The sequence below is a fragment of the Diadema setosum genome, chromosome 17 (genome assembly GCF_964275005.1).
Source record: "Diadema setosum chromosome 17, eeDiaSeto1, whole genome shotgun sequence".
Lineage (NCBI taxonomy): Eukaryota > Metazoa > Echinodermata > Echinoidea > Diadematoida > Diadematidae > Diadema > Diadema setosum.
In genome coordinates, this window is record NC_092701.1 from 37,053,127 (window position 1) to 37,175,022 (window position 121,896).

The window sequence follows — 121,896 nt, forward strand, 5'->3', positions numbered from 1 at the left end:
AAGAGCACAATATGCAGTGAGTCGATGGCTGTAGGCACCCATATTCATAAGTACCATGGCCTTTTGATTTTGTGTTTTGATGTAAGTAAAAACTTTTCAATGAAGGTCTTACTTTCCATCGGGAAATTTACACAATCGTAGCTGCCATATTCTCATTTCTGATCTAGTGCAAGCATTGCCATGCCTTCTTTTTAAACCACTTGTAGTTCATCTTCGTCACGATGGAATCGATTTTTTAGACTTTTTGCAGAAACCTTCATCCTTATCATTGTGGTTTGTGTTCATCTTCGCTGATCAACTATGAAATCTGCAATCAAAATACATTTTGCAATCAGGTCGATTACAAGGGGATCCAAGGTCCTGCCCGAGCGAGTCGGGCGTAAATAGTGTCTTTCCACGAGACGGCGACACCAACGAGTCGTACAGCCCACAAGTCATACAGCCCATGATTCCACACATGGGCGAATAAGGCCCATGAGTTCGGCACTAGATAAAAACAGCCCACGAGTTCGACATTACAACACAGAACATGATGTGTCATCATGATTCGTCACTCCATGTGTTCGTCTTCAAGGCTGCTGTTATGAAGGACAAGGTTTAACCTTTATTTGCCTATTCAAGGGTCCATTTTGTTTAACTCTTTCTCATTAAATTGATTGTCCTCAACATCCGTTCATCAAGTTTTCAAGCCTAGAGGACGGATGTTTTTCACAAAGTGGTGTACCGTTCCTCTGAATGTAACAAACACTGGGCAGCTTTCCACCTAGACGTTTGACCACACCGCTGTCATACATTCACTCGTCATCTGATCGAATTTGGGTGGGTGGCTAGTAATCCATTTAGACATTCGAAAGCCAAGATCTTAATTGTGGAACTCGGGGTGTAAGGTTTACTAGGAATTTGCATTGTCATTGCTTTTGTTTGCTGGTGTTTTTGTTTTCGCGTTGGGTTCACGAACCCTTGCCATCCCGCAAGAAAAGTCTCCATTAATACAGATGTCCGGCCTTCCTCAGTGGTGAGGCGATAATCCAGATATCATAATCTCTAGGGGAAAAGAGCTTTATTGTTTCCAGCTTTTCCCACGGGGTTATCCTTGATTTGTTCTTGATCATATCTCACATTCAGTGTTCCACTTTCTGTTACATGTGGCCATGTTGTTCAATGTTAACAGAGAATTTCCACTTCACCTTTTCAGAGCTCCTCGAGTCATATGGCAACCACACCTCAAGAATGTCTGGTCTTCTTTGGGACTGATGACGTACTGCTTGTATGGAACTCAACTTCATGTTATCGATGCATAAAAGGAAAAGGGACTGTATTTTCTTTTCATTGGCTTGTTCGTTCCTCACTGCTAGGTCTTATCTGTACCATAAAGACAGTGTTAAGAATACCCGACAAAAGTGGCTAAAGATACTGTTTAAAATTGAGATGGCTCAGTTTCAGAAATTGTCGATTTTTTGCTAACTGAACTGTGTGGTGATGGTGAAGTGCATGACTATGAAACAGTACAGCAAACTAGTTCTGAGAATGATCCTGTCACTATATCAACAAAGCTACAAACGATTTACTGAATGTTATACTCTCACGATAAAACCTGTCACTCACTGATTTTAACTTATAGCACTTCAGTTAAAAAAAAAAAGAGTTTAAACCCTGATTTATCACAGCTTTATATTCGCACGATATCACAGATTCTTGCAGTATGTTGGGCTATGTTCCTCTTTATTCCCTAGATTGTTTTTTTTTTTTTTTTTTTGAAGTAACATTGTTTAGCGGTGATTTTCAGGCTGTACATCCGGTGCACACAACACACAAGCAGTTGGTAGGACGTAGCCATGGTAACCATATGTTCTTGCAGGCCAAAGCGATCCTGTTTTCTTACGAATGAATTGACACTTACAGAGTGCAACAGACGTCTGCCTAATGTTGCGTTCAATATCTTATGCGGGACCCATGCCCGACCCCAGACCCGTTATGTGGTGACACAATAATGGCGTGATCACAATCAGAGTGAACGGGGATGTGACTGTTGAGATCGGTAGTGGTGAATGGTTCTCAAACTAAAACAATGTATGTGTTACAGCGTCTTGCAGTAAGGTGAAGGTATACTGTAAACTCCAATCAGTCGTCAACGGTTCCGTGACATTTACTCCTGCGACAGTTGCTCCCACGCAATATCTGCCAAACATAAAACATACCCACAAAATAACCATAATAACCCTAATCCTAATCGTAGCATCAAACTAAACCTAAAACCCTTTCAAAACCCTAATCCTAACCCGCAGTCCTAGGAAAAAATAAGACCGGAGAAATTGTCGCAGGAGCAAATTTCGCGTCACCTTCGTCAACATGTCACCTCTCCGTAATACATATTCTTTTTATCGCTGCAAGAGTAGGTGTTAAAGCGATCGATGATGGCAAAAACAGTCAAACTGGTCTAAGTTGATCTCGCATAAGTCGAAAATGTAGCTACATCGATGAAAAATACCAACCCTGATGTATAAACATGTATAAATTGTATTGGGCAAGTCAAAGGATTTTATCCGGTCCCTTGATTTGAATTCGACTTAGGCGAGGTTGACTGTATATTGACGGGGATATTGTTTGGTAGTTATGGTGGTTTTATTTTATTTATTTCTTTTTGATCGTGCATAATGTTTGGTGACCATCGAACCAATAACGATAATGATGATCATCATCACGTTGCTAATGGCCAATTTATTTATGGTGGTAATGATGATAAAACGGATACCGGCTGGGAATACTTTCCAAAGGCTGTGTATATTTCTTTTATCCAGTCCTTAACTTCATATTTCAACAGCCATCACTTGAGAGATTGTCAGGCAAATTTCATTGATCATTCACTGTTCAATGACAGGTTGTTCCTGAGGAAATTCTCAGAAAAGGGGTATGCTGGCCGAACTAGGCCTGTTAGTATAACTTGAATCTAATATAGAATTAATATACACAAAATATAATAGAAAAATGAAATATCGTTTTCCCCCCGATCTGATTTTGTTCCCCGGAGCCCTAGACAGCTGAGCAAGCACCCAGAGAATGAGGCACGCTCAGCAAATCCTGCGGGGCATTAGGCCAGTGTGACTCACGAGGTGTTTGGTGCGTGTGCGGTTTATGCAGGTAGCCCTTTCGCAACATATGACTTAAAGACTGCGACACACTGCCGAGAGAATGTGCCAACAAAGTAACATTATTGAGGATGCAGGCATTTATGATCACCAGACAACCAGATGGAAGACAGATTGCCAATACTTGGCGAGTTCTATGACATGTGAGGCACATTTTTCTGATCACGAGTGCGGAAAAATGGGTAGTGATCCATAAATGGTCCCCACACCCCCTATGGCCAGTTTTGTATACATGTATGATAAATATCCTGATTGAATTACTGCTAGTGTTAGTATCATTTCTGGTGCTAATTTCTCTCACTTTCTGTTCATGAATATCCCTGTAGATCGCCGCACATTCTCTCTTATCGCGTAACATATCAGTGCTTTTGATTTGATGGGTAACTCCATCTGTATTCCGTTGCTGGTTATTGATCTTTCTAGATAGCTGGAGTACTACGACCAGATCAATATTGATCAAGATCCTTCGAATTATCAAGACCTGCATAAACGTCTGTTTCTGGCTATAATATGTACCAGATCCTCGTTCTGTTTCACTTTCCACCAAAGGTTCATTTATCCTTCTTTTTTTTTTTATATATTTGCATCAATTTGGGTTTGCACTCTATTGCGGAAAAACAACAACAATAACTGGAGTGGTCTCGTTCCTAATTCGCATCCTGGTGTATAAAGCACATCTGCGTAAGTTTATCACAGATAATGATAAATAAGTAGCCAGGATAACCGCTGTATATACCTATACACATAAGATTACTGAATCATCGTCTGTGATAGACTTGTATAGGCATGTTGTGTGTCATAATATGTGTAGGATTCCTGGCAGTTCTTTCCACATTATAAGAACGGACTTACCCAACTTACTCTGTCCTCCAAATTGTTTGACTCATTTTAAAGTGAAATTGTCGTCTAAATCTCCTTTTTTTATAGAATGTAGGTGGGATATATTTCCGTTTTAAAGGCAAATATAGCAAAGTACATGTACTCTGTATATTTGCCTTTAAAACGCAAATAAGGGTTGAAACAGATGCTTACAATTTGTGGTTCACGTGGTTGTCATCATAGCAAACTAGTAATTGCATTATCATATTGGTTATATGCAAGCATAAAGGCTTCCAGAACCTCGATGAAGACATCCGGAACATTCTAGGGAATGGAAAAACAAATAAGACAGAGAAAACTTTCTCTTAGATTGAACAGGTGCACTCACGAGTCGTGCAGCCCGAGAGTCACATACAGTCCACAGGCATACACCCCATGAGCTCAACACATGATGAATTTCGGCAAATAGGGCCCAAAAGTCCGACAATAGGCAAAAAAGGAGCCCTCGTGTGGGACACTAGGCAAACAAAGCCCACGAGTTCAACACAAAAAAAAGGCCCACGAGACTGACACATCACGTCCCTTGATGTAATACTGGTCTCGTGGACCTTTTCTACCTAGTGTCGAAATCGTGTGCCTTGTTTGCCTAGTGTCGGACTCGTGGGTCTTGTTTGCTTACTGGCGGACTCATGGGCCTTGTTTGCCTATCAGTGTCGAGCTCATAGGCTGTATGACTGATGGATTTTTTTTTTCAAATGACGAACTCGTGGGCTGTATGACTCGTGGGTGTCGGTCTCATGGGATGATCCTGATTTAACACGAAAGCACTTTAAGGTGATTTTTCACACGTTACACCTCTCTTGCGAAAAGGTACTGGCTTGAGATGGCTTTTAGTGGAAATCGAGAAAGCTTGAGGAAAAACAGGCCTGTACATTCTCTCAAGCCTATTCATGAAATGTGGTGAAATCGTAGTTATGTATCTGTCGATGTCTCATTAGCTAGTTTCAAATTTGACAAATTTTGCTGATAATCTGTTTCCGGAATGTATGCTTACTAGACCTTATGGTGTATAGTATGATAAACATCATGTTATACGTAAAACAAAACCTCAAAACGAGGGTGTGACGATGCTCACAGGAAGTTGGTGATACTGCCTGCAGAACAATGTAAGACATGAAAACACACCACAGCGAACACCTGACAGATAATGAAACCAAGATATAACACGCTGTGCAAAACAGTGGCATCTCCATCTGTTTAAACACAATATGAACAGTCATGACTAAAGTCTGACTCATTGCCATAGCTATATATATTCATGTAACTCCACTCAAATCAGACCAGTGATAAGCGACTGTGAACCACGAAAACTTACTTCGGTTTTTAGGTGACAACACATCATTTAAACGTGACGTGAGTATCATCCTTTCCTCACACAGAAGACAATTGTTAGACATCTTGAAGTTATAAAGTTTCAAAACGACGTATAAAACCAGGTGATTCTGTAAGAATTCTGATGAACACTTTATACTTTATCACAGGTATACCCCAATGCGCCATGAGTCAACTTATACGATATCATTAAGATCAGCACATTGAACAATAATCATTTCTGAGTTCTTATCGCAGTGCTCTGGGAAGCATACCCATTGTCCAAGTTCACAGGGATCGATCCACACCTGTGAGGTGGAAAACAGCCAAGAAGCTTTGGTAGGATTCGAACCCACATCTATCTAATCGAGAGGTGCTCTTTAGTCGTGATTTCTTGACACGTTCATTAATGTTGGGAATTCAACGATTAATATTGCATTTTACCACAAGTAATGAAGTCTTATTAGATCCCAAACTTGTGTTTTCATGAACCTATCCCACGATAGATATGAACGCGAAAAGTGTGTGCAGATGAATGCACCTGTATCGAACGTACAATGGTGAAAAAGTTCACTAAAACATTGTGTGTGTGTGTGTGTGTGTGTGTGTGTGTGTGTGTGTGTGCGCGCGTAGGTGTGTGTGTGTGTGTGTGTGCATGTGTGTGTTTTCGTGTAAATGTGTATTTAGTTATGTCCCCCTTCAAAAAAAATGCAGAAACACCCACAGCGCCAAAGGTACTGTTAAAATGATGACAATGAAATTTCAAAAGACATTTCAGTAATGTTAGTAGCATGATAAAAATTCAAGCACAATAGCGTCGCGAAGATACAGAGACACGTGGACATTATCTAATTTGAGTTCTGATTGATCGAATAAACACGATGCATGTATAGATTTCTATGTGTTTGACATGTGAGCACTCACCATTTTGGTGCCATCTTTCTTGTTTTATTGCGTCCAAAGGCATTCAATCCAAGGAGTAATCAAATTAGACACCTCGTAGACAGTTGTACAATCTTTTGTGAGATGGTCTTTACCTCAAACAGTTATTCACAGAGAATCCAGCTATGTTAATGACAGTGGTGTACAATGCGATACTCACTGATTTACAGGCATTTTAACAAGATACAGCTAACGATGCTTGAAATTTGTAACGCGTAACGGGGGACATTATCTTGAAAACGGAGCTAAAAGTCATTTGATTCTCCCTTATGTAAAGATTTGAGGTATACAGAATAATGAATATCAATTCAATTCAAACATATCATAATTTAAGATAGGCATGCACATACATACACATATATATGGATAAATACATATTGTACATAATTATGATAGGGCTCGACATTAACGATGGGCCTGGGGCCACTAAAAATTGACGCCGAGCCACCAAATTTGCAAACTGAGGTTATGTTTTGGTGGCCCGATCGGGAAGCTATAATATCCAATATGAATTCTTGTATTTCCCTTCATTTCGGGCCACCAAAACTCCCAGAATTTAGCTTCCCGAACTTGCCACCAGAGAAAAAAAGTCTATACAGTGAGAGAGGATAGGGAGAGAGAGAGAATGTAGGTATCTATCAAGATGATATGATTGCCGTTTGATGTTGTTATCTTGATTGTGATGTAAATATTTGTTATGCGATGTAATAAACAGTTTACATAATACCCCGTTCCCACTGCCGATCAGATCAACTCGATCAAGCGAGATCAATCCCGATCACCTATTTTTACCAGAGCAATCCCGACCTAAAATGCTCGATCGTCCTTCAACACGATCCCTTCCCGACCGCTATTCGATCTTGTACGATCCACACCCGACCATTCTCGACATCTCCAGAATCTCTCCTCGACAACCACACAGATCTCTACTCGAATATCCCGATCTATACACGATCGCTACACGGTCAATACTCGATTTCTACTAGACTTCATAGACCAGCTCGACATGACTCGATCTGTGTAAGATCTTGCATCGAACGGGTCGGCAGGTTCGTACAGTGATCGAGTGAAAGAAGAAGTGGTTACAGTATTCGTTTTGTTTTATGAGACAACTCAGAATTTATGCTTGAATACGGCGTGGCCCAAAATAGTGCTATAAAACTGACTATTAATTGCAAAAGCATGAATGAACGACAGAAATGATTATCTTTAGTGTAGGTTTTACCGGCCAATTTCGCACTTTTGTCAGTGCATTTGATAAAGGGTTCATTCAATTTAGCGAAAATCCACACCACTGCACATTCTGTCATTTGAAATTGCAAGTTGTTCGTTCAATCTGGCATTCCGATCAATGAAATTTGCACATGTGCCTTTCGAATTCGTAAAACGGGCATTCAAATTGGCACGTGCTCTTCAGTCATTCAAATTCGCCAGCATTGGCGAAAGGGGTATTTCAGTCATTCAATTTCGCGTATGGGCAGTCAAATTCCTAACATGTTCATTGACATTAACGTCATGTTATTTCTTTTTTGAAAATGTGATAACGTTTAAACGCGTTTTTCTATGTGACTTATTGTTTCATCCACGCACTGTTAAGCAGTAAAAGTATCGTATTTTTGACCATATCATATAACTCGAGTTTGCTCTTCTGTAACGCCCCTTTTCTTTCATACATGACATTTTAGGCCTACTGATGTACCAATTCTCTAGTTTAAATTCATCTTCTTACAGTCATGACGGTACAAGTTAGATACAGACCCGGGGACAGAAAAAGATTTTGATGATCATAACCTTGACTTCCACAACTGGCCGACACACGGACTAAAGCGCTCAACGGCGAGATAAGTTGTGGCCATTCACATGTTGCACTATCTTCGGACTTGAAGAGTCACTAAAAAAAAAAAATGTTGCCAAAATCTCTGAAATGAGTACGAAAATACGTAATGTAATGACGCATGGAAATCAATAACTATGTTAAGAAAATAAAGAAAGAAGCAAACCATAAACATTCGTGCTATTCCAGGAGATGTTAAATTGATTGCCTAAAAATGAATTGGAATGAACGAGACCAGCATGTCCGTGATCACGTGACTATATCATTCTAAACTGAACGAACGTATAACCAAATGGTGCTTGCTTTACGAATTTCAATTGAAAAAGTGTTAATTAGAATGAGGCTAAAGGTAATTTGAATTCTTCAAAATGAATTTGAATGAAGAGATCATAAAATTGAACTACCGAACATGTCATCTAAGGCATATTTTGCTAAATTGAACGCAGCAATTAGGAATTGGACTGAAAAAAGTGCGAAATTGGCCGGGAAAACCAATAGTTGATAGAAGAACACTCCCTATTTTGAAACAACAATCATCAATTCTCGTGTAGGCGTTTCGATTCTATAGTCATTTTTCCTGAAAAAAACAAAAACAAAAAACGATGAAAAAGGCTGATCACTGCTGTTTGTGAGCCACTCAAAAAGGTACAAAAAAATGCATTCAGTTGTATTCATTCATTTTATCCCTTTTCAGCAGCTATTTTTGACGCATTCGTTATCAGTTTTTACGGCTTCACTATCGCTCAGTCAAGTAAGATATCAGTGCCCAAAGTTACAGATTGTGTAAATCACAAACTTTCATGGAGATCAAAGCGCCTGCACGAAGATTGATTATCATTGTGTCAAATGAAATTTGAGGTGTTCTTTCTATTGAATTATGTAACGATTTCATTCAGCCGCTCATATCTTTTTATATAAGAGACAGTTTTGTAGCACTCTGTCTGCCGGGACACCATGTATAATATAATACATAGGTTCGTTCATATGCATTCGATATTTGCAGTGGATGTGAAGAATAGCAAATCTAAGTTTGATGTCTCATAAAAAAAAAAAAAAAAAATGTTACACCGCCACGCTTCGTAAGTGCATTACATATAGGTGGGCTGAAATTAATTTGGTCTAAAATGAAACATAGGCCTATATGCGCATAAATGCACTATTATATAGAGTTTTAAAAAAATGACTGTTCTAAACCCCTAGTGAGTCGAGTTATCTTTGTCATCATTGATCTCATTATTCAAGAATGAAAAAGTAAATGAAAAATATGTATCTATTCTGTGTTGTTTGAAGGTTTGCTTGGTGAAGTAAATGAGGGAGAAAGATTTGCGGTGACACCATGTGTATGTAGTCCTTAACCGGATTGTTGTTTGGCAGAAGAGCCTAGAAAGAGGAGAAATGAAGAGAGAAGCGACATATGGGGGTTGTGAGGAGGGCAAAAAGTGAAGAGTGGGGGACAGTAATGGGCTGGAAGTTGAAGTTGCACTAGTGGAGACGGTAGAGAAAGGAACACAGAGAGTGGCAAGGAAGAATAGTGTGAGAATCAAGTAAGATGTTCGGACATCGTTAGAAGGGGAAAGATGAAATAGAAGGGAAGAGGAAGAGGAAGGAGTTGAATGTTGGAGAATCGTGGAGATAGGGGAGAGCAGTGAAGATTCATTTTTTTCTCCTCCACAGCATTTATTTCTAGGATCAACAGTAGCTCCCTCTAATTTACGTCTTGAATTTCAATTTGTTATTTCTTCTTCTTTTCTTAATTTTGCCCCCCCCCTCTCTCTCTCCCTTCTCTCGACATATTCTCATCTCTCCTCTACTTACCCTTCCTTCGAAGGATTATTCGTCCTTTCTCCACTGATTCCGCTTTCCATAGCCACACTGTTCGCCGACTTCGTTCGTCTCTTGGTTTCATGAATCTTCACTGCTCTCCCCTATCTCCACGATTCTCCAACATTCAACTCCTTCCTCTTCCTCTTCCCTTCTATTTCATCTTTCCCCTTCTAACGATGTCTGAACATCTTACTTGATTCTCACACTATTCTTCCTTGCCACTCTCTGTGTTCCTTTCTCTACCGTTTCCACTAGTGCAACGTCAACTTCCAGCCCATTACTGTCCCTCACTCTTCACTTTTTGCCCTCCTCACAACCCCCATATGTCGCTTCTCTCTTCATTTCTCCTCTTTCTAGGCTCTTCTGCCAAACAACGATCCGGTTAAGGGCTACATACACATGGTGTCACCTCAAATCTTTCTCCCTCATGTATCTATTCATTGATAAAGTACAGGCCCAAGAGTGTGTAAAAGAAAATACATTGAATTCAAAATTCATGAAGTGTGCTGATACGTGGAACAGAGTACATTATTATGAAAATAAAACAATATAACATTTTACACTAGCAAAAATCATGAAAATCTTGGTTGTTTATTTTTATTGTACTCATCCCAGCCAGTCGATATCAAGATGGACTTCAAGCAATGTACATACAACTCTCAATAAAAAAAAAAAAAAAAACTTATTAAGCGAAGCCAAAGTGTAACATCTACGTCAATAAAAGTACAGTAAATCACTGAGCATTGAATCTACGTTACAACTACTGTTTTCACACGGCAGCGCAAGAAATAGATTTTATATTAACGTAACCAACTTCAACTTTGAAACAGACAAGCTAGCAAAAGAATTCAAGAAACATTTCTCATGTCAGTTTATAAGTAAAGTAAATAATCTAGAAAATTTCCTTTCGCGTTACAGTCATACTGCCAGAATACCGAATTTTTCTCAGCTTCAGTTGTGTTTCCTTTCTTTCTTCTGGCATTTTTGTCTGGAGAGTCTAATTCTGCCATGTCTGCTGTTTAGGGTTTGCTGTCTTTTCTCTCTTCGTGGCCCTTTTCTTTTCTTTAGTGGGCCAGGAGTGGCTGAAGATACTGACGACATTTAACTTTTTAATGTGATCAAGGACTGCATATATTTTTTCTTAATACACGAACAATAAATGAGTGCTAAGAAAGTACGTCAGCACCTGCTGCAACCACTGTCAAAAAGTGCTCGGTGTTTGATCGAGTGCCGGTCGAAGCATGATCGAGTTTAGTCGAGTATCGATCGATAGCAGTCCTATATCGGTCGTGTAGTGGTCGAGTTATTCATGAAACTGATGAATCCTGGATCGTGATGATCTGAAATCAATCGTGTAGCATTCGAGTATAACTCGAGATGATCGGGAACTGAGCTCGGGGAAAAATCCGTCCCGACCACACTAGATTTCTACACGACCGATTCCCGATCAGCTCGATCTCTTCTCGATCACTACCCGAGCTGTTGGTGTTCGGGCTTCCTACTCGAATATTTTGGACATGTCCAAAATTATCGTGAAGGAAGCAGGAGCGATGCCGATCAAGGTAGATCGACCCCGAATACCAATGCCGAGCGAGCCCGACCATGCTAAAAAAGCTTGATCGGGATTGATCGAGTTGATCTGATCGGCAGTGGGAACGTACCATAACTGATTACTGATACATGATTAATTTTCAAACGCGAAATGTGATGTGTTCATGCTCTACACAGAGTGAAAAAACAAACAAACAGTAATTCACACATTCCCACATTGCGTATACTAGTGCTACGCAAGGAAACTTGCACTTATGGTTCGTGTAGACGAAAAGAAACATTCAGTCACTCTCTATAAGTTATGTTTAGGTTGTGGCCACGAAAGTCCTGGACAAACATCACAACCCCTTTAATCGTACACCTAAATAACTCACTCCCACCGTCACCATCATTGTTCCGACTTGAAATTCCGCTTCCACATCAGATATAGTTTGCATTTCAGCAAGCTTTACTTTATAAATAATATAGAGTACAACCAGGAGGGATTGCGTGGGAAGCAGCGAAATCAACTCATTCGTCGCTTCCTTAGATTTCATTCAGGTTCAGCCAGAAGAGAGGGAGAGGGAGAGAGGGAGAGAGAGATTGGGGGGGGGGGGGGGGGAGTGAGAGTGAGAAAACTTGAGGAAGGGGGAGAGACAGATCTATGCTTTCTTTGTAAGCTGACTTATCAAAATTTTATCAATGTTATTCGCATGAAATACTGCCATGAGCTTTGTAATGTAGGTTTTTTTTGGCCAATTACGTTAAATTATCATTTCATTTATTTTTCTGCATTCAAATTCGTATCTTTGAAGCGTTGGAGTGGCTATGGTCAAACGCAGATTTGTTTTTAGAAACCCAAATCAATGACGTTACAAGTTCAAATTCGGATGTAAGCGTTTAATTTCGTGTCCGGGCATGAATTTCCAAATTTGTGCATTCAAATTAGTGCGATGGGCTGGCTGAGCACTTCAAGGCACTTTCAACGTTGTTTTGGAGCGATCTTTTTCTTTCACAACTGAACATTCTATTTTGTAATTCACATTTCCATAAACAAAAGTGATTTTCTCCAGTTACTCACTTAGTGTGACATTTACTCTTTATCTTAATTTCTATCATCATGATCAGCATTTTGTTTATTTGATCAAGCAGACTTTTTCTTTTGCTCAACATGAATGCGCATTCAATCAATAAATTAGAACGTGCAAATGCGAAATCAGTTGCCACATAGTTAATTTGAACGACGAAAAACGATTTTGAATGACGGTATTCAATGCCTGAGCTTATTTGAAATGCTTCAAATATGAAATTGAGTGACAATACAATGAAATTGGCCGGGAATACCTACTATTTTCATACCCATTTTCCTTGCGCCGTCAGACTCCCAGTGTGTTATTACTCTTTCGATAAAAAACTAACAGTTTTACCTTTTCTTACTCGAACTTTATTCTGCCATACAACCATGCAGTCAGAAATTTGAAATATATTCGCTGGATACGATCTGTAGATCTCATGGCCATTCGTACCTTGCAGCATTTTCCTTATTGCTATATATTTTCCACGATCATTCCGTATTTTGTGTGTTTGTTTGTGTGTTAGTTTTTTAATTGAGGATCACCACAAGAAAAGGGAAATGTTCGTTCAAGATTTGAAGAAAGATAGGTCTTTAGGCGTTACCCACTGCAACACTTCTCCAGCGTCTATATAATGTTATTCACATGGCTCCACTAACATTTTGTATGTTTGGATAATACGGATATAATCATATACAACGTTTCAGACACCTATACACAAAACTATCACACAGAACGCTACTAGACTACCATTCTTTGGCTATAATAATCCGCCAGGTGGATAAAGATGGATTAAAGCAGTCTTATTTCTTCCTTGCCATTACATCAAGCAAATAGAAACAGTAGCAGAAAACAAGGAAGGGAATTTATGACGCATGTTGTTACACATTATTAATGACCGTTATAATCTCTGCCTAAGCGTAAAGGTGTCTGTGTGTGAATGTTTATGAGAGAGTACATGGAACTTGAGTATTTTCACTACTCATTCTGCACTTAATAGTAATTCATCTGAACACGTTTTGGACATTTGGTCATTTGGAATACTACCAGACTTTTCTTCTTCTTTTTTTAATACTCTTGCCAACACCTATCATATTTCATGCAGCTTATATCATCTAAATGTCTTCATGCAAGCTGCAATAAGTGTATTGCTGGCACAGAGTCAGGTTTATGCCAAGTTCAAGTTACCATGCACTTCCTTCTCATAATATTATGAAATTAACGATATAATCCGCACTCATCTTCGTGTGGTCGTGTGAACAATGGTGATTACGTCAATTAAAAATGATCCTTGAATACAGTAGACCTTTCCTATGTACAATGAGTATGATATATCAATCAATTGGTTCAAAAGCTATCTGCAAAACCGAATGCAGTTTGTGGTTGTCAATGGGACCAAATCACTTTCCACCCACATTGATTGTGGAGTGCCTCAAGGCTCAGTGTTAGGCCCACTATTATTTCTTATCTATATCAATGATATCATCAGTGCTACATCATTGTTTACTTACTCACTGTTTGCTGATGATACAAGTCTTCTGTCCTCCCACAAGGATGCGTACAGTTTAATATCTTCAGCAAATGAAGAACTTAACAAACTTTATCGTTGGTTTTGTTGTAATAAATTGTCACTTAATCTTCAGAAGACACAATGTGTTATTTTCAGAACAAGGAATAAGAGGATACCTGTAAACACCCCTTCTCTCATTATTGGTGGACATCAGGTAGCTACAAGCGAAAATGTATTATTCCTTGGTATTACTATCAATGAATTTCTGTCATGGAAGCAACACATACTAAATGTATGTTCCAAAGCTTCTCGGGGTGTTGGTGTGATGCATAAGCTAAAATTTATTGTTCCTAAAAGTGTCTTGACTACACTGTATAATAGCATCATAATGCCTCACTTGATGTATTGTAATGTTGCCTGGGGTAATACTTATAACAGCCATCTTCATAAATTGTTTATTGTACAAAAGAGAGCTATCAGGCTAATAACAAGCTCACACTTTACTAGGCCAAGTGCCCCCCAGTTCTTACAGCTGTGTTGTTTACCTCTAAACGAGTTAGTGTGTTTTAACTCATTGGCATTCATGTACAAGCTTCACATGTCCAGTTCTCCCTCCTTATTTCTAGATTTGTTCGTCAAAAACTCAGTTGTTCATTCCCATAATACACGACAGAAAAACCTTCTGCATCTACCTCGTGTAGCTACCAGTATTGCCCTAAATTCTTTTTATGTGTCTTGCATAAAAGAATGGAACATGTTGCCCTCAGATGTTAAAGATAGTACCACTTTTTCCAGATTTAAAGTGTTGGCTCGGAAGTATTTGCTTCATCGATATTCTCAGTCTCATTGATGCTGCTCCTTTTAAATTCTACATACATGACTTCATCTCATCGCTTTCCATTTGAGTAATATAGTCTAATGCCAATTATGTTTTGCTTTAAAATTCCATAGGTAGTGTGTGTGTGTGTGTGTGTGTGTGTGAGGGATTGAGGAATTCCACTAGAATTATTCTATGGCTTTAATGTTTGTATATAGTAGTGAGTTATTATATTACATGTCTTAACTTGCCTTTCCAGGGGTTCTTATTATACAAGCTTGCTTTTCTAAGACCCCTCCACTTTACATCTATATGCATCTACATGCATTGTCAATTTATATTCAATTCTGCAAATTGTTTTAATCACATATTCAACAATGTATTCCTTGTTACATATTATTGTTCTTATGTAATTTTTGTATTGTGGAAACTTTTAATAAACTTGAAACTTGAAACTTGAAACTTGAAACTTGAATTATTACTCGACGCACCTTTGTAATAAAGTCCAGTATGATTTTATCACACAACGGAAGGATTATAAGAGACTCTGTTCGGACACGTTTAATGAAACATCCTGAGCTTGAATTATTGTATAACCATAAACTGCATACAACCATAATGTGGAATATGATAACATGATCGTTCAATCGATTTCATCTTATCGGACTATCGCAAAATTAATGTTACATCAAGTGAGTCTTCCTGAGTTTACGTGAAATTATCTTGCGTTTATAAGACTAAATTGTTGTATGCGATGTGATATGAATCCACACACAAATTAATGACAAAAGACGGATGTTATGCAGACTTAACAGTTTATCACTGTCATGAATTCATAAGCTGGAAAACTGTGTTGGCCTACATCACTCATCTAACTCTCTTCCAAAAGAAGTCAAATCTGACGCCATCATTTCTCTTCTTACCTGCAGCTCTGAGACTAGAAGAGAAAAGTGGATTTTGTTCTAATGAGTAAAAGCGGTGTATCAATGTATCAAAGTTTCGTTCCAGTACATGACAATCACTTTGATACCGTAACAATAATCACAAGGATGAGCTGAAAACATCGAAATGTTCATGAAAGGAAAAATAACTCATTGTAGATTAAAGGCTCCCGATGCTAAAATGAAATTTTATACGTTCTGTATGATATCTCAGTAGACATCAGGATACATGCCTTGTGTATTTAACATTAGGTAAAGGGATATTAAGAAAAGGCTTATTAGGATAACGTGCTCGTGAGCACGTTCTATTTGTTATTAATCTTTATCTTTTCGTAATTCTCAAACATAAAAATAGTTAAGAACTGACTAAAAGTGAAGCCTTTAAGCGACAAACGCTGTAATATTATTCTCATGTCGACAATTACAAAAACGAACAAACAAACAAACAAACAAACACATGAGGCATATCACCCCTAGAACTTCAAAGTCATATCTATGCAAACCCTCCTGTGTGAATATGAAATGAGAGGCAAAGAGTAGATGACAGTAGGCCTTTACGTATTGCTGGGATGATCGTTGTTTTGAGAGTTTTTTGTTCGAATAACATGCGGATGATGAAATGGAACTGAAACTGTGTTGAGGAGAAATTGTAAGGATGATATCCATAAGTGTTTAATTACTTATCTCTTTAAGTTTCAAGTATCTTTCACCCGTCTGAAAAGGAAAATTACTCTATTATGAACTAATTGTAATAAAATTCTAGCCAACAGCTGATTACTAGTATCTGTTTCGTTGAATTTCGATGTTTGGATGATATGTCAACTCGCATCCTCTTTGGTTTTTAAAACGTCGCGAATCATACCAATGTGAAACGGGTGCACGTCACGTGCTCGACATCCACCAGTCATACAGCCCACGAGTCATACTGCCCACGAGTTATACTGCTCACGAGTCATAAAGCCCAAGAGTGAACGAGGCCCGCAAGCTAGGCCCACGAGCGATACGGTCCTCGAGCTAGACACATAGGCAAAAAGGCCCACGAGTTGGACACTAGGCAAATAAGACCTAAAGCTTGATCTTGGCAAAAAAAAGCCCACGAGGTCGACATTACATCGTGGGCGTAATTCATGAAGTGTCCAGCGCGTGGACCCTTTTTGCCCAGTGTCAAGCTCGTGGGCCTATTTGCCTATAGTGTCGAGCTCTTGGGCCTTATTTGCTTTAATAGTATCTACAGCTCGCGGGCCTGTTTTACTTGGTGTGTAGCTCGTGAGCTGCATGACTCGTGGATGTATGATTGTAATGGACCTTCTTTCAATGTCCAGCTTTTGGGTTGTATGACTCGTGAATGTCTAGCTCGTAGGATGACTCCAGTGAAGCTACCAATCCTGCAAATATACGAACCGGTTGTCATATGTGGAAACAAAATTGTTCCTCAAAGTGAAATGGACTACCATGTTGGATGCAGCATGCTACAAGCATATCTGTCATCCTATTCAGTCAACGCCTAACACTGTAACACTGCGATTGGGAATGCAGTGGTACGGTGTCTATCATAGAGGCGACAGGGGAATTGTAATCAGACATTAAAAAAAAAATTACCACAACACTATACCTGAAACTGTCATTTTTTTTAGAGGTTACAATTAAGAACCGTTAATCTGGTTAAGAAATGGTATTCACACACCACGTGCTATCTTCCGCTGATGTTCGACAGTGTGTTCAAAAGGAAGACAAACTTTGACAGAGTCACTATTTACCATTTGCAGATTTTAAAGAAAAATAATGCATTAAAATAGTTCAAAAATGTGAGTTATGGATAGAAACATCAAAAGTAAAAATGTTAATCAGTATAATCAATGTTAATTATTGTTGAATTTACAAAATGTGACAAATAGTTTTATCAAAATCGTGTCTAAAAATGAGCTGACTACAGTTCTGGTTTATTGAGAAAGTTTGTGAAAGCTCCTTATATCTGTGGCTTTGTTGCGAAATTTTTATATGGTAGGATGTTTGAACTATATGCATATGCATCAAATATGATAACTCGAACATTTTTTAATCACTGCTCCCAGTGGTAAACAGTGGCTTTAATATCAATGATGGAAAAGGTACCTGCGGGAATGTTACAGACGTGTACATGGAAGTGAAGCAAAATAAACAAATAGGTGGAGGAGCTAGGTTCCACAAGTCGAAACATGCAAGAAATATTTTCAAATTAATTTTGGATGTGTTACCCCCGACCCTGGAGGTTCGCTGGTGTCCATATCAGTTATGCACCGACCCTTCTTGGCCGGAAGTGTAAAGCGGAAGCAGCGAGGAGTGTGCTGAACTCAGGCAGGCAGCACAGCGAGGTCAAACACAGATCGGTGCTGCGATGAGAGTTCTCTTCAGCGATGTACGTGCGTAGATGCGGAAGCTATTTAATACTTCTTCATTTCTTTTCAAAGACCGTGCGTCTCGTTAAAGCCGTGCCACTTTCCTGCTTTTGATTATTGACTTTTTCCTCCATTAAAAGCCCATGTCTTTTATCGCCAGAGTTTCAAGAGACTAGAGCTGGCTAACCCTATTTTTCTGCATCCGAACTCTTCGAATATCATTTCATCTGCAAAGATAATCAACATGAGTGAGACATTTTGTTGGGCTGTGGTAGATCAAACTGTCTATTAAGTTCAGATTCTTGATTTCATAGGGTAGAAGACAATCTAAAGAAAAAGATCGAACTGACCGTTTTCCTTCCTTGCATGAGAAGCGTTGAGTTCTGGCATGCACTCAACAGCAAGCATAATAAATACCTGTCTGTTTTGACATTTGTTTGTTTTGACTCTGCCATGCATTTATATTTGTGCTTAAACGTGTAATTTCAATTTTAGAGACTTCATGATTTTGTTTGCAGATGTCCTGCATACGGCGTAGTCATGTTAATAACAATCGACCATCTTTTGCCGGTTGCTTTCCACGAGACTGTTTGGTTCATCAAATATTGAGATAAAAATCATAAAACACTCCTTACTCTTATTAGCACTAGTGACAAAACAAAGGATTTGTTGCATGATATATATATATATATATATATATATATATATATATATATATATATATATATATAATATTATATTGTATAGTCCACCACTCTGAACTGAACAAGCATTAAATTTTGCATTAATCTTGGATATGACGATATAATTGTATTCAATGCGTTTTAATGCGACGACTGACAAATCAGTGTGTGCTCATCAATATGTCAATGGAAATGGAAAGGTGTGATAATCATATTTCACGCCTGTATATAGTAATAATTGTTATCTTTGTCGCTAAAACGCCATCACTATGATGTCTAGGGAAGCACAACACATCCATGCTGTTATCGTGTGGAATCATGTGGAAAGCAGACAGGGCAAAGGAGGCTATATTTAGTCGCCTGTATTCATTACGGCATTTGGCGGAAATTCCGCCAGACGCGAACTCCTGAAGCTTGGGTTTCTGCTCGTGCGTGCGCGCATGATTCACCTTCCATGTAGGTTAGCTTTGTATTTATAGTCAGATAGAAGTTGGTCAAGAAAAGGTGTGCGCCAACCATTGATGGTTCTTTCCAGGTGGTGTGTCTCGGTCCAAGGTGCTTTGTGTTTGAAGCTCCTTGATCGGTTAACTCGAGCAAATATCTTCCACTTTGTGCTATTCCGAAGCCGTCTTTCCTAAGTCTTCCCAATATATTTTGTTCGATGACATTTAGCAACACAGCGTGCGCGAATTCTCGATGAAATTTCAAGCTTTCAGGGCAAATAGATCAAGGAGTCTTACTTGGTTTACTTCGCATTTCTCTAATTCGTGCTGTTTTCTGCTGGTTTCTTAACTTCCTGACGTGAAAATTGACATTACTATGTCTTACATACAAGATTGGCTGGCTGTAGTTTATTGATAACCAGTGACATGAATGTGTAATAACATTCATTGAAGTGAAAGTCATTACGATTATAAGTGTTATTATGTGTTTCTATATGGAACTGGATGCATGGCTTCGGCCAAGGGGCTCCGCTTATTACTGCTCAACATTTACCATCCGCCCCCCCCCCCCATGCACACACACCACCACCATCATCATCATCACCTTCAAAAACACCGCCGCTTTTTTTTTCAGATGTTGAGGTTTGTGCTTGCATGTTGCGCTTTCTATTTTGTTGACTTGAAATGGGATGCAAGTAGTCTGTGTTAATGGCATAACGACACATGTTGTCTGTGCCGATGGAACGAAGAGCTCGTCACGAAGGGAAGCCGAGATGGGTTGAACTTATTTTCTCCAGCAGCGGATATTACTGGATGATGAACGCTCGAGGGAACTTGGCGGCCAACGTGATTTCCAGTCAAATTAGTCTAGCTGAGTCACCTGTGTTGACACAGCTCTGTGGACAAACAGGCGGCCTTTAACAGCAGGTTCCAGCTACCTCAATATTTGCCCGTTCGACCTCACCTAATGTGGTATGATTGCCGGATGATTCTAGTTTAGTCCATAATCAGTACAGTGCTTGCCCTCATGTCCATTATAGCTGTGGCAGTAACATTAGAATGAGTGGCAGCTATGATAAAAATCGGACACCATATCCTGCAGATCGTATTGTTGTGTATTATGTCGAAGTTGTATAGCGCGCCTACAGCGCGCCTGCAGCGGAGTTCGACAACATTATATCCATGAAGACCCGGGTTACTTTTATTCCAGCAATCACGTTGGTGCTGACAGTAACATCCATGTTATTAGAGTGGTGCGGCTTTCGGCGAGACAGTGAAGGCAGTCATTAAAACAGTCTGTGTACATCACTGGTACAGGCTGAGTCACTGGCAGGTGATTTAATATTCAATTCAATTCAGCTTCATTCATTTATTTTTTTTTGAAGAGCAAAGGAACATACTAGAGCCTTATTTGAAGACGACGCAGTGCTAAGAGAATAAAAGCAAAGTTCATACAATGTGTATGTCATTGCACGTGATCAAATCATCGCGAGCTGGTGAGACCCACTAAAAGTCAATGTTGGCAAGCTTTTGAGCTCTCAAGGAAAACGTAAAATAGAAAGTTTCAAAATTGTTATACAAGTCCAACCCTTTCTCATTTAAACATATTTCCATAAGCTTGTAGGTAAATGTCACTTGTTTTTCCATTTCTGATTCAAATTGTTTACAAAGAGATATCACAACCATAGGCCAATAAGACAAAAGCAACAATTGTGGATCCACAGGCACTGGTGTGAGGGAAATTGTTTCTGTATTGATTGATCATAATTATTTTCTTCAATTCTGTTTGCAAACGTTGTGTATTATGTATATTTAAGTGCGCAATACAAAATGCAAGGAAAGAAATCCATACCAAATCTTCGGGAGAACTATACTCTCTTTTCTTGAAACACTCAAAGAATAAATTCATACACACAACTACATGAATGTAGAGAATGTAACATTTACGGTTGGCTTTCTCCGGGACATTTTAACTTTGGGACATTTATCATAATATTTTACAGATCATTTTGTACATGTTGTAGGTTTGCGTTGAGGAAAATTGATCTGGAAATACACAGAGTACGACTAATCGATGCAATGTTGACCTGTGAACTATACAGGAAAGTGGACGTGTTCTGTTTTGCTCAGATTGAGTCAAGCCTTTGCCCCAAAGACCTCTCCATGGAGTCACCGCCTGGTTATCGGTCACACGTGACTCTCTGAACGTTCGTCATACTGGCATATTTTGAGGCTACCTCGAGGATTACCATCCCGCCAATAATCGCTGTCTCTTTTGGCCCTGATGGGATCGTCAGAATTAACGCTAAACCGAATTGCCGATAATAAATTTCCCATAATCATTAACGTTAGACTTATAAAGTTCAAACTTGTCACACCCACGTACAAGTCTCCCTTCGGGGGCAAATCCCAGGTTTTTGAATAATGTGTTGAGTTAATGTCTGGTAATATGGACATCGATGGGCTTCCATGTATCACGTGAAAAAGCCATCGAGAACGTAAACAACTCTGTCTTCCAGAAAAAAAAAGAAGAGTCGGGTCATGCCCATTATAGCCATAAGGTGATTATCGCAATATGTCTTGATTATCCATCACAGCTTTCAAATCTGAAAGATATTGATAAATCGAGATGTACCCTTTATAACAGGAAGGGGAGATCAAATATCGGCTGGAAAACTGCGCCTTAGTAAACAACATCATGAACCTTTGATGCCTTGGAATTGAAAAAAAATCAAATCAAGTCTGGGATGGCATGTTGTCGTGTTGTCTCAAGTTTATTTTTCAAACACTCTAAATGCGCAAAGAATGTTTCTGTAAGGAAACAAAATAACGGACCTGTATATGCTGTCTTTTTTAAAAAGACAAATTCGTAAATGCATCTATAGGTAATGTATAATGAACACGTGAATAATAATAATTTTTTTTTTCTTTCTGCTGCTGTTCCTTTTCTTCTTTAGTTTTGACTGTTGGTATGTGCTTGATCAGTTTGCATTATTGTTTCATCGGTGAAAATGAAACTGAAGTAAGTGCACAGTGAATTACTCAAACGCACACATCATCTGCACATTTGGCTGTGCTGCCTTGACGTTGCGATTTTATGTTCATAAATATTTTGCATTGTGATCACTTATGTCTTAATGGGGTGTCTCACCCCATCTTTGCCAACTGGAGTATACATAGCTGCAATGTTTTTACATTCTAAATTGAATTTCACTCCGGAGCTTCCCTTTCCCCCCATCACCCTTTTAAGTTTCTCAAATTAGTAACGCAGCGTTTTCAGGCTTCACTCTACTAACAAAATTAAGATGGGCTAATTCAGCGCGATGCTAGGCGAATACAGGAGGGCCAGGGGGACAGGTGGGTTGGTCCACGGTTCCGGCGTGCACAATGAACTTATCCTAACCCTTAATGAGCGGGGTTAATAAGGGGAAGGCATGCACAAGGGGCCATGTCAGAGGGAGTTAAGGATTCATTGTTTAAGATGGAAGGGGGACAGGTGGTCAGGTGGGTTGGTAGAGAATTCACGACAAGGTCAAGAGTTCTTCTCCTACTCGGTAAGTCCATGAAAGATTGTTTACGTTCGCTTTGTTGCTTTGCGTCCAATTAACAGTGCATTTACTCTGAATGAGCTTGCGATGGACCATAATGAGATGCATTAACGAGACATTTAACGTCCCCTGTTTAGTTGATATTGTGCATTGCGAGAGTGCTAGTGAAGTTGTATACAGAAGGATGTGGATTTTGCCAAGAACTCAGATACATAGTATCAAACACGATAAAAATATCACCGCCTGACACTGAGTTTATAACTGTTCAGTCATTATTTGGTATGTAGCTTTCTAACATGATATATTTAGCCATTTATTTAACAGCTTACTTTGTTTCCCGTGCTTTGTATATTTTTGGAAAGTTGCAAAGTGAATGCATAATGTAGCGTCTAACAAGTTGCATCATAAAGACGAGTGATCAAATCCACTTTTGAAAACCCATCTATTAATAATAAGTATTAACAAGCATTCAAAAACTGTCATGGAAATACAAGAATTATCCTCAGTCTATCCTCTTACAAGCCAGGTATCTGACGTTTTGCTTCTATCAACTAGTTGCGAAGAAGAACATTGCCTGGCAGTTTCAAATACACCTAAAGACTATATAAAATCAAAGTCGTTTGAAGAACTGTGAGAGCAAATTAAGTCATGCACTCATGCATATATATAAATAATGTCATACTTTCTTTCTACGTGATATTGCTAAACAAATACAGAAGGGATAAATATATTTCTGTGGATTTTGTTAAGTAAACAGCTACTCACAGTAACACATTCAAAAACTGTCATGGAAATACAAGAATTATCCTCAGTCTATCCTCTTACAAGCCAGGTATCTGACGTTTTGCTTCTATCAACTAGTTGCGAAGAAGAACATTGCCTGGCAGTTTCAAATACACCTCAAGACTATATAAAATCAAAGTCGTTTGAAGAACTGTGAGAGCAAATTAAGTCATGCACTCATGCATATATATAAATAATGTCATACTTTCTTTCTACGTGATATTGCTAAACAAATACAGAAGGGATAAATATATTTCTGTGGATTTTGTTAAGTAAACAGCTACTCACAGTAACACCCTAAAAAGGCTTCAGATGAACAATGGATAAGTTGATAGCTATCGTATACTCAGAGCATAAAGTAACGTCATTTATTTCGTTCCCATAAAGCGTTTCTAGTTATATTTACAAATGATCCTGATTTCAGAGTTGCCGTCTCTTGGAATCACGTAGGAAGGGAATCAGCAAGCCCTCAACATTATTTATTTAATTGCCATGGTTCATAGAGAGAGAGAGAAAAAAAAAACGAAGATGAAGATGATAACAGGAAATTTACGTTTGGAAAACACGGGAGGACAAAAAACAAAGAAGGTATTGGAATGAGAGCAGCGAAACAAAACAGCAGATCGAGGAAAATTGGTCTAATGAATCATTATTAAGATTAGCATGACCAGTGCTTGCATTTAAGAAGATCAACTAATATGTCCGGCGGCCATTTTAAATTGCTGTCATGGTCATTGTGTACGTAATACTCAGTAGCCACGGGCTTCATTAATGTTACTGGTTTCATCTCTTTCCCTTTTAAAACAAGATTCCCTACCACTACCACTACTCGAGAATATTACAGAAGATTTAACTTTTACAAATTCGACTACACAAATTATTTCAATAGTTCCACACACTTATTTTTTTTTTTTATTCAGTTGTATGTCAAAAAAAGGGTCAAAAGATATAGTATTCAGATGATCAAGAAAGTTATCTTGGACGACCAATGAAGAACAAAAATTGTCACTGAAATTTTCTGTGGTCATAGCTTTGATTCTGTACCAGGTGATGTTCACTTTTAGTCCCGCTTTCCATCCTTACAATCCTGTAAAACACTGCGTAAAAAGCTTTTTCAGAGTGAGATATCACCTTCTCCTTTAAGCCACCAATGCTGATGCCCTCAGTCACACGATAGTCCCTGCTGATTAATTAACCTCATCATGGGTAAGCTGGTCTTAATTAGAAAGAATAGAGGTTGAAGGTCTCCTGGTGATGAGTTTCTCTTTTTCTTTCCGCCTGCACTGCTCTAGCTCGCTTTCCCCTTTGGTAAATGATTGATGCAGCTCCCGATGCTGCTTGTTATAACGTGTGCCCTGCTGAATTGCCTGTTTATGCGTGCTTCTCTTATGTTTGTCAGTTCTTGACATTAATAACGGAAGAAAAATAAGACAAAATATCTTGAAATCAGGTTAAAGAATACATATGCGTGAAATACATAAGTGTTATTCACATTTCGAGATGTGTGAATAACCTTTTTTATGAACTTATATTACTAACCTATCATACACACACTTTATACAAGGACACGAATTGACGGAAAGCAGAATGCTCTAAACCTAAATCTGAGTACCTCGATATTTTGATGGGCTTATCATTAATGTGTGAATCACTTCGTCGTACTTCTGTAACTCATTATTGCCTAGCAGTAGATCATCACCATGTGTATAAAAAAAAAAAACCAACACACACATACACCCGCGCGCACACACACACACACACATAAAAACCCCACACACATAAAAAAAGCGTTCTGTAGGTTATAAACACATTTTACACTTCAGTCCTGCATGAGAACTAAGTACAGCATTATAAATTTAGAGGCATTATGTTGCTCACCACCATAATTATAACTCACCATTTGTGTAAGAGGCAGCTGTTAGGATTTCACGAGGTATAATAGCGTCTTCAGATATAGCAAGCCCGACAAGTGATGCATCCTGTCTGCTGTATCTTAAATATCTTGAACAGAATTGACCTTGCAATGACTATGAAGGGACATACTTGTTGTGAAATGGTAATACATGCACTTGCATCCTTTTATAGTATAAACTTATACTCATACATTGTCATCGCACATGATATAAATGTATATGATACTGTATTCATCTATCTACATAATGCACTTAACACACACACACACACACACACACACACACACACACACACATATATATATATATATATATATATATATATATATATATATATATATATATATATATATATATACATATATATCCTGACTGTTTAATGTCACTCCGAGCCCCGGATGCAAGTCTACAGACAATGAATGGGATGGGATGTGTTTCCAAAGAACATTGTTTCCCCTACATCCTTCAAAAGCCCAGAGGAGTGTGCCTCATTCACGGGGCGTGGTCACCAAATCATGAACGATGATCATAGAGTAAATCAGGGCACCCCTTTTTGCTTAGTTTCCTCATCCGGCCAACGAATAGAGCCAAGGGGCTGACATGGTCTTTGGGGCAGAAAAGAAAGCACACAGGCCTGGCAATAGGGCTGATATCACTGCTGAGACCATCACAGGAAGACGGAAGCTATGTGTACATATCTCTAGACATGTCATGTCTCTTCACGTGTTCGCGAAAGCTATTCTTCAGGATGTTACTTCTCTGTGTTCTAGTCAGCATTAATAGGACTATGCTAAACGTTCATGATGATTCTTTAACCGAGTTGGTGAGAGTCAAACACTGTCGAGTTTGGTCATTTGTGTGAACGGCAGCGTTGTAACGTGTACATCAGATCGTTTTGAAAGTTTACTAATGTATACAACGTGTTGAAATTGTGAACCAACTGAAGCTCTGTCAATGAAGTGTCCTGTATCATATACGTACAAATTAAGTGATTCAATCAGAAAATTGATAATGATCATCCATTTCAATAGATATAACGTCGGTAAATTTTCGCGTCCTAAAATTCGTGTTTGTAATCGGAAATGAGTAATTTCTGTAACCATTGTATATGATGTTATTATACATTTGATAGAACCGAATATTGCTAAGACCATAATGTACATTATTCATAAATGTATGTAGTGGTAGTACGCAGGGAAATCAAATTCTAGTATTTTTGGAAGGGTAATAGAGACCAAACTGTCATGCAGGAAACGAATGTGAGTTATTAGTTTAGATCATTAAGATGATCTACGTGAGTTTATTCATTTCACATTTATCATTCTGTTCTCCATGAATCAAAATACTGGTTTCAAATTGCATAAAAGCGTAAACAATATTGCTCAATTGTCAAAAAAAAAAATATTGCTCAACCATGAAATGGGAAATCATAATGGTATTACACGGATGAAGACAAGCATTTTACATCATATATTTCACTTTATGATAAAAAAAAACCAACAACACAAACTTGGACCTTTGGCAAATAGTATCCAGGATACAAACCATATAGTAGACACAAATATGACGCAACAAATTTATGACGCAAACAAATTTAGTATTTCGATAAAGCACTTCCGGTATCAATAACAATGGATTTTAACATTTTTTTCATATAAAAAGCTCTGTTGTATGTACACCGTATCTACATGCTTGTAGTATGTATATACTTTCATATTCATCAGTTTTCTTGATAACTACTGTGGACTTTCGAACATTCATCAAAACAAACCACAAGATTGACCGTAGTTTTTCCTTTTTTTCTACTTTACCCACATTAATGCAATTGCAAACGAGGCGGTTTGTAGTAACACATCCTTACAAACACATACTCAAAGGACAATAAAATAAATGATAACACTTCTTTGGAAGCTATGTAAGTTCTAATAAAAGCGCAATGGTGTACATTGCATAATGATCGTCGGTAACAAACGCGCCGCTCCTAAACGTTTTTCTAATTTGTTTTCACTTCAGAGGGAATACACTGGGAAATGGCATACCTGGCATCTTGTAGATTTGACAGACCATTGAACTGCTGATAATGTTGGTAAGTGGTATTACCTCAAATACTGTACTCTCGCCACCAATCACCGTAAAAATGAATCAATGCGTACATAGCTTGGGCGAATAACATTATAAAGACTTATTGGATTTCTGACATCCATGGTAACATCGCTTCATCTAACAAGCATAAACCATTAGGTATCCAGTGATGGTAAGGTCTATCAAGTGGAGAAAAACTATACAAATTTTACTCATATATTTTCTACTGAGTCCTGCTTCTCTACTTACGATACTTGGAAATGCTAAACAGTATTTAGACAGAACATCTGTTTATTCTGCATAAATTCTTTGCACTTATACATGCAGAAATCAACAAAGAGTTCCGCAAATATTCATCGGCTTGTAAGAAGCAAGTCGAAATTCCCATTGTGCCATGAAGAATATATTTTGTTCGAAACAGAAAAGTCTGATACAGCAAATAATGTGAGGCTAGGTTGTGGAATCAGATAGTGTCTATACTTTCTTCATATTCACCGGGAAAACTACAGTGTATTAAACGCTTCATTGATGAGGTTTTAAATCGTAGGCCGGTCATCATGTAGGCCCCTAATCTATCCTTCTTCTTCTTTTAGATTAGAATGTTTATCAGCACTAAAACTGAAAAATTATTCTCATATTATCATTTCTTGAAGAAGTGATGTGAGTGATCATCTAACTGAAAGACTTGTAGCTATTGAGACATTTTTGTTTTTAAATCCAGGGAGAGGCCATTCTATTTATGGCAATTACATTGACATAAAAAGCAAGTTGTACTCTAAGTTTGAGATTTTAAAAAATATCGTAATGATCGCTTTGAAGTGTCTAGCATAATCTCAAAGCGACAATACGATGCCTAATTACAATAAAAAGGATCGAAATGTTTTCATTTCTCACGCCTTAACAAGACAATTACTTATCCGTACAGAGCGTCTATGCTACGTATCTATAGTATCTATACACAATACTCCTTTTCGAAATCTTAAGGTTTACACAGGATGGGCAGAATCACGACTGCTATGATTTCATAGATTACCAAGTCAAAAAAGATCAAAGACTTGGAAAATGTTAATATCCCACTATCATAGGTGCTATAAAACATGTTATTCACAGGCAAAATTCCGCAAAAATCCGTTATTCAAGTCCAGAATGACTATCAGTGACATGCATTATTTCACTTTACCACTTCATGCAAACTTTACAGGCACGGTTACTCATTACGTAATAGCCGTCCGCCACTGGTAATTTTATGATACACACATATTCATATTTACGACGAAATATTCTTCCAATAACACAAAGATACACAACATCATTCAGCAGAATTGTTATGCCTCTTTAAATCCAGCAGATATAATTTACTGCTCTTTATAGGCACAACAAATACAGATAAAACTCCTACGACATTCATGTGTTTCACTAATTTGTCATTGATACACTCTCATTCTAATTGACTCTTGTGTCACGACATGTTATCGAACGTCAAGAGCATGCATTGTTTAGCTCTTCTGACTGTTCTTACCATACGACTCAAAAAGCACAATGTATATAAGTGTGTATATAAGACAATGAGAAACATCGACATTATGTTTTTAGACAGCTCCGTCACTGGCTGTGGTAGGGAAGACTAGGATTTTACACTGAGAGCTGCACTGGTTGGTGGTAAATGATCACTTACAATTTATACCACAACATCCTAGTTATACATCCCAGTTGAAATTACAGGCGGTAAACACTCATGACATCGCTTCCATGATAAACGATAAGTATTCAGCCAGAGTCATAGAAAGAAACCAATGGCATTTCCTATCAGACTTCTGGAAATACTTTCACATACTCAGTGGATAGCTCTTTTGACAAAATCTGCAAGTGGTCGAGGTCTAGCTCAAACATATTATCGCTCGTGTTAATTTGCAGGGTCTATACATCAAGTTGATATGATGACCTCGTCGATATGAGTTCATCACTAAGGAATAAACAATGTCTCACACATAAACGTTAGTAGGATAAGTGATAATCTGAAACGCTAAAATGTTTTATCAGGGTGCCTTATAATATCCCAGCTTTCGTTTTACACAATTAATACAATCCAATGCTGGATATTTTGTTTGTGTGTGCCTATTTCAACTCAACATCTTGGCCCACTATGATGTTATGACATGTTGTTTATCATGATGCGCCATGTTGGCAAGCATTCAAACACAAGTGACGCGAGAGAAGAAGGCAGCCCTGGTTATGCGAGGAACTGACTTGGGAAGCGGCCCGGAAATTGGCCTTTCCTTCTCTCAAACAAGTGGTCACCAGAGAGAGCCACACGTGATAGCATATCATGCCGTACCGGGGTCTCTCACAAAGCTCATTGCATTAGACAAAACATTCAACCACAAACATTGCAGAAGCAGCATCTGTTTATGATGGCACACTGCATTACTTTACGAGCGAAAGATAAACACTAATTTACCCTTCTGTCAGATCATGATTTATACAAGAAGGCCATGCACACATTCGCCATTGATTCTAAAAAGAAAAAAAGGGGGGGGGGGTACTTTTAACCAGGGCGTATATTACAAAGGCTCAACAAAATAATGATCAATTTCGTTCCTTAATTTACCAGTGGTGTATCCACATTGTACCCACGACAGGGCCCAATTTGTGAAATATCAATGCTCGTTGCGCAATTAAACTGCTTTAAAATGATTAGTGGGTAGTGAAAACTTGACTACAGAAATGCAATGGGTACAATCGGATTTGGGTAACCATTGGAAAGATGTGTAAAGTTGGGTTCTGGAATGTTTGAATTTGAACTGATGATTCGTTTATCGAAATACGAAATCATATCGTTAACGTGTGGAGCAATTGAGCAATGTTGACTACATCAAATATATATAATGATTTCTCTGGCCGCAACTTTACAATCATTATGTTAAGCCTTTGTAAATCTTTATAAAATAGTAGTACGGATTATATTTAAGTTGTACTTTCAGTGACGACAAGTGGTACTTCTTCCGTCTTGCTACACAAACATCAATTGGTATAATTCTAATCATAATTCTTGGCCACGAAACGTGGATACAATATGCTAATATACAAAAGAACAGGGAACTACTTTACAAAATGCGTCTCATTGTTAGTTTGTTAGTAAACATCAGTATCTGATCAGTACCCTTTCATATGTTTCTCCTGTTCATTTGTTCCAATCATCATTTCCTAAACATACAACTTTCCTTTCAAATCTTTCCTTGGGACACTTCTGACGACTTTGGTAGCATCACATTCTTGTACAAAAATCTTAATTACGAGAAATCACCGATGGATAATTCTAGATCCACAGATCAATCTGGTCGTTGTTCTCTTGTCAGTAGCTACAGCCTCGAACAAAGAGAACTATTCAAACATTATCAAGTGAAACACGCTGATAGTCCCTTTGAACGGCATGACCTTGTTCTCATTGTTAATTTGGCCCCATTGCAAGTCATCAAGGCCCACCATACAATACAGCTGTACAACAATTTCTCTCAATCATAAACTCATACTGTAACGTCAATGACCTTTTGGTATAATTTCAAGGCATTTAATGTAGCTCGCACTGGTAACCTCTTCTCAGAGCGACGAAATGGAGTACCCTTCATTGAATATGCGTTCCCAGAGTCGCTATAGAATCAAACGGTACCACACACACAGTGCTAGGTGGCAATTACAGACAGAGTACTCAGTCACGTGGAGAGCTTGTCCATCACACTCTGGTGCGGCCAGTGTTTTGGAAGAGTACTGCATTTTCAAGAAAGACAACGTCAGCCTTTACATAACCAAGATTTCACATGCTATCTGAATCCAATACTGATTTGTCCACCTCCACACGATTCTCCGCATATGGAAGATTTCCACTATAAGATACCATGTTGATAACAGGCCGCATATAGCAGGGGTGTATGGCTTCACCTTGCCATAATTGAAATCTCCGTTATCTCCTTGGGAGCCTGGTGGTGATGAGCATCATTCCGCTGATAAGCTAAACATGATTTAATTTCCTCTCCTCCGACACTCTCATACCCCGACAGCACCAAATGTCAGGATCTGGGCACGATAAAGTCTTCACTGGCTCGTTACAAAGGTACATGACAAAATCCATCATTACATTCCGTTAATATCCCGGATAAGACAAAGGGAAACCGTATTATGTACACGCTATAATTCAATTGGTAGGCACCAGAGAAGGCGTAAACATTTCAGCAGATTCGGAACAACCTTCACACAGATAACATTTTCTTTACGTTGGATCGTTTCTTACTTTCATCCCCTTTTCAGCTTATGCCCGATTGCGCAAATACAATATTACTCTTTACAAATTGAATCTTAGTATCATGACAGCGTCTTATGAAAGTATTGATAATCAAATATTTTGTGATCCTTTTTGTAAAATGTTAAATAGATCCCCGACAAAAAGTAAATCTCATAGAATCTAACGCATTGGATAAATAGATTAAACGGGTGTTCTAATGATAGTAAGAATAAATATGTAAACTTTCAACTTTGAACTCGCTTACGAGAAATTACTAATGTTTATGATTAAAAAGTACCGTCAAACACTAAGTATCTGACATGAGGTTCACATAATTTGGATGGTGGATTAGCATAACATTAATTTAGAATTAGTGATCTTTGGTATTTTGACTGTAGATATGGAGCTACTGTCATTTCGCTTGAGCCTTAAAGCATGAACTGTGAGTCTATTGGTAAAAGCATGATCCACAGCAGGCTGGGTTTGGGATCAAAGAAAGGCCACAAGAGTTGTATCCAGACGTCCGTTTAAGTTTGCTCTATCGCCATGGTTTAATATCCATTACTTAGAACATAGAGTGAGAACTGGCTTGCCTTTAATAGCTGCAGGACTTAGCCATTAGAATCCAGACATTTTGAATTCTAGCTTCAGGGACTGGCGTAGCCATTCTCACTGCTGTTGTCAGAACTACCCCTCCTGTTATCCGAGAGACCGTTGGAAGCAGCTAGATAGCCATTAATGGTCGCAGACGATCCAGGAGCCATTGGCAGAGGTGTTCGCCGTGGACTTCGAGGTGACTGGTTTCCGACGTCATCTTGCGATGCGTACCTATTCATCCGTAGCAGTCGTCGCTGCTTTAGGTCCTCGTAGCGTCTTTTCAAGGTATCATATCGTTCCCATGTTCCGTCGAGCTTCTCATACTTATCGCTGTTGCCTCCGTCGAAAGAAATGTTAAGTTGTTCCATGCTGCTGTGAGCTCGGGTGCCGTTTTCCTGACACTGGGTCACGGCCTTGTGTTTCAGGGAGCTGCTGCTGCCGAGTTGGCTGCTGTTGCAACTTCCAAGATGGTTGCTGCTGCTACTGTTGGACAGTTGCTGGGTCAGGGGAGGGCTACGTCGGGGCGAACTGGTGTGCTGGATGGTAGTCTTTGCGGATTGGTGCTCTGAAGCTAGTCTGTCGAGCTGAAACTGTAGAACTGCACTCTCCTTGTTGAGCTCATCCCTCTCGCTCTCGATTTGTTTGATTCTAGTCATGGCGGAGGTGCGGGGACGCATCCGAGTCAAGTCGTTCTCCTGGTGCTGACCGTTTACGCCATTGACGCCATTAACTCCATTCGTCACTCGTGCTTGGTTGGCGACTGCCTCTAGCTCCAAGGTTCTGGCTCTGACCTCATTGTGACCCAAGGAGCCAGTCCGCACGAGAGGAGTCATTTTTCGTCTCTGTGGGTATGCAGGAACAACAATAGTTTGTTTCGTCTCTAGCTCCTCAACTCGCAGTTCAAGTTTTTTCTTTTCCAGTTCCAATTTTTGTGTATGTAGCTGTTCCCTTTTCAATTCCAGGACTTTCAAAGAGAGAGCCGTATTTTCCTCCTCCAGCACGCGAATATTTTCCTGCATCTTAAGGCCATCCTTAAGCAGTTGTTCAAAGGTCTCTGCTACCAAGGACAGCAGGGTGTTCAGTGCTCCTGCATAATCACCAGGTTGGACATGCCTATCGTCCCCACCAACTATCTTATAGGAATCTCCGGGGATGCGGGCTATTTCACCAGACCAGCGAACGCTCGGAAATTCAGTTGGGATGTCAACAGCTGATGATGAGCAGCCAAAAGTTCCTGCCGAACCGTCAAATGGGTACACCCGCTTGCCGTTGGCATACACTCGTCCACCACAATCAAGCAGCACCACGACCTCATCCTGGGAGCTACTGCCGTTGTTACCGGACGACTCTGTGCGGTATAGTTTTAGACTACAGTTTTCCAAACTCTTGCTGTAGAATACCTGTGAGGGTTGCCCCATACAGAGACCATAGAGAGAAGCGTTGCTCTCCGGCCGGAGGCCGTTGTTCCTGCGAAGTTTTCCGTTCTGTCCTCCCATGTTTGATATCTCACCTCATACATTCAGCAGTGCTCATGTACGCCTCTTCGTCACTGGGGTATAGAGGGGGAAATACGATGGTGCGAACAGCCTCCACGTCAGCTCAAACCGGGCGCCGATCGGCTGCAAATGTTATATTCTCTGATTAATTCCTCATTAGTGGTGGATGTCGAGGGGAGTCAGCGATGAATAAACGTCGGTGGCTAGCGCACAGGAAGTGAGATTAACCTGTCATGACAAGGTAGTCCGACAACTGCCACGCACGTGGAGCCCCAGCATAATAGGTTTCGTCGACATCCGACTGCAGACGAGGCGTTTTCCCGTCGGCAAAAATAGCAACGGCACAAACTAGCAATCAATCTCAGTAAGAGAACATTAATTCTGATGGAGACAAAGCACTGCTACATAGGCACAGTATCATTCAATGTACGGGACGATACAAACAGACTTTGCACACTTCCGTGTTTTCGTTGATAGGGATGGTCACGTACTCGTAGAGAGTTTCACAATTCTCTTAGCAAGTTGATACTCAGATATGACCTGGCTGGAACTATTCAGATCGAAAGTGTTGCTGTCCAAGCCGTCGACCGATTATTATTATTAAGCGCTCGCTCCTCCAGAAACCATACATGTTTTGAAAGCTTCAAGGGCTCATTATTATCCTCGACGGTGGTTTCGGTCCTGTAATATTATCGTCTTGCATAAACAAATATTTCAAAGGAATATGATTTTGCATGTGCTGCCTGTAGCTATGGTAACTTCAGAGATAAAAACGAGTTACCTTCCCTCGATGGCAGGTCAGCCTCTGTCGTCTGTAGACGGCATGTGAATCAGTTCTCAGGAAATGAAGTTGCCCTTTAATGCCCTTGGAGAGTGTGTGCATTTACGGGCAATTATTACACTTGCTAAGTCCAAGATGTCCACCGATGATAATCCAAATATTTCCGGCACAGTTCATTGGTAGATCAGAGATGAATTCAGTCATGCCATCTAATGCTTTGCGCCGAAGTAAAATTCACGTCATCGTTTGAGGCAGATGATAAAATCAGTGGCTATCAGGTCGCTGCTGGTGGCATAGCGGTGCTGTGTCTATTGCACTCTGAATCCAGAATGTCAAAAAAGCGATGATTTCAGAGTTGTGTTTGCTCAAGTCTCTGGCCGCTGTATGCTGTAAATGATTTGCTTCCCTCAGACAGCAGCATGTCCCGTTCGTCCCTTGCTTTCTCTTTCCCTTTAGTCGGGCATCCGTGTTTGATATTTATATCCGAAATGAGATGCGAGTTCCGCTCACGATGGATTCCGCGTTAAAAGTGCATGCCTCGCGGCCCACTCAAATATCGTCTGCTTTGCACAGCGTGAAGTTAATGCGTGGAGAAACGTGCGCAGAGGGAAAATTGACAACCGGCGTTCCGCGCCTTTTCCCTAGCAACACTGCGCCTAGCACAGTGTTGAAGGCATAGGATGGGCTCGGCAAGTCGGCAGTGTACGCTGAGTCATAGGGTTCGATGGGATACGCTTGGTCACGATGATCGAATATAGAACAAGAGGCGCGCTGACAGCGAAAAGATGGCATATAATATGGGCGGATCAGCCGATGTCAGTCCGCATTTTACTTGTTGTACCATGACCAGTCTCTGCAAGCCTTTAAAAGCTGAATATATCAATTCCTTTTGAAAATTGGATTCTCTTCTCTCCTCCCCAACCAGCTCAAAGTTGCACGTATGAAAAAGCGGCATGATGGCAAAATGAAAGCAAAATAAATATTCTTAGTAGGCTGTGGTAAGTATAGGCCTATACTGTTGCTATTCATTGGCAATGAAAATGGTTATTTTTTTAAGTGGTAGGAAAATGCGCAATAATTCTTTTCATTACTTCCAACTCACACAAAAGCACACACACATACACGCATACTTACATGTGATTATAGCCAATGGCACCCGACCTTCCGTGCGCTATTGTAGATTATGATATAATAATAATAATAATAATAATAATAATAATAATAATAATAATAATGGCTACTTGTATAGCGCACAGGTCCACTTTTCAGTGCTCATGGCATATGCATGCAGGACAAAAATAATTGCTGCTAATTATACCCTATGTGTGGTTTTGTTTTACCAGGATGAAAGATGTGCTTTCCACGATGGCCTCTTATGGATTTTGTGATTATGATATAGAATAGTTGACAACAATGAACTATAATAGCAAAAATGAATGTCACATGATGTCGGTTCAACTTGTGGCATATTCTGACAAGAATTCACATTTTTAGCATAGTCAGACACCAGGGAATACCAGTATAGCGGCCGGTCAAGAGGAGAAATTATCGGACACTAATGCCATTCACAGATAAAATTAGTTTAGGTGGAGTTTTGTTTCCTAGTCAGCTGTAATCATTACCTATACACACTATTGCCAGGATACGAATTTCTACGTGTTTATAGGTGGCTGGCCGTTGGCCGTGCGTTAGGCCCTACAGGTGACCATTATTTACAAGTTCTATAACACAGAATTTCTCGGGGACTGGCCCATTATACAGATGACTTCTGTAAACAAGTCTGGTAATTACAAAACCAAACATTACCAAATAATAGTGTACATTTATGACTTTGCTGCCTTGAACTATAGATGAAATAATAACGATCGAAGCTTTTTTATGATGTTTATCTCACAGTAACTTTGTCATATTCATCATAATATTTGGATCGTATTATGATTATGTTCCATTGGTATATTCCATGCATCAACGTGTCAAATATAGTATTCGTCGTTGAAATATAAACAAAAAGAAAAATAGAAATGCAGAGGTTTGTGATCGGATTCGACAGAGATTCTAAAGGGGAATATTTCTGAAACGTCCTTTTACCTTTTCTGGCAATGAACAGCCTACATCTTTAGATACATGCATACATTGATCATACAAATATATAATTGTGTTCAATCCTCGCGAAAAGAGGAGTCGGTCTTTACATTTTAAGACAAATATTTCTACATCCCTTTGCGAAAGGCAGACGACAGTGTTTGCTGCGATCCATATAGTTCATCTCTCCAAATTTGACAGCTTTCATCCACAACGAGCACTACTAACTGGCTCACTCTTATGAAAGACAGTTATGGAAATCCTTTCAGATCGTTTTCATTTGATATCACATATTGGATTTCAGATCTCTAGCTTGTCTTATTGTTTTGAAGTATTATCTATAGGATTTGTCGTATACTAGCATACGTAAGATGTAATTTGACTTCTCTGGGTCAAGTTAGAATTGGTTCAATCATGATATTTCATACAAGTTGTAATTATGAATAAATGATGAATATATGACAGTAGGAAAAACATACAAAATTATACCCAGACAATTAAATACATAGAAACATACATGGATTGTGTTAATGATATTTAGTGTACAATTGTATGCATGTGATATGAATATATTAGCAGCCAAATTTAAAAACTGGCAACACTTACATCATTGAATATCGACGCAAAAATTGTAATGATGAATCGCATTCAGCCATTACAAAACAAACGATTTCGACAGCCGTGAACCCAGGTGTTGAAGATGAAGCGGTAAGGCGTTTGCCAAAAGAGGGCGACCTTTATAACCATGCCTTCAAACGCATTGCTGTAGGAAAGCAGACGATAATGGCTCTGCGGAGACGTACCTCATCCATAGTCTGTGTGCCAGAAACTGAATCTTGTTTAACCGTCAGCCCAATGTCAATGATTCTATCCTACGCCAATGATGGGAGGGCGTGGGCGGTTGTATTCCCCTGTCACGTGAGGGGGCTTTTGCACTTGTAAAAGTGAAATTCAACACTCTGGTGCACACGTTTGGTTGAAAATGTGAATTTTTTAAAAATAAAAATTGGTAGACAAATTAATATTCAGGGATAATGTGAGTGGGTAAATAATGGTATCTGTCACCCCTTGATCTGCGTGTGCGTCTTCACTTTGATCCAAGTCTAATTGAGATGGACCGAAGTGCACGGGGAGACCAATCAGACCTGCACCGGCTCACAGATACAAAATCAATCAAAAATACTTTCAAAAAATAGAAAGATAAGGGCAAATGTCACACACAATTCAACTTCCTCAAAGGGTAACTTCACATCAGACTTTTATTTCTTAAAATGCATTTAAATTCAACCTAAAACATCCTTTATCCATAATATTGTTCTTCCTATTTCAATTTAAAGCAATGTAAGCAAGTTTCAGATATTGGCGTTCATGGCAAGGGTTGCAAATTCCAGAAAAGTGAAATATTGCGCGTCTGCTGTGCTTGTTGCGACTACGGATAGCTTCACTGGATCAGGATTGCTGTGGTGGAGGTGGTGCGTAGGTGATAGTGGTGGCGATGGGTGTGTCTGTGGTTGCGTGGGGGGGGGGGGGGGGGCTGCTGCCCCTGGTTGTTGGTGGTGGTGGTGGTGGGTGTGTCTGTGGTTGCGTGATGGGCTTGAGCCACACGTCCGCTCATGGCGGCCACCAGGGAGAGTTCCGCCCAACCATCTGGGGTGTGCATCTCTTTTATTGACTTCTGGGTGTTCTGCATGAATGAGCCCCATTAGCCTAGTCTTTTCTGGCCAGTCACTTTCTCTAAAATCTAAAGAGGATATTGTCCACAACAGCACAACCACATTATGGGTTATGTGAAAATGACTTGCGCGTGGAGACCGAATCCTTTATTGTCCAGATCAAGTGCCCATGTAGGTACAGAATAATGAATTAACCCCCTCGAAACCACAGTCACAGAGGTCCAGTGATTCTCAATACAACAGGTTGTGAATAGTAATGGCAGTTTCAATACACCTGTTGGTAGAGCCTACCCGTCGCTGAAAAGGAACTTTGACACCAATTCGTATTCTTCCAGTATGATCGAGGATTGAAGCTCCAAAGACTGTGGACAATCATGGATGATACAAGCCAATTTTTCAATGCGGATTGCGTAATACCACAAAACAAAGAAATAACCCCTTCGAAATCACAATCTCAGAGTTTCAGTGATTAACAGGTTGTAAATATTGTGTAGCTGTCGGTAGACATTACCCGTCGCTGAAAAGAAAATTTGGCACCAAATTCTCCCAGTATAATGGCCGAGGATTGAAGTTCAAAAGACTGAAGTGGACAATGGATTATCCGGGGTTTGATACGGATTACGTAAATACCACGGTTTAGTGTTCAGGTTTTCTGCCCGTATTTATTCGCCCCGCATTTAGTCAGGGCAGGCGTAGCAAAATGTTTAAGAACACCAGGGAGGTGAGAGTGTCTCACCTCCCTGAGAACACTAATGTCACGTCCCATCCATAAACTAAAAATATACATAACAATCCTCAAATTGCTCCTCTCTTACATTGTTTATGTACTTGAAGTTTGGGATCTAATGCACACCTAAAAAAAAAAAAAAATATGAACAAGATGAGCTCATATTCGATCGTTAGAATTATACTGTTCATGCCTGAATATCCGCTTTAAGGCATATTTTCCTTTTCCTAACACTATAGTCATTCTTCCATGAACTCTCTGGCTCATCATTTTCGCTAAAAATCACATTACGAATAAAGGAATACAGACAGTTAGTAGAATGTAATCTTATTTTCATTTATTCAAGCATTTTTACCACTATGCAAGCTACGAAAATGCCCATGTTCATACCAGTACAGTCATGATGATTTTTTTTTAAGTTTTTTTTTTATTTTTTTTATTTATTTATTTTTTTTTTTTAAGTGGTTATGGCGTTTACAGAAGGCATGTTTTACCTTCACAGTTGAATGATAATGTGTAGTGATCTGAACATCATGAACATGAACATGAACATATATTATGAACATATTTTGTTGTCGGCCCGCATTTGTTTTGTTGAAGAGGTAGTGATGGCGGTAGTGATAGGTAGGCATATTTCACCACATTTGGCTCTGCAGAATAGACTCCAGGTGAACACAAAGCAGACTGCTTTGTGACTCTTATTTATGTTCTGCTCAAATTTTTCTCTGCAAAGCTAGACAAAAATAGTGATATAGTGATATGAACACAGGTTACATCTTTCGTTGTCCACCGGTGGCTTTGTATAATAGGCTAATAGAGGTAGTGGTCGTGATAGTGATAGGTATAGTGTATAGTGTTTAGTGTATAGTGTATTGAGTAGAAGTATAGGGAGATTATTATGGAACGTGAAGGATTGAGTAACGAGGGTCTTATGTACTTATTGGTGGCTATGTTAAAAGCCATCGTTTTCTGCTGTGGTCTTCTTTTTTTGTGCATTGCAGTCATACATTATCTTTGTGTTCGTAAGTGTCAGAATTTCGTGTCTTCTGGTTGCATATCCATAAGAGAGGATATTAATATCAACTTTTTCATTACGCGTGAAAACATCCTCTATATGAGACATACACTATTGACGTGATTGAGATACTAAGGTATGGATTACCATTTGATGGCGGCCATTTTGGATACCATTTTCGCTGATTTGACAAATTTTCCCAAGTGAAATGTAAATAAAAATACAAATTTTTGCTTTTCACCTTTGGTTCAATCTCCCGAATCATTTCAGAGCATAATTTTTCATCACTTTATAAGAAAATGAATAGACAATTCCAGACTTTAGCAGCCGTGTTCATCTTGAAGATCTCAAAATCCTTGAGGATGCAAGAATTCATCCAGATTCAGATGTAGCACCCTGGAAGTAGAGTAAAACATCTATTTTTTTCCTGTTGTTTTGGTTTTGGTTTTTCATCATTTATAAAGAAATACACACATGTAGGATTTCAGATTTTGCAGCCATTTTGAATATCTCAAAACCTTTAAGGGTGCAAACGATGCATCTTCTAGATTCAGATTCGTCACTCTCGAAATAGGGTAACCCAAAACCATCATTTTTTTTTACACCATTTATAACTGCATAAGGAAATACCAAAGAATTTCAGAATTTGGCGGCTATCTCGAATGTCTTCAAACCCTCAAGGGTGAAAGAGTTGCATTACCCAGATTCAAATTCAGTACCCTAGAAATATAGGGTAAATCTATCAAAAACATCGAGAAGAAGCAAGCCCAAAATCTGACTTCCAACACCCAGGCTACCATGTAGGAACATACTGATGACAACTGTGTTGCTGTTCATTATTAGGTAGAATGGAGGCCTTGAGTCGATGATGTATTGTCAAAATCAATGCCCCTCCTGCGACAATGACGCCTTAAATTCAAACTTAAGGTCAGTTCTGCTCAATTTTGTTTCCACAAATCTGATTAAAGATATAGTATACATACTGTATATCAAAGCATATACGTGCATACGAAAATGTACAAAACAGAAACTTTTGTTACAAGAAAAAAGATCATCTTTAGTCATTGTTTACATAATTGTAAGAAACCATAGTGACTAGAAGTATTTCACTTCTCTCTTTTTTTTTTAATTGACACCTTTTTTTTCAGTGCAGCTGATACATGCCAAATTAATATCGGTGCCAAAAAACTTGATCAATTCAAGGAAATCAAAAACTGATTTTATCAGTAATGTTATGAAAGAATTTTCAGATACCACATGACAATACAGGAGAGATAACACTCATTTTTAGGTTAACATATTTGATTTTCACCCTACCACTTTTCGCGCCTTTTGCATCTATTCAATTTGATGCAAATCGATTAAATTTGACAAATTCTCTTATTTCACAAAAATATTGAACAATATCTGCTTACCAACACGGGTCTTGATGATAAAATGTTCAAGGATTAAAGTGAAATTTTCCCTCTCAGTATCTCAGTTCGCCAGAAGAAAAAAAAAATAATTAGAGAAGGAGGACAGGTAAATGTGATGGACGAAAACTTCAGGTTGTAGGTCTACATGTCATTGTAATACCAGCAGAGAGCAACATAACCATTAGTTGTGTAAAAGGAGTGAAAGGTGAATGTTTCAAGCCTTTCAGTTTTATCCTCCGTTGACAAAGTATTCGCATAACATCGAGTAAAAAAATCCATAACTCTTCTCACTGTTCTTCGATTTCCCTCAAACTATTACCGAGTGGCCCCTAGTTAGTGTCTTTGCATTCATTCCAATCCCAAAATGTTCAGGACCATGAAATCACAACGGAATAAGCGCATATAGGCGTGCAGATGTCGCTTTTATCGAAGGTTTGATTGGAATCAGCAGGTTGTTATTGATTGGGGGGGGGGGGGGGGGGGTGGCCGAATGTTGATCAGAGGACATTTGAGTGGGGTTTATTATCAGACTATACCGCGCATTTTGCCCTTAAAGAGGAAATCCAGTCCAAATATAATTTAGTCTGATAGAAAAGAATAAAATTTTACGAGTGTAACGGTAAAAATGTGAGTGAAATCGGATGAAAAAATAAGGAAGTTATGAAATTTTGAAGTTTTGATAATTTCTCCAAAACAGTTCTTGTACAGTGGGTATGAATAAGCAAATGAGTGAGCTAACCATGTCATACCCTCACAATTTTTCATTGATCGTGTACAAAAAATGACAAAAATTCAATGTTTCTTTCGTCGATGAAGTCTGAAACATGATGTTATTCCTGGTTGAATAACTTCAGAATTGTGATCGGTTAGACCTATGAGGATTTGAGCCTTGGGCATAGGCCTAATTGCGTTTGAATGAAAAACTGGAAATTTCAAAATTTTATGTACAAACTATATGGGAAGTTGTGAGGGAATGACATGCTCACTTTGCAATTTGCATATTCATATTGACTGTTCAAGAACTATTCCCCCCCCCCCAAAAAAAAAGAGCAAAATTTCGAAATGCCGTAACGTCCTTATTTTTCCTCCGATTTCGATCATATTTATACCGTTGAACTCGTAATATTTTACCCTTTCTTCTCAGACTAACTTTATATTTGGACTGGATTTCCCCTTTAATTGAACGTATGGAAAAAAAGAGTAACATATATTATGTACTGTATGAACTACGTAGTGTTAAGGTAACAGCTCTAGAAATGCAATTTTCATTAAAAACGATTGTTGTTGAGGTTAGCATAAATCTTGGATTAAATTCAAAGGCTCGTGTCAGGTGACATACAAGGTGGTGCCGTTCCTTTGAGTTCTTAGAACAGCTACGTTCCGTACCATTGTGATAGAAACCTGGTAATTGTACCAGCACATTCACGTGCATGTGACGTTGATTATCTGCGGTTTACTCACCAACGTCGCCACGACGTGTGAGCAGGTAGGTGGAAGGCCACGTCTGTGGTGTGAGGGTAACAGCACGTTATCTCTGCTGCGAGACAGGTTTGAAATTAGACGCCTAAGTAACTAATAAAGTATACGATATACTCGTGCGCGAAGCAGTGTCCCAGAAAACAGAAAGAAAGACAAGGTGATTAAGACTTAGGCGTGATTCAGTCATATTTAATCATGAATATACTTTTGCTAAATCTTTTTTACGATGAATTATCGATTGATTCATGGTAATTAAGCTAACAATAATGTAAAGAATGAAGTAATTGTACGTGCTTGTATGTATGGAATTCGCAGGGCCTAGACTGGAAATTTCGTCATTATTGAGTGCTCCTCAAAGGTATGGCGATGCATTTTCTTTAGACTTCAGTATCACCATTAAAATTATGATAATGAAATTCCATGTACTCCAAAGCGATGTTTATCTCCTGACATGTTGCAAACCTCCTGTTACTAAACCAAACAAAGTTACTGGACACACTGTACCTCTCAAAGAATGTTTAAATGCGTGAATATTACAGCATTTATAGCAAAGACATTATTGTTACCATTATTTTAGTTACTGCTATCGCAATATCATCGTGATTATCATTGATTTATTGCTTAAAGTACAATAGCAGGCCAATAGGTCTAAAAATTTGTATTTTTGAACAGTACAATGTAGTTTATAGCAGCTACAGTAGTTCCATGTTAATATATCCATGGCAAGAGTGAAACAAATTTAAAGGGACATTTCAGACGATTTTCATAATTTCACATCATGTAGTACATAAATCGACAACTCCATGTATAGATTTGTGGAATTTATTGTGGTTCTTGATCAGAGAAACAATACTTTGAAAAACCTGAAACAAATTACACTGAACAAGGATGATGACATAGGAGGTTCACATATTTCAGAAATGTAGCAGTGCAATTCCATTACAATACCGCTTGCTTGCAAATTCACCTGTGTATAATCTATGCATGCCTTCTTCTTTTGTTCTGCTTCCTTGAGCTCCAACTCACGCATTCTTTATGGTGACTCCGCCATGTCATCATCCTTGTTCATTGCAATTTGTTCTAAATTTTGAAAATATTCTTATTCTTCATCCCAGTTATCATAAATTTTGAAACTCTGTCCTCAGTATAACTAATTCATAGTTGTTCAAATGCAAAAATCTGAATATCATCCGGAGGTCTCCTTTAAATTAGTGAAATAGCAGGAAGTTTTAGAGTACATTGAATATGCGGAAAACGAGGTGATCTGTAAAAACCACAGGTTATAGACATAAATACCTTAGTAGAAAATTAATACAACTCTGCAAGAATATACAGACAGATTGAAAAAAAAAAGAGAAGTAGGATAATAAAAGTAGAACAAGATATAGTAAATACATATAGAATGCGGAGAGGAGGGGATTAATGTTAATCCAGTTCCATACCAACTTAAAGACAGTTGCTCCAGGGAGGTGGCGAAGAGAACCTCCCTGGTTGCTACCATATGAAATATCTTCACCCCATGCCAGACATTTGCCCTATAAAATAATTCTACACTCAAGCATAACCCTAACCATAATCCTAATCCTCCAATCAAGCCCTATCATAATCGTAACCCTAAGTATTTGGAGAAAGTAAGACCGGCAATAATGTCGCAGGAGCAAACATGTACGTGTCACCGCAAAACCAGGTCGCGCAACTACGTGAGGGTATATTTTTTCAGTAGCTTAAGTGCTTCATACAGTCGGCCACCTTACACTGTATTGTTCTTCGTTCATGAATCACTCTTGCTCATCTACTGACTGCCACAACAGCTACAGCGGGTAGACTTGAAGTACTCCTCTTGGTTGTGACAGAGAAGGTGTGAAAAGACGTACAGACAGCGTGAACACACACTACTTTGTTATCCCAAGCGATGCAATGTAAGTACTACATTTGGTAATTAGTTTCTGCGTTCCTCAAATATCGAGATTTTTTCAGGATCCCAGTCCCGTAGGCTGTTTACTGTAGTTAGTGTATGATGCGAAAGTCCAGCGTGTGCACGCAGTGGCTCAGCCAACGTTGTATCCAACCGCTGGAAAACGAAATAGCAGGCCTATACCACCGTGCCTTGTTATGCTGGTGAGCGAGAAGGATCCGGGAGGGAATTCTGAAAAGGGGAAGTTGCGATACTGGTAGCAGGTTTGCCCACGACGAACCAGTGACGAACTGCATAGAATGCTCGTGGTCAGCTCGAGTGACGTTCCTTCGTACTTATCTTGTGATAGTTTATCATGGAAATATATTAACACGTAAAGTGAACATGTTATAGTTTCATGTGTTTTATTTTTTATCAGATAAGAGAGGAGTTTAGCTAGGCCTAAAATCCAGTAGTTCTTGGTTACGGTTGAGGTTAGACTGGGGAGATGAAAATCCCCACCTCCCTGGTTAGACAAAGTCAAAGTCAAAGCATGGAGCTAGCTCCATGGTCAAAGTATAGGCTAGCTTTCGACTACTGTTGTGTTGGTGTTAGAGTCATGCTATTCAAAAGTAAATAGAATCTAGTCATGCTACATGTTTACTACTAATACACCTTGCTTGAGACAAGACATGAGAAATAAGTTTAAATGTGTATGGTAACTGATGAAATCATTGAAATGAACTAACAGTAACACATGATTTGTGAGGATGTAATCTATTAAAGGGACTGTACAGTAGGGCCTACTGGTTGAGGTGGGGATTCATGTTTTGAATATTCCTAAGTGAGATAATGAGAAACCTCATATGAAATATGAAAGAGCATGTAATTTTAAGAAGGATTCAACATTTATTTGATGAAAATTGGTTTTCAAATGGCTGAGATATCCAAAAAAGTGATAATGATAAAAGGTGACAGGCCATTCCTTTTATTAGGATCTCTTTGTTTCACCTTGTTTTTGGATATCTCAGCCATTTCAAAACAGATTTTCATCAAATAAATTTTTGATACCCCTTAGCATTGCATGCTCTTTGAATCTCATAGAATGGTGTCTGAATATCTCACAAAATGTTAAAAGCTAAATCTTCACCTCGACCAGAACTGTACACATCCTTTAAATGGTAGTTTCTCTCATCCTGTACTTAGCCCGACTACACAGTGTGCTGTGTAAGGACCTTGGCTGTGTTTAGTTATAATTTTTCCCCCTGCAAAGTTTTGTCAAAGTTTATATCAAGGAGTCTGGTTAATCCAAGTGATTTTTTAGTCAAAAGCTCTTTCACTATTTTCAAGCCTGTAAGATTTCTTTGTGGTTATTGAATGTCATAAAAGAAGAAAATCTTTGGATTCCTGGTTCTTGTGTTATTCATTCAATTCGTAAAAAAAAAAAAAAAAAAAAAAAAAAAAAAAAAAAAAATATATGATATATATGTTTATGCTATTGTAAATTTTAATGCATCTCATTTTACAGACAATAGTATTCTGATTCATGAACAAGAAGTGTTGAATGTCCAACGCTTGTGGAATTAATACTTTTCTACATTGATCCTATCTGACTTTGTTTATCATATTTTCCGTGAACAGTTTCATTATGTATTTCTGTGTGTAGTTCAAGCAATGGCCATAAATATATCCCATGGCATGCTTTCTCTGTGGCAATTTAGCCTTGAAGAGAGTTAACTATCTTGAAACTTAAAATCATGAGTGCTCAACAATGAAGTTTTGACTATGTAGCAAAGTTGTAACTGTGTGCAGTTTGTGTAAAGGTGTAACATAGGGCATCAAACTCAGATCTGTCTGAAAGATTCACAGTTATTGTAGATTGTAGGCAGCATGCATACTGGCACACAACAATGTAGTTTGTAGTCTAACCACCCCACCCAACTACTCATAAAAACTGCCTTGGTCATGATTGTGGTTAAGGATGAATCAAGAAGTAACCACCTTTATAGTGGCAAGTATGAAGTGCACAGCAAATCTGCTGGGACTTGGTTTTCCCCAGCATGCATTCTGTAAAGGATTTTCTTTCCCCCTCAAATGTCATATTGAGTGTCAGTGTGTGTATGTGCTTATCCATGTCAATATTGTTGGCCTTTTTTATCATAAAATATAAACATGAAGGTGCTGTATATTAAGAAAATAATTGACAACAATACTTGCCCATTCTGCCGCATGAAATAGATACTGGTTGATTTGGTACCCAGTCTAATAGGGATCGTATAGTCTTGGTTGAGATCTAACATCAGGTTTATAACATTTTTTGGGTGAGATAATGAGAAACCTCTTATGAAATATGAAAGAGCATGTAATTCCAAGAATAATTCAATGTTTATTTGATGAAAATTGGTCTTGAATGACAGAGATGTCCAAAAAAGTGATCCCAGTAAAATGTGACAGGCCACAACTTGGATCTCTTTGTTATTACCTTGTCTATTGATATCTCAGTCATTTCAAAAGCGATTTTCATCAAATAAACTTTTGAGTTCCCTTAGAATTGTCAACATTTTGTAGAGTGGTTTCTAAATATCTTGCAAAGCTGAATCCTCACCTCAACCAGTTCTGTACAGTCCCTTTAATTAGGAAAACTAGATACATTTGCTTAGCTAAAGATTTTATGTGAAAAGTGCTGAGTTAACCATTCTTCATCAGAGAGAAAGTGTATGTCTGTGATGTTTGCCTGATTGATTGTGCAAAGTAGCTAAGGAATGGAAAGTAATGTCACAGAATGCAGACAGGAAACCTCAATTTCCTGAATCTCGCAGCTTTCAAATTTGCTTTCATTGCTGACATTGGGTGGAACAATGAGGGAAAGTCCCCAATGCCATCACATGACAGCCTAGTGAAGCTTTCTGATTCTAGAATTTATGGAATTCCCTTGGAACCAATCTATGAAGAAATTTAAAAAGACATTTAGTTTGAACAACATTTACTGGCGTTTCTGTTACAAGTTCAATTCAGGATATATTATATTAAAAAAAAATCAGGTGAAAAAAAGTTTGAATTTACTCCACAAAACCAGACAGCTATTGGTGGCTGAATTTTGGTAATCCTGCATTAATCACTGATCAGTCTGAATAGTATTCAGAAACATGTAGCCTGAGATGAAACGTTAACCCATTAATGACGAGTCCCGAGTTATACTCGGGGAAGTGTTTATGGGAGATGCATGTTGTAGCAAAATTAGCCCTTCCTTAACGGGTTAATACAGTGTGTGTACACTCCTCAAAATCAGATACACATACGTTGTACTTGGTAGCAGTTCTCATGGGCAGCAGTAACAGTCACCAATCTCACCGAAATCTTGCTTGCCTGACAGAGCAAAAACTTGAGATTCTGTATACTCTTACTTCTTATGCTCTTAGAAAGAGTATGAAGTCTGTAAATGAGACAATGAAACATGCATCATATGTATACCATTGTTTATGTGCAATTACACTTGTAGTAGTTTTGTTGACAATTATAGATTGAGATAAAATCTCACATTCAGTCTTAGATCATTAGTAACAGGCTTTGGGTTCATTTTGTTTGTCTTTTGTTCAATGTTTACCATCAATGACCTTGAACAGGCTGGCCTCATTCTGATGAGTCACTATGTATGTAATATATGTAGTGCATTACAGGCCACCTGTATCCCACCATGTGCATTTGAGGAGTTGTCATCTTACCCCTACCTCTTCCTTTACATATTGTCTATATACATCCAGGATCTCTATGGTAACGTGCTACTCTCTGTGTGACTCTGCAGCTGAACTACCACATGCCTAGATGTCATCCAACCTTCCAATCTGCTGGAGGTCTCTGAGACATCACATCCAAGCCACTTTTCATCATCCAACACAGTCGGGACTTTCTGTGCTAGCATACTGCCAGCATCCTCCTCTCACATCCCTGGGCATCATCAAGTCTTCAAGGCGTCAGTCTTCCAGTCTTCCACTCCTCCAATACCTCCATCATCCAGCAGCTACTGGTAGCCTGCCAAAATCCAGACTTTGTCAAAGTATCGGCTCTCAGTGGCCCTATAAGAGTTCCAGTACTTGTCTTGCCAAGCACAACACCTTTTTAAGAGCAGGCGATCAGGGCCACATTGAACTTGGCTCCGTGTCACTCTGCTCACAATTTTCTAGTGTTGGAGATATAAAACAGATAACCCTCCAACAAGAAAAGAAGACTGACAGAATGGCAGAAGGACATAAAGGAGATTCTGAACAGGAGGAGATTAAGTACCCAGCTGTGGACACAGTAAGTTTAGCATGAAGCAGTGATACAGCTTTATAAAGTGTGGAATGTACGATGCTATTTGCAAAGCACAGGGAGACATCTTTGCAATAAAGAAGAATTATCTTTTTTATGCCAATCAGGATTGTTGTACTGAAGTAGGTCAAATAAGGCAATACTAATTGAGTAGTTTAGTGCATTCTAAGTAGGATGAAATATTCAGTGTCTTTCTGTGCTATAAGCCATTATTTCTGGATTCTTGTGGACAAACTGTAGTAGACTAAGTGCCGGCACATTCCTGCTTTTGTACTGGTGTGACATGGCATTGGCATGAAATGTGCCAGGGTTTTTACACACAGATTTCCAAGCTTATGGTACTGGTACAAACGTACTCTTATAGAATATAATGTGATAGAACTCAAGCAGCTATGTGAGTTGTGATAAATGGTTATTTTTCATGGGGCCTGGTAATAGACTCTGTGGTCATTAGATTAATGAACGCAGAATCATTAATGTACAAACTTGTAAGCATTTCCTCATAGAGAAATCATCTACAATGTACAGTTGATTTACGTGCTAATGTTAGTACATACATCTGAATACTCTTTACTGTGTGAATGGAATACAAAAAATAATAAAGTGCCAATGAGTATATCTCAATCTAGTTTGATGCATGATTTACTTTTGGCCAAAGCTCATATAGCATCACACTCTTGATCAGAAAAGATGAAATTTGCTGGTACCCTCAAGTATACTTTGATGGAGATTCCATCACGTTGATTGTAATTCCATCCACGGTACAGTGCATCATGGGTATTCTTTTGATTACGAGAGAAACTATGATCAAACTTGCGTTTGATATGAGCAGCTGTTGCTCTTCTCCAGTGTAGAAACCATGTTGGAGGTCTCCTTCATGATCATTTGTTTCAATATAAATATCAAAGGTATGAATAACTTACCAAAATAATTTATCAATAGGATCCCACTGTATATTTTTTCATAAATAGCCACAAGTTACCTTGTTGTCTAATCAAGTTCCTAAGAGAGTACAAATTCTTTGTCATGTATTTGTAGCTTGCTTTTTTTTTTTTACTATAACAATGTGTAAAAGTTGAAGCTACCTTCTTCCACATCACTATTTTTCTTCGCGTTTATTGATTTGTGTGAGATTTTGAATTGATTGGTATTATTATCCAGTTTCTTTGTCAAGAAAAATGCCTCCTTTGTTAGCCATAACTAAAGTCATAGCCTTGTCTTGAATTCCTTTTAAGATAACATGATATCCTTTTTATTTTGAAGTCTTTAAGGGTGCTATCAAAAAGACTCAGTGTTGATTACAGTGTGGCCAGAAACATAACTGACTGATCCACCATCTTTTGTTTGTATCTCTTTTACAGTATGGACCAATCACAATAAAAGGTTGTGACTTGCAACCTGGTAAGAGGAAGAAATGGTGTACATGTGGGCTGAGTAAAAAAGCACCATGGTGTGATGGTAAGTACTGACTCATTTCATATTTCAAACATGGATGAACAGATGGATTTTAAGTTTCCATAGTACAGGTACCCACCAGCAAAATAATGTACACAGCAACGAATATTATTTTTCATTCAAGGTCTTACAAAACAAAAACATTTCAGGAGGAGGAAAAACAGGAGATGAAAAAAAATGAGAAAAAAAGAAGAAGATTAACAAGTGTGGGAGAGGAAGATGCTTGCAATACATCTCAACAACTATTGTCATTTTTTTTTTTCAATTTTCTGTAGTCAATTTTTTCTCATTACAGTGTACAGAAATAAAGAAGGAAGATAATATTCAGTTTTACCCAATCTCTGTGACTTGTTTCACTCTCTCTCTGACATATTTACATAACATGGCTGAAATATGTTGAACAGGGTTATATGTATTTCAGCATAGAAAATGATGGATTTGGTAATCTACATAGTTTAGTCCATGTACAGTATACAAGGAGTCCTGCACAAGCAGTGTTAGCTTTGTATCCAAAAAAGCTTATTTCTTCTTGTTTCATAAGACACTGTTATAAGGCTCCTTGACACTCCAGTAGCAAAACACTTTTGGAACCTGTGGATCAGTCTTACATAATAACTTTTTTTTTTGTAATCACACTGCAAAGACACTCTCCTGTAAAATACAAATTGTGATGATTACGTAAGAACTGTATTTCAGTGGCAAGAAAAACATTCATAGTTCACAGCCTGGTAGAGAAAATATTTGAGCAGTTTGCTGTGAGTTTTCTAATGTGCCATCAAAGAGGATTTACAGTCTGGTGCTAAAATAAATGAGACACCAATAAATTTACATGTCTTCTACTGTCACAGCGACTAGCCTCGATACAATTTTAAAACAAGTTTCCTCTCTCTGTCACAAATACTCCAGGTGCACACAAGAAGACAGGATTCAGGTCTCTAAAGTGGGAGGTTCCTGAGAATCCTGACAGCGTCTACCAGATATGCAACTGCAAGTACACCAAGACGCCCCCGTTCTGTGATGGCACACACACCAACCTGCCTGAGGTGGTTCTAGCCAGGCAGAAGAACTGTCCAAACAAGGCTAACCATGAGGAGTGTGTGAAGCTGTGTACAGGGTGTGGCTGGAAGGTGGACTTTTGATGTTGTCCTGCCTCGTATGCACAATCATTGATAACTAAATGTACTCTCATGCTATGCCATCCGTTCGTCGCCCTACACCCATGGTTAATTCTTTTATTAACTCTCCAGGGATTAGTGAGTCATGATTTGTAACTCAGCCATTGCTTTTCAAGTATCACAATCTTATCATGTATGGCATCACATCAGAAAGATTGACTAAGGATTAACCCGTTCAGGACGAGTCCCGAGTATACTTGGGCAGGGGTCTATGGGAAATGTGTGTTGTAGCAAAATCAGTCCGCCCTCAACGGGTTAAGAAGTACAGCTGCCATCCCACCCAACCCCTTCAAACTGTATAGCAAAGAAACCTACTGGTTTTGTCCTTAACTCTTTATATGCCACTGTGAAAACCCCCTGTGTGCCACATTATTCTGAGACACCAACGATGTCATGCTTTGAGAAAACATTCTGTATTTCAAATCTATGTTACTTCTATAGATTTTTGTTCAGCTGGACATATAGTGAGTAAAATTGTAGAGAAAATTCCAAGCTTTGCTATGATGTAAAGTGTATGACAAATCTATGATTGTTTTGCTTTTAAATGACCGCATAGCTAGATTACTGTAAAGGCATGACTATTGCACACAAAACAGTGACAGAAACTTAGAATTTACACCTAAATCCAGTAGAGAACACCGCTTGTTAGTCAATCACTACATAAAATGCAAGCTATATGTGAGAGGAACTAAAGCGCGAGAAACGCTTTCATTGTACTGCGGCCTTTGGCGATTTATCGATCGGTTTGGGCGCGATTGTGCGTTTGAGCAGAATATGCGAAGTTGGCATGCTGTCGACTGAGTCGGACGTGCGAACGTAGCACATAAAGAGTTAAAATGTCCTATTACAATACATTATCTTCTCCATTGCTAATAGTCGTAATACATTCACTACACACAAAAAAAAAAACCTTAAAAGCTGACAAATATTATGTTGTTGCTGAGTTTAGAAGTCATGTTGACTCATATTTAGATGTTTATGCAAAAAAAAAAAAAATACCTTGAATGGGACTGAAGTCAATGCACTGTATGTTTCAACTCAGGATGCTCAAGTTTAGGAGCGAAATGATGATGTAAACATTTGTTGTCACGCCTTGGTATCTCTTCGGTTTACCTGGCAATGATTGACAGATGATTTGCTCCTCTCCTTCCACATTCCAGTGAAAATAAATCAAGTTGGCATATATTTTTCATGATTTCAAGTATGTGATTTGTTTTAATTTATTGATGAAAGCCATCATCTATTGCAACAGCATTTATATAATCCAACATTTAGAGAAGAGTAGGTATTCTTTAAAACGAATTTTAGTTTGTTTGTTTTAGTTCACCTCTAATTCAAATTTAGTGATATCTCAACTCTGTGTTATCATACTCGGGGAACAGTGTGTAATTCTTTCACATATTGTTTACTCTTATCTACTACAATATGAGATATCTGCTGTGTGTTAGACAAGAGTCATTTTATTATGTTTGATTATGCAATCTATTTATTTTTGTAATGACATTGTAAAAGTAAAATTTCTACGAGTTGAGTGGTATATTTATTTTGGAGAATCCATATATTTCTCAACTTATGATGGCTGAAGTTTGCAATTATGTTCTTTTGATTTTCTAGATGATTGAAGGATAAGCAGTCAAAAAGTGAACGACAGTACATGTTATGTGCAAAAAGGCATTTTACTGAGAATTTTAGAGAGATTTTCAACTGACTGGATGTGTTGATCAGTTTCTACTATCATTCTGGTGCTCAGAAGTGAGGATACCCAAAGAAGATCATTCAGTCACACTTCCACTACAATCGTGTAACCAGCCATTGTGGTGACTTGCAATACTTAGTACAGAGCTGCAATATTTGGTGCAGAGATTGAATATATTTTTAATTGTCCTAGAAGTAACATTCTGTGCTATATTTAAAAAACACAGTTGTGTATTGATATACATACATTGTATATTATGTATTTATCTACATGTATTTTTCACAAGACCTTGATTTTGCCAGTCTTTTTATTCATGCAATATGGACATAACCAGCAGGCAAACAAAAATGTCATATATCCATCTGAAAAACAATTCAGATCTTCTTGAGCCGTGACACATTTTTTTATAGGCAATATTTTATTTTAATTTTAATATTAATTTAATTGTTCTTTTGCTTACATTCTCCATAAACCAAGATAGCTTTAACACTCACAAGCAATCCTCTGAAGAGAGCATGGTTATTATGACAGAAGCTGAAATGTATTTACATTGTAGCTTTGGTCTAGCTGTTGCAAATTGTGTCATTTTGTACCTTTTGTCCAAAATGAAAAGGAACATGATACCTGTTGTGCTGACCTTCAAAAAACACTGAGAAATAAGTAATACAGTGTACTTTATTTATGAATAAAGAAATTGACTATGTCTTGAATATCATACTGACTACTTTATATCTCTGCTCATGAAGGCACAAAATGTGCCTCTAGGTGCCTTTTTATTCACTGGTCCATTGTGAATCCAGTTTTGATGGTGAACAAAAAAATTATGCAATCCAATAAATTCTTACTGATATCTAAAAATGTTCCTTAGTGATGTTTATCATTCCAGATACATGCATGATGTGAATTATTCACTTATCTTCTGTGAGAATGCAATCGTGTGTATGTGTGTGTGTGTGTGTGTGTGTGTGTGTATGTGAGTCTGTGTGTGTGGTTTTTTAGCTCACCTGAGCCAAAGGCTCAAGTGAGCTATTGTGATCGCCCTTCGTCCGTCGTGCGTCGTCCGTCGTCCGTCGTGCGTAAACTTTTACATTTTTATCTTCTTCTTGAAAACCCCAAGACCGATTTTCATCAAACTTGGCAGGTAGCATCCCTAGGGGGTTAGGAACTCAATTTGTTAAAATGGGCACCATGCCCCACCCAGGGGGCCCCCAGGGGGCCCAAACCCCCCAAAATTAAGGAATCTGTAAAAATCTTCTTCTCTAGAACCAGAAGTGATAGAGCTAAGTTAATACTATGAGTTAGTACATTGATGACTGTAGTTTCAAGTTTGTTCATGGCAGAATCAGGGGTGCCCCCTTGGGACCCAGGGGAGGGGGGTGGGGAGGGGTCCTAATGGGGCCTAAATTATACATTTTCATCTTCTTCTTGAGAACCCCATGACCAATTTTCACCAAACTTGGCAGGTAGCATCCCTAGGGGGTTGGGATCTCAATTTGTTAAAATGGGCACCATGCCCCACCCAGGGGCCCCGGGGGGGGGGGGGGGGAGGGCCAAACCCCCCCCCCCCCCAAAATGAAGGAATCTTTAAAAATCTTCTCTAGAATCAGAATTTATAGAGCTAAGATAATACTATGAGTGAGTACATTAATGACTGTAGTTTCAAGTTTGTTCATAGCAAATCCAGGGGTGCCCCTCTTGGGGGCAGGGGGGGGGGGGGGTTGGGAAGGTCCAAATGGGGGCCTGAATTGTACATTTTCATCTTCTTCCTGAAAACCTCATGATGGATTTTCGTCAAACTTGGCAGGTAGCATCCCTAGGGGATCAGGATCTCAATTTATCAAAATGGGCACCATGCCCCACCCAGAGGGCCCCAGGGGGCCCCCAATCCCCCCAAATTAAGGAATCTTTAAAAATTTCGGCCCTTATTGTACATTTTCATCTTCTACTTGAGAAGCCTGGTCAAATTTTAGTAGAGCTGTGAATAATTTAGATTAGTGACTGCGTGAAAGGTGAACTTGCGATACTCAGGTGAGCGCTAGACCCGCGGGTCTCTTTTTTTTTCTGTATGGGATGTAATGGCAACAAAAGTACACATGCAGGTGACTCCCATTATAACAAAGTCCTCGGGACTTGCAGTTTCTTTCATTATGATTATTGCATTTTGCTCTACAATGTTCCCAAACGTAATAAAGGAAAAAAAAAAAAAAAACAGATGCAGCATAACAAAATGGATACATAAAACATTACATATCAAATGTGAAAAAAATACCCTGTAAGTTAATTATACAGTTACAATTCAAATTTCAAACCTCAAATTTTGGCACTGAGTGGCATGTTTTCCTTTCTCTTTCGAAATTCTATATTCTGTTTCTTTATTTTTATTCTTTGCTGTAAATACCATTTATTTTTGACCAATTAATACTGATACACGGTACATATGAAATGGTCCCTAACGTTGGGCTGAATTAAAGGGACTATCATCCAGTTAAATAAAACAAGCAACTGTCATATGTATGTTTGCAGATAATATTTTCTGCAATCAAATGACTCTTCACACCTTCTTCATCGTTGGCCGACGAACAACTTCCCTTCCCCTATGTATACATGTAGTAACTACTCTTCACATACAGGCTCTTTCCTTTTGCTGTTGTAACAGACTTTCACGAGAAGCCTCCTTTTCACAGTCGCTGTCCTAGCTGTTCTTAATCTTTATGCGACTTTTCTTCACAGTACACATCATACTTATATATTTTGAATGAATGATAGAAATAGATAGGTAAACATCATATATGTATGTATATGTATATATACAGTGTATATGTGTGTGTGTGTGTGTGTGTAAGTTACTTGTGTATTTACATAAAACATATGTATAGTGCGTTGTCCATGAAACACACTATACTAGTATAGACAACATATTATTCATATCACCCTCCATCACATATCAAATTTGAAAAGATAAAGGACAATCAGAATTAAACTATACAATAAAATATATTTATGATTGGAAATGAGAATGAAATTATGAACCAATGTGCCTGCGTGCCTATGTGTATACAAGCATATGAATGTATTTAAATGACTACCCAAGAAATATGATATTACACAGACAAGATTTTACTTACATAATAACATAAAAAAAGATAGTTCGTAAGTAGAAATGAAAATCAATATGTGAATCAAACCCAAAATAGTTCACTATAAGCCTACATACTCCATTTCACCTAACAAATCACCCATCTTCATTAACATCATGAAACTGTAAGAATGTGGAGGAGAATGTATACAGTTTTGGCGGGGTAAATTGCCAAAAGGTAGGACCACAATAAAATATACATGTAGATAGAAAGATAGAAAGATAGATAGATAGGTAGATAGATAGATAGATAGATAGATAGATAGATAGATAGATAGATAGATAGATAGATAGATAGATAGATAGATAGATAGATAGATAGATAGATAGATAGATAGATAGATAGATAGATAGATAGATAGATAGATAGATAGATAGATAGATAGATAGATAGATAGATAGATAGATAGATAGATAGATAGATACAGCGCCAAGTTCACTCTCGCGCTCCGCTGTCTGGTGCTGCGCTTGCTGCGGCGGTGACGGCACGTCGACCGCGACCGTAGCGTATACCGCAAAAACACGCACGGTTGCGCAACACCACACTAGCTGGCTGCAGACACAGGCAAACGAAGTAAAAATGAACGACGGCGGTGTTCCGAAAGATGTTTTGGATTTCATTTCGCGTTTTCCATCGCTTTCAATCAAAAGTGACATTAAAAAGGTAATGTGTACTGCCCTGAAGGGTTCATGCGGTCAGAAATCACCCTCTGATTCTGCGATCATGTGCCAAACGATTACAGTGCACCACGTGGGAATAGTCCCATTCATAAGAATTTTTGTTATGCCTATATTTTGAAGTGCCCAAATGCTATCTGTTGCATGTTGTATCCGCCTTCCGCCATAGGGAATGCTCATGACATCTGCAAAAATGGTTTGTATCCCTTCCATTCTGTCCTTACTTGGCTACTCTCTACTTTTAATGTTTTGATTTGTGTAAAAAAAAAGGAAGGATATGTTGGCATTGTTCTTGCGCTGTTGGAAAAGTTAGAATATTCTTGCCACCTTCATGATGTGTTGGTCATTGATATCAGAGGGCAGCCTCCTGGAAATGCTACTTTCTCGCAAATGATTTGGCTCTTCTTTCTCATGTCTTTATCCAAAAGGGCATCTCTTGTGGACTACAGCAATCGGCAGTTGAATGAGAATTGTATCACGAAACACACACAGTCATCAATGATATGAGGACTGTTTGTTTGATGTTTGCTTGAAATTTTACATAATAATTGTCTCTCCAAGCCAAAAACGATGGAAATTAAATTTAACCCATGCCATACTGAACTCTGAAATGCCCATATACTAATTAATAGTATGCAGGCCACCAAGTTCCCGTTTGTAATAGGAACAGGTAACGGATAATGGACCACAGTCAAATGTTGGAGACACAGCATTGGCTAGAAAAGATGACCTCTGGTGATAACATTAACAAGTATTACAGACTAAATTGCTCCATTCATTCATCAGCATAGTTTTCGATGCACAGGTTCCCCCCCCCCCCCCCCTTCATTAAGATATGTCTATTCACAAGATATGGTAATAACTGTCATGCTGCAGAAATGTCATTTTTTTTTCTTTGATGCATCATAATTCATTACATTACATATTTTTGCCATCTGTCACCAGGTACACTGCAGCCTAACTGGCCATGAGATGCCATGCAGAATAGATGATGTAAGAAGGTACACTGGAGGCAAAAAATTCAGACATGCACAGGAAAGGAGTGAAGACCATTTTGAGAAGTACAAGCCACACATCATTCCCAGCAACAAGAAGGGAAGAGGGTAATGTCTTGTTTGTTTGGTTTGGTTATTTTTCTCATGTTGTGTTTGTTGTGTGCATGCTTTAAGTTTGTTTTCAGGTTCCTAAAATGCAAACTTTTGTTGAGATTGTTGTGCTTTTGAAGCTTGAGTGTACACTTGTTTAACCACGAATCTCTTGTGTTGTGAATGCATACCTGAATCTGTCAATGACTTGTCCAGTCAAAGCCTTATAAACTCAATGGCATGAATTGCATAACAAGCTGGGCATGAAAAATTGCATCGCACGGCAAGTTGCCCATCTGATTCAGAACATCTGCATACAATTTGTTTTAAAGATGCCGTTGCAATTGTCATTATGGTAGAGAGAGCTGATGCTATTCAGCCTACAGTCAGTAGTTATGTCTGTGGATATCATTATCTTCCTCAAGTAATTGTGCCATATAAACTGTTTCTCATTCTCACATTTCCCAGTCATCAGCTTTTCTGCACTCTCACCTTGCGTCACATAAACCGAACAGCGGAGCACATAGAACGCCACGTGAATGGAAGACGATACAAGAAGGCTCTTTTAAAGTGTAAGTTTATTGTACATATACAACTGCATACCTTGGTTGAGGAAAAACTGATCCTAGACATAGTATGAGTCATATTTAAATGTAAGCAATAGCAATATGAAATTCCAGTGGATTCATAGAGATATCAAAAATATGTTGTCACTTTAATACGATTTAGTAAACTTTATTAGTGTTCTATGGATATCTCAAAATAGTCTCTGAAGGTTTTATTAGGTCTCCTAGGAAACTGGCTTTGAAAATAAAATCACCAATCTACATCTTCTTCAATCCCTATTACTTTGTCCATGTTGATGTTCAATACCTCTGTTTGGATCATACTGACATCCAGTACTAATTAATGCCCAACCATAACGATTGGCACTTGTTGCAAAAAATCTGACATAACTTTTAAATAGATGAAATTCCTGACTCAAAGCCCATTTTGTCTGTTTGCTTTTGTTGTTTTGGATGCACATAGATGTGGAAAGAAAGAGGTGGTTATGTCATATTACAAAACAAACACACACATACCAATATTTGGACTGTCGGTCACAGTCATTCAATAGTTCTCAAAAGCTTCCCACAAGAGAGAGCCCCATTTTACTCATGGTAATCACGTGAAGGGAATTCCCCTATTCTTCCATTCCACAGACGAAGAGTGCCAGAGGTTAGGGATAAAGTTCAAACCTCTGACAAGAAGGAAGCAGCAGGAGGAAGACTCGGATGAGGAAGAGAAGAGAAAGTACAGCAGGACAGCCGACAGTGAGAGCAGTGAATCGGAGGCGGAGTCTGAGGACAGCCTCAGTGATCTGTACCCAAGTAGGCTATCTTGTCATTAACCTTAGAAAATGTGACTCTCACTTTCCGAAGAAGGTCATTAAATAATGACTGAAGTACATTTTGACTCTCACTTTCAACCATTTCATTGCCACATCACAAATTTACTGAATAATGAGTTAGTTATTTTCTTTATTTATAGCTATATCAGGAAAGTGATCCACTGAAAGTTAGCTTACCATTACAATCTTCATTTTATGTGTTTATGTGGCTGAAAGAATGCTTCTTTTTCTGTCCACAAAAAAAGAAAAGAAAGAAAGCCATCTGTCTGCAGAGCTTCCAGCTAATTCACTCACCGTCATAAAATTTTAGGCCTGTTTTCATATAAAATTTAGTTTGAAAATGGGTTAGTTGATGTTTTAGGTATGTTCTTTAGTCATTTTAAGAAATATACTAACTCCATGCATGGCACTCCTCACACCTGTCTATCTAGTAGATCTGTCTATATGTTTGGGTATCTACTAGGTTATCAAAAACATTTCCCACTTTTGATTCTTAATAGTTCAAAAGCTGTATATCAGATCAAACTGTCATTGATATGAGTAATAGCTGAATAGTGTACAGTTTAGTTGGAGGTGATTTGAATATGAAAACCTATTAGTTTCTTGAAATCAATGATTTATTTCAATTTTAGGTTCCAGATTTTGAGCAAATTTTAACCCTCTGTACAAAAATTGAACTTTACACAGGAACAAATGATGTGTATGTGAGTGTGTGCTTACAATGACCCTGGACAATGGACATGGCTACCACCTGTTCAGAGCTCTGTTGCAAGGCACATGAATGCTTTATTAATTATTCATCTGCATTGCCCTGAGCACTGCTAGTCTGAATTCATGACACAGGGTGAAATGCATGCACATGAAAAAAGTGAGCACATGTTTCCATGTGCTTGCATACACCGCATTTCAGAATGAATAAAGACTAGCTGTTATAGTGAAATTCCTCATTTTATGTACAGTTCGACCTCGATTATCCGGGCATGTTGGGACTAGCGCTCATCCTGATAAGCGCATTGGCCGTGTATGGGAGACAGAATGTTCATGTATGTAGTTGCCATCCAAGCTGCCGTCCTAGTGCACTGGCAGCTAGGCAGGTAGCATACCCCGCAACGGTGTAATGTAGGTCACATGCACTGGCAAGGTTTATGACGTGACAGTGCTGTGTGTTGTGTCTGCACTCCTAATTTTTCTGTTAGCTTTCTCAATGAATGATCGCGATATGCCCTCGACTGCCCCGTGATTTACTGACAAGTTTTCCATCCATGTTCTTTTGGTGAATTTATAGATCATGACTGCTTACTTTTATGATGATAATATGTGACCCGCTACAACAAAATGATCCTAAAGTCGGATGAGGTCGATTATTTGAAAATTGCATGACACAATTCCCTAATCTTTCTGCTTTAAATTGATATATAAAACATCTTATAAAAATAATCGGCTGCGGAGATATCGATGTTTAAAAGAGAGCATGTCGAGACGTCTGGGAAATCACTGTTTCGAGAAAAGCGCCCTAAAAGTTTTCCTTGCGACGCAATCACAGTCAAGGGACACGCAGGTCAGTATTCACCTCCGAACAATAGAAGGTAAGCCCTAGCAACTCCCGAAATGCTCTTTCAAACACATCGTCGGCGATCTCCTCACCGACCAATCAGTGACCAGGATGCCAGGAGAAGCGGCTGGGCATACCGCACCCCGCCAGCCCGCACCAGTCGACTTGGCAGTGTGCGAGCTTCACGCTTCGGTTAGCGGCAAGCAGCAAACTGACCAATGAGATCACTCTGGTCGTTGTTAGGGGCGGAGCCTATCTGTGGCGCTCAATCCAAATGTTCGAACCAGTTTCTGCTTCCTTGAAACGCCAAAAAAACATGGCCCAGAAAAACGCTATTTTTTGGTCTTTCCTTTCATCATTTTGCTTCAAAATTTCGACAGATGATAGAAGACATATCATACTCTAATAATATGTCAAATTCAGAAAATCATAAGTTTTGACCAATTTTGATGCTCTGACTTCAAACTCGATTTTCACGGCTTCGACGTGCGCGACTTTAGGACCATTTTGTTGTAGCGGGTGACATATGGTGTGAATTTATGTTAGTTCTGTCGGGAATATTGTAGGTAAATCATGTGAGTTTTGTAGAAATTTTAATTGAGTTTAAAGTCACTGTTTTTTCTCAATTTTTGGATGAAAAAAGAAAGCCCTTCACTACGTGAACGCGTCCTGATAATAGAGATTTCCGGATAAAAGGAGGCCGGATAATCGAGGTTGAACTGTAATAGAGCATTCCAATCCTGGCCATTGTCCAGGACCATTGTCTGGGTATCAACAACACACTCCTATACACACCAATAACTCCCTGTGCAAAGTTAAAGTTTTGTACAGAGGGTTGAAAATAGAGCAAAATCTGAAACCTTACTGAAAAATTCATGTTGAATTTAACGAAACTGAATCATGTGTTCACTTTCAAATTACCTCCAACAAAATTGTACACTGTTCAGGTATTGCTCATATCAATGTTAGTGTTATCTGATATACAGTTTTTGAACTATAAAGGATCAAAAGTGGGAAATGTTTTTGAAACACCTAGTATATATATATCTTTCTGTCTTCATCTGAATGAATGTTACACATCAGTTTGTCTAGTTACATGATTATATTCCTGTGTCTATATTAGTGCATATAGATGGTGTAATATCTATGATGTATTTGTTTAGATGAGCATCTTTCAATTTCTACGTCTGGTTATCGTTTAATGTCTTCTACCTGTCTGCTCTTCCACAAGTATTCACTTGTCAATCAATCAAGACACCTGTCTTCCGGTTTGTCTGTCTATCTAAATGTTGTCTGTCTCCTCACTATCTTTATCTCTCAGGAGAGGAGTTTGAGAGACTGGAGGAGGAGGAGATGGGAGAAGGGGACAGTGATGATTCCGACTTTGACATTGAAAACATGGAGTGTGATGTACAGGATGTGAATGGGGCCTCAGCCAGCAGTACTACCCAAGGTGGAATCAAGAGAAAGGTAAGTTGCATACAAGGTGCATGTCAGAAAAGACCACTCGTCACTAATTTTGTGTCGTGGAGGGACATCACAAGGTGTTATCCTATCTCTGCATTGCTCACCCTACACTGCGGAAATCAATACAGGGTGTAACATGTATCATACATCACCTTCTCAACAAAGAATTCTTTTGCAGATACAAATTTTAAGAAGTACTCTGGACAAGTGAAAAGTTAGTCTGAAAAAAAGAGTATCACTTTCTGAGCAAATTTATGGAAAAAATATTGAATGAAAATAAAGGACTTCATGAAATTGTGAAGTTTTGCTAATATTTACAAAACACTTCTTGAACAGTCGATTTATATACAAATAGTGAATTGATGATGTCGTCCCATCACAACTTGCCATACAGCTTGTTCATAAAGTTTTGAAATTTTCAGTTTCTTGTTTAAACACAATTATGCACCAGTTTCAAATTGTGACCTATCTGACTAATCATTATTTTGAAGTTATTTAATCAGGAATAATGTTATATTTTATACTTTCATAGCGGGAAAATTGACTTTTTGACATTTCTTAAAATTATGGGATGCTGACTTGATCAACTCACTCATATATATATATATATATATATATATATATACTATTCATATCAGCTGTTCGAGAACTGTTTCACTAAAAATTACTGAATCTTTGAAATTTCATCACTTCATTATTTTTTAAACCCGATTTCGACAAAATTTTCATTGTTATGCATGTAATACATGTATTTTATTCTTTCTTTTCAGACTAAGTTTTATGTGGACTAGAATTCCCCTTTGTGAATAAACAACCCATGAGTAGTGGTCAATGTTGTTTTCCTTCTTGGTTTTATTTGCAGAAAGGCTTCCAGAGAGGAACAATGAAGAAGGCATTGAGGATGCATCACGGATCAAGGATTCCAATCCAGAAGGCGTTTGCCAACAAGAGAAGACTTAAACAGCCAAGAAAAGAGAACAGATAACAGATCAGATGTCAATAACAAGACGGAACGCCAAACTATGAACTCACTTTACTGTGACCAGAGTCACTATTGTCAGTTTTTTCAGGATACTTATCGTTTACTAGAATCAATGTGCTCTTGCCTTAAGTCATTCCTGCTTTCCAAATTGGCAGCAGATTCAGATCAAGCAAAAGAGAATGTAATTTTCATGATTTATTTTACATTCAACATGGAAAAAAAAAAAACATGTTGACTTGTGCTTTGGGCACGTTTTTGTCGAAATTTATATGCTCCGAAAAATAAAAGATCAAGTATGATGAAGACGAAATACTACATCCACAAAGGATATATCTGCCCCCGGATTCGAAGTGGAACTACATGTACTGATTAATCCATTAGCAAGTGAAACGGCCAAAACTGCTTGTCTTGTTAAGTGGCAGATCCAGGGGCAGTGCTCGTGGTGCAAGCCCCCCTTTAATTTTTTGTTTTTATTTTTGATAAAAGAAATAAAAAGAAAAAAAAATGAAAGAGGGCATGTGCCCCCCCCCCCCCTCAATTAAAGAAACCATCTTTGTCAGACGATTGTAATGGCACCAGAAAATTGCGCTGAAGCTTTTTTTTCTCTCTTTTTTTTTTTTTTTTTTGCTTGTCGGCCGATGAACCGGGATGTGGTGCGAGAAACGGAAAAAACTGCATGGAGGAGCCTTCTTTTTTCTTTTTCTGTTTTTTGCTTGTCAGCTGATTAAACCCAGAAGTGACACCAAAAACATTTATGTGCTCCCCTGTACGGAATTCCTGGATCCGCCCCTGTTATTACTCCCTAAAATGGCTGAAACCGCCTGTCCATTTTTTTTTTTTTTTTTTTTTTTATAGTTTTATGCTTTACCATTAATTTTTTTATTTTCACGTAGAATATATGATTATGTAATTTGAGAGATGTCAAAGGTCAACAAAAGTATGTCAGAATAATTTCTCTGACACGCCAGTCTCTTGGTTCTTGAGTCTTAATAGGCTTTCAAATAAACAGAGACAAAAATAAACATGCAGTGAGCTATTTTACATCATTTAGAAAGTTGTTGAAATGAGAGCAGTAAAAAAAAAAATGCAGAAGTAATAATCTGTGTACATGACTGTATGCTATATATTGGCTATTGTTAATCATTTTTCAAGAGAAAAGTGTGCAATATATCCTGAAGTACAAATGTACTGATTAGTTTGTGTCACTATCGCATCAATTCAACTTAAAGGAAGGCAGGTTGGCAGGAGTCCTGTGCTTATAATGCCCTCAGGAGACACATTGCCAGTGACTGAGATACAGGGTATCATCTACATAGGCTTTATTCTTTGTTACTGACCAAATGGTTCTCGATTGATGCATGCATTTTATCTTCACTCTTTTACCTTCTTTCTCTCTGTTGTTGTTTTTTTGTGACTCAAATATACAACCTATTCCTTGACAATGCAGCTACAATACATGTACAGTAGATTTGGTTCAAAGTACATTTGCACTGATGTTGAAAATGTTTTGCATCATAGATGTATGATTGAGGTTAAGATAGATGTATGATTGAGGTTAAGAAAGATGTTATCTTTTAGAGATGAAATTTTTTTTTAGATGTGTGTATAACACATGGCACATCCAGATCACATGGACAATGAATACAGCTGTATGTTTACTATGAACTTCTGTCATTCTTGCAAACAAGGCAAACAAGAGTAACTGGATGGCTGTAGAGATAAAAAGTGTATTATCTTATTTTCCCCCTGTTTATTATTTTTTCGGGGGGGGGGGGGGGGGGTAGGGATGTAGAGTATGGTAAATCACCCCCAGACCACCCTTCCCCATTCTGCTCATTAGTGATAATACTGATCATGTTTAAAGAGAATGATGACTTACTCTGGAATATGTCTTGTAGGTAAAACAATAAATGTTGGTGACACAATTTTTTTATGTGAAGTTCCACAATTTCTCTTGTCGTGCTCAGTCTTTCTAGTCGCCATTTATTGAACACCATTTTTCTTCTCTGTCATGTGAAGGACAACTTTTCATTTGAGTCTGATTTTTTTATATATTTTTTTATATGCTTGTACTCGCTGCAAACACATGCACCATCAGTCCCGTACACACATTTACTCTCCGTTTTGTGTCTCTGTCAGTTTTATGTACAGTCGACTCCTGTTATGACAAAGTGCTCGGGTCCAGCAGTTTTCTTTCATTTTATCATAATCTTGTTATAACGGAACAAACAAAGATATAGAAAATGTACCTGATAATTTTGGGGCATGAATTCTTGCTTCGTGGTACCTTGTTCATTATAACGGAAGTGCACTGTATATAAATTGAAGTGTTTGTGTGTCTGTTTCTGTGTGTCTGTTTGTGTGTTTGTATTTGTATGCCTGCCTCTCACTCCCATACAAAACACACGACTTAAGATGTATGATAACAGCAGGAACATGTTTACTAGACATCAAAAATCACACCATTTCCTCCAATAACAATGTTTTATGCAATAACACTATAATATTTCACGGTGTTCACTTTTATTGCAACAACTCGATACGTCTGTGATACATGTTTTATACGTAAGTATAAGTATACTTCGCGCTACCAATGAAGAAAAATTCAACAACACAAAATTTAATAATGTTCAACTGTTTTCACACCGATGCACTATACACGTGTACAATTAAAGTACAACTTTGTGATATTTTAATATAACATTCATAATTGCATATTATGACACATATTTGTACTGTTATGACAACACTCAGTCGATGCAAATTATGTTTCCCTCCTTTTTTTTCCAAAATCGGAAATAACAGTGTATTTCTGTGACAATTTTTGTGCATGTCGATTGGAGGCTTGCCAGGTGGTGACTTCAATTTGTCTAATTTACATATTTGGGTGGGACTACTATTGTTTCATGAAGACATGCAATCGGGTGACTTTCTTATTTCATATCCAATGTTGTTGAATCTTATATCGCCCTGTAGAATCTACATTCTAAAACGAACTTTAATATGGGGTAAAATTGCATAGGAAACCAGGGGCCCGTTTCATAAAACTTGTCATCAGTGGCAACTGCCACATTTCTATGACAAATTTGCTCTCAGCCAGTCAGATGCAAGGATTTCAGTAGCTTGTCACATCTATGACAACTTGTAACTGATGACAAGTTTTATGAAACTGGCCCCAGGAGACGTTGTGTTTGTGGGTGTTGACATTTCTAAAGTAAGCTGTATGAACATTCTCTGTGTCTTCAGGATGTGACGAGTTCTTAGAAATTTACCTACAAGTTATATTCTAAGCGAACTGAGCTGAACTTTCTTGTTATTCGTCCAGTTTTACTCGGATTTTTCTATGATACACATGTATAAGTATATTTCATTTCTCCCATTCGGAATTGAAAATATCATCACGAGGTCTCGTCGTGTACCTCATTGTCCTTCACTGCAGGCCGTAGAATATTTCAGGTATTAGTGAGCGGGACATTGTGAGAATTCGGCGATCAGTGTGTGGAATGCAGTCCAGACAACAGGAATGTTGAAGCACACGGTTCCACCTCCTCTTTGATACTGGCTTTCCTGTTCAAAATAAAACAACAGAAAAAAAAATAATAAAGAGGGAAGGCAACGAAACGGTTAACTGCAAATAGTGTTGCTATAAAGTTAGACGTTAAAGACATGCCGTTTCACTCTTCCTATTCATCAGGGTGTGAGAGACCAGAGTTCAGCGTTTTTAGCTTTAATTTTCAACTTATTTTCTGCTTTTTGTGCACTTCCTCTGTACAAAAGTAGGAACTTTTGTGATTTCAGCTTTCTTCAGCTCTTTTTATTTGTGGTCACCCACACTTGGGATCCTGATTAATGCACACTTGTTTCCTTTTCATCAGCAAAACCACCCATTGATGAGGTATTATCTGCATTATTTTCTTTATTTCTTTGTTACTAAAATACTAAATGGTAATGTATAGACAAAGACCTCAGTTGTACCGCTATAGTCTACTCAAAGGGGAAATCCAGTTTGATCAACAATGTTGGTCTAATAAAAAAGAGTAAACTTTTATGAGTTCAACGGTAAAAATTTGACTGAAATCAGATGAAAAATAAGAAAGTTCTGATATTTTGAAGTTTTGCTAATTTCTGCAAAACAGTTCTTGTACGGTGGATATGAATATGCAAATGAGTGAGCTGACCATGTCATCATGAGTACCAAAAAAAAAAAAAAAATCAATGTTTCTGTCATTGAAGTCAGAAACATGATGTTATTCCTGGTTGAATAACCTCAGAATAGTGATCAGTTAGATATACAGCCGTACAAATGTACCAGGATTTCAGCCTCGGGCATAATTACAAGAATGAAAAACTGGAAATTTCAAAATTTTATGTACAAACTATATGGTAAGTTATGAGGGGATGACATGTTCACTTTTCCATTTGCATATTCATATTTACTGTTCAAGAACTGTCCCCCCCCCCTCCCCCCCCCCCCAAAAAAAAAGCGAAACTTCAAAATGTCATAACTTTCTTATTTTTCATCGATCTCGATCAAAATTATACCGTGGAACTCGTAATATTTTACTCTTTCTTATTAGACTAACTTATAATGAATTTGGACTGGATTTCCCCTTTCAATTGTGACGCATAAACGCTAAAACACACAGACATGGGCTCATTTTATTGCTTACAGTCCTGTTGATGTCGCCAATGCAAGTCCACTTCTTGTGCTCGCTGATTGCCCATTTAGAATGGTCCTTGGTTGACTTGAAGGTGAGAACGCCATCAAAAGTGATATTCTCGACATTTTCCACCTTGTACACACCGCTGCAGAAAGACGGCAGCTTGCTCGCCGCGTTCAACCACGTCTCGGCATACATATCATCGCCTAAAGCAGGCGCCACCCAGTGCGAGTACAGATCTATGGCAAACATATAACTTTTTACTAGTATTTGATTCTAGAATAATACATATCAGGTATTTGGTTATTTAAACACATACAAACACACACACACACATTGTGCAACAGAGTTGGTCCTATGCTGAAAATAGACACCTGAAAAAGCTGGTGAATCGAGGCTGGTGAAAAGAGTGTGTGATCACATTGTGAACTATATATTAGTATTGGCCTACCGATCGTCCCATGCCATATATTAATAACATTTATTGTATTAGTGAGAAAATGAAATAACTCTCTGGTCACTTTTTATTTGATTTGTTGACATTGTCAAATTTTTAATCACCGTATCATCAATATCATTATTGCTATCACAGCCATATCTGTTATCAATTTTTTTTCATTTTCGTCCAAATAGCTGTCAACTTCTGCTATCCCAAAAACTAAATCTAACAGTTTGGTTCGCATATCACAAATCTAATATGTTTATCATCATGAACACTCATTACCATCACTTCCAATATTTGTACCATCATTATCAGCATCACCACCACTCCAGTTCGTCTCTCTTTAGTCTTGTTTATCACAACTACTGCAGCCCTTAGGCCTATCTCTTTACTTTTGAACTTTTCCAGCTTATTCTATGAACTATAAGCGAACTTTTCATCACTGCTTACAAATCCTTGAACATGAAGACGTGTATTTTACCATCATCATTATATTGATTTTCATCATAAACAACTCGCTCGTGAACTATCATTCCTTCCCCAAATCTATTTGTTGCTTGAATTTTATCATAACATATTAAGAGCCTACATGTATTTCCTTTTCACTGCTGTGTTATTGAAAATTTATTTATTTTTATTTTTTCAGTAGCCATTGGGTTAATCATTATCTATCTATTGATATGATTAACCTATCAATTTCTTGGCGAAATAAGTTCATAAAGGATGGTTGATAGATAGAGATAACGAGTTCTCTGGACACATCCAAAAGTTCTATTTACGATGGTGCTATCACTCGGATGTCACACCTGGGTGATTGTTGATTGGAGCCAAATCATCAGTTGCCGATTAGCCATCGTTTGAGAAAGATGACAGCCCGTCGTCGAAACTGTCATAGGTAAATGCAACTTTTGGATGTGTCTATAGAACCCTCTATCTTATATCTATCAATTTCTTGTTCACCCTACTGGGGGTGAACACTGATGTCTTGTTTAAACAAACTAGAGGACACAACAAGAGGTTTATCATCCCCAGAACGCGCACATCACTCCTAAGAGGGGTGTTCCTCCCAGACACCATGCGCCTGTGGAACCACCTGCCTCAAGACGTAGTGAACTCAACATCACTTGACATCTTCAAATCAAAGGTCAAAGATGTCACCTTCAACTAGCCGCCCAGGGCAGAACAGAATGTTTTTACTTGTACCATTTTTTAAAAGAAATATGTATATACTTTTTTTTTTGCACTTTTATGCCTCGATCGTGTCTCATGTCTGTCACGTGGGAGAGCCCACCAAGTGTGCGAGTATACTCTCAGGAGGTTCTGCACAGTACAGGAAGAAGAAGAGGAAGAAGAAGAAGAAGAGGAAGAAGAAGAGGAAGAAGAAGAAGAAGAAGAAGAAGAAGAAGAAGAGGAGGAGGAGGAGCATGCAGGGTGGCGCCGGTCAGTACAATTATCACTGCATCATTGCCAGCGTCATTATAGTCATCTTTTTTGTAATTATATTACCACCATGGAAATCATTGTTTCACCTTCATTGAACTTGATGAACTTGGCATAGCTGGTGAAGTCCTGTCCATTGACAGAGGTCAAACCAACCGAATTGTTCCAAGGAGCGCTTTCAACATGCTGCCCCTCCATAACCGATACAAGGTCGTCAAATTGTGCGCGGAAGGATTGCGGAATGTTTGCGTCGTACACCCATGGATTGTTGTACCAAAGCTGGCGACCTGTCAGTAATATAGAGAGTAAAAGAGAGATGGTAAATGATTAACTTTGGCTATACTATACAGAGTACAGAGGAGCTGATGGAAATCGGCCTGGTTATTTTTGAGATTGTTTTTTTTTTCTTTCTTTCTTTTTTTTTTTTTTTGGTCTTTTCGTCACAAACAAGTCGAAATCCTATCTCCTAATCTTATCGTCTACAGGTCAACATATCCCTGGGTCGAGTTCCAACAAATTTTCCTCACACAGTCTGTTATAGTTCTGTCATGTCGACTTTAGAGGTTCCCACAATGAGGTATCTCGCCTTCCAGTTCGTACACATGTCGACATGGCAATCTTACCAACTCTCATTTATCATACCTTACCATTTCTCCTTGGGCTGTACTTTATTGAAGAAAAAATATAAGCGATGATTTTATTCATGCTACAACACTTCGATCTTGAAAAACTGTAATTACATGTATCCAATACTACAAAACAGATACAAGATTACCGAGTTACAGTCACTCAAGTTGCAAAGAAGCTACTAGTAGTATTTTAGTATAATAGTAGTATGTAAAAGCAAATTTACGTAATAATGCTAGTCATGGTAGTAGGATATTCATAAGGAGGCTGCAGTATATAGCGAAAAAATAGTTTATGTTCAGGAAGCAGAAAGATTTAAGATGAAGAGGATAAATGGGACCTCAGTAGGGGAAAGGAGAGTATACGAGGAGGTGAACGGGAAAGGAAACTTAGAAGAAGAAGTAAAATGGAATGTAACAGTTGATGGTGTTGGTGGTGGTTTATCATTACATCGCACCCACCCAACAATAAAGTGTAGCAGCGATGGTGAAATGATTAAAAACTTTCATATTACCAACTTTGACGAACTCTGAAGTCTTCATAGAGATACACAGCATGGACTGGCCATATGACTCGGCGTTAGATGGCCACACGTAACTCTGATCAGAGCTATTCGGGAATTTCGGGACACTGTGAATCAACCAGAATCCCGATTCCTGGTCGAAAGCAACATCACCTGTAAAATTATTCAGAGACAACAGACGGAATGTTGCAATACCCTACGAAAGTGTGTGTACAGTATCAAAGCTACTCGTCAAGTCCAGCAGAAGAACTTGACTGTATGGATGGTTTTAAATTCTTACCTGGTTAATTCGAGGAAGAAGTGATTTTCAAAATTTTTCGCGTGATTGTAGTTTAATTAACAAACTGAAGCAATAATGACACGGAAAGGACATTTTGCATTGACCAGACTATGTGAGATTTTCCCTTTTTTTTTACGTGATCATAGTTTAGTTATTTAAACAAACTGAAGCAAAAATGAGTTTCTGCCCAATGGATGGAAAGGACATTTTGTCCTGGCCTTAAGCAATTCTCCGGAAAATTCACGAGTTTGTGTTGCGTATTATCTCTATCATTTTGACCAGTGACTATTTTACAATCAATTAATGTTAAGTTTTGATTCATTCAGGCGACGTTCAATAAGGTACAAAACTAAATCATTGCAACTATTTCACAATGGGAACTTTTATGCACGCATTGAGTCCAGAGCGAGAGATTCTTTATTGCCCGGTTCACTTTTCCACCATAATCTATCCAAAGTAAATTTCAGGCACAAAGTACGACTGTCCAATGCTTGTTTTGTTTTGTTTTGTTTTGTTCTTTACCTTTGGTGTGACCTCCATCAAAATTCTTTGTTCCATTAGGAAACTCGTCGTTGTACATTACGTACACAACTTCCTATGGAAAAGAAAGAGAGAGAAGAAGACAATGGAGAGGAAACGCAGATGATATAGGGAATTAAAAATGAACATGATGAAGTTAAACAAGAAGCTCAGGTCTCACACAATGGTGTTGATTTTTACTTTTTTTTTAACTTGGTCAAAATCCATATTCATAGTCCTGTGATCCGTTCATTTTGGGGCTTTCTTGATTCCGTATTGTTACCACACATGCGCTTGATCCGCTGGTTGGGTCATTGCTACTGCTTTAATCGTCAATGATATAGCTTTACTGATTTTGGTACCTGTTACAGGTTTGTTTGTTTTGCTTTTATGGGTCCATGGCTCGTAAAACGAAATTCAATTCTTTGCATTTAATGTTTCTGTTTCCCTTTTATTTTGGCAAGAGCTTATTTGTATCTTAATTGCACACATCTTTAGATGATTTCCTCTTTCATTGGGTTTGAGGAGGGGAAAAAAAAATCTTACCATTGGCCAATTTTCCGACCCTTAAGTATTTTGGCGACGAAACGGGAATTGAAGCCTAGCTGCAACGATTTACAACTACACGTGTAAATCATATCACAGCAATGGGGGGGGGGGGGGACATTGTCACGCTTAATTGTAAATAATTGAAAATAGGCTTCACTTGCATGCACTTTAAATCATGAGATTAACAAATTAAAAAAAAAAGTTGTCATACAATATGATGTATTTCTCCTCTTTCTTTAACTTTCTCTTAAATATTTGTGCTTCCGGATAGTGTAAAACAAGTTATTTTATTTTTTTTTGTGGTTATTAATTAGTGTTTCTTCTCATTTAATTATCATTATTTTCCTATTTCGAAATTATACACAATTATTATATAGTAACTACAAGTAGGGCCTACAAGCACGTGAAAATAAATGACCCTGCCGGTGTTGGACTACCTATACGTCCAGCTACACGAGCCACCAGACGTACCTCAGGAAACTCTTTCATTCCATACTCCACCCGCACCAACTGTTTCAAACACTCCTGTATTCCACGTACCATCAAGGACTGGAACTCATTACCACCGGATATTCAGAACATAGTCAATAACGACACTTTTAAACTTCAAGCAACCATTTTCTTCCGCAACCAAGACTCAAGCTACAAGGACTAACAGAGTAATATCGCTCACTCCCCCTTTCCTCCTCGTTTGGTTCCAGACAGAACGTTGAGGAGTATCCCGAAGAAGAAGAATATAATAAACTAAAGACAAATATAGTGCACTTCCATAGTTATAACGAAAGTCTCGTTTATACCAGTTACGAAGTAAAAATTCTGGCCCGAAAACAATCATCTATATATCTTTACATACTTTGCTGTTCGGCTGTATATGACGACTTGTAAAGTCGTGTAAACTTGTTCTGATATTGAGTTGATAATGTGCGATTTTATATATATATATAAATATTTTTTTTTCTTTGTGGCCTCCACATTGTCGCTCCTTTTGTTCAACACAAATAATATACACTTTCTTTGTATATTTTTCTCCCAAAATTGATTTATTGCGTGAAAGCTTTAATCTGTTTATTACTCATCCACTTGGCATGATAAGCTATAGCTCGTTTTCATGTGTATCTTGATTTTTGATTAAAAAAAACAACAACATTCTGCAATATCTGTTTGCCATTAACAATTTTTATCGACACCTTGATTACATCAATATTTTTGTCAAGAGGATAGCCAATGTCCCATGTAGAAAAACAAGAAGATTAATTTATGAGACCTGCAACGCAGACATATTATGCTTTGTGCTGAAAATTAATGTTTTTTCATACACTTATTCAAGTCTGTTTATGTGTTCTATGTTCTTTGTTTATGTCGTCAGAATTCTTTGCTTATTTGTGTTTGCCTACTCGCTGTACTCTCCATGAACTCGGAATTGCTTGTGCTTCACATATGCCAGAATATGTCTTTCTTTTGCAACCTCACCAATTGATGTGCCGTTATGTAGATTCTGCTTTTCATTATGGCTAATAGACCCAAAATAGCATTTGATTCCCTTGATGATGATGAACTCTTTGATTTGTTTAGACACTCCCCTACAGAATCAAGTCGGAATAATTCACATTCATCTGCTTTTATTGATAATTGTTTTGCCAATAATGTTAATTCGTCTTCACAAGATTTATATGATTTTGATTTTGAATATGATCCGGCCCAAATTTCTTCTAAGTATGTTACAGTTGATCAGTTTAAAGGTATCGTGAAAAAATTTTCTGGAAATATTTTTTCTATGTTACATTTAAACGTCAGGAGTATCAATAAGCACTTTGATGAATTACATATATTATTAGATAATCAAAATAAACAACAAATTTCAGTTATAGGTTTAACTGAGACATGGTTATCATCTGATATTAATTTACCGTATGCAATAAATGGTTATAATTGAATTGTTAATAATAGATTGAATAGGACGGGTGGTGGGGTAGCGTTTTATTTGTCTCATGAATTTGATTACAACGTTTGCGATGAGTTAAATTCAATGAATGATATTATAGAATCTTTATTTGTGGAAATATCTGTTCCACAAAGTAAGAATATTATAATTGGTATTGTTTACAGACCCCCTAGTTCTAATCCTAATGATTTTTTGAATTGTATTACAAATGTGTTAAAGAGTCCCCTTTTTGTTATTAAGAATATTTTTGTAATGGGTGATTTTAATATTGATTTGACAAAAAATTATATCATGTCACAAGAGTTTCTTGAAATACTTTTATCAGCCTCATTTTTGCCTTTAATCTCGAAACCCACACGTGTTACAAATCATTCCGCCACCCTCCTTGATAATATTTTTGGTAATTTATTACAATTTTTAGATTCTTCTATAATTTTATCCGATATGACTGATCATTTCCCAGTTATGGCTTGGTTTAATCTTAAGCATGCGGTTAATAGTGTCATGTTCCTTCAACTAGACGAAGAGCCACACCAGAAAATTTAGCTAGCCTTGGTGCCAGCTTAGAAAGAGTTGATTGGTCTGGTGTTTGTGACAATGATGATGTTAATGTATCATGTGATAATTTTTTAGAAATAATTAATAGAAATTTAGATGAATATATTCCCAAAATAAAAAATAAGTTAGTTAATTACAAAACATCCCCTAAGCTTCCATGGATTTCTAAATCCCTTTTGCGTTCTGTGAATAGGAAAAATAGGTTATATTATAGATTTAAAATGAAACAAACTGAAGAGTCAAAAAGGAAATATACATCGTATAAAAATGTTTTAACTAAAGTTATACGATTTGAAAAGAGGAAATATTATGCGATTCAGTTAGAAAGATATAAACATGATATGAAGAATACATGGAAGGTATTGAAACAGGCCATGAATGTATAAAAAAAGAAATTACAAAAATTCGATTTGATGATAAAATTTTTGAAGATTCTGGTGATATGGCAAATATTTTTAATTCTTATTTTTCAATGATTGGAGAGAATTTGGCGAAAGAAGTACCACCGTCTAATACACATTTTTCAAATTTTTTAGGTGAATCTAATTCTAGTTCTATTTTTTTTTCGTTCCAACTATGAAACATGAAATAATGGATATTGTTACTGGAATGAATAACAAACGCAGTGCGGGTTATGATGACATAAGTAATTTCATTTTAAAGGGTATCATATCTTCAATTGTGGACCCACTTGTACATATTTTCAATTATGGTGTTTTTCCTGATCAAATGAAAATTGCTAAGGTTGTCCCTTTATTTAAAAAAGGAGATGATCTTGATGTAACCAATTATAGACCCATTTCTTTACTTTCAACCTTATCTAAAATTTTAGAAAAATTACTATTTAAAAGAACAATTCATTTTCTTAACTCTCATAATGTTTTTGTAAACTCTCAGTTTGGGTTTCGTCGGAAACACAGCACTATTCACGCTCTATTGAAGTTTATTGACAATGCCGCGCATACGCTCATTCACATCTTGTTTGTATCTTCCTGGACTTCTCCAAGGCCTTCGATACAATTAATCATGACATTTTATTTCATAAATTGTCACATTATGACATAAGGGGGAAGGCCTTGGAGTGGTTCAGGAGTTACCTGCAAAACCGAAAACAATATGTCTCTCTGAACGAGAATAACTCAAGTTTCAAATTTATTAAATGTGGCGTCCCTCAGGGTAGTATATTAGGTCCTTTACTTTTTATTGTTTACATCAATGATTTGTGCAGGTCATCTGACACACTCTCATTTATACTTTTTGCTGATGACTCAAATGTTTTCTTTTCCCATCAAGACCCAGTTACTTTAATTGACACCGTCAACTCTGAATTGAAAAAAGTGACTCAGCGGATAAGAGCTAATAAATTATCACTTAATCTTCAGAAAACTAAGTATATGCTTTTTAGTAAATCCATAGAAACATTAAGCACAGATCTTATTTTTGATGGTACTCAATTAGAACGTGTATTCCACATAAAATTCCCTGGTATTACAGTGGATGATAAACTTTCGTGGAGGCCTCATATTATCAAGTAAAATAATTTCACGAAATATTGGAATTATCAACAGATTTAAGTTTCACATTCCATCGTCGTCTTTGTTAACGTTGTATTTTTCTTTAATATTACCTTATCTTAATTACGGAATTTTAGCATGGGGTAGCGCCCATCAAACTTTATTAGATAAACTATTATTATTACAAAAGAAAGTACTTCGTATTATTTGTGGGGTTTCGCCACGTTCTCATTCAGATTCATTGTTCATTGAATATAAGATTTTAAAAATTAAAGATTTGTTTCTTTTTCAACTGGGCCAGTTCATGTTCAATTATAACACAAATGCTCTTCCCAATATTTTTAATTCAATGTTTCCACGAAATCAATCTTTTCATGATTATCCTACTAGGAGGTCTAATGAGTTTCACTTACCCCTTTTGAGAACCTTATTAGCTCAGAACACACTTATATACATCGGCCCTAAATTTTGGAATTCATCAGGTCCTGAAATAAAAAAATTCTTCATCGTTATACATTTTTAAGCGTAATTTGAAATCTTTTTTGTTAAATTCTAGCTGAGATATTTATTTACATTTTGCTGTAACCTATACAGGTTACAGCAAACATGAGGGTCATCATCGGTTATTTAATTCATCATTACGCAGTGAAAAACGGCATATCTAGGCAATGAAATACGGCGTGTTATTTGCATAATTTTTACACAGCTGCGTGCAGTCACAAGCTGTTCGAAGCACCTCATCAATTCTCTCTTCCGTTTCTCTTGTTCAGCGTGTAAGCATTCTCTATCTTTTCTCCCCTTCCCTCCCCTCCCCCCTCTCTCATTTCTCTCTCTCTCTCTTTCTTCCTTCCCCTTTCTTCCATTAATTTTGTTTTTGTCCCATTCCGTTCGATTGTATCTCCTTAGTTTAGTCATGTCATGTTGTTGTATCTCTGTTGTTTGTTCCATTTTGTCTAAATCGTTTGTGTGTGTTTGTGTGTGTGTGTGTGTGTGCTTACAATGTATTTGTAATTGTATGTGAAGTAAGTATTTTTGGAAGAAATTCTTGAGTGGTCCACAATCTACAAGCACTGCTTTTTAGTGGACCTCTCAGTTCTCTTTTTTTTTTTCTCCTCAAAATATAACTTTGTATTTTCCCGTATGTGTACATGATTCATCTCTATTAGTTTGTTGTATATCGTTAATCCTTCGCACTTTGTACTGTGTACATGCTTATGATGGATTTTCTGATTTACCTTATGTTATGTTTTGTTGGAAAGAAAATGAGAATGAAATAAATGAATTGAATTGAATTGAATTGAATTGACATTTCGATATAACGAAAGAAATCTTTCAGTCCCAAGGACTTTATATTTCGGTATAGATTATATACAATCAATACATACATAGCATAGAATTAGATGCACTGCCCTATGTATACCCCGAAGTTCAAAGTTTGTTTTGATGTAATTCTTGAATTTAAACTAGGAGAGTCTTAAATGAAGAGTGTTACCTGACTTTTGTGATTCTTGTAAATTTGCTGTAGAGTGCGGGCCACAGCCTGGTTGGTGTCTTTGAGGGAGACCGTAGACCGCGAGAAAGACTGGCTGTTTACATCCATGTACATGTGAGCAACGCCCTCTTTGATGAACGGGTCACTGCTCTTTGAATCGCGGGGGAGCTTGTAGACAACAAACCTGAATTTTGAGAGAGAACGAGTTCCGGAGTACACATTATAGCTCGACGTTATAACGATGGCCCTGTGGTCCGGGCCACTAAAAGATTGATGTCGGGCCACAAAAATTCCTAAGACAGGTAACAACTTCGGGGACCTTAAAATCTACTAAAGCATCAGCTACTTATCGAGAAAATAGGCATAATTCGAGTCTAATTGTTGAATATTCGAAAAGTCGGGCAAGTGTCGAGAACGTACTGATCGAGCGCTACTCCATGAGTGTTTTTTTTTTTATCACAAGGCAAATTGTAACATATCTCTAATCTCTGCTAAAAAGGCTACAACAGACTTTAATCAGAGTTAAACATGTCCTTAAAAGATCGATGATATGGCACAGCTTTAGATAAAGGGATGTTAGAAATATTGTATAAAGCACATGTTCTTGTCCCGACTTTTCATTATGAAGTTAACACATGGAGAAACTTGAAGCAGTTGAAGTCACGTTCGCAGGGGTCTACTGAAGCGCGAATCACCCCTGGGCTAGGAGTCCGGAAATTTGCAGTAATGGTTTCATGTTCAGCTGTTTTTTCTCCGATTTTGTAAGTTGCAAAGAAGTTTATAAGTTAGTTTCGAAACTGGGTAAGGTTTTTCTTTAACTGAATCATCAAATATTGCTTTCAGCGATTTCAAGCATATTTAGAGGTGAAAACAATCTGAATTTACACTCTAAGTGCAGATCAAGATTACCTGTGCGTTGAACTGTAGCGTAAGGGAGTTTTTTAACATTCTGGAATTTTAGTCACGGTTGCAGTATGAATTATCTGCTGAGTGCTGATAAGAATTAATGAGGTTACACATAGTTTCATTTTACTTCTCTTCTTCCCTGTCTCTATGATACACGTCTTATGAAATATTTGATATCAAAAGAGAATATCAACCAGTTCATCAATCCTCAAAACAATCATGAAAGTGATGTGGTAATAAAATATCCTACTAAAGAATTCTGATCTACAGGAACTTCAAAATGATTATCGTAATACGGAATGAAAGACGAAGAGACAAAACAGATATTGAAATATAGATTACATTACTAATATTACAATTTAGTTTCGATATAGGCCATATACAAAATTAAGAAAGAAAACTGAATTTCTTTGTATCCCTTTTTTATTTCAGGCCACTATATTTCTTTTTCGGCCCACCAAAATGTCAAATTTCAAGGATTTTAGTGGTCCGAAATAGAAAAAAAAAGTTTGTGTGGAGCCCTGATTGGTACATGCCCATTGTAAAATACAGCAGGCGATGGCGTACGTGCAACAAAGTGACGGGAGCGCGCGGGGAATACCCATAGATGAGGAAGTGGTCCATGACTTCCCAGCATACTAAATACATGTATTCAATCAGCTCAGGGAGGTGGTCTACCTCCCTGATCAGCTTGTGCGTGATAACGAGATTTGGGTGCGGCTGCGCACTGGTCTTCACATTGGGGACAGGATTACGCAGGGAAGTGAGACCCCCTGATTACAGTGAGCTCCATGAAAAGTGGAATACCCTAATTAAAGAAATTGTATAATGGCATATCTTCAGTTATACTTCACATGTGATGTATACGGTGGATACGACAAAGTTAAGATCGACTGCATTGTGATGCAACAAACAGGTGACAGAGCCTAAATGATATGTGTATGAAATTCCCTGACTCACCAGTCTACAGGGTTACCACTGGGATCCATGCACGTAATCTTGCCGTCTCGTCCCGGCAGCCCTGCGGCCAAGACAACCAACATCACCCAGCAGCAAGCAGTGATCCTCGTCATCATGACGGTTATTGTACTGAAACTTAAAGCTTTCAGTAGGTAGAATTGCACTATGAATGCTCAGTAGCATGGAAAGAACGCCCAAACTGTATATCTCTCTTGCAGACGACACTAGCACAAGCGACTTCCCTATGTGACTGAGAGACACGGAAATAATTGCCTATAATTATAATACAGCATTGCACCCACAGTGTGACTTCATGACAAAACCCGACTCCCTCTCCCTCTCTCTCCCTCTCCCCCGCTCTCTCCCTCTATTTCTTTGTCCCAATCTTTCCTCCTGGTGTCATTGTGTGAACATGTGACCGTCCTAAAATAGGACACAGTCCGTTTTGGTTCAAGCCATGCTCGGGCCATGCTATTCGTTAGAGCACTTCTTTCGAGGACTAAAGCCCAGGCACGGTTAATCTTTATAGGAGTGATGATCACTTCCGCATTTGCGAAGAACTAGCTTCCTGTAAAACTCAAACATCACTTTCGAGGGCGCCTGATCTCGGGGAGATATATCAAAGTCACAATGAAAATACCCGGATGTGGATAATGGTACATTGCCATATGATTTTATTTCATTGTCACTAGAGCGCGTGACAAGGATGATGACAGTTTTAAAGTGCTCAAATTACCTTTATTAGACCGAGTATATAAAATCGCTAAAAGGGAACGTGGCGTTAGTATTTTTCAGCATAAGGAAAAAAAAAATGGATTTCGATCGGAGGTATGAGGAGTCGACGATGTCATGGCGTAACGATCGAGTCTACCTTTCACTTGTATATACTGACTTCACCGAATGTCCAGTTTGGACATGAATTGGATGACCTTGGATGACAAGGATGACATTATCTTGTACATTAACGTAGTATTCTACATGGTTGCTACGATGTTAAGGGAGGGATCATAATGTTGTTGAAGTATTGACCAAGAAAACGTTATGATAATTGACCCTTCAGATAAAAAGAAATAAAATGGTGTGAGACGATGACAATGATCGACCTGTGTTAATTGCACATTACGTGAGCGTTGAAAATACAGAAAACTCTTAAAAACACTATGTGCTATCTAGCGAGACAAGACTCTATTAAGAACCTTTAATGTTGTCTTGGTTTCAGTCTACTTATTTGATCGTATAGAGAGAAGTTCCCCCTATGGTAATTGTATGGTTAAGTCGTGATTAACTCGTTCACCGCGGAAGTCTGAAATCGCCATATATATATATATATATATATATATATATATAATTAAATATATGCACAGAAACCACTTTGATTCTATAGACAATACAGACTAAACATGGAAAGGCATGGTTTTCACCTTCAGAAATGAAAAAAAAAATAAGTCAACTGAATAACTGAACTAGAGCTCAGTTCCCTTCACATTTGTTTGCTCTTCTTTTCACATCATCACTCTCTCTTCAGTAATCTACATTGACCAACTGCTGTCTGTTACCCACCCTTGTGAATTCCCTCTTTTCTATTTTTTCTAACCTGCACCCAAAACATGCTAAACGAGCATCTTTTAACATAAGCCAAAGATAGAGTGCCAAGAATGAAAAAAAAAATGTTCAAGGTCATGCAGTTCAATGCAATTTAAAGTCATATCAGATATCATGCAGTATCTCTAGCTGCTGGGATGTATGGCAACAAGTGATGTTAAAGCATAAATTAATCTAATCTGTACATTAGAATACGATCGTCATTACGGTACATGATTTCCTTCCTCGAATTTGCTTCGGCTGTTGTTGGTTTGTTTTTTTTTTTCCTTTCTTTCTTTTTTTTTCCTTTTTTTTTTTTTTTTGCTGAATGTGTAAGAGCAACTGTTACCACCATGGGTACTATAAGAGATACAGAATGACTTTAATATGGGAAAACAATTATTTAAATCATTCAAAATGATCACAAATCTATTGCATTATCGACTTCTTTATCGGGACACATTAGCTAGACTAATAGATAAAAAGGGCAAACTACTAGATTCAATAACGATTGTTCACTTCCTGGAGTAATTGAATTTTGTGACTTCGACAAATCAGTGTGAGCCTATTAGCGTTCCCTTTTTGTATTTCTTACTGTATAGTCTTAATAGTACACTGATACAGAATATGTAGTTTGTTACTGTGTTTATTCTTCTCGTGCTCCTATATCAGGATCTGTACAAGCGAATGTTACGTATGGAGACTAGTCTTTCGGTAATCGAAAGGTACGACTTGAGTACATCAGACGAGTTTCCATTACAAGAGACCATTTATCATTCTTCTTCTTCATTGTATCACACTCATGTGAACGACATAAAGCATTTGTACAGAGATTTCATATTGCAAAACAAAAGAATGAAACTTCGAAATGACACTAAAGACTTGTATTCTTTTCTCTTCTTTATAAACGTGATAAATACGAACTAACAACTGCACCTTTTATCATCCGACTCCAATTCAACGATGAAATAATTATTACCGCGTGTGTATTCCTTAAACTTATCATCTATCACTTCACACTGCCAAAGCTATGGTAAATCATCAATCAGGATCGAAAGGGTGGTGTCATATACTGAAATAATTATACACATGTTTATTTGAAGAGCAGGGGAAAAAACATTATCTACCACAATCTGTCAAATACAACGTAAAGCCTACATAGTGAAAAGTAATTTGAATGCATGACATAGAAACATCTCCATCGCATCTTAAAATGTGCATCGTACATATAGTTTTCACTTGTAATTTTGTTTTCGTGTAATGAAGATTTTGTTGTTGGGAGGGGGTGGATTTACAAAGGACATTATAGGCATGAAGCCACATTCCACAGCGTGGATGTTTTAATCCCATGACCACTGTTGCAGCCATTCACAATACACATGATCTATATAGATTATACTCTTAATACTTTATGAGATAACAATGAAAAAAAAAAGTGAATTGCTGATGTTCAACGACCAGATTATAAAATAATGTTCCCGAAAAATGACGTTTCAGAATGGGATCGCAGGTTTGTTTGTTTGTTTGTTTATTTCCATCTGAGAAGATGGCTGGATAGCCCATATTCAGCTACGTTAAGCTGGTCTTCCATGGGGTCCAGTTGGATGTGAGGTGGGACCACTTCACCGGGTTAAACACCCTGCTCTTTGCGATGAATGAATGAAGCGGGATATTTTACTTGCATGAGTTGTTACTCTCTCAAACACAGGTGTATATGTGCTATGTGAAAACCCGCCATGGGCCATTAATTCCTTATGATTTCTACAATGTATCACTCCTTCCGAATGATGCATATCGTCGTTATGACGTCACTGCCTTCTTAGCGTACCTCATAGTAGGTCAGGAATGGCTGAGAGAAGCGGGACAGCGGGAGAAGTCGGCAATCAGTGTGTTGAAGGCGATCCAGACAGCGGGAATATTGAAGCATACGGTCCCACCTCCCCTTTCAGACTGGCTTTTCTGTTTAAACACAAAGACACAAATCACTTGCAAAGCAGGCAACGAAACAAGCGACAGGAATGCTGGTATTAACTGATTTTTAATTCATGTTTTATTGTACTGAAGAAGTTCCAATTTAGCCTCTTTTGAGCCAGACATGATTTTAATAAAAACCTGTATTGAATTGAATTTAGTAATACAAAACAGAAGCGGAAGAAACTATACTTCTATCTACCGATCCATGTATTATCAATTTATCTCTTTGCACAGAACTCTAATCCTTTGTACCATCATTTTTTTTTTTTTGGTCCCCTTTCTTTTTAACTCCCACTGTTACCGCAGATTAACAAAAGCATGGGTTGTAGCAAAAACTCAGCATTATTTATCATTTTTCGTATACACAGCTCGAATATACATTTCATTTGATTACTTACAGTTCTGTTAATGTCACCGATGCATGTCCACTGCTTGTCCTCGCTGATTGCCCACTTAGAGCTGTCCTTGGTCGAATTGAAACTCAGCACGCCATTAAAAGTGACGTGGTCGACATTTTCCACCTTGTACACGCCGGTGCAGAAAGACGGTAGCTTGCTCTTCGTGTTTCTCCACGTCTCAGCATACATATCGTCTCCCAAATCAGGTGCCACCCAGTACGAGTACAGATCTGTGGTGACCATAAAATGGTTTACTGGTAATTTATCTCATTTTGTTTACTGGTAATTTATCTCATTTGTGATGACAAATCAGGTTATGGTTTTGGTGAGAGTTTGGGAATTATGCATCGTCGCACCGACGCCATTGACCATGTAACAGCCTTCTATCAGCATCTTCGTTTGATTCGTCTGCATCGACAAACTAATCACCAATGCCTTTGTTATCATTTCCATTGTTGTAATCAGTTATATTTTATATCTGATCACTTCCTCAAAATCAAAATCACAAAATCACTTTCTTGGTAAAGCTATAGTAGCGAGGTTTATGAATTATGCACGTCACAATCGCTATTATCACCATCATCACTATCATCATTGACATCATTACACTCCTTCTGTCCATCTACTCTTCCATGGTAACAATTTGCAACAAATGTTTATCCTTTGGGCTATCGATTGTTCGTTTGCATAAATCTTAATCTTATTGCGACGCTAGTCATGATAGATCTATACATCTGAAAATGTCTTCTTTGAATTGTAATCCACTCATCAATTTCTCATCCATCAAATATCATCATCATTATTAATTTCGTCATTGTCGTCATAGTTCACATTATATTACTTTCACTAAAATCATTCTTCACGGTTGCAAACTAGTTTCACCTTCATTGAACTTGACGAATTTAGCGTAACTGATGAAGGCTTCTCCGTTTTTAGAAGTCAAGACAACCGAGCTGTTCCAAGGTGCGCTTTCGACGTGGCGCCCCTCGGTGACCGAGAGGAGATCGTGAAATTTCACGCGGAAGGCCTGCGGGATGTTTGCATCGTACACCCATGGGTTGTTGTATAGAAGCTGGTGAGCTGTAGGCAAAAAACCAAAAAACAAATAACAAAAAACAACAAAAACAACAACAAAAACCACAAAAATATCGAATGATAGAAAAATGATATTAAGTAATCTGAGGAGTACTGACTAGAAGACAATTTCTCTTTTTTGTATATCAAAAGGTCACTTTTACTCAAACCAAAATCGATTTGCAGATTTCCGTAACAGCTCGTCTCCTTGCCTTCTTGTCCTTAAGAAATTCAGTTGCTGATCTTACCATGTCGTCTTCTTCACTTGCAGATATCCAACATCCCGATGCCTTGTCTGCCCTGTGAAGTTACTGTTTCGTTACTACATGGGTATTCACTTTTCTCCTTCTTCTCTTTTTTCTTATTGCTCACATCAAAACGTCGGTTGAGAATGACAAGGACATTAAGTTCCCACTAAACCCGTAGTGTTCAAGACAACATAACGTCCTTCTAATTCTCAAGAGTAAAGTGACCATACGAGTTTGCTAGGAGGATGACTTCAATGTATTGGGTATTCAATTTCCCACGGACTGAACGTGCAAATTATAAGGGGAAAAAAGATGAGGAGATACAATGGTGGTAACTGTGGCTATGTGGTACAGTGTAGGCCTACATAGTCCTCACAAATAACCAATTAGCAGCACCAGCACAAGTAGTCAAATGACTGTACGTAAAGCCTTTCACATTACCAACTTTGACGAATTCTGAAGTCTTCATAGAGATACACAGCATGGACTGGCCGTACGTCTCGGCGTTAGATGGCCACACGTAACTTTGATCAGAGTATTCCGGGAATTTCGGGACACTGTGAATCAACCAGAATCCCGATTTCTGATCGAAAGCAACATCACCTGTAAGCATATCGTAAGATGAATTACTTGATAATGATATTACGGAAAATACACACCTCATAAGTGACGAAATCATTGCCAAATCTACAAATTAAGTCTAGCAGGGGGTTGGGGCGTGGTCGCTGTGAAAGCCGTATCTTACCGGATATGATTTGAGGAGGACACCCGAGTGCTTGATAAGGTAATCACGTGATCGGACTTGACCTAAACAAACAGAATCACTATTCAAAGTTGTGTTGGATCCTTTCTTTCAAAGTTTCACAACTGTTCATAGGGCATTGTCACGGGCCAACAAGCACGTGAATAAATCCTATTTTGACTTTCTCGTAAAGTATCAGTATGTGTGTAATCATTCTAACATTTCAAGCATTTAATGTTTTTAGCCTGTAAGCTATTGATCTCAATGTGAGAGATTCCAAAATGCTGGTAAATTCAGGCCATGGTATCTAAAGAAAATGTTAAGATGGAATTGGTCCCTACCTTTCGTCTGTCCCCCACGCGAGTAGGTCTTTCCATTAGGAAACGCGTCGTTGTACATTACATACACAACATCCTGAGATAAAAAGTATAAATAGAAACATGTAAGATATAACGGAAAGCGGGAATAGACAAGTAGATCACTTTTCAGACACTGCTGCCAAGATCATGCACATCAAACGGCACGGTAAAGCTACGTAATATTAAATGTAGTTTTCATGAACCTTAATGTGTCTCAAGTGACAAAAAGTGACAAAAATATGGTGAAGTCCATTTCGGAATCAAATATCAAGATTGATATGAGTATGGGCCATTACTACGTTTTTAGGAGAGAGATGGCTCGAGATTGTTTAAAGCACATTAGCACGTATTATTATGTGTTTCAGAAAGTTTCCTCTTCCATATCGGGTCGACAGGAAAAGGAAATGTGTTTGGTTATTCCTGGCCATGCCCCACCTCTAAATTACATTTGAACGCAACTCAAGATCTAAGATAATGATGGCAGTACAGACATGACATGCCTCAGAGTAAACCATAAACAATGTTTTTACCTAGACTTTACATTGATTTCTTATCTTAACTGATTAGAATTGATTGTGTTTTATGTGACCGCTAAGGAATCATTCAATGCTTATAAAGCAAGCAGCGACAGGACCGACAACACCGAACACCGAAGGACTAAGCAAATAAGAACAAAGTGACCTGCTATAATTTTCGAACCATGGACCTCGTGACTGAAAATCTGTGGTCTAATCCACTGAGGCACAACAACTCTTCTGCGAAATTGAAACGGAGATCGCCTGTGCATTTCCAAATTCTCGATCATTTTACAAAACTGGGGCTTTAACCATCACTATAGAACATCGCTTAGGATTTCTTTAAATGTTTTAACTTTTCTAGCTGCATTGCTGTCCGTGTTTAAGATCAAGACAAACTTATGAGTGCTTATCTACTTGTTTGTTTGTTTCTTTGTTAGTGAACATTTCTGCAAGGTCTGTACTTCAGAATGATTTACTTAAGATTTAATTGCTTAGTTATTCGTAATTGTCACATACGCTACCGAATACAATATACATTCATTTCTTTACTTTTATTTCATTTCCGACGAAAGTATACAATATGACATTTGCATATGAACAAAGTGTCATTAATTTTGTTGGTTTGAGCTGAATATTTCTTGAATTTGACAAGGGAGAGTCTGTATCTATGAGAGAAAAGTTTTACCTGACTTTGGTGATTCTTGTAAATTTGCCGCAGAGTGCGGGCCACAGCCTGGTTGGTGTCTTTGAGAGAGACCGTGGACCGCGAGAAAAACTGGCTGTTTACATCCATGTACATGTGAGCAACGCCCTCTTTGATGAGCGGGTCACTGCTCTTTGAGTCACGAGGTAGCTTGTAGACAATAAACCTGAAGTTTCAAAGAGGAGTAGTTTGAGAATATACTGTTCTCTTCATCTCCTACTTCCTCCATGGCCTTCCCAATCTTTCTCTTTCAGCACACCAGAAATCCTTGTAAATTACTATCAACCTGTATACCACTGCTAGATATCCAATTCTACGTTTTGGTCAACCTAAAGAGGACGGGCGAAGTCATGTAAACAGCTGTCAAAGCTGTGTGCTTAATATAGGCCTTCATAGGATAAGCTTAGATAAAACTATGTCACGTGACCTTGTAAACACGACTAATACGGCAAATCTAAGATGAAATACATTGCACTATATGAATGTCACACACAAGGGAGATCGTAAAACAATAGTATCTGAACTCACCAGTCTACAGGGTTACCACTGGGATCCTTGCACGTAATCTTGCCGTCACGTCCTGGCAGCCCGGTTGCCAAGACAACCAACATCACACAAACTGTAGTTTTCCCTGTCATCATGTAAATATGGAATTTCTTTTCAGCACATCAAACGTTCCCCAGCATGGAATGGGAATGAAGGAATTGGGCTCTTCGGACAAACGTGCTCCCAACCTACTGTATCAAGACAATCTTGCATACGACACGGTCACGGTCAAATCTCTTCGGCGACTGGGAACATGACGGAAGTTCATACCAATATTCAAGCACTGCAACTCACGTGATAGGGTATCGAGTTTTAAAAGCATGTATTGTTATCGATAAGTGTTTTGTGCACTTACTTTTTTTTTACCAAACTTTCTTTTCTCCTTCTCTCACATACGCAGCAAAAGGAAAGATCTCGATCCATAAAGCTTTTTATGTTTTCCAATGTCACAGCCACATATTCAACCTGAATGAGGTAAGAATAATGGGATGACATCTCTGTGACTATTATGTTCTGTTTTCAGACGTGTATAGAAGGAGGGTATGACAAGGATAGCATCTTGGATGAATTTACGTTCACGAAGTTCAACCGTCATGGTATTGTGTCTGATCCTATGTAACAAACAGTTAGTGGCCCTCGTATTCTTTTACCTCTTGTATCATTTACAAGATGATTCTTTTGTTTTGCTCATTCGTTGGACCCTCTCTCTCTCTCTCTCTCTCTCTCTCTCTCTTCCCTCCTCCCCCTGATAATTATTATTTTGTTCTTTCTCACATGCACCCTGATAAAAACGTCTATGGTAAAATTCCAAAGATGAACAATTTGCTTAAAGTCATTTCAATTCATTCAAAGTCATTGTATCAGATACCATTCAATGTGTTGTATTCTGTGCTGTAAAACTTGGTAATCTGGGTTTGCGTGAATATTACAAAATTTTCATTGTGTTAATATTTCTCTTTTCCTTTGCTTCGTTCAAGTGGCTACTACATAATATCCCTTCTAAAAAGTCTCCGTGATTGAATGATGGACTGGATAAACAAGGTTAGTTTTGTTTATCCCAATGTAATGAATTCATCGGTTAATGGGTTAGGCTTACTCTGTAGGTCTGAAAGTGAAAATTTTATCAGCATTTATCTTATCTTTCTCTTCTTCTCTCCCCTTTCCATTTCCTTTATTTCTATATTTGTGCAAATATATACATATATATATATATATATATATATATATATATATTTAGATATGTATATATAACATATGTATGCATATATATATATATATATATATATATATATATATATATACATATACATAATCATGTGCTTTGGAGTGCTTTGGGGGTTATTTTGGGTTTTGCTGTAAAATTTGATGATCTGGGTCGGCTTGAATAAACAAGATTAGTTTTGTTTATCTCAGTACGATGCTTTCATTGGTAAATGGGTTCTAGAGTTTTATCAGTTTTCGTCTCAACTTGTTTCTTCTCCTCTCCCTTATGTCCATCTTTCTTTATTTCCATATTTGTGTGTGCAGACTCATCTATACATGTACATACATGTATACATATACATATACATATACATATACATATACATATACATATACATATACATATATATAATACATGTACATACACAGACATCCACAATACAACTAAAGCAACACACGCGTCTACCAAAAAGACTATAAAATATGTTTAATTTCTTCTCTCCATTACGCAATTCTTGCACTATTGTTAATATGTTTGTGAAAAGATCTCTATACTTGACTGCCCGCCATCGTTTATACTTTATATTCGTCAGATATCTTTTCAGCACGTCCAATCCAATTACGTTCATTTTGCATTATACCATACCTTGTAATTTCATCTTATAAGATGACAAAAGACTATATGCGTTAAACACACAGGCATCATTCCATACAATATGTTATACAAAGAGGAATAGATAAAAGATAAGACATCGATGATCATTATCATTTCATTTGAACGTCATAATGCTTTTCACTTTATTTAAAGATATCTAAACATTATATAAAGAGATCAGATTTTGTGTAGGCCTACTCACTTTTATTACAATCACTCAAATTTACAAAGGGTTTGTAAATAAATCAGAGATTACACTCTAACCAATGTAGGGAAATTCATTGAAACAAAAAGGATTTAACTGTTGCCTGACATTGAACCTTTGAAATACAGCACAGCATTATAATAGCCGCATTCATTGAGACACGAGCGACGTGTTTTATCAATTCTCTCTTTGTTTAAGCAAATACATTGTAGATATTGCACCATATAACATACCACACTACAACTATAATATGCCATAACCTTATCGCCGTACACAACTATACTTAATGATGATAATAATAATGATATCTTATTTACCCAGGGTAGTCTCTTCAGTGTTGCCACTGCTCTACCAGAGGGCCCTGCCATTAGTACATGTATTACCCTAGCGTTGTCAGGTACCCATTTATACACCTGGGTCGAGAGGGACATGGTGGGTAAAAACATCTTGTCCAAGGACGTAAGCACTGCATATGGGCGGGATTCGAACTCGTGGGTCATCCGATCGGGAATTGGGAGTCTTATCCACTATGTCACAGCGCCCCCCACCAACTTGTATTTTCCTATATACACAATTTATCATTTCACAGTGCTGCCACGATGAAATATCCTAATCGCCGCGTTCAACTATGCGCTGGTACAATTTCTCAAGACACCATCTATCACTTCGCATTGCCACAGCGATAAGAAATATCCCATCACACTGTAATTCCATTTCTCAATTGGATATGAAAGTGGTGTCAAATGCCAACATGATAATTATCATGGGCGCAAATTATGTTTTTGTAAGATCATGGAAACAAAGCAGCATCTATACAATCCGTGAAATACATCATGACAAAAAACTTGTGTGAATGACATTGAGACATCTCAAATAGCCTCACATGTGGAACAATTCGTACTAAAGTGATTTATGATTTCATTATCGTACAATAACGACCTTCGGTAAGATTTATCAAGAATACTATAGGAGGCCCGATCCCCGGTGTAGCTGTTTTGATTACAGGGCCACAGTCGTAGCTATTCAAAACATGTACAAGGTTAGCACAATTTCTGAAGGATATAGATTCTGTTTTCTTTATTGACTTATGAGTTTTTTCTATTTCTCAGTAATTTTGTTTTGTTTGTTTTGTTGTTCTCTCATCTTTTTGTTACGTTATATTGATTACTGTGAATGTATTATCTTATACGTTGATTGTACCACATCATTTTTTTATATCATACGGACTTGCTGAAAAGCAGCCTAACAGCTTAGTGCAAGTATTTTGACCCGCGTTTAAATAAAACAAACAAACAAACAAACAAACAAATTCACAATTCAACCTCTAGAAACTCTTACTCAACGACCAGATTATAAATTTTTCCGAAGAATAATACATGTATCTAATATTGTATTTCAGGTGTAGATTTTATGTGCAAACCTACCATAGGCTATTAATTTCTACAATGTATCACTCCTTCCAAATGATGCAAATCGTCATTATGACGTCACTGCCTGTTTAACGTACTTCAGGAAAGTTAGGAATGGCTGAGAGAAGCGGGACAGCGGGAAAAGTTCGCAATCAGTGTGTTGAAGGCGGTCCAGACAGCGGGAATTTTGAAGCATACAGTCCCACCTCCTCTTTTAAACTGGCTTTCCTGTTTAAAAGCAAAGACACAAGTAGGCGACGAAACACTTTACAAGAATGTTGGTAATCCCAAGAGTTAGAAGCGGAAGACAAACCCTACTTCTATCTTCCCATCCATGCATCTCTCTATCTCTCAGGTTGCACAAAACTCCAACTCTTCCCATCCTCATAGAACATACTTTCACCGATCTTAATCATAGATCTGTCCTTTATCATTGTTTTTAAACTCCCGCTGTTCAAAAACGTCAACAAAAGCATGTATTATAGCTATAGCTCTTCATTACTTAGTGTCGTAAATGGTTTGTATACACAACGTGAACACATAAACGCACAGAACATTGGCTTCTACTTACATTCCTGTTGATGTCGCCTATGCACGTCCACTTCTCATGCTCGCTGATTGCCCATTTAGAATGGTCCTTGGTATACTCGAAGCTTAGCACGCCATCAAAAGTGATATTCTCGACATTTTCCACCTTGTACACTCCGGTGCAGAAAGACGGTAGCTTGGTCGCCGCCTTCCTCCACGTCTCGGCATACATATCGTCGCCTAAAGCAGGTGCCACCCAGTGCGAGTACAGATCTATAAGGAACCCATAAAGTTGTTAACTGGTAATTTTTTCCGTGATAGCAAATTAGTTTACGGGTCATTGAGGAGTTTTACAAATTCAGGTCGTCGTGCCAACCCCTTTTTGCAATGTAACAGTCCTCTGTTGACATAGTCTTTTGATTCATCTGCCTCTATCATTTCTATTCTTGTAATCAGCTATATTTCACGATCTGCTAATTTTTCATCAACATGATTGTTCTTCTACAACCCTTGCAGTTTAATTTGCCAACTTTCTTGGCAAAGCTATTTCGAGGTTTTATGATGCAGATATATCACAATCGCTTTCATCACCGTCATCACTATCATCATCGATATCATCATCGATATCATATCCACTTCTTCTATCCGAGTCTTGAACTCCTATACGGTATGGGAAAACTCGTCATCACTGCAGACAATATCTGTTCTATTCATTTAAATTCTTACCATTGTAACGATCATCACTTTTTAACTGCAACTGTCGTAAAAATCCCAGTTTCTCTTACATTGCATGCTCCATCCCTAATTCTTTAAATGGGTAAATTTGTCAAATCATGGTAGAGACTGCGACAGCAGTTCTCTCAGTCGGAGTCGTGCTTCGTCGACGACCATGTCATCATCATCACTAACCACCGTCATAATCATCCATTGAAACCCTTCTCTTTATAGTTATGCATGTATTTGGATGGAATATTTCATCGTCATCGTTATTCATGGAATGGTTTTCATCATTCATGATTTCAGGAGGTTCCTATCAACACCAATATCTTTATCACCGTAGTCATCATCATCATAAACATTAGTTTCGTCATTATATCACTTTCATTAAATCACTCTTCACGATTACAAAATCATTTCACCTTCACCGAAATTGACGAATTTAGCATAGCTGGTGAAAGCTTGTCCACCTGCAGAAGTCAAGACAACCGAGCTGTTCCAAGGAGCACTTTCGACGTGGTGTCCCTCGGTGACCGAAACAAGGTCTTCAAATTTCGCTTTGAAAGACTGCGGAATGTTTGCGTCGTACACCCATGGGTTGTTGTACAAAAGTTGGTGAGCTGTGAAAAAAAGTTCACGGAATCAAGTGAAAATTATGATTATTAGTCTGTATAGATTAAGTATAGACTGGAAGCTTTTTTATGGTCGACAAGTCGAGTTTTTCCCCCTAAGAAAAAACGACAATGAATTTGAAGAATTTCGCAACATCTCATATTCTTGTCCATGTTGTCTTCTTGTGTCACGCAAGTCAACTTGGCCGAGCTTCAGTAACTCGATCTCTCTTCATATATCCCTTGAGTTAATGATGTTAGCAAGTCATACTTCCTCACGTACAGATATCCATCCTTTCGTCTTAGTCTGAGTTGTGACGTTTCCATCTTTGTGCGTAATAATTTAGGGCGATTCTGAAGTTTAGGTTCAAACACGACGTCGGTATTCTCTCTCTTCCTTTGTTATTTTCATACTGTCCACATTAAAAGGATCATACCATTTTGCCAAGAGAATTACTTCAATTGTTGTATTCAATTATTATCCACTCCCTGAACGTGGAAGAAAGGAAGAAGCTTTAACCCTATAAAGCCCAAGGGGGGGGGGGGGCACATTGTGCCCCCTACCAGATTTTCATTCGCCACTCCTTCGCCTTCTATCCAATTTGAACAAAATTTGGTGACTTTTCCTAAAATCTTATTCCGAACGTTTTGATATATAATTAAGCCATATTTGATATTGCTGGTTGTCATGGCAACCATAAACTGACAACCATGTCAGTCAGATTTTTGCGTATTTTTCTGTTCCAATTCCAATTTACAATATTATAATGTATGAAATAGGCGTTTCTTGGCTGAAATTTGCTGAAGAAGCAAAATGTGAAGTAATTATGGCTCTGAAATGCTTTTCCTATTATTTCTTTTCTTTTTTTTGTGCCAACGGCATAAAACAATAAATATAAAAGAGATACTTGAAAATAAAAGTATTTTCCAAAGATTGCCATTCTATTTTGTGTCATTTTGATTCCTTCACCCAAGTTATACCTCTAATATCATTTGTTTATCACATTATCAATCTGCAAACTTGAAATTCCAATATTATGGGAATATGAAATATGATTACTATGCATGTACCTATCCCAAACAATACATCACAGGTCTCATAATGTATTTCTTTATTTTGTTATGAATAGCGCCCCTATGTGGTGACCTTGAGAAATTTCAACCATAACAAATAATGAGCCTTGACTTGCACATTATTTGTGGCAAATATGAAAAATATTGGTCTATGATAAGACATATATACTGGGGATAAAGAAATTATACAGAAAATCATGTTTTTAACATATTTCCTATGTATTTCTTTATATTTTGGTGAATAGCGCCCTCTATGGGTGACCGTGAAAAAATTCAAGTATGCGGTCATGTAGAGTATGAGTTGCTCTACCCATGTACCAAATATGACGATGAAACATCAAACAATAACAAAGTTATGTAGGGGGGGGGGGGGTACAATGTGCCCCCCCCCCCCCCCTTAGGCCTGGGAAGGGTCAAAATAGCTTGGGCTTAATAGGGTTAATGCCTTGTTTGTTGTTAATTCTATTGTGTTGTATTTCACAATTTTACTCTCCTTAAATTACGAAATATTAGTACACTTCCCCTATGTTCGGATTAAAAAAAAGATCTTAAAATTGACTTCATAGCACTTCCATCTTTGAAGTATTTATCATGTTATTTTAAAAGGTCAATGAAACAAGTTAACACAAATGCGAGAGTAATGAATCATGCAAGTATCAGAAAAGTTACAATAGTTAGACAATAACGGTTTAAAAGTGCGAAGTACCATTTGTGACAGTAGAAGTAGGGGTACAAGTAAAAGCAGCTGTAGTAGTAAAATTTAATCAGTTCAATGGGAGATATTGAGGAGGAGGAGGATGTGTTGTGGTGTTGATGACTGTCGCTTTATATTATACCTTACACTATAATAAACAAAAAAATTAAAGGATAAGAGGTCAAATGACTGTGAACGCCTTTCATATTACCAACTTTGACGAACTCTAGAGTCTTCATAGAGATACACAGCATGGACTGGCCGAACCATACCGCATTGGATGGCCAAACGTAACTCTGATCAGAGCTATTCGGGAATTTCGGGACGCTATGAATCAACCAGAATCCCGATTCATGGTCGAAAGCAATATCACCTGTAAGATATATTGCGTGATGATTATGAAACAAGAAGAAGAAGGAAAAGAAGAACTCATAAGTTGACAATAATATTGTCAAATATACCAATTAGTAAGGAGAGGGGCATGGTTGCTATGGTGATTTGATGCGGACAATGAAATGCTTCTTACGTTAATTGCGTGATATAAAGCTCGTGAACAAATCTAATCATAACCTGATAGTGAAGTACCAGTTTGTTCAATCAGTCTGGTTATTCTAAACATTGAATATTTAAGCAATCATTGATCTAGGTGTGAGAGGTTGGTGCGATTAGTGGATGATAATAACTTTAAATGTAAAGACCTAACTAATCTTTACCTTTCGTGTGACCCTTATCTAAAGACACCGTTCCATTAGGAAACTCGTCATTGTACAATACATACACGACATCCTGTGATAAGGAGAAAAAAAGGAACATACAGAATAAGAGGAGACTGATATAATAATACTGTCATTAATGCTATTGATATTGATAATGATGATGATGATAGTAGTAATACTCATGATAGTAGTAGTAGCAGTAGTAGTAATGATAATAATAATAATAATAATGATAATAATAATGATAATAATAATAATAATAATAATAATAATAATAATAATAATAATAATGATAATAATAATAATAAGAAGAAGAAGAAGAAGAAGAAGAAGAAGAAAAATGTTAACAGTAATTACCACGGTCTTCTTCATCCAGGGTATACATGGTATAGCCTCCTCAGTGATGACACTGTTCTACAGAGGGTCGATTCTACCTATCTTAAATTTCGTTGCAATGCTATCCGTGTCAATGATTGAAGTGAAAGTTATGAATGTTTGTTTGTTTGTTTGTTTGTTTACTGGCTTGTATGTCTGTTACCGAACAATTCTGCAAGGTGTGCGAATAACTTTTTATTCGTAATGTTTAAATACGCTATCTTATGCCTTGTATACATTATCATTGATTCTGTTGGCGTGACCTCAATATTTCTTGAATACGAACAATAGGAGAGTTTGAAGAGAATGTTGGTGTACCTGACTTTTGTGATTCTTGTAAATTTGCTGTAGAGTTCGGGCCACAGCCTGGTTGGTGTCTTTGAGAGAGACCGTGGACCGCGAGAAAGACTGGCTGTTTACATCCATGTACATGTGAGCAACGCCCTCTTTGATGAGCGGGTCACTGCTCTTTGAGTCACAAGGTAGCTTGTAGACAATAAACCTGAAGTTTCAAAGAGGAGTAGTTTGAGAATATACTGTTCTCTTCATCTCCTACTTCCTCCATGTCCTTCCCAATCTTTCTCTTTCAGCACACCAGAAATCATTGTAAATTACTATCAACCTATATACCATCTCTAGATATCCATTTCTACGTTTTGGTCAAGAGGACGGGCGAAGTCACATAAACAGCTGTCAAAGCTGTGTGTTAAATGTACATAGGATAAACTTAGATAAAAACACGTCTAACATGGTTCCAATTTTGAACCATATTAAATGTCGAATGATTGGATTCTGGTTGAGATTAGTCAAGGGAAAAAAGCCAAACACTCATGTACAATTTTCAAATTTCTTCTGCATTTACAAGGAGACATACACTCCACGTCAAAATCCTGGTTATCATTTATCGCAAATATTTTTTTATTATGCAGGGCTAGGGAATGTATGGTTAGCACAAGGGGGTGGATTTAGTACTGCATGGATTTCACACACCTCAAAAGTTAGACTTTTTGATATGTTTATTCAAGAGTGGAGAGCAGCAACATGGTCAAATAGAATCTGTACATATTAGACAATGTTTAAGGATAATTTGATGTTAGAGAAGTATTTACAGGTCTTGTGTAAGAAAGGTTATATTACATTAAGTAAATTCAGATGTAAATCTAATGGATTACCCGTTAATAAGGGCAGGTTTGATGCAAGCCTGACAGATGAATTGCATTGTACTATGTTCATCCGACGATATAGGGGGTGAATTTCATTATATTTTTGTTTGTCCCTTTTTCAACAAAGAGAGACTGTTGTATTTACCAAGTAGCTTGACGGCCAGTAGACCAAGTGCATGACATATGGCCAAATTATTCAGTTCAACTAATGCTTGCCATTTGAAAAAACTAACCAAATTTGTCAGAATTATTATGTTTCAGTTCTCTTCAATACCAAAGAAGAAAGACGGTAGTTTTGTAGAAAGTAAAGTAGATGTGAATGTTTGTACACGTAGTGGTAGAGTAGTTAAACGTCCTTTACGCCTTGTTTTGTAAACATATTCATTTATATCTGTTATTTTCACATGTACATGTACATTATCACTTATATTTTTGTATTCATATATTGTAAATATGTTTGTACTCTCATACCCCGAGAAGGGGTCGATAGAGTCAATAAAATCTTACAAATCTTGCAATCTTACGGCAAATCTAAGATGAAATACATTGTAATATATTATGAATGTCACACACAAGGGAGATCCTAAAAGAATAGTATCTGAACTCACCAGTCTACCGGGTTACCACTGGGATCCATGCACGTAATCTTGCCGTCTCGTCCTGGCAGCCCGGTTGCCAAGACAACCAACATCACACAAACTGTAGTTTTCCCTGTCATCATGTAAATATGGAATTTCTGTTCAGCACATCAAACGTTCCCCAGCATGGAATGGGAATGAATCAATTGGGCTCTTCGGACAAACGTGCTCCCAACCTACTGTATCAGGACACTCTTGCATACGACACGGTCACGGTCAAAGCTCTTTCGTCGACTGGGAACATGACGGAAGTTCATACCAATATTCAAGCACTGCAACTCACGTGATAAGGTATCGAGTTTTAAAAGCATGTATTGTTATCGATAAGTGTTTTCTGCACCTACTTCTTTACCAAACTTTCTTTTTTCCTGCTCTCACAAAAAGCAACAGAAGGAAAGATTTCGATCCATAAAGCTTTTTATGTTTGTCCAAAGTCACAGTCATTTTTCAACCTGAATAAGGTAAGAATAATGGGATGACATATATACGACTATTATGTTCTGTTTTCAGTCGTGATGCAGGAGGGTATGGCAAGGACAGCATCTTCGGACAAAACTACGATCACGAAGATCAATGAAGGCGTCATGGTATTTTGACTGATCCTATATAACAAACAGCTAGTGGCCCTCTTATTCTTTTCCCTCTTGTATCATTCACAACATGATTCTTGTTTGCTGATTTGTTGGAATCCTCCCTATCCCTTGTCTCCCTTTCTCTCCCCCTTATGATTATCATTTTGTTCTTTCTCGCACGTTCCCTATATAAGCACATCTACGGCAAAATTCAAAAGGTGAACAATTTTCTTAACGTCAGTTTGATTCAAATTCGTATCAGATACCATGCAGTATGCATTCTGTGCTGTAAAACTTGGTAATCTGGGTCTGCCTGAATATTTCAAAATGTTCAGTGTGTTTTATATTTCCCTTTTCTTTTGCTTTGTTCGAGTGGATACTACAGAGTAACCCGTCTAAAGAGTCTTTTCGTGATTGAATGATGGACTTGGATAAACAAGATTAGTTTTGTTTATCCTAGTGCAATGATATCGGTTAATGAGTTAGGCTTACGATGTACTTGAAATATTTATCAGTTTTCATCTCGCCTTTCTCTTCTCTCCTTTTTCCATTTCCTTTATTTCTATATTTGTGCAAATATTTGATATATATATATATATATATATATATGTATATATATGTACATATACATAATTGGTATGTATGTATATATATATATATATATATATATGTACTCATACATAATTGTTATGTTTATGCATATATATATATATATGTATATATATATATATATATATGGTGCACAAAAAGTGGGGTGCCCGAGCCCCCTGCCCCCGGTTCCGCCGGCCATGAATACATATTTGTAACATGAATACATATTTGCAACAAGTGTTTGTAAATAAGTAATTCATAAGTTTTATGAGTGGTTCACAATATACAAGCTTTGCTTTTTAGTGGACCTCTCTATTCTTTTTTTTTTTTCCAACTGAAGCATGACTTTGTATTATTGTGGGTTGTTTGGTTTTTTTTTTGCCAGTATGCGCTCTTATGTTTATCGATATCATTTATCTATTGCAAAGGCAAATGTTTTTGTTTATGATGTAATACCTGATTTATCTTGTGTTATGTTTTGTTGGAAAAAGAAGAATGAAAATAAATGAATTGAATTGAATTGAATTGAATTGAATACATACACAGACAGCCACAACACAATCAAAGCAACACACACGTCTACAAAATGTGTTTTTTAATTTCTTCTCACCATTATACGCAATTCTTCCGCTATTGTTATGTTTGTGTATAGATGCCTACTGAACTACCCACCATGGTTTTATACTAATTCGTCAGATATCTTTCAAGACTGTTATGTCGAAAGTACATCCAATTTGATTATGTTCATTTTACATCACACCATAGCTTGTAATTTCATCTTATAAGATGACAAAAGCCCACGGTAAACATACCAGCATCATACCATGCAGTACGTCATACAAATAGGAATAGGTAAAAAGACAAGGCATTAATGATCATTATTTCTTCCGAACGTCATAATGCTTTTCACTTTACATAAAGATTTTTAAACATATTAAAGAGAACAGATTTTGCGTAGGCCTACTCACTTTTATTACAATCACTCACAAATACAAAGTGTTTGCAAATAAAGCAAAGATTACACTCTAACCAATGTAGGAAAATTCATGCAAACAAAAAGGATTTAACTGTTGCCTTACATTGAACCTTTAATATACAGCACAGCATTATGATGGAGTCATTCATTTCTTGGTTGTCTAAATTTAGGACGGACATCGAGACACGTGCGACGTGTTTTATCAATTCTCTCTTTGATTAAGCAAATACATTGTAGATATTGCACCATATAACATACCACACTACAACTAAACTCCTCAAAATAAGTTCTGCAATTAAAGTTTGATATATCGTATTTCTCTTATACCCGCATTATGTTAATTAAATATGACATTTTGAGAAAGCATGATTAATTGTCTTTAAAAAATGACACCTCACTTGCCATGATTGGGTGTTCTTGGAATGTGCAAAACAGCTGAGTATAGGGACAGATCAAAAGTGAAAAGTCGCAACAATTCTGCTATTGATAATTTACAGTTTTGATGAAAAAAGGCCAATGGAATGAGCAATGCTGAAATGACAGCACTTTCAAAAACTCCCATTTCCTAGACATTAGATGACTGTTTGGTCAACCTTTATGTTTAATTTTAATCTGCAGATACTACTCAGTTTTTAATTCATGGATGAAGTCTTGAATCTAATGATAATCTCACAATGCATTCTTTTCAAGCACATTCCTTCCTTGAAACGACAAAGCAAATGGGAAATATTATGGGAATTACACTGTTTGACATTACACGTTTGCTCTATTTTGCAACATTTCACATTTGACCTTTCCTCATACTCAGTCAAACTGTGCATTCCAGGAATTCCCAGTCATAGCAAGTGAGGTGTCATTTCAAAGATAATTAATCAGGCTTTCTTATGATGTCATATTTAATGAAGATACTGCTGGTATAAGAGAAATATGGTATGTCAAACTTTAACTCATTTTGAGGAGTTTATATGCCATAACCTTATATCGCCGTACACAACTATGATGATAATAAAGATATCTTATTTACCCAGGGTAGCCTCTTCAGTGTTGCCACTACTCTACCAGATGGCCCTGACACTATTATTACCCCAGCATTGCCAGGTACCCATTTATACACTTGGGTCGAGAGGGACATGTTGGGTAAAAACATCTTGTCCAAGGACGTAAGCACTGGGCGGGATTCGAACTCGTGGGTCCTCCGATCGGGAATTGGGAGTCTTATCCACTATGCCACAGCGCCCCCACCAACTTGTATTTTCCTATATACACAATTTATCATTTCACAGTGCTGCCACGATGAAATAACCTAATCACCGCGTTCAACTATGCGCTAGCATAATTTCTCAAGAAACCATCTATCACTTCGCATTGCTACAGCGATAAGAAATATCCCATCACACTGTAATTGCATGTCTCAATCATTGATTGGATATGAAAGTGGTGTCAAATGATAACATAATAATCATCATGGACGCAAATTATGTTTTTAGATCATGGAAACAAAGCAGCATCTATACAAACCGTGAAATACATAATGATAGAAAACTTGTGTGAATGACATAGAGACATCTCAAATTGCCTCACATGTGGAACAATACGTACTAAATTTTTAATTTGTGATTTCGGTATCGTACAATGACGACCTTCGGTAAGATTTATTAAGAATACTATAGGAGGCCGTTTCCCCGGTGTAGCTGTTTTGATCACAGGGCCACAGTCGTAGCTATTCAAAACATGTACAAGGTTAGCACAATTTCTGAAGGATATAGATTCTGTTTTCTTTATTGACTTATGAGTTTTTTCTATTTCTGAGTAATTTTGTTTTGTTTGTTTTGTTGTTCTCTCATCTTTTGTTACGTTATATTGATTACTGTGCATGTATTATCTTATACGTTGATTGTACCACGTCATTGTTTTTTATATCATACGGACTTGCTGAAAAACAGCCTAACAGCTTAGTGCAAGTATTTTGACCCGCGTTTGAATAAAACAAACAAACAAACAAACAAATTCACAATTCAACCTCTAGAAACTCTCACTTTATGAGATATACAGTTAGAAAAAAAAAATTCCGATGTTCAACGACCAGATTATAAATTTTTCCGAAGAATAATACATGTATCTAATATTGTATTTCAGGTGTAGATTTTATGTGCAAACCTACCATAGGCTATTAATTTCTACAATGTATCACTCCTTCCAAATTATGCAAATCGTCATTGTGACGTCACTGCCTGTTTAGCGTACTTCAGGAAAAGTTAGGAATGGCTGAGAGAAGCGGGACAGAGGGAAAAGTTTGCAATCAGTGTGTTGAAGGCGGTCCAGACAGCGGGAATATTGAAGCATACAGTCCCACCTTGTCTTTTAAACTGACTTTCCTGTTTGAAAGCAAAGACACAAGTAGGCGACGAAACACGTTACAAGAATGTTGGTAATCCCAAGTTAGAAGCGAAGACAAAACCTACTTCTATCTTCCCATCCATGCATCTCTCTATCTCTCAGGTTGCACAAAACTCCAACTCTCCCCAACCTTATTGAACATACTTTCACCGATCTCTGTCCTCTATCATTTTTTGTTTAACTCCCGCTATTAAAAAAAAAACGTCAACAAAAGCCTGTATTATAGATATAGCTCGTCATTTAGTGTCGTATATGGTTCGTATACACAACTTGAACACATAAACGCACATTACATTGGCTTCTACTTACAGTCCTGTTTATGTCGCCTATGCACGTCCACTTCTTGTGCTCGCTGATTGTCCATTTAGAATGGTCCTTGGTATACTTGAAGCTTAGCACGCCATCACAAGTGATATTCTCGACATTTTCCACCTTGTACACACCGCTGCAGAAAGACGGCAGCTTGCTCGCCGCGTTCAGCCACGTCTCGGCATACATATCGTCGCCTAAAGCAGGTGCCACCCAGTACGAGTACAGATCTATAAGGAGTCCATAAAGTTGTTAACTGATACATTTATCTCTTTCCGTGGTAGCAAATCAGGTTACAGGTTATTGAGGCATTTTGCAAAGTCACGTCGTCGTGTGAACCCCTTTTTGCAATGTAACAGTCCGTTGTTGGCATAATTCTTTTGATCTATCTGCCTCTTTCATTTCCATTCTTGTAATCAGCTATATTTTACGATCTGCTCATTTCAATCGAGAAAAAACTGGCTGTTCACATCCATGTACATGTGAGCAACGCCCTCTTTGATGAGCGGGTCACTGCTCTTCGAATCTCGAGGTAGCTTGTAGACAATAAACCTGAAGTTTGAGAGAAAACGAGTTCCGGAGTGTAGCTCGACGTTGTAAGGATGGTCCTGTGGTCCGAGCCACTAAAGTTTGATGTCGGGTCACAAAAATTCCTACGATTAACTAATAGACACTTCAATGAACAAATCACAGGTAACAATGACTTTGGAGACCTTAAAATCATTTTACTAAAGTATAAGCAACTTATCGATAATATCAATTCAAGTCTCATTGTCGAATATTCGAAAGTCGGGCAACTGTCGGGAACGTATTGATAGAGCGCTATACCCCATGAGTTTTTTTTTGTTTTTGTTTTTGTTTTTGTTTTTTAATCACAAGGAAAATGTGAACATATTTCTCATCTCTGCTAAAAACGCTAAGACAGACTTCAATCAGACTTAAACATAATTATGTCCATAAAAGATCGATGATATGGCACAGCTTTAAACAAAGGGATGTTAGAAATATTGTATAAGGCACACGTTATTGTTCCGACTTTTCATCATGAAGTTAATACATGGAGAAAACGTTTGAAGTAGTTGAAATCACGTTCGCAGGGGTTTAATGAAGCACTGAATCGCCCCTGGGCTAGGAGTAGTAATGGTTTCATGTTCAGCTTTTTTAAAGTTGTAAGTTGCAAAGAAATTTATAAGTTAATTTCGAAACTGGGTAAGATTTTTCTTTTAACTGAATCATCAAACTTGTCATGAATAATGCTCTCAGCAATTTCAAGCGTATTTAGAGGTGAAAAACAATCTGAATTTACACTCTAAGTGCAGATCAAGGTTTCCTATGTGTTGAACTGCTATTGTAGCGTAAGGGAGTTTGTTAACATTCTGGAATTTTAGTCACGGTTGCAGTATGAATTATCTGCTGAGTGCTGATAACAATTAATGAGGTTATATACATTTACTTTACTTCTCTTCTTCCCTGTCTCTATGATACACGTCTTATGAAATATTTGATATCAAAAGAGAAAAACAACCAATACATTAATCCTAAAAACAATCATGAAAGTGGTATGGTAATGTAATATTGTGCCAAAGAATTCTGATCAACAGTAACTTGTTGAAGTTCGCTACAGACAGACGCTTCAATATAATTATCGTGATACGAAATGAAAGACCAAGAGACAAAACAGATACAGATTACATTACTGAATTTAGTTTCGCTTTAGGCCATATACAAAATAAAGAAAGAAAACTGACTTCTTTATTTCAGGCCACTATATTTCTTTTTCGGCCTACTAAAATGTCAAATTCAAATATCTTAATGGCTCGAAACAGAGAAAAGAGTTTGTGTGGAGCCCTGATATGGTACATTCACATCGTAAAATATAACAGGCGATGGCGTGCAATAAAGCTAAGGTGCATACCGCGCGGGGAATACCTCTAGAGACGGAAGTGGTCCATGACTTCCCAGCACACTGAATACACGTAATCAATCAGCTTGTGTGTGATAAAACGAGATTTGGGTGTGGTCTTCACACTGGTCTTCACATTGCACTAAAAGGATCATCAGTGAGCTCATACGTAAAGCGGCATTATATTGACAATTGACCCCAGTTAAGAAATTTTATATGCACTATCTCCGGATATACTTCACATACAGCGTATACGGTGGATAGGACGAAGTTAAGATCGACTGCATTGTGATGAACAAGATGGGAAATGAACAAACAAACAAACAAACAAACAAAACAAACAGTGATAGAGCCTAGATATGTTTATGGCATTCAATGACTCACCAGTCTACAGTGTACCACTGGGATCCAAGCACGTAATCTTGCCGTCTCGTCCCGGCAGCCCTGAGGCCAATATAACCAACATCACCCAGCAGCAAGCAGCAATCCTCGTCATCATGTATTTAGACTTATCTTTCAGTAGGTAGAATTTTACTATGAATGCTCAGTAGCATGGAAAGAACGCTCCAAACTGCTTTAGATCTCTCTTGCAGGTGACATTACCTAAAGCAACTTCTTTCTGTGACTGGGAGACACGGAAATAGTTGCCTACAATATAATACAGCATTGCAGTCGCTCATTATGACTTCATGTCAAAACCGGACTCCCTCTCCATCTCTCTCTCTCCCGCTCTATCCCTCCATTTCTTTGTCCCAAGCTTTCCTCCTGGTGTCATTGTATGAACATGTGACCGTCCTGAAAACGGACACAGTCTGTTTCGGTTCAAGCCATGCTCAGGCCATGCTATTCTTTCAATCACTTAGGTTCTGGAGTAAAACCCAGGCACGGTTGAAAGGTGACAATGACCTGTGTTATTTACACACTCCGTTAGCGCTAGAAATAAAGAAAACTCTTTTCACTATGCTATAAAGCAAAACAAGACTCTATCATGAACCCTTGATATTGTCTTGGTTTCAGTCTAATTATTTGATCATTGAGAGAAGTTTCCCCTATGGTAATCGTGTGGTTAACTCGTGATTAACTCGTTCACTGCAGAAGTCTGAAATCGCCATAGACATAATTTGTGCACAACCCACCTTGATTTCATAGACAATACAGATTAAAAATTGAAAGGTATCGTTTTCAATCTCAGAAATGAAAAATTGACAATGATTATGATAATAATGATAACAATAATGATAACAATTCACAACATTCATAAAGCGCCTATCACATTAAGATATCTCTCAGCATTGATTATAAAAAAAATTAAGAGAAAAAGAAAGGCACATGAAGCTTCAGAATGTTCAGACATAACAATTACCAGCTGCTCACGCATGAGACTATTCAATGAACAGAATAAGTTTTTCACATAAGTTTGTATGTCAACTGAAAATCTCAATTACAGCTCAGTTCCCTACATATTAGTTTTCTTTCCATCTTATACATCACAACATGACGCTCTTTGCTGAAATCCATTGATCATACGCTATTTTTCTGTTACCCGCCCTTATGAATTCCCTATAGCTCTTTCCTATTTTTTTTTCTCATGCACCTGCGCCGTATTATGCCGAAAGAACATTTTCTAACGTAATAACCAGCTTAAGATAGAGTACCAAGAATATATATATATATATATATATATATATATATATATATATACATATATATATATATATATATATATAATTGGCAGCAAAACTTGCACATAGACGTGGCTGATGTTGGGTTGCACCCCTTTATTCAAGCTTTCGGGCGAAATGCCCTTCTTGAGGATCTACACAGTCAATGACGACTATGTATATATATATATATATATATATATATATATATATGCTCAAGGTCAGTTTAATGCAATTCAAAGTCATATCAGATATCATTCAGCATCTCTAGCTGCTGGGATATACTAGTAAATATGGCAACATGTTAAATCATAAATAATCTAATATATACATTAGAATTGGATGGAATCAGTTGTACATCATTATGGTAAATGATTTCCTTCCTCAAATTTGCTTCGGCTGTTTTTTTTTTTTTTTCGGAATGTGTAAGGACTGTTATCGCTCTGTGTATCATAAGAGACACAAAATGACTTTAACATGGGGACACATATTAAAATGTTTCAAATCACAAATTCTATTGCATTATCTATTTCCTTACCGGGCACATTAGCTAGACTATATACATAAAAAGGCAACTCTACTAGATTCAATAATGATCGTTCCCTTCCCTATGGAGTAACTAAATGTTGTGACTTCAGTGAATCAATGTGGGCCTAACCGTTCCCTATTTTGTACATGTGTTTCTTCCTATTCAACTTGGTAATCTAGTCTTATATGATAGACTGATACAGAATATAATCTGTCAGTGTTTTTATTCTCCTCGTACTCCTATATCAGGATCTGTACAGGCGAGTGTTACGTGTGGAGAGTCTTTTGGTAATCGAAAGGTACGACTTGAGTACATCAGACGAGTTTCCATTACAAGAGACCATTTACCATTCTTCTTCTTCATTGTATCACACTCATGTGAACGACATAAAGCATTTGTACAGAGATTTCATATTGCACAACAAAAGAATGAAACTTCGAAATGACACTAAAGACTTGTATTCTTTTCTTTTCTTTATAAAGGTGATAAATACGACACTAACAACTGCACCTTTTATCATCTGACTCCAATTCAACGATGAAATAAACTTTTATTACCGTGTGTGTATTCTACCAACTTATCATCCATCACTTCACACTGCCAAAGCTATGGTTAATCATCAATCATGAGCGAAAGGGTGGTGTCATATACTGAAATAATTATACTCTTGTTTATTTGAAGAGCAGGGGGAAAAATTATCTATCACAATCGGTCACCTATACAATGTAGAGCCTACATAGTGAAAAGTAATTTGCGTATATCATCGAAACATCTCAAATCGCATCTTACATAGTTTTTACTTGTAATTTTGTTTTCATGTAATGAAAGGGCAAGGGAAATTTACAAAGGACATTTAGACAACAGGCAATTAAGTCGAATTTCACAGCGTGGATGTTTTAATCACATGTCCACTGATTCAGTCATTCACAATCTACATTATCTATAGAGACTATACTCTTACTTTATGAGATGAACAGTTAAAAAAAAATGTGAATTGCTGGTATCCATCGACAAGATTATAAAATGTTCCCGACGAATGACGTTTTAGAATGGTGTGGTTTGTTTTTGTAGTCGTGTTTTAGAAAGGAATGGTGCTATGTAAAAACCCAATATTGTTCATTAATACCTATTCATTATAATTTTACAATGTATCACTCCTTCCAAAAGCTGCAAATCGTCACCATGACGTCACTGCCTATGAGCGTACTTCAGAGTATGTCAGGAATGGTTGAAAGAAGCGGGACAGCGGGAGAAGTTTGCAATCAGTGTGTTGAAGGCGGTCCAGACAGCGGGTATATTGAAGCATACAGTCCCACCTTGTCTTTTAAACTGACTTTCCTGTTTGAAAGCAAACACACAAGTAGGCGACGAAACACGTTACAAGAATGTTGGTAATCCCAAGAGTTAGAAGCGGAAGACAAAACCTACTTCTATCTTCCCATCCATGCATCTCTCTATCTCTCAGGTTGCACAAAACTCCAACTCTCCCCAACCTTATTGAACATATTACCTCTATCATTTTTTTTTAACTCCCGCTATTAAAAAACGTCAACAAAAGCCTGTATTAAATCGTATACACAACTTGAACACATAAACGCACATTACATTGGCTTCTACTTACAGTCCTGTTTATGTCGCCTATGCACGTCCACTTCTTGTGCTCGCTGATTGCCCATTTAGAATGGTCCTTGGTATACTTGAAGCTTAGCACGCCATCAAAAGTGATATTCTCGACATTTTCCACCTTGTACACGCCGGTACAGAAAGAAGGTAGCTTGGTCGACCCCCTCCACGTCTCAGCATACATATCGTCGCCTAAAGCAGGTGCCACCCAGTACGAGTACAGATCTACAATGAGTTCATAAAGTTGTTAACTGGTAATTTATCTCTTTTCGTGATAGCAAATCAGGTTACGGGGTTACTGAGGCGTTTTGAAAATTCCAACCCCTTTTTGCAATGTAACAGTCCTCTGTTGGCATATTCTTTTAATCCATCTGACTCTATCATTTCCATTCTTGTAACCAGCTATATTTTACGATCTGCTCATTTCCATCAACATGATTGTGTCCCCTACAACCCTTGCAGTTCAATTTGTCAACTTTCTTGGCTTAAGCTATCACAAGATTTTGTGATGCAGATACGTCACAATCGCTTTTATCACCACCATCATCATCATCGATATCATCATCGATATCATAACCACTTCTTCTATCCGAGTCTTGAATTCCAATAGGAAAACTCGTCATCACTGCAGACAATATCTGTTCTATTCATTTCAATTGTTATCACTGTAACGACCATCACTTCTTTAACTGCAACTATCGTAGAAATTCCAATTTCTTTTACACTGCATGCTCCATCCCTAATTCTTTAAATGGGTAAATTGGCAAATCTAGCGGAGACTGCGAGAGCTGTTCTCTTACTCGAAGTCGTGCTTCGTTGACGACCATGTCATCATCATCATCACTGACCACGGTCAGCTTTGTCCATTGCATGAAACAATATTATCATATCTTATATAGTTATTAATGTACTGGGGTGGAACATTTCATCGTCATTGTTTTCATGTAATGATTTTTATCATCAATGACTTCAGGCGGTTTCTATATCAACACCAATATCTTTATCACCGTAGTCATCATCATCGTAATCATTAGTTTCGCCATTATATCACTTTCACCAAAATCACTCTTTACGATTGCAAAATTGTTTTACCTTCACCGAAATTGACGAATTTAGCATAACTGGTGAAATCTTGTCCACTCGTAGAAGTCAAGACAACCGAGCTGTTCCAAGGAGCGCTTTCAACATGGTGTCCTTCGGTGACAGAGACAAGGTCGTGAAACTTCGGGAGGAAGGATTGTGGAATGTTTGCGTCGTACACCCGTGGGTTGTTGTACAAAAACTGTTTAGCTGTAAAAAAAAAAAAAAAAAAAATCAAAAAAAAAATCAAAAAATCAAAAAAAAAAATCATGGAATCAAATGAAAGTTTACACTGGAAGTTGTTTTTTAAAGGTCGACATCCAAGTTTTCCCCCAAATAAAAAAAGCCAATGAATTTGGATAGTCTCGCAACATCTCGTCTTCTTGTCTTCTTGTCTCACACAAGTTAACTTGGCCGAGTTTCGGTAACTCGATCTGTCCTTATATCTCTTGAGTTATGATGTTTGCAAGTCATAGTTCTTCACATACAGAAATCCGACATGAAGCCTTTCATCTTAGTCTGCACTTTGACGTTTCCGTTCTTTGTACGTAATAATTGCGGGTGATTCTGAAGTTTAAGTTCACACATGACGTTGGTATTCTCCCTCTTCCTTGTTGTTTTCGTACTGTCCACATTAAAAATGATCAGGCCATTTTGCTAATAGAATTACTTCAGTTGTTTTATTCAATTGTCCACTCACTGAACGTGGAGGAAACTTTCATGCCTTAAGTTTGTTTTTGACTTCAGTGTTTTGTATTTTATAATTTTATTCTCACTGAATTATGAAATAATAACACACTCCCCATTGGACGATGTTCAATTTGAAAACAAAAAATCTTAAAATTTGATTTCATAGCACTTCGATATTTGAAGTTTTCATATTAATTGTTGTATTTTTAAAGGGGAGTAATGAATCATTCAAGTACCGGAAAAGTTACAATAATAGTTTAAAATATACAATCCTGGTTCTAAGTACCAGATATGATAGCATAGAAGTAGTAATGGTAGTTAAAGCAGCTGTAGTAGCAAAATTACTTCAGTTCAGTGAGAGAAATTGAGGAGGAGGATGTGTTGTAGTGTTGGTGACTGTCGTTGTGTAGTATACCTTACGCTATATATAACAAATTAGCAGCAGGAACACTATAAGGATAAGTGGTCAAATGAATGTAAGACCTTTCTATATTACCAACTTTGACGAACTCTGAAGTCTTCATAGAGATACATAGCATGGACTGGCCAAATATCTCGGCGTTAGATGGCCACATGTAACTCTGATCAGAGCTGTTCGGGAATTTCGGGACACTGTGAATCAACCAGAATCCCGATTTCTGATCGAAAGCAACATCACCTGAAAGATATATTGCGTGATGATAATGAACAAGAAGAAGAAGAAAAAGAAAAAGAACTCATAAGTTGACAAAAATATTGTCAAATATACCAATTAGTAAGGAGAGGGGCATGGTTGCTGTGGTAATTTGATGCGGACAATGAAATGCTTCTTAAGTTAATTGCGTGATATAAAGCTCGTGAACAAATCCAATCATAACCTGATAGTGAAATACCAGTTTGTTCAATCAGTCTGGTTATTCTAAATATTGACTATTTTAAGCAATTATTGATCTAGGAGTGAGAGATAGGCACGTTTATTGCATGATGATAATTTTAAATGTAAAGACATAACTAATCTTTACCTTTCGTGTGACCCTTGTGTAAAGACTCCGTTCCATTAGGTGACGCGTCGTTGTACAATAAATACACGACATGCTGTGATAAGGAGAAAAAAGAAACATTCAGAATAAGGGGAGACTGATATACCAAGAATTGATATTGATTTCGATAATGATGATGACTACAATAGTAATAATCATGATAGCAGTAGTAGAAGTAGTAGTAGTAGTAGTAGTAGTAGTAGTAATGATAATAATAATTACAACAATAAGAAGAATATTAACAATGATGATTACCATGGTCTTTATCCATGGTAGCCTCCTCAGTGTTGATACTGCTAAGGTTGACTTTATTCAACTATCTGAACTTTTGTTGCAATGCCATCCGTGTCAAGGATTGAAGTGAAAGTTATGAGTGTTTGTTTGTTTGTTTGTTTGTTTACTGGCTTGTATGTCTGTTACCGAACAATTCTGCAAGGTCTGCGCAGGCCTACATCAGAATAACTTGTTATTCGTAATAAATACGCTATCCTATGCCTAGTATACATTATCATTGATTCTGCTGGTGTGAACTCAATACTTCTTCAATATGAACAAGAACGGTTGAAGAGAATGCTGGTCTACCTGACTTTTGTGATTCTTGTAAATTTGCTGTAGAGTTCGGGCCACTGCCTGGTTGGTGTCTTTGAGGGAGACCGTGGACCGTGAAAAAGACTGGCTGTTCACATCCATGTACATGTGAGCAACGCCCTCTTTGATGAGCGGGTCGCTGTTCTTTGGGTCAATGGGTACAAATTGTAGCTTGTAGACAATAAACCTGATGTTTCAAAGAGGAGCAGTTTGAGAATATACTGTTCTCTTCATCTCCTACTTCCTCCATGGCCTTCCCAATCTTTCTCTTTCAGTACACCAGAAATCCTTGTAAATTACTATCAACCTACCATTGCTAGATATCCATTGTTATATTCCACATACCAAGAATCTTGCTATAGGATTGGTCAAGAGCTGATCACGTGATAAAGCGTAGTTTTGCTCATCACATCACCTAAGAAGAAAAGTTCGTTACACTCTATGATGATAGTCATTTTAGTTCGCTGATCTCTTAGTCCACACAGTCCTAACGCGTGATAACTTATAATTTTGAGTACGTGCGAAATGAAAGTGCGTTGCACTATGGTCTATCATTTGACATGGGTCAAGTCCCCCCCCCCCCCCTTTTCCGTCTTGTTCCCAACAGTAAGAATGATTTCAGATGTGGAATTAAACAGGAATATAGATGTGGAATATAAAGCAAGTAGTCAACTTTTGATTTCAGGCAATGAAACAAAATATCACTTCCTCGGCGATCTGAATGTGTACGCTATCTTTCCTCAGCTGCGCTTCGGAAAGATGAGCTACATCCAGATCGCCTCGGAAGTGATAGTTTGTCCCATCACCTTCACCAACGTTGATTATTTGCTTAAGTTTTGGTTAAGAGGACGGGCGAAGTCATGTAAACAGCTGCCAAAGCTGTGTGTTTATGGAATGGAATGGAATGGTTTATTGATCAAACTTCGCAGCCGAACGGCTGAATTGTGTCTGATTTACATCGATAAAAATACAGTTAGACAAAATAATTTACATATACAAAACACGAACAAAATACAATCATTACGACAACAACAAAACAAATCATCAGTACATCAGTAGTGGAAATACATTCAGTATATAAATTATATTGCAACAGAAACAGAGTTGAGTGGGGGAAAAACCGTTTTACATATATATGTATCTTATATCCTCCATTAGTGACGTATCACAACCCTTTAAGCTAATAAAAAGGGTATAGAAGAATAAGGGAGGAGGCGTGGAATGAGGAATGTCGAGAGATAGAGAATGCTATATGAAGTGTAAGGCTGAACAGAGTGAGGGGGGAGAGAGGAGAAAAATAAAACAAAGGCTGGGGGAAAAAAGGGAGGCACAAAGCGAGAGCAGGAGAAATGTGAGGATAAAGGAGAAGAAGAAGGGGAGTGAGTAGACGGGAAAAGGAAGGAAAGAAAGGGAAAGAAGCTGTATACATCTGGATAAATATAAAAAACAGACAATTCAAACGTAATGAACATACAGATGTAAGCACATTATTGCACTTCAGTTGAAGGACAAATACTAACATAAACATATCCTTCTGCATATAAATACTTCAAATTATTCAATCTTCGTACCAGTTCTTTGATTGTCAAAATATATACAGAAATAAATACACTCAGCAAGTCTGAACATTATTATGCAACAACAGTAATGATAATATAATTCCAACATTAAATAGTTGAGTCTTGACCTTTCACCAAATCTTTACACCATACATGCGTGTATTAAAATTTCAGAAACATAACTTGCTTCCTTTCTATTCTCTTAACAGTTAACCTTTAGACTCCGACCCCAAGACACAATCCCCCCCCAAAAAAAAAAATGTCTGATATTTAATACACGTGTGTAAACGCACTGTGTTTCATGAAAATCATACGCTATACCTTCAGACGGAGTAAACATGGGTTGTGTAGTAAATCACGAGACGTTACGAATTTCAGATATACAAAAACAAAATGTAAATAATATATACGCAAGAAATTGCGACTTTAAAACTCGGCATACAATGTGCATTAATGCACATACCTGTACATTACCATTTGTTCATTAGGTCCACTAGGAATGGTATGGGGCTTTTCTTGTACCTATTCGTTCTACATCTGACACCAGTAAATGGGACGACTCTCCTCAGGGAACCAGTGTATGGGTTTTGTCTAGGAGCGGGCAGCCATTCTCGAAAATGGGGTGATTTTAACAATGATTTTGCGAACTGACTGCATAAATCCGTTCTTCTTTCATAGAGGGATTGGAGATTGGTTATTTGCAAGGCATTATCATATGTCTCATATAAATGTCCAAGAACAACTCTGAGGGCTCTTTTTTTAATCCTTTCTAGCTGGTTTCGTTGTTTGGTAGTAAGGCCGGGGTGCCAAACTGGACAGGCATACTCAACCACAGGTCGAACATACCTCTTGTAAACTGTGAGGAGGTCTTTCCATCTAAGTTTGAATTGTTTGAGTGACCTGAGCATGTACAATCTTCTGTTGGCTTGGGCGAGCATATTATTCACCTGGTCATCCCATTTTAGATCTGACCGCAATAGTATACCAAGAACCTTCACTGCTTGAACCTCTAAAAGAGTTTCTACGCCTAGTTGTATCGTACACAAAGGCAGCTGAGTTCGGCCAAAATCAATCCTCATCACGTTGCATTTACTTACATTTAACTTCATATTGTTAGCCATGCACCATATGTGGAGATCGTCTAGTGAACCTTGGATTGTGCATTGTGCACCGCATAGGATAAGCTAATACCCCGTTCCCACTACCGATCAGATCAACCCGATCAAGCGAGATCAATCCCGATCACCTATTTATTTGGTGCGTTCCCGCTGCCGATCAGATCAACTCGATCAATCCCGATCAAGCTTTTTTAGCCTGGTCGGGCTCGCTCGGCATTGGCACTCGGGGTCGATCTACCTTGATCGGCATCGCTCCTGCTTCCTTCACGATAATTTTGGACATGTCCAAAATATTCGAGTAGGAAGCCCGAACACCAACAGCTCGGGTAGTGATCGAGAAGAGATCGAGCTGATCGGGAATCGGTCGTATAGAAATCTAGTGAGGTCGGGACGGATTTTTCCCCGAGCTCAGTTCCCGATCATCTCGAGTTATACTCGAATGCTACACGATTGATTTCAGATCATCTCGATCCAGGATTCAGCAGTTTCATGAATAACTCGACCGCTACACGACCGATACAGGACTGCTATCGATTGATACTCGACTAAACTCGATCATGCTTCGACCGGCACTCGATCAAATACCGAGCACTTTTTGACAGTGGTTGCAGCAGGTGCAGACGTACTTTCTTAGCACTCATCTATTGTTCAGGTATTAAGAAAAAATATATGCAGTCCTTGGTCACATTAAAAAGTTAAATGTCGTCAGTATCTTCAGCCACTCCTGGCCCACTGAAGAAAAGAAAAGGGCCACGAAGAGAGAAAAGACAACAAACCCTAGACAGCAGACATGGCAGAATTAGACTCTCCAGACAAAAATACCGGAAGAAAGAAAGGAAACACAACTGAAACTGAGAAAAATTCGGTATTCTGGCAATATGACTGTAACGTGAAAGGAAATTTTCTAGATTATCTACTTTACTTATAAACTGAGAAATGTTTCTTGAATTCTTTTGCTAGCTTGTCTGTTTCAAAGTTGAAGTTGGTAACGTTGATATAAAATCTATTTCTTACGCCGACGTGTTAAAACAGTAGTTGTAACATAGATTCATAAATGCTCAGTGACTTACTTTACTTTTATTTACGTAGATGTTACACTTTTTCTTCGCTTAATAAGGTTTTTTGTTTTATTGAGAGTTGTATGTACATTGCTTGAAGTCCACCTTGATATCGATTGGCTGAGTTGACAAAAAAATAAACAACCAAGATTTTCATCTTGCTAGTGTAAAATGTTATATTGTTTTATTTTCATAATAATGTACTCTGTTCCACATATCAGCACACTTCATGAGTTTAGAAATTAATGATACATATATTTTCTTTTGCACACTCTTGGGCCTATACTTTATCAATGACTACATACATATTTTTCATTCACTTTTTCATTCTTTAGTAATGAGAACAATAATGACAAAGATAACACGACTCATTAGGGTTGTAGAATAGTCTTTTTTTCCCACTCTATATAATGGTGCATTTATGGGCATATAGGCCTATGTTTCATTGTAAACCAAATTAATTTCAGCCCACCTATATGTAATGCACTTACGAAGCGTGGCGGTGTAACACTTTTTTTTTTTAATGAGACATCAAACTTAGATTTGCTATTCTTCACATCCACTGCAAATATCGAATGCATATGAACAATGGTGTCCCGGCAGACAGAGTGCTACAAAACTGTCCCTTATTTAAAAAGATATGAGCTACTGAATGAAATCGTTACATTATTCAATAGAAAGAACACCTCAAATTTTATTTGACACAATGATAATCAATCTTCGTGCAGGCGCTTTGATCTCCATGAAAATTTGTGATTTACAAAATCTGTAACTTTGGGCACTGATATACTTGACTGAGCGATAGTGAAGCCGTAAAAACTGATAACGAATGCGTAAAAAATAGCTACTGAAAACGGATAGAATGAATGAATACAACTGAATGCATTTTTTGTACTTTTTGGGCTCATAAACAGTAGTGATCAGTCTTTGTCATCTTTTTTTCAGGAAAAATGAATACAATCGATACGCCTGCACGAGAATTGATGATTGTGGTTTCAAAATAGGAAGTGTTCTTCTATCAACTATAGGTTTTCCCGGCCAATTTCGCACTTTTGTCAGTCCAATTCCTAATTGCTGCATTCAATTTAGCAAATGAGATGACATGTTCGGTAGTTCAATTTTATGATCTCTTCATTCAAATTAATTTTACCAGCTCGACATGGTTCGATCTATGTAAGATCTTGCATCGAACGGGTTGGCAGGTTCGTACAGTGATCGAGTGAAAGAAGAATTGGTTACAGTATTCGTTTGGTTATAAGAGACAACTCAGTATTTATGCTTGAATACGGCGTGGCCCATAAGAGTGCTGTAAAACTGACTATTAATTGCAAAAGCGTGAATGAACGAAAGAAATGATTATCTTTGGTATAGGTTTTACCGGCCAATTTCGCACTTTTGTCAGTCCATTTGATAAAAGGTTCATTCAATTTAGCGAAGATTCCTCATCACTGCACATTCTGTCATTCAAAATTGCAAGTTGTTCGTTCAATTTAGCATTCCGATCAAATGAGATTTGCACATGTGCCTTTCGAATTCGTAAAACGGGCATTCAAATGGGCACGTGCTCTTCAGTCATTCAAATTCGCCAGCACTGGCGAAAGGGGTATTTCAGTCATTCAATTTCGCGTATGGGCAGTCAAATTCCTAACATGTTCATTGAAATTAACGTCATGTTATTTCTTTTCTGAAAACGTGATAACATTTAAGCGCGTATTTCTATGTGACTTATTGTTTCATCCACGCACTTTAAAAGCATCTTTTCTTTTTTTACCATAATCATTTATTATCATATAACTCGTGTTTGCTGTTCTGTAACGCCCCTTTTCTTTCATACACGACATTTTAGGCATACATGTACCAATATACTCTAGTTTAACTTCATCTTCTTACAGTCATGACGGCACAAGTCAGATACAGACGTATTTCTCAAGGGGACAGAGAAAAAATTATAGGAATATTTGATGATCATAACCTTGACTATCTACAACTGGCCGACACACGGAATAAAGCGCTAAACGGCGAGATAAGTTGTGGCCATGCACAAGTTGCACTATCTTCGGACTTGAAGAGTCACTAAGCACATTAGAGAAAAAAAATGTTGCCAAAATCTCTGAAATGAGTACGAAGATATGAAATGTAATGACGCTTGGAAAACAATAAATATGTTAAGAAAATAAAGAAAGAAGCAAACCATAAACATGCGTGCTAAATTGACTTCAAAAGATGTTAAATTGACTGCCAAAAAATGAATTGGAATGAACGAGAGCAGCATGTATATGATCACGTGACTATATCATTCTAAACTGAATGAACGAATAACCAAATGGTGCTTGTTTTACGAATTTCAATTGAAAAGTGTTAATTAGAATGAGGCTAAAGGTAATTTGAACGCTCCAAAATGAATTTGAATGAAGAGATCATAAGATTGAACTACCGAACATGCCATCTATGGTATATTTTGCTAAATTGAATGCAGCAATTAGGAATTGGACTGACAAAAGTGCGAAATTGGCCGGAAAAATCTATAGTTGATAGAAGAACACTTCCTATTTTGCAACCACAATCATCAATTCTCGTGCAGGCAGTTCGATTCTATAGTCATTTTTCCTGAAAAAAAAAAAAGATGACAAAGACTGATCACTACTGTTTGTGAGCCACTCAAAAAGGTACAAAAATGCATTCAGTTGTATTTATTCATTTTATCCGTTTTCAGTAGCTATTTTTGATTGTCAGTTTTTACGGCTTCACTATCGCTCAGTCAAGTAGGATATCAGTGCCCAAAGTTACAGATTTTTTTAAATCACAAATTTTCATGGAGATGAAAGCGCCAGCACGAAGATTGATTATCATTGTGTCAAATAAAATTAGAGGTGTTTTTTGTATTGAATAATGTAACGATTTCATTCAGTCGCTCATATCTTTTTAAATAAGAGACAGTTTTGTAGCACTCTGTCTGCCGGGACACCATGTATAATATAAAAGGTTCGTTCATATGCATTCGATATTTGCAGTGGATGTGAAGAATAGCAAATCTAAGTTTGATGGCTCATTGAAATTTAAAAAAAAAAATACACCGCCACGCTTCGCAAGTACATTACAACGTACATATAGGTGGGCTGAAATTAATTTGGTCTGAAATGAAACATAAGCCTATATGCCCATAAATGCACCATTATATAGAGTTGAAAAAAAAAATGACTGCTCTACAACCCTAATGAGTCGGGTTATCTTTGTCACTATTGTTCTCATTATTAAAGAATGAAAAATGAATGAAAAATATGTATGTATTCATTGATAAAGTATAGGCCCAAGAGTGTGTAAAAGAAAATACATGTATCATAAATTTCTAAATTCATGAAGTGTGCTGATATGTGGAACAGAGTACATTATTATGAAAATAAAACAATATAACATTTTACACTAGCAAAAAAAAATGATGAAAGTCTTGGTTGTTTATTTTTGTCAACTCATCCCAGCCAATCGATATCAAGGTGGACTTCAAGCAATGTACATACAACTCTCAATAAAAAAAAAAAAACCTTATTAAGCGAAGCAAAAGTGTAACATCTACGTAAAGAAAAGTAAAGTAAGTCACTGAGCATTTATAAATCTACGTTACAACTACTGTTTTAACACGTCAGCGTAAGAAATAGATGTTATATCAACGTTACCAACTTCAACTTTGAAACAGACAAGCTAGCAAAAGAATTCAAGAAACATTTCTCAGTTTATAAGTAAAGTAAATATTTTTTTAATCCTTTCACGTTACAGTCATATTGCCAGAATACCGAATTTTTCTCAGTTTCAGTTGTGTTTCCTTTCTTTCTTCTGGTATTTTTGTCTGGAGAGTCTAATTCTGCCATGTCTGCTGTTTAGGGTTTGTTGTCTTTTCTCTCTTCGTGGCCCCTTTCTTTTCTTCAGTGGGCTAGGAGTGGCTGAACATACTGACGACATTTAACTTTTAACGTGACCAAGGACTGCATATATATATATATATATATATATATATATATATATATATTAATGCCTGAACAATAAATGAGTGCTAAGAAAGTACGTCTGGACCTGCTGCAACCACTGTCAAAAAGTGCTCGGTATTTGATCGAGTGCCGGTCGAAGCATGATCGAGTTTAGTCGAGTATCAGTCGATAGCAGTCCTGTATGTATCTCTTTACCTGGGGCCATCTTCCTCGTCAAGCTTAGCTTATGATGATGGTCCCCTGCATTTCATTTTTATCATTTCCTATTGCTTCCTTTCATATATGATATTCGTTCTTGAAAAAAAAAAATGTATGTAAGATCCAAACGTTACGAATACTAGCTGTGTAAATGACTATGTAAGTATTTTGTGGATTTGTGGATTTGTATTGATTTTGAAATGCAGAAATAAAAACTGAACTGAACTGAACTGTATCGGTCGTGTAGCGGTCGAGTTATTCATGAAACTGCTGAATCCTGGATCGAGATGATCTGAAATCAATCGTGTAGCATTCGAGTATAACTCGAGATTATCGGGAACTGAACTCGGGGGAAAAATCCGTCCCGACTACACTAGATTTCTATACGACCGATTCCCGATCAGCGCGATCTCTTCTCGATCACTACCCGAGCTGTCGGTGTTCGGGCTTCCTACTCGAATATTTTGGACATGTCCAAAATTATCGTGAAGGAAGCAGGAGCGATGCCGATCAAGGTAGATCGACCCCGAGCACCAATGCCGAGCGAACCCGACCAGGCTAAAAAAGCTTGATCGGGATTGATCGAGTTGATCTGATCGGCAGCGGGAACGCACCAGTGACCTTGTAAACACGTCTAATACAGCAAATCTAAGATGAAATACATTGTAATATATTATGGATGTCACACACAAGGGAGAGCCTATAAAAGGAAATTATCTGAACTCACCAGTCTACCGGGTTACCACCGCGATCCTTGCACGTAATCTTGCCTCCCCATAATGGCAGCCCGGTTGCCAAGACAACCAACATCACACAAACTGTAGTTTTCCCTGTCATCATGTAAATATGGAATTCCTTTTCAACACGTCAAACGTTCCCCAGCATGGAATGGGAATGAATCAATTGGGCTCTTCGGACAAACGTGCTCCCAACCTACTGTATCAGGACACTCTTGCATACGACACGGTCACGGTCAAAGCTCTTTCGACGAATAGGAAAATGACGGAAGTTCATACCATTATTTAAGCACTGCAACTCACGTGATAAGGTATCAAGCTTTAAAGACATGTTTTGCTATCGCTAATTGCTTTCTGCACTTACTTCTTGACCAAACTTTCCTTTCTCCTGATCTCACATAAAACGCCAAAAGGAAAGATCTCGATCTATAAAGCTTTTCAAGTTTTCGAAAGTCACAGTGATATATATTCAATTCAATTCAATTCAAAGGTTTTATTTTCACTTCTTTCAACAGAATGTACAAAAAACATAGATTCGACATGCATTTGAAGGAATGATACATACATAGCAAAGAATAACATTTGTCAATAATCATTACAAAATTAGGCATTTTTCATACAGACATATTTATACATTCTGCGAAAAAAAAAAGTGGAGGTACCCACTCAAAAGACTATGCTTGTACAACGTGGGCACCTCACAGGAGGAAAAAAAAAGGTGAAAACTTAACTACAAGTGTGCGGGATGAAAAAAAGAAGTGGAAAAGGGGA

At 37.7% G+C, this 121,896-nt stretch overlaps 7 protein-coding genes across 8 annotated transcripts; 2 read left to right on the plus strand and 5 right to left on the minus strand.

Annotated features, from left to right (window-relative positions):
* Positions 1–48,866: 48,866 nt before the first annotated feature.
* LOC140241030 (uncharacterized) lies at positions 48,867–52,166 on the plus strand. The gene is made up of 3 exons (XM_072320800.1): positions 48,867–49,365; positions 50,739–50,835; positions 51,739–52,166. Exons 1-3 carry the CDS (start codon positions 48,892–48,894, stop codon positions 51,969–51,971), a joined length of 804 nt encoding a protein of 267 aa, XP_072176901.1. The 5' UTR covers positions 48,867–48,891; the 3' UTR covers positions 51,972–52,166.
* Positions 52,167–57,380: 5,214 nt separating this feature from the next.
* On the plus strand, positions 57,381–64,152 carry LOC140241187 (surfeit locus protein 2-like). The gene is made up of 6 exons (XM_072320947.1): positions 57,381–57,503; positions 58,463–58,620; positions 59,071–59,174; positions 59,805–59,972; positions 62,866–63,014; positions 63,874–64,152. Exons 1-6 carry the CDS (start codon positions 57,420–57,422, stop codon positions 63,994–63,996), a joined length of 786 nt encoding a protein of 261 aa, XP_072177048.1. The 5' UTR covers positions 57,381–57,419; the 3' UTR covers positions 63,997–64,152.
* Positions 64,153–67,445: 3,293 nt separating this feature from the next.
* LOC140240959 (plancitoxin-1-like) lies at positions 67,446–83,922 on the minus strand. Of its 2 annotated transcripts, none has more exons than XM_072320732.1 (7): positions 83,816–83,922; positions 78,541–78,724; positions 72,489–72,561; positions 71,678–71,839; positions 70,626–70,823; positions 68,664–68,893; positions 67,446–67,560 (listed from the first exon to the last, which is right to left on the minus strand). In XM_072320732.1, the coding sequence occupies exons 1-7, from the start codon at positions 83,818–83,820 to the stop codon at positions 67,453–67,455; spliced, it is 960 nt and encodes a 319-aa protein (XP_072176833.1). In that variant the 5' UTR covers positions 83,821–83,922; the 3' UTR covers positions 67,446–67,452. The 2 variants fall into 2 exon arrangements, with proteins under 2 accessions (XP_072176833.1, XP_072176832.1); XM_072320731.1 differs by lacking the exon at positions 83,816–83,922 and adding an exon at positions 80,407–80,692.
* Positions 83,827–84,548, minus strand: LOC140240668 (deoxyribonuclease-2-alpha-like). Its single transcript, XM_072320422.1, has 2 exons — positions 84,360–84,548; positions 83,827–83,946 (listed from the first exon to the last, which is right to left on the minus strand). Exons 1-2 carry the CDS (start codon positions 84,546–84,548, stop codon positions 83,827–83,829), a joined length of 309 nt encoding a protein of 102 aa, XP_072176523.1.
* A 670-nt stretch (positions 84,549–85,218) lies between these two features.
* On the minus strand, positions 85,219–88,641 carry LOC140240670 (plancitoxin-1-like). Its single transcript, XM_072320423.1, has 5 exons — positions 88,532–88,641; positions 87,986–88,169; positions 86,765–86,837; positions 86,123–86,284; positions 85,219–85,439 (listed from the first exon to the last, which is right to left on the minus strand). Exons 1-5 carry the CDS (start codon positions 88,639–88,641, stop codon positions 85,219–85,221), a joined length of 750 nt encoding a protein of 249 aa, XP_072176524.1.
* Positions 88,642–92,129: 3,488 nt separating this feature from the next.
* Positions 92,130–103,571, minus strand: LOC140240671 (plancitoxin-1-like). Its single transcript, XM_072320424.1, has 8 exons — positions 103,383–103,571; positions 98,508–98,635; positions 97,055–97,238; positions 96,359–96,431; positions 95,857–96,018; positions 93,689–93,886; positions 92,593–92,822; positions 92,130–92,249 (listed from the first exon to the last, which is right to left on the minus strand). The coding sequence occupies exons 1-8, from the start codon at positions 103,569–103,571 to the stop codon at positions 92,130–92,132; spliced, it is 1,284 nt and encodes a 427-aa protein (XP_072176525.1).
* A 5,122-nt stretch (positions 103,572–108,693) lies between these two features.
* LOC140240672 (plancitoxin-1-like) lies at positions 108,694–121,225 on the minus strand. Its single transcript, XM_072320425.1, has 7 exons — positions 121,116–121,225; positions 112,470–112,662; positions 111,870–111,942; positions 111,365–111,526; positions 110,191–110,388; positions 109,097–109,323; positions 108,694–108,813 (listed from the first exon to the last, which is right to left on the minus strand). Exons 1-7 carry the CDS (start codon positions 121,223–121,225, stop codon positions 108,694–108,696), a joined length of 1,083 nt encoding a protein of 360 aa, XP_072176526.1.
* Between the last annotated feature and the right edge of the window lie 671 nt (positions 121,226–121,896).

Coding starts and splice junctions, on each gene's coding strand:
- LOC140241030 (XM_072320800.1), top strand. CDS start 48,892: ATGTCATCCAACCTTCCAATCTGCTGGAGGTCTCTGAGACATCACATC. Junction 49,366..50,738: donor AGTACCCAGCTGTGGACACA/GTAAGTTTAGCA, acceptor TCTCTTTTACAG/TATGGACCAATCACAATAAA. Junction 50,836..51,738: donor AAAAGCACCATGGTGTGATG/GTAAGTACTGAC, acceptor CAAATACTCCAG/GTGCACACAAGAAGACAGGA.
- LOC140241187 (XM_072320947.1), top strand. CDS start 57,420: ATGAACGACGGCGGTGTTCCGAAAGATGTTTTGGATTTCATTTCGCGT. Junction 57,504..58,462: donor TCAAAAGTGACATTAAAAAG/GTAATGTGTACT, acceptor ATCTGTCACCAG/GTACACTGCAGCCTAACTGG. Junction 58,621..59,070: donor AGCAACAAGAAGGGAAGAGG/GTAATGTCTTGT, acceptor CACATTTCCCAG/TCATCAGCTTTTCTGCACTC.
- LOC140240959 (XM_072320731.1), bottom strand. CDS start 80,522: ATGATGACGAGGATCACTGCTTGCTGCTGGGTGATGTTGGTTGTCTTG. Junction 78,725..80,406: donor AGTGGTAACCCTGTAGACTG/GTGAGTCAGGGA, acceptor CTCAAAATTCAG/GTTTGTTGTCTACAAGCTCC. Junction 72,562..78,540: donor ACAAGAATCACAAAAGTCAG/GTAACACTCTTC, acceptor TCTTTTCCATAG/GAAGTTGTGTACGTAATGTA.
- LOC140240668 (XM_072320422.1), bottom strand. CDS start 84,548: ATGTATGCTGAGACGTGGAGAAACACGAAGAGCAAGCTACCGTCTTTC. Junction 83,947..84,359: donor TCGGTGACATTAACAGAACT/GTAAGTAATCAA, acceptor GTGTTTAAACAG/AAAAGCCAGTCTGAAAGGGG.
- LOC140240670 (XM_072320423.1), bottom strand. CDS start 88,641: ATGACAGGGAAAACTACAGTTTGTGTGATGTTGGTTGTCTTGGCAACC. Junction 88,170..88,531: donor AGTGGTAACCCTGTAGACTG/GTGAGTTCAGAT, acceptor TTGAAACTTCAG/GTTTATTGTCTACAAGCTAC. Junction 86,838..87,985: donor ACAAGAATCACCAAAGTCAG/GTAAAACTTTTC, acceptor TTTTTATCTCAG/GATGTTGTGTATGTAATGTA.
- LOC140240671 (XM_072320424.1), bottom strand. CDS start 103,571: ATGTATGCCGAGACGTGGCTGAACGCGGCGAGCAAGCTGCCGTCTTTC. Junction 92,823..93,688: donor ATTCGTCAATTTCGGTGAAG/GTGAAATGATTT, acceptor GGTTCCTTATAG/ATCTGTACTCGCACTGGGTG. Junction 92,250..92,592: donor TAGGCGACATCAACAGGAAT/GTAAGTAGAAGC, acceptor GCTTTTAAACAG/GAAAGCCAGTTTAAAAGAGG.
- LOC140240672 (XM_072320425.1), bottom strand. CDS start 121,225: ATGACAGGGAAAACTACAGTTTGTGTGATGTTGGTTGTCTTGGCAACC. Junction 112,663..121,115: donor GGTGGTAACCCGGTAGACTG/GTGAGTTCAGAT, acceptor TTGAAACATCAG/GTTTATTGTCTACAAGCTAC. Junction 110,389..111,364: donor TTCAGAGTTCGTCAAAGTTG/GTAATATAGAAA, acceptor TTTTTTTTACAG/CTAAACAGTTTTTGTACAAC.